Source organism: Bubalus bubalis, chromosome 14 (genome assembly GCF_019923935.1).
Source record: "Bubalus bubalis isolate 160015118507 breed Murrah chromosome 14, NDDB_SH_1, whole genome shotgun sequence".
Classification (NCBI taxonomy): Eukaryota; Metazoa; Chordata; class Mammalia; order Artiodactyla; family Bovidae; genus Bubalus; species Bubalus bubalis.
This window is the reverse complement of record NC_059170.1, coordinates 5,006,160-5,148,409: the sequence shown is the minus strand read 5'-3', so window position 1 is coordinate 5,148,409 and position 142,250 is coordinate 5,006,160. Positions and strand designations below refer to the sequence as shown.

The window sequence follows — 142,250 nt, the reverse complement described above, 5'->3', positions numbered from 1 at the left end:
AAGCCTGGTGGGCTACAGTCCATGGGATTGCACAATTGGACACGACTGAGCAACTTCACTGGTTCACTGGTAGAAATAGTGGAAAGCAGACCACACAAAAATCGTGAGGCCAGGTACTTGAATAATTGAAGTGTGGGCAGCTCTGATTCATTCCATCAAGAAATATGGATTGAGCACCTACTATGCTCCAAGCTCTGTCTTAGGTGCTGGGACGTACAGAAGGACAAAAGGAAGTTTCTGCCCTTCTGTTGATGGTTTCTCTCCAGTGAAATCCTCTTCATCCTTCAAAAGCCGACTTGAATGAGCCTTCCTCTAACATTCCCTGGAACACTCACCACTTCATACTGCAAGTTTCTGCATCTGTGAGCTTCTTTCTGGGAGGGGGATATATCTGGCAACCTCTGAGCAGGTTGCATAGAGTCTGATGCTTAGGTTCTCAGTGAACAGCATCTCATGGAGTAGATGCTACTATGAGATGCCAAAGATGAGTTTGAGATTTTAATGATTGAAATTAGCCTGTTCTACCCAGATGCGCCCAGATGTGGCCTGAAGCCCCTCCCCGCTGCAGTCTGAGCTGGTGCTATGCAAACCAAGGTCATTCTCCTTGGCCTTCCCTTCCACTGACAAAGCCATCAAGAGAAAAAGCCTCCCAAACCTGATGCCTTCAGCTCCCCTCTTTGCTCCCCACCCAGCACCCGTGGATGTCTTCCCTGGTACTCATGATCCCACAAACACCCACCAGGCATCTCTTTGTCTGACGTGGCTCCAGGGACCGCTTCACCCTGGCTCCCAGCACCCTTCCTCCTGCTTCTCCACTCCAGCACAGCAGCCTGCTTCTTCTGCTCCTCCAACACACCAAGCGCATTCCCACCCCCGGGACTTTGCACTTGCTGTTCCCTCCATCTGAGACCCCCTTTTTCTAGCTGTTTGCACGACTGGGTCCTTCTCCACATTCAGTTCTGAGTTTCAACTACTCCCTCCCCAAAGGCCCTCCCAGGCCATACTATCAAAAGCCTCCCTCACGTCTACATTTTATCCTATCAGTTCAGTTCAGTAACTCAGTTGTGTCTGACTCTTTGTGACCCCATGGACTGCAGCACGCCAGGCTTCCCTGTCCATCACCAGCTCCTGGAGCTTGCTCAAACTCTTGTCCATTGAGTTGGTGATGCCATCCAACCATTTTATCCTCTGTTGTCCCCTTTTCCTCCTGCCTTCAATCTTTCCCAGCATCAGGGCCTTTTCCAATGAGTCAGTTCTTCGCATCAGGTGGTCAAAGTATTGGAGTTTCAGCTTCAGCATCAGCCCTTCCAATGAATATTCAGGACTGGTTTCCTTTAGGATGGACTGGTTGGATCTCCTTGCAGTCCAAGGGACTCTCAAGAGTCTTCTCCAACCCACAGTTTAAAAGCATCAATTCTTTGGTGCTCAGCTTTCTTTATAGTCCAACTCTCACAAGCTATAATTTTATCCTATAATTCTGTTTATTTTCTTGGTAGCACCAAGGGCTCTCATTTCAGTTTACTTGTGTGTTCACTTGTTTCTTGCCTGTGTCCTCCATTAGAGCATCAGTACTGTGGGGGATTTTGATCTGTCCTTCCCTGTCTTCCCAGTGCCTGGTACAGTGCCCAGAATATAGTAGATGCTCGATAAGCTTTTGTTGAATGAATGATGTCTCCTTTGAGGTGCATTCAAGCAACACTGAGTCCCTTAGCCCATGTGACAGGCTGATGGCTCTCTGTGCTTCGTCATGGTGGACCTTCAGGGTGGACCACCTGTCTTCCTCTTCCTCCTGGTCCCCATCGGGCCCCTGCGGCCGGCCCAGTGCTGAGCGCTGCCTGCTGGGTCCACCAGGCTTGAGTCCTGCCAGCTGGGGCATTCCACCACCTTGGAGCCATCCCGTTGGAAGGTGGTCCTCAGGGCCTCACCCCTTGTGGACTGTGGTAGGGGCCGGAGCCAGCTCTGTGGGCTCCGAATCACACCAGCTCCCCGCGAGAGTCATTCCGCTCCTTTCTGTCCTCCTGGCTCTGTCACTAGGAAGGCAAGGCTCCACTTGGGGCCTGTGTGTCTTTCTCATTTCCTAATACTTCTTCTTTCATTTTAAGAAACAGTGTGTGTGTGCAAGCTCAGACGCTTCAGTTGTGTCCGACTCTTTGCAACCCTATGAACTGTAGCTCGCCAGGCTCCTCTGTCCATGGGATTCTCCAGGCAAGAATACTGGAGTGGGTTGCCATGCCCTCCTCCAAGGGGATCTTCCCGACCCAGGGATCAAACCCGCGTCTCTTATGTCTACCTGCATTGGCAGGTGGGTTCTTTACCACTTTGTATGATACGCTAAATATCTTCAGTTTATAGCAAATGCCTTAGGTTGAGTTCCCCTAGAAGCAGATCCCCAAGAAAATAATTCAAAGCCAAGTAGTTTATTTGTGAGATGATCCCAGAAAACTCTGGTAGAGGTGTGGGAAAGTGAGCCTAGGAGGTGGCGGGGGGGCCTCCAGTGCAGAGAATATTGTTGAGCAAGGAACCCCTGTGGGCGCCTGGGGCTGCACCTGCTGCAGAGCTCTGAGAAATTATATAGAAGGTGCAGACAGCCTTGGGATTTTCCAGCGGGGGAGGGGGTGGTGGGCGCGGCCAGGGAGCTGAGGCATGGATACACCTACTCCTGCCGCTCCTTGGGTGGGGGCAGCTCCCTGGAGTGTTAATTCCCAGAACTTCTGGCCTCCTGCAGGTGGGCAGAGCCCACGGGTAAAGGGGGTAGGTGCTGGCAGCTGGAATCCGGTTTATGTTCATGGGAAGTAAGCAGGAGGGGAGCTGGGCGAGGCACCAGCAGCAAATGCCTCGCACTTGAGGCTCGTTTCTCATATAAAGCAGAGATCAAATGTTTCCTTTAAAATGAAGTTTAAATAAAAGTTGAAAACATGAGTCGGCTTAAAGAGAAAGAGTAAATAGTGTATGGGGGAAATGTGAATGTGGCCAACACTGCTACTTCTAAGGGTGTTTAAAGCCTTTAACTTCCCTGGTGGCTCAGCCAGTAAAGAATCTGCCCGCAACGCAGAACATCCGGGTTCGATCCCTGGGTCAGGAAGATCCCTTGGAGAAGGGAATGGCAACCCACTGTAGTATTCTTGCCTGGAGAATCCCATGGACAGAGGAGCCTGGTGGGCTACGGTCCATGGAGTCGTGGAGTCGGACACGACTGAGCGACTAACAATTTCAAAGCCTTTAACAAGCAGACGTGTCTCCTTGGTGACCCACCCGTATGGGGATACAGAGACCAGCCTCTCCTCACAGCACACCGACCCCAAAACTGCACTGGATTCCTGGGAATCTTGGAAATGAGCCATGAGACTTGAAGCCCTTTGACTTGGGGTCTGTCACTTAATATCTCTAGACCTGTCCATGAAAAGGGTAGGTTCTAAAGTCAAGTGAAAGAAGAAATGTGCAAAAACAGCCAAGACAACTCTGAAACAGAAGAACTAAGAGGGAGAACTTGTCCGTCCAGACTTTGGGATCTATGAAAGTGAAAGTGAAGTCGCTCAGTCGTGTCTGCCTCTTTGCGACCCCATGGACTGTAGCCTACCAGGCTCCTTTGTCCTTGGGATTTTCCAGGCAAGAGTACTGGAGTGGGTTGCCATTTCCTTCTCCAGGGGATCTTTCCAACCTAGGGATGGAACCCGGGTCTCCTGCATTGCAAGCAGACGCTTTACCGTCTGAGCCACCAGGGAAGTCTATGGGATCTATGGCAGAGGTTTAAAAAGTAAAACTCTACGTGCCTACTAGGTCAGTTCAGTCGTGTCAGACTCTTCGCGACCCCATGGACCGTAGCCTGCCAGGCTCCTCTGTCCATGGGATTCTCCAGGCAAGAACACTGGAGTGGGTTGCCATGCCCTCCTCCAGGGGATCTTCTGGGATCAAACACACATCTCTTACGTCTCCTGCATTGGCAGGCGCGTTCTTTACCACTAGCGCCTCCTGGGAAGCCTGGTATTGGCATAGAAGTGGGCAAACACATCAAGGGACTGGAACAGAGTCCAGTAACTAGCCCAGGTGTCTCTTGTCCTGCTGAGGGGTGTGAAAGGGTTTGGGAAAGGGGAGACATCAGTTAGCGTGGAGTTCTCTGGATTGGGTCTGGGCTGGGGCACTGGCTCCCCAGCAGGCTCCTGTCGGTGGCCTTTCCCTGGGGTCCTCCTGCGGAGGCCCTGAGGAGACATCCTCATGGACCACACGCTCCCCACATCTGCCCTGGGAATCTCAGGAGCCTCCAGGGCATCGCTCCCTTTGGAGTTCTCTTTGATTCTTCTGATTAACCCACAGAGATAGCCACACGTGGGTGCTGGCCGCCCTTTCCTAGGTCTCCAAAGCTTGCTCATCTCCTTTTAGGAGGCAGAGCAGACCTCAGCCTGGAGCCCTCAGCCAGCCATAGAATCCAGCTAGAGTTTAATAATATTTCTTTGTGATCATTGCTTTTAAGGTTATGTTTTGTCTGTAGAACAGTAATGGTACAAATTTTCCTTGGAAATTTACCTGAAAAAAGTTTACTTTACTGACACGTGCTACAGAGAGGATGAACCTCCATAACATCATGCCGAGCGAAAGAATTCAGATCCTGAAGGTCACCTATGGCACAAATCCCTATGAAATATGTAGAATAGATAAGTCCATAGAGACAGAAAGAAGAATGGTAGTTGCTCAGGACTGGGGTGCAGGGCTCGAGAGTGGGGAGCAGCTGCTTGATGGGTACTGGGTTTCCTTCTGGGGTGATGAAAATGTTTTGCAGCTAGTGAGAGGGGGTGGTTGCATAACACTGCAAATACCATTGTGACTAGCACATGAATCGTTCACTTTAAAGTGGCTAATTGATGTTACGTGAATTTTACTCTAGTAAATGATTTTTTAAAAACCAACCAAGCAAAGGAAAAAAAAAATCATTCATAAAAAGTGTGAATGACTTTAAAGATGACTTTTCAGTGAGGTTTAGGAGACATTGGCTGAGGGAGCTGACCTCACCCCCAGGCCATGGCCCCTGCTGTGCCCAGGTGTGGAATGCCCCCTCTGGGCACTGACGAAATGCTGCCCATCCCTGGGAACCAAGCTGTAGTCTCGGCTCTGCAGGAAGCCCTCCCTGATTACACGGGCCCGTCCAGAGATCAGAGCATCAGGTGGCCCAGTCCTGCAGCTGTGCAGACCTTGGTGCAAATCCTATTAGTGGGGAGGAGTCTCCTAACTTTGGACACACTGCTTACTTAACCTTCCCAAGAGGGCCTCAGTTTCCTCATCTGTGAAATGGGGGCTCACGGCTGTTCTTATCTCACCAGGTTGAGTTAAGCCTACATAGAAAGCCAGCAGACGGGGCCTGGTGCAGTGTGGATGCCCTTGGCTCACCCCTGGTGCCATCATACTGATTTATGTGCCTCTTGTTTCCTGAACTGGAAGCAAGGGCGCAGTCTTTGTCATCCCTGTATCTACAGTTCCCACACAGGGCTCAGGCATAAGTCTTCAGGAAGGACGTGTTGATTGACATCCAAAGGGATTCCTTGGAACCCGCCTCTTCTGCCCACCTGCAGGGTCCCCACCCCGTCGAGTTCCCTTCCTCACTCACCTGGACCATTGCAGCCACCTGGCCCCGTGCTCTACTCCTCACCCCCATCCATTCTCTACGTGCAACCAGAGGTCTCATCGGAACCAAAGTCGGCCCGTCCCGCTCCTGCTCCAAGCCGTCCTGGGGCGCTCCTCTCATCTAAAGTCTGAAGTGCTCCTCGTGGCCCGCCAGGGCCTGCGTAATCTGGCTCTCCCTTCCCTGCTCCTTTAAAACCCCAGCCTCCACTGCTTGACTTTTGCACCTGCTGTTCTCTTTCTTGAGGACACTCTTCCCCAGATATATCGCCCACTTCCTCCCCTCCCTCAGGTCTTGGTTCAAATAACTATTCCTGTTAAGGGAGATTTCCCCCTGGCTTCCCAGACCTCACTGGACACCAAACCTCTCTTCCTCCCCTAGGAAAAGGCCCTGGCTGGGGTCCTGGTTCCCAGCCCACGTGTCGGGAGAGGAGAAGCTCCCAGGCCTCTCTCTGGACTCAGGGCCCCGGGGTCAGCCGTGGAGGTGGGCAGCACCAACCCTACCTGGTACAGAGGTCCCTGCCTGCCCGCCTCCGTGGGAGGCGCCCTGCCCAGCTCACACGGGCTTCCAGGGCGCAGGTGGGAAAGTCCCGTGTCCTCCTCCTCTTACCTGACGAGGGCTGACTCAGACCCTCACCCTTGGCCAGAGGGAGCCGCAGCCACCCCGCCCGGGCCCTTGATGGGAAACGGCGCTGCCAGGGCCTGGCTGGGCCAAACCCTGACTCACGGCACCCCACCCAGCCTCTGCCACCGGGAGTCACACCCCCCTCTGGCCAAAGACGCTCCGGCTTCGCTCCCGGGGAGCGTTCCCCTCCACGCCTTTGCCTCAGCAGTGCCCTGGTTGGCAGTGCCCTTCTACCGGGAGCCTCCTGCTCCTCCGAGCCCAGCCTGAAGGCCATCTTCTGGTGGGGAACACCAGAGATTCCTCTGTCCAGGAACGCCAAGGGGTCGTGAGAGAGGTGGTAATGATAGTAGGAATAATAATAATAACCATTATACAGTAATAAGAGTAACTAGTCACGCTTACGCTGTGCCAGGCACTGTAGGAAACACTTGATTGTATTAATTCACTCAACCTTCACAATAATCTTCTGGGGTAGGGACTTTCATTTTCCCAACGCACAGAGTGGTTAGTAATTTGCCCACAGTGACCAGCTGGAAAGTGGGAGGAGAGCAATTTGAATCTCAGAGGTCTGGCTCTCACACCATCATTCTCATCTCCCAGACCTGGAAAAGCAAGCGGAGACCCCTGAGGGAGCTGGGGAGGAAGGAGGTCCAAGTTCTGGGCTCGGTCTCAGTTGCCCCTCACCCACAGTGGGAACAGGCCCTGCTCTTCAGGGTACAGTGGTCTTTGGTCCCTTCATCAGGGTGAGTCCTTGGAACACGGTCTGGACAATCCACCAGCAGTGGTGGGAAAGGCATTTACATGAACAGAGCAAGGACTGTGGCCTGGACACTTAACCATTAACCTCTCAGCAGCTGCATGCAGTGCGGCAGTTATAGCATCCGTTTTATGGAGGAGGAGGAGACTCAGGCCCAGAGAGTAATATGATTTGCTCAAGATCACAGAGCTAGGATATAGCAGAAGCTGGATTTAAACCCAGGATTGTTCTGATACCATAAGGCCAGAGTCCCTTCTGCCGAGTGGTGACATGGCATCTCAGCGAGGAGCAGGGCAGGGCCCAGATGTCAGAAAGAGCCTGGAACTCCAGTTCGTGTTGCCCTCTTACTCTAGCGTTCCAGTAATGTCCACCCACTCATTCACCCATCTGTCCATCCACCCACCCATCTCCCATTCACTTATCCATCCACCCACCCTTTCATCCATCCATCCACCCGTCTACTCAGCTACCCACTCATCTACCTTCCAAGCACCTGTCCATCCAGCCATCCTTCCGTTGTTGTCTGTCCCTTCCAGTCAGCCTCCATCCATCCATCCACACTCGCATCCACCTATCCTTCTGTCCATTTTTCTACCCCTTTCACCTTCTGTCTGTCTGTCCTTCCATTTGTCTGCCTCTCCATCATCTTAAACAGTACCTGTCCATCCGTCACCCATCTGTTCTTCTATACATGCATCCATCTCTATATCCATTCATCCATACATCCCACAGATGTTTATTTAACTGATGGCTACTATGCCCAAGCCTTCAGATCACTGTGCCTTGAGCCAGGAGAAACATACCTAATTAGGTTTCTGTTTATTTGCTGTTCCAGGAAAGCTAATTGTGGGGTTTGTAAACAGCCCTTTGATGGCTGGAGAGTTACTTAAGAGGACAGTTAAATAAACCACTGCTGGGTGGAAACAGTCCGTGCTGGTCCAGAGCAGGTCCAGAGCCATGGTCTGCCTTGCACGGCAGGATGAGGGCTGAGCTCCAGACAGTGCGGAGGCTCTGGGGTCAGAAAGAAGTCAGAATAATGGACAGTGACAATAACATCCACCAAGTGTGGAATGCCTACGGTATGCCAGATGCTGTGTTAAGCACAGTTCTTACAGAAACTCCACGTGATGGAAACTATGATCCCATTTATGGATGGGGAGACTGAGGTTTGGGGAGGGACATCCATGTGCTCAAGGCCATAGGGCTGGGAAGTAGCACAGTCAGGACATCAATCTGTCTGTGTGCAGCAAGGACGGTAATAACAGCACATAATTATATAGCAGTCGCTGGATTCTAGGCACTGTCCTAAGAATCCCACTAAATACACAACCCATGATGTCGCTGCTATCATCGCTACCATTTTACAGGTGAGAAAGTTGAGGTTGAGAGGCTTAAAGTAATTTGAAAGAAATTACTCAGCTGCTAGAATTAAAAAAAAATAATAATCTGGACTTACTCTTCACCATGTTATGCAGTGGCTTACGCCTTCTATGCATTTAACTTGGAAAGATCTAGCCATACACGATTGGCCAAACACTTTTTAAAAATCATGTTTTCATTTTTTCTGTTTTATATATCTAAAAATACTGTGAAATTATAACTTGTTATGTCTTTTTAATTGCTTGGTTCAGGGGTTGGTAATCTTTTCCTATAAAGCTAGTGGATAATAAATGTTTTGGGCTTTGTGGACCATATGGTCTCTGTTGCAACTACTCAGCTCTGCTGTGGTAGCTGGAAAGCAGCCACAGACAATATGAAACTAATGGATGTGGCTGTGTGCCAATAAAACTTTATTTACAAAAACAGGTGGAGGGCCGGATTTGGCCCAAGGGTTATAGTCTGCCAACTGCTGACTTTGTGCATTTAAAATGTATCTGTATTCACCAAACCGTGTGCTCTTGCCTTTTTATGAACAACAAAAGATTTTCAAGGAGACTGTAAACCATTGCTCAGGTCCACCTCCAGAGCATCTGCTCACGTATGCCCTATACAGCCTTGGCCCCGTTGTCAGCCAGTGGCAGCTTCTGAAGGAATTTGCAAATTCTTGGCATTAATCTAATTCCTTTATTCATGTAGTCAACAGATGAAGGACAGTCTTAAGAGGTGGTCAGCCTGGCTGACCCCCCACTAGGGACTCTGAGAATACTAAAGGACATGGGAATTACTCTTCTCCACACCAAATTTTGTAAACTTCTGACTTGAAAAAAAAAGAAAGTAAAGTAGAAGTTAAGTAGTCCTATGACTGCGGCTCTAATACTATTTCCTATTGGTGACAAGAACAAGGAAATGAAAGGGTGACTGGTAGAGATATTACAAAATGTCCTCAGAGCTAGTGGGAACAAAACCGGGCAAGGTCAGAAAGATCCTCTTTCCTCCTTATCCCCACCCCCTCTGCCTCAGTGTTGATCTCCCAGCCTCAGAAAAGTTGTGAGCCTGGGGAACAGCATATGTTCACTTCCAAGTTAAAAGACCAGTGACAACCTGGGTAAAAATATTTGCAATGTAAATATAGACAAATGACTTATTTCCATAGTAGCTAAGGAATCCCTGCAGAGCAATAAGAGAAAAACCCCAAAACCTGACCCCCTAGAATAACAGTGTAAGTAGATGGAAACAGGCAACTTACAGAAACAGAAACACATACGGCAAATAGGCATGCAAGATATCCAGCCTTGCTGGTTATCAGGCAAATTCAAATGAACAAAAATTAGATAAGGTTTTTGAGTCCTCCGTTTGTCACAGATAAAAAACTGATAATGTAAAGTATTCAGGAGACCGTGGGAAATGGCCACGCGTATTCTTCTGGCCCAAGTATGAATTAGAACAGTCTCTCAGAAAGATAACTTTACAGTATACAGTCAAATTGTAAGTTCATCTTTTTCAGAACCCAGGAATTCTGTTGTTTGGCGTCTCCTTTAGAGAAACATCAGGTACAAGGGATGTGTGCCAAAATGGTTACTGGAAACAACCTAAATAGCTGCTGGCAGGGGAAGAGTTGAGCACCTTGCAGTGACCTCAGGACTCCCATCTTTTGAGGCAGACCCTACCCACTTCCACCATTGATGGTGAACCTGCTAGATGTTCACACTTCCCAGTCTCCTTTGCAGGTATGGGGTGGTCACATGACCTGGGCTCAACCAATCAGACACACCTACCCAAACTAGGAATGAGGGGTAGTCCAGGGGCAGCAGAGAGGTCTTACCCGATCTAGTCCTATGTTTGGGGCACTGTCCCTGCTAACTTTGAAATCTGGTTCTTCAGCTCTCTTTGACTCTCCCAACCCCTAATTTTCATTTGAACTTTTTAAAAAATTTATTTTTTAATTGAAGGATAATTGCTTGACAGAATTGTGTTGGTTTCTGCCAAACATCAACATGAATCAGCCATAGGTATACATATGTCCCCTCCCTGATGTGAACTCTTTCCTCAAGTGTAGGATACATAGAGAAAAATGCACAGGTCATAAGTGACAGCATGATGAATCTTCCTAAGTGAGCGCATCAAGCCCACATCAAGAAACAGAGTGTTCCTGTTCCCCAGAAGCTCCCCTATTCCCTCTGCCAGTGATGACTTCCCAAAGGTAACCAAGGGTAGTGTGTCTGTTTCTAGCCCTTTACTTAAATAGAATTAAATGATATGTTCTCGTGTCTGGCTCCGTCTCTTAACGTTGACGTCTTTGAGATCCATCTGTGTTGTTGCATGTGGCTGCAGGTCGTTCATCATTATTGCTGGGCAAGAGGCCATCGTCTGGATGTGGCTCAGTTCATTCATTCCCTCTCCTACGGATGGGCATGTGGCTGTTTTCTAGGTAGAGGCTGTTTATGAATAAGGCTGCTCTGAACATTCTTGTGTACATCTTTTGGCGAACATCTGTCTGCATTGCTGCTGAGTAATAGACCCGTTGCAAGGTCATGTGGTGAAGGCATGTCTCATTTGATTAGAAACCACCAGCTTTCCAAAGTGTCTGCACCATTTTGTGTTCCTATGGGTTTCCTCTGGATGTTCTACCTCCTCATCAACTCTTGGTATTTTCTGTATCTTTCATTTTAACCCTCCTAAGTGGTATTCCACTGTGGTTTTAAGTTGCATTTCCCTGACAATCAATGATGTTAAGCCCCTCTGTGTCATTCTGTTGGTCATTTTGCATCTCCTTCGTGAAAAGTCTCCTTGACTCTTTGTCTTTTGTGTCTATTGATTGTTCTTTTTTTCCCCCTAAATTACTTGGAAGAGACCGTGTCTCTTGTTCTGAGTTGTGGCATGCATGATCTTTAGTGGTGGCATCTGAACTCTTAGTTGCAGCCTGCTAACTCTTAGTTGAGCTGTGTGGGATCTAGTTCCCCGGCCAGGGATTGAACCTAGGCCCCCTGCACTGGGAGCCTGGAGTCTTAGCCACTGGACCACAAAGAAAGTCCCCTGTGTCTCTTCAAATTACTGTAACAGGCAGAGTTTTGCAGGAAAAGAAAATCAATAGAAGATGATCTATCTATCATCGATCTGTCTGTCTATCATCTAGCTTTAGGAATGCAGTTATGGAGGATGGCAAGTCTGAAATTTGTAGGCAGGCTGGCAGGCCACAAACTCAGGGAGGATTTCTATATTATAATCCGGAGACAGAATTCCTTCTTCTCCAGCACACCTCCGTTTTCACTCTCAAGGCCTTTAACTGGTTGGCCCACCCACATGATGGAGGATACTTGCCTTTACTTAAAATCAACCGAGTGTAGATGCTAACCACACCTACAGAATGCCTTCCCAGCAACGGGGAAACTGATGTTTGACCGAACAACTGGCACGATAACCTAGCTAAGTCGACACATAAAATTTAAACGGCCAATTACTCAGAGCTGTTTACGTTGTTTGCAACTTGGGAGCCCAATCTAGTCCACCATTTACATAAACACACACACGTGCACGCATGGTTGCACACACACAATATCAGCGGCAATGTTATGCATTTCTATGCGTGTACGTGTACAAGAATAAGCCTGGGAGGACACGGCCAAACCTGTTACATGACCACCTCAGGGAGTGTCCAGATTGAAGGTCAAAGGGAATTTTAACCATTAACAGTAACAGTAAAGAAAAAATTTAAAGAGTATAATAGAGTCCATTATGAAATGAAAGTTAATTTTTAAGCGGGAAAACATTTTTCAAAAAATAAAGGAATCATTACGTTCCCATTATGCATTTAGCAAAAACAGACTAAGCACCTGCTGTGTGCCCACTGCTGGCGATACAGAGGGCAGGATGGGCAGCCTCTGTCCTGTGGCACTGACATCAGAGTGGAGGAGTCAGGCAGCGGAGAAACAAAGAACTTAGCAAGGAACTTCCGAGAGTGTTTAGGAAGACCCTGCAGGAAAGGAAACCAGCATAGAGAGGAATAATGAATGTGGGGTGTGGGGCTGTGTTGCCCTGATGGTCAGAGAAGGCCTCTCTAAGGTGACCTTTGAGTCCTGCGGGAGGGGAAGGAGCTGGCTTGGGAAGGGGCAGAGCAGGTGGCCAGCCCCACAGCTGCGAAGGTTCTAAGGCAGGGACGGACCAGATGAGGCATGAGAACCCGAGTGGTGCGTTTGGAAAGGGAGGCTGAGGAAGGGCCCAGCGGTGCGCATGGTGGAGCCCCGCGGGAGGCTCCGCTGCCTGTCCCGAGATAAGCTCTGTGCCGATGCCGAGCTGCCTGTCTGGGGGACGGGGAGGCCTCTGAGCTGCTCGCAGGGCCTTACCCCCACACCGCTCCAGCAATCCCTGTAGGATTAGACCCCAGCTCTGGATATCCCGCCCCCAGACCTTGTCAAGCCAGCCCAGACTGGCAGCATCCAGAGGGATGTCCCAGGGCTTCACCCTCTCTGCCTCTGAACAGGAGGATCGGCAAGATCCACCATCACTGTCTCACTGAATCACAGTGTAACAGGGACAAGAAAGGTAACCAAAGAGATGCTTTCCCTGCACCATCCCTGTGGATCCTGATAAGAGCCCCAAGGGGTGGAAGGTATTATTATTATTCCCATTTTATGGCCCCAAACACCAAGGCACAGAGATTAAAATCCCTGACCCCAGGGTCTGCATTCTTCACTTTTACAGTCTAGAACCCGGCTCTTCTGGCTCTCAGGCAAGAGCAAGGCCATCTTTTTTCTTTTTTCTTTTTTAAATGACAGAGCCCTAGATGGGAAAGGACAATCCCATCTAGGCTCTCTTTATATAGATGGAAATTCCAAGGTCTGGGGAGAAACAGGAACCATTCCCTGACTATTCAGAGCCAGAGCGGGAGCTGGGTCTCTCTGCCCACAGGGCCCTTGCAGTTTTACCCCCTTATTTCCCTCTACCTTCCTTCCTTCTTTCAGTGACGGTTAGACTGGCCTCTAGGGCTTGCCTAGTGGCTTAGATGGTAAAGAATCTGCCTACATTGCAGGAGACCCAGATTTGATCCCTGGGTTAGGAAGATCCCCTGGAGGAGGGCACGGCAACCCACTCTAGTACTCTTGCCTGAAGAATCCCATGGATAGAGGAGCCTGACGGGCTACAGTTCATGGGTTTGCAGGTTGGACATGACTGAGCGACTTAGCACGCACGTAGACTGCCTCTAGGCTGTTCTTCCAGTATTCGAATCTCAGTCCTGCCTCAGGGCCTTTGCACTTGGGGCTCCCCTACCAGATCTGGTCCATCGTTTCTTTTTTGCATTCCTTTTCCACTCCATTGACAACAGCCCTGTACTCACTCTTCGTATTTTGACTTATTTTTTGGCTTAGCATTTTTTTTTTACCCTTAGTCATTTTATTAAATATATTACTTATGATTCATCTCTCTTCCTAGAATATCAGCCCCTTAAGGGTAGGGACTTTATTCACAGCTGTTTCCTAGTACCCAACCCAGGGCCTGGGCCTCCATAATGCTCAGTATGTGCTTGTGGAAAGGATGGGCAGATAGATGGATGGATGACAGATGGATGGATGGGTGGGTGAGAGACGGGTAACAGACAGAGGTATTGGTAGGTAATGGATAGACAGACAGATTGATAGATAGACACATAGGTGGTGGATGGATGAATGGATGGGAGGATGGGTGGACAGTTCCCCCAACACGATTTCCCAACCCTGGGCTCCGGGTCTCCCACTTGGCTGTTCTGACTTGTCTCCTTTGGCTCCAGGCCTGAGCCGGCAGCTGTGGGGGCTTCCACAGGATCAGGCAAGAGTTGCTGTTTCTCATCCTCCTCTGAGACTGGGCAAACAAAAGCCTTTGTTCTCCCTCCGCAGCCTGGTCCCTCTAGAGCCCAGGGTGGGAAGTTGCTGGCAAGTCAGCGACTCAACTTTGCCACAACTAAATTTTGAGGCTTAACCTGTCAAGCTGGGTCCAGGGGGTCCTGTAGTCCACACTGGTGCTGGGCATAACGGGGGTGTGATGGGGGCACTGTGGCCACAGCACAGAGATGATTCCTACCTGGGTGGGCCCCAGAGACTTCCGGAGACCTTGATTTTGGGGAGGTTGGTGGGGGAGTTACAAGATGAAGTTGGGCCTGGGCTCTCTACGGACAGCTCAGGACAATGTTTCCTCCTGTCCCTCAGAGGTGCCCCCACAGGGCAGAGGGGCAAGAGAAGGGAGCCTCACGTGGTGCTGCAGTGGTCCCACGAGGGTGGTGTCATCAGAGTACCCGTGGCACAGAGGAGGAAACTCAGGCCCAGAGAGAGAGTTAGTGTGCCCTGTTGAAAGCCAAGCTGGATAGGCAGTCATTACCCAGCTGGGCTGTCTCTGCCAACCAAAGACAGTGGCCTTTTGGCCAGTTTCTTCCTGTCTTTGTCCAGGTCAGACTTGAGTCTTGTTCAGATGAACCCCAAAGCCAGTGGATCGTGGACGCAGTGGCTGGAGAACCTGGCACCCTTAGCCCACCAGCCTCGCCAGCACATCCTTGAGGAATCTAAACAGCTCACTTCCCTGCCTGCTCTGGAATGGGGTCCCACCTCCTGAGCAGAAAAAGTGGGAAGAAGTCGGGATCCTAGTGTGGCAGTTGAGGTCCATCCACATGACTGCTCGACCTCCTGTCCGTACGGCACCCTGCGCGGTGGGTGTTGGGAATTGTCTGCACGAACCACGTGCCTTCCAGCCTCTGCCTTTGCCCGTGTGGTCTCCTGCACCGAGGATGCTGTCCTGGTCTGAGTTCTTCCAGAAACAGACCCTGAGACAGGATTCAAGTTCAAGGAGTATATTCGGAAAGTGATTCTGGGAAGTCCCCATAGCGGGGTGGATGAGCAAGACAGGGAAGGAAGCAAATAAAACGCGTGGTTATCAGGCCAGCAACGTCCGGGGGGATCTCAAACCCACTCAGGAAGCCAGTGAAGTGCATGGACCCCAGACTTTTTCCAGCTAAGGGGAGAGGAAACCAGCTGTGTATCCGCCAACTGCCCATCAGTGGTCAGCTGAGGGCTCATTCCAGGGCATCAACTTTCTGGAACTTCTGGCTATGCACATGCCCACAGCCAGACCAAAGCTCTCAAGCAGAGAGAGTAAACAAGTATTTGCAGCAAGCGGGAGTGTTCATATAGGGGATTTGGGTGGGCACCAACAGCATTTGCTACAAGTGTTTATTGGTTCCTGATCTTTTTCTAGCAGACTCCTATTTGTCCTTTAAAGCCCATCCTTCACTCTCCCAAGAGAGATTCCCTAACCCTCTTAAATCAATCAATTACTTCACCCCATTCCTTGTATGCACATCTAATATTAGCCTTTATCACAGAGGGTTGTAATTACCCTTTAAAACCTCTGCTTGTCCCAGTAGGGAGTGAACAACTCGAGGGCAGGGACCACATCTTGGGATGTAGAATGTGCCATTTGGTGTCGTGAAGTCCTGAGTTCCAGTCTCTTGGCCACTCTGAAACTAACTCTGGTCACCATCTCTGGGTCCCCAGGACCTGGCTGTTATGGGCCCTCGGTAAACTGGCAAAGGAATTGAAATTCCATTTTTAACTCACTGACATTTCTTCTTTCCGGGATGTTTGGTATTTTGATTCTGGAGATTTTGGTAAGCAAGTGAGTCTCCATCTGTGTTGTTCCTTCTCAGAATCACTCCTGGAGAGCATTTAGAAAACTTCAGGGTCTGAGGCCCCACCTTGGAGATTCAGATTCAGTCACTGGAGCTACTAGGTTAAACTTCAGTGATAATAGGGAGCCTCAGAGTCATTCCCCCCACTTCAGGGGTGCTCATGGAGAAAGTTCATCACAATGTCAGACACGAATGTGGAGAGGGGAGGGAGGAGCAACCTGGAGTCTAAGGGGCACAAAAAGTAAGGAGGATGCAGAAATCAGAAATGAGAGGCAATGGACTAGGCACACAGGCAGCCGTGTGGTTAGAGCTGAGAGACGAGCACAGCGCCGGCGGAAGCGGAAAAGGCAGACCGACGGTCGATCTCTGCATGCGGGAGGCCGTGTGCCCCACGGGTGGGGTTCTCCCACCTGCCCCAGGAGCCACTGCAGCAGAAGCTCTGCGGTGGGTGCCAGGAACCGGTATTTTAAGAAGCGAAGCCCGGGTGGAGAGCCATGGAGCACCGGACTATGAGTGTCTCGGCTCGATGTCCTGAACTGACGTCAGGACTCACTTACCCAGCAGTGATAGAATGTGGGTATGCACGAGTTGAGGGCCTACTGTGTGAGAGACATTGCGCTGGCAGCTTCCCACGCGTTGTCTCACTTTAGTCCCAGGCAGCCGTTGGCGGGAGGTTCTGTGGTACTCCCCATCTCGTAGACGGGAAAACTGAGGCACAGGGTGGTGAAGTCCGTGGCTGAGGATTCACGGCTGTTCAGCAGCCAATCAGGCTTGAATCAGGGTCTGTGAACCTGACCCCAGAGCACTTGCCCTCTCTCCTCCTGCGTCCTCCAAAGTTGCTCTTTCTGATGCCCTTTGACCCACCAGTTCAGCAACCCACAGGCATTGACCCACTCAGTTCTGCAAGAAATTATTGTTGATGTTGTTTTTTCCCAATAAATCCCTCATGGCCTTTTTCCCACCCTTCTTATTTAACCTCAGCACACAGACAAATCCCACATCACAAAGGCCGAAGCGGCTTCTGGAGGCGAGAGCGTCATTCCATGGGTCAAAACTGCATGGGCCATGTTTATTAGGCTTATTTTAAATTGCTTCCCCATCCCCCGATGAAAGGCGGGAAGTCTTAAAATTACTTCTCCTCCAAATCAGCCCTCAGAGGCGCCACCCTGCCCCGGAAGCTCTCTGACCTGCCTCCTAAGGAATTATTAATTATGATTTGTTTTTATAATCGTCCACTTGGAGCCTCGGATGACACATGCTCAGACTTGTCCGCACTTTAAGAGAAGGAATCAAAGGTTCATGGAAATCAGTTATGTATATCAAGTGGAATTACTTGGGCTCAGCCCTGGATTTGCTCATTTGCTCTGTGACCTTAGGCAAACCCCTTCCCTCTCTGCGCCTCTGTTTTTCTAGTTGTAGAAGGAATGTGGACTGACTTCTAAAACAGGCTTAGGATATATATCTCCCAAACTGTGAATATGCCAGAGGTGTGGGAAACGGTTGTAAATTGTACACAGATGGACATTTTACAAGTTTTATTGCTTAACTTTTAAAAGTTAACAGTGCTGCAGTATTTCATTTATAAATGCTGCTGGTTTTGTTCGTTGGGATGGTCACAGGGAGGAGGGAATCACACCTGATTCACACAGTCACTTAGGAATCCCAACTGCTGGAGGCCTCTGCCGTGTTCAAAGTCACCCTGGGGATCAAGATCCAGCGGGAGAGGAGATGGTGGAGAAGGAACCCGTCAGCCCGAGTGACGTACATGTGTACCCTCTCCCCGACCCTGCCCTGCCGCGCTCCTCTGTCCAGAACTAGTCACACGGTTCCACCCAGACACAAAGGCAATCGGGAAATGTAGTCCTCTGGCTGGGCAGCTCCTTGTCTACAGCTGCACACTTCAGAGGAGGCGCACACATCGCTGTGGAGCCTCAGCCATATCTGCTTCGATAGTCTATTTTTAAAAAGTAAATTGAGGAACAGAGCTTGGCCACCCCATTTATCAAAGAGGTAAAACACCATATACAATTTTCTACAAAGTGGGAGGAGTCATTCTCCCCCATATTAAAGTTTACTACACAAGAGAGAGTAGTGTGGCAGAGGAAGAGACATACCATCAGTGGACAGAAGAAAGGACTTAGACCCACATAGACATCTCCAGCTGATTTGTGATAAAATTGTAAAAGCAATTCTGTAGGATAACCTTTCTAATACAGTAAGTCCCCTACATATGACTGAGTTCCGTTCCGAGAACGTGTTTGTAAGTCCAGTTTGTTAAGTCCAACAAAGTTAGCCTAGGTACCCAACTAACACAATTGTTTCTACAGTACTATACTTAATAGGTTTATAATTCTTTTCACACAAATAATCAATTCAGTTCAGTCGCTCAGTTGTGTCCAACTTTTCGCGACCCCATGGACTGCAGCACACCATTTTTAAATAATAAATTTAAAAAAACACACAAAAAATACAGAAAATACATTTAATCTTACAGTGTAGTACCTTAAAAAGTACAGTAGTCGGAGAAGGCAATGGCACCCCACTCCAGTACTGTTGCCTGGAAAATCACACGGACAGAGGAGCCTGGTGGGCTGCAGTCCATGGGGTCTCGAAGAGTTGGACACAACTGAGCGACTTCACTTTCACTTTTCACTTTCATGCCTTGGAGAAGGAAATGGCAACCCACTCCAGTGTTCTTGCCTGGAGAATCCCAGGGCCGGGGGAGCCTGGTGGGCTGCCGTCTATGGGGTCGCACAGAGTCGGACACGACTGAAGCGACTTAGCAGCAGCAGCAGCAGCAGCAGAGTACAACAGCTGGCATACAAGGGCTGGTATCAAGGGCAAGAAGAGTTACTGTGGAGGAGGGAGGGGGGAGCGGGATGGTTGAGATGAAGGACCGTCAGCAACAGGAGATGGGGGGCAAGCTGCAGTATCACTCACACCTGATACCGAGGAAACGCACGTTCGCAACTTTGAAAGCTCGCAGCTTGAAGGTTCGTATGTAGGGGACTTACTGTAAATAGTGCGGGAGCAACTGGACATCCACGGGCAAAAAAAAAAGATCTTTGACTTTGACCCAAATCTCACACCTTATAACAAAGATTAAATGGGTCATGGACTTAAACTAAAACACGAAACTATAAATCATTTATTTCTTTTAAAGTAGGAGAAAATTGATTTTCAGGATCTAGGGCCAGGCAAAGAATTGTTACACCTGAACACCAAAAGCACAATTCATAAGATGAAAAAACTGATACATTGTACCTCATCAAAATTAAAATTTTTTTTTGCTCTGTCAAAGAGGATGAAAAGACAAGCTACAGACCAGGAGAAAATATTTGAAAACCGTGTATCTGGCAAAGGACTAGTATTGAGAATGTATTAAGAACTCTCAAAACTCAGCAATGAAAAAGAAATCCAATTAGAAAATGACAAAAGACAGGAACAGACGTTTTATGGAATAGGATTCACAGATGCAAATAAACACATGGAACGGCGTTTAACGTCACTGGCCATCAGGGGAATGCAAATTAAGACCACAATGAGGTATCACTACCCTCCCATCCCAATGACTGAAATGAAAAATGATGAGAACACTAAATGCTGGCGAGGACTGGGGAAACTGGATCACTGACGCGTTCCTAGTGGGAACATAAAATGGCACAGCATTCTGGAAAACAGTTAGGCAATGTCTTAAAAACTACCAGATGATCTGGCGATTGTGCTCCTGAATATAGAAATGAAAACTTAGATTCACACAAAAACCTGTACACACATGTTCATAGCAGTTTGATTTATAATAGGCAAAGCATGGAAGTAACCCAGACGCCCTGCAATAGTGAACAGTTAAAGAAACTGGTGCACCCATACCTTGGAATTCTACTCAGCATAAAAAGGAACAAAATATTGACACGTGCAACAGTTTGGATGAATCTTTAGGGAATTATGTGAGTAAAAAAATAATAACTCAGTCCCAAAGGGTTACAAGCCATATGATTCCATTTACATTGTTGTTGCTCGTTGCTCAGTCGTGTCTGACTCTTTGTGACCCCATGGACTGCAGCACGCCAGGCCTCCCTGACCATCACCAACTCCCGGAGTTTGCTCAAACTCATGTTCATTGAGTCGGTGATGCCATCCAACCATCTCGTCCTCTATCGTCCCCTTCTCCTCCTGTCCTCAATCTTTCCCAGCATCAGGGACTTTTCCAACGAGTCAGCTCTTCACATCAGGTGGCCAAAGTATTGGAGCTTCAGCTTCAGCATCAGTCCTTCCAATGAGTATTCAGGATTGATTTTCTTTAGGAATATTTATATCGTATTCTTTTTAAAAATTGTGTATTTATTTCAGTTGCGCTGGGTCTCCCTTGTTGTGCTTGGGCTTTCTCTCGTTGTGGTGAGTGGAGGTTACTCTCTAGTTGCAGGAAGCAGGCGTCTCACTCCGGTAGTCTCTCCTGCTGCAGAGCACAGGCTCTAGGCTCAAGGGCTTCAATAGTTGCAGAATGTGGGCACAGTAGCTGTGGTGTATGGCTTAGTTAGTCCACGCCATGTGGAATCTTCCTGGAGTGAAGGTGTCTCCTGCATTGGCAGGCAGATTCTTATCCACGGTACCACCAGGGAAATCCGTTTATATAGTATTCTTACACTCATACAGTTGTAGAAATGGAAATGGGATTAGTGGTGGCCAGGAGAAAGGACAGAGTTGGGGGTGAGAGATGGCTGGGGCTATGGAAGAAGAGCGGGAAGGATCTTTACGGGGATGGAGACGTTCTGCATCTCGGCTGGATCAGTGTCAGCAATCTGGCTGTGTCGTCGTTTAAAAGATGTTGTCATGGGGGAAATGGAGGAGAGGGTAAGTAGGAATCTCTGTTTCCTAAGACTGCCCCTGAATCTACACCAATCTCAACGTAAGAAATTTGATAGAGAATACAAATACAACTTTTTTCTACCTAGCCACTTCTGAACATAATTGTATCTTTGGTAACATGGAGGCACTATCAGAATCTCAAACAGAGGATGTCGTGCAGTGGTTAAGTGTGTGGTTTGCCGATGGCACCGGCTGTGTTCAAATCTCAGTCAAGCAGACCTGTCACCGACCTGAGCCTTGGCTTCCACCCCTGCAAGTGGCTGAGCAGCGGGAGGCCCTGCCTCAAGGGCTTGGTACAGAGACTCCAAGAGGTGACTCGAGATTCACAGAGGGCCCAGCGCTCTAGTGCGCCTGCTGCTCTGTAAATTCCTCGTCACTTCAGGGCCGCGACAGGCAGGCGATAGGACCTTAGGGCATCCTCAGCTGGCTCCCTAGGTTGGGATGGTGACCCCCCATCCGAGGTTTGTTTTGACTCCTTTCTCACTAAGGGCTGTGTGCTAAACGGCTGCCCTAAGGTTGGTCTGATTGGTTCTTGTCTGCCCTCTGGGCTCTGGAGCACACTCTCAAGGGCCTTTCTCAGTGAAGGAGGAACACAGGTGGTTCCCATGGGCTGGGCGGCCCCAGGGGACCACGAGCCCAGGGCTTAGCCTCTCTGAGGCAGCAAAAAGAAGGGATGGAAGGAATGCTGACTGCCTACCTACTGTGTGCCTCATGACTTACACGCTTCAGCTCATCAAAGTCTCCCAACAATCTTGCACAATAGGTATTATTACTATTTCTAGTTTATGCAGGAGAAAGCTGAGGCTGAGAGAGGAATGGACTTGTCCAAGGTTATGGTGGAGCTGAGCCCTAGTCTGATTTCAATTTAGCGTCATTTTGACTATTTATAATAACCTTATTTATTAAGCATCTACCATAACCAGTTGGGATGCTTAGCTCTTTGCTTTGGGGCATCATCACCCACTCCCCATTTTAGAGAAGAGGAAACAAAGATTAAGAGGCGTGAGTTGCCCAGATGGACTATAGTTCTTGAACAAACAGTCAACCCCGCTCTTCCTTCAACCCTGCCCTCAGCTCGGGCTCAGCTCCTCTGAGACTCAAGCTCGGAGATGTAAATGCTGAGTAAGCAGAGGGTTGGTACCTTGAGGTATGATGCCAGGGCAGCCTGTGGGCATTTTAATGTCAGCTTTAGCTGGCCGGGGTCAGCTGAGATGGCCAGAGCTTCCCGTGGGGGCTTGGTGGGGTCCTGGGGAGCTATGCAGAGACCACCCCCGTCCCTGCCTTGGGTCTGACTGACAGTGTGGCAGTTGGAACAGGCTCGGGGTGGCGGTGGCGGTGACAACTTCCTTTTGAGTAATAACATTTACTGAAAAGCAATTCTGCTTTTAGCACCAAAAGTTCACCACCCTTGCAAGCAGGCGCCTAAGAATATCTCTATTCAACCACAATTCAGAGATTCACACAGATTCCCTTCTGCCTTACCTCCAGCGGAGTTTTGCATTTGGTGTTAAAGGGAAACCGAAGACCGCAATTATTGGAGGAGGTGGGAGGGGTGTGGAGAGCGGGGTGATGCAAGGGGGGCCAGGTGGCATCAACCACAGCGCCCCAGGCGTCCACAGGCCGCCTCCAGGCAGTGGCCCCGCCCCCTGCCCTGCAGTTACTGGAAAGACATCGACAGGCTCAGAGTGAAACTGAAGGACTGACCATTTCTCTTCTTTTTACAAGAAAAAGAAAGTGATTGTCCTCGAAACAAGCCTGACTTTGGAGGCTGGGGACTTGCCCTGGCCATTCTGCACAGTAGAGGCAGAGCTACAGCGGCCTCAGGCGCTCCAGGTCCTCAGCTGCCACCCCGCCACGTGTGCTGGGTCCTTTGAATGGCCCCTCTGGTCCGTTACTGGAAAGCCAGTCTGTACGGGGGAGGGGATGGTCTGAAAGGTTAGGAGCTCATCCATGGCCCAGGCAGTTGGAGGATGGCGGGGGTGAGGGAGAGGGCCTGAGTGAGGAGGTGTGGCCCTGGGCAGAGGAAGGAGTTGTAAACAACAGCTCTAAGTCCTTTCTCTGCCCCGATCTGGCCTCCCGACTCGCACCAGAGCGAGACGCGCAGGAGCAGGCTCAGTTGTGTCTGACGCTTTGCGATCCCATGGACTGTACCCCGCCAGGCTCCTGTGTCCATGGGATTCTCCAGGCAAGAAGACTGGAGTGGGTTGCCATGCCCTCCTCCAGGGGATCCTCCCGACCCAGGGATCGAACCCATGTCTCCTGCATTGCAGGCGGGTTCTTTACCACTGCGCCACCTTGGCAGGTTCCCCCAAACCAGGAACTGTCAGGAAATAGAAAGACGGAGAGTCACACGGATGTGGGTTCAAATTCCACCAGGGGTGTTCACTGGCCGTGTGACCTTGGGCTAGTGATTTCACCTCTCTGAACCTCAGTTTCCTCATCTCTAACATGGGGAGAATAATAGGAAGTCGGGTCATGACCCTCCTCTGCTCGGAATCCTCACATGGCTCCCACCTCACTTGGCAGAAAAGCCAAAGTCTTCCTGTGGCTCCCAGGGCTTGCACAACTGCCCCTCTGCTCCCCCTTACAAGCGCATCTTCTTCTATTTTCTCTCCTTCCCTCCCCTCCAACCGCACCGGGCAACTTGTGTCCTGCGGACAGGCTCAGCACACTCCTGCCTCAGGGCCTTTGTACTCACTGTTGCCTCTGCCTGCAAGATCCTTCCTCCAGATACCCCTCCTTACCCTACTGGGGTCTCTATTGAAATGCCCTCAGGAGGAAGCTCTGACCTTTTAAGTTGCTCCCCATTACTCTTTAACCCTTCGAAAGTGTTAGTTGCTCAGTCATGTTCAACTCTTTGTGACCCTGTGGACCACCAGGCCCCTCTGTCCGTGGAATTCTGCAGCAAGAGTACTGGAGTGCGGTGCCATTTCCTTCTTCAGGGGATCTTCCCGACCCAGGGATCGAAACCGGGTCTCCTGTATTATAGGCAGATTCGTTACCGTCTGAGCCACCAGGGTGCCCCTTTGCCCTGTGTTAACGTCCCTCCATTGCTTGACATGATTTGGGGACTTTATTAATCCCTGTCCTCCAGACTATATGCTCCAAGGGGGCAGAGCTCAATTCTGTGTTATTCTGTTTTAAACCCTCAGGGCCCGGCTCATAGCAGTTGCTCACCAAATGTTTGTTGACTGCACCCAGGCAGGGTTACGTGGTGAGGCTGAAGACTGAGTGTATAGACGGTTCTGACCAGCAGAGTCCTTGCTCAGTAAAGCATTACTTCCTTTTCTCCCTTCCCAGCACCAATCACGTGCCACATGCTCGACTTCCCATCACAAAAGGAGGCCTGTTGTAGATGCAGAACCCACACTGGAGAACCCAGGCCCACTCCCTGGGGGGGGGCTCTGAGGTGTGGTCCAGGGGCTGTAGCCTCCTGGACGTGGTGACAGGGTCTGCTGTGACCTGGGCCTGGCTGGTTTAGGGTCTGGCTGGAGGGGCTCTTTAGACCCCCGAAAGGGCTGTGGGCATAGGAGAAGCTGGCTTTGGCTTCAGGGGACATCGGGCCCTGGGCCTGGGGTTCATACCCTTGCCCTGTAGCCCCCTGGTTCCCATCAAGGGGGCCCAGGGTTTGCAGAGAGGGGCTTTTTCAATTTTCTGTTTCTGGAAAGTTCTGTCCCAGGAAGGGCAGATGTCAGAGGAGCTGTTGGATACGGCTGGAGCCTCAGAGACTCGGAGCCTCCGGGTGTCCTCTCTCCCCGGCACCCAGCCAGTTCCCAAAGCAGAGGGACTTTCCAGAGAAGTCCGCCTCCTGCTCCCCCTGTGCCTGCCCACGAGACTACAGGCCAAGCTCTCAGCGAGGCCCTGCCCCCGCCTTTGTTTCCCTGTTTTTATTTCTTAGAGAGGCTAAGGAATCTGGGGTGAACAGCCCCAACACTAGGCCCACCGTGTGGAAATTTCAGAGCCACAGGCTGGCTTGGCAAAGGCCCCAGGATATGACCTCCCCACCTGGACCTCCACCCCGGGCTCTGGGTTGAACTGGGCCTGTAGCCGGCCTAGGGTGGGCTAAGCAATTGCCTATGCACCCCGTCTTCTGCTGGCGGTTTCACCTCTGCCCATCAGAGCTGCCTTGCCCTATGAGGACCCCCTTCCACACTATTACAGCAAAGCAGAGGCAAGTGACACATAAGCAAGAACTGTCCTCTAACCCTTCAGGGTACCCAGAGGTGGCCAGACCCCCAACCCCTCAGGGCAAACCTTGCTGCCACCCACAGGCCCTATCCAGCCCAGGAATATGTTTGGTTTGGCCCTTGATGTAATTTTTTAAAATGTGAATCAGTTACCAACATTCAAGATATCAGGAGAGTTGACGTAAAATCCATTTTTCCGACTTCTCTTAAAAAACAGGAATCTCAGGCTGTGCGGGGTCCGCTTTCCTACAGGGCGTGGGGAAGCCGGAGTGGGTCATGGTTCCCCTTTCAGAGCAGCACATAGCAGATATTCTCTTCTTCCTCCCAGTCTCTGCTCAGCCCACGTTTCTCATACACATTGCCTCCCAGGGTCTTGAAGTATGAGTAGGAGTTCACCAGACAAAGGCGTGGAAAAGCATTCTGAGAAAAAGAAGAGCATATGTCTTTGTGATATATCTCCTTAAGATTCATCCAATAAGAATGTATTGAATACTTACTGTACACCCTGGGGCATAGAGCAGGAACCCACCTTGAGCTCATTATTGCAGACAGCAGCTCTCAGCCGGGGACTATTATGTCACCCAGGGACACTTGGCAGTGTTCGATGCATTTGTGGTGTCATAACAAATGTGGGTGGAGAAGGCGATGGCACCCCACTCCAGTACTCTCGCCTGGAAAATCCCATGGACAGAGGAGCCTGGTAGGCTGCGGTCCACAGGGTCGCTGAGGGTCGGACACGACTGAGCGACTTCACTTTCACTTTTCACTTTCATGCATTGGAGAAGGAAATGGCAACCCACTCCAGTGTTCTTGCCTGGAGAATCTCAGGGACAGGGGAGCCTAATGGGCTGCCGTCTATGGGGTCACACAGAGTCAGACACGACTGAAGCAACTTAGCAGCAGCAGCAGCAGCAGCAACAAATGTGGGTGGGGGGAGGGGATGCTACTGGCATCAGTAGAGAGAGGCCAGGGGTGCTGCTAAACCAATCATGGCGTGCCCAGGACACCGCTTCACAGCAAAGACTGATTTGACCTCAAAAGTCCAGAGTGCCAAGACTGAGAAACCCTGGTTTAGCAGGAAATAGTAAACTAAACGAGCCAAGGAACACATCACCTGAAGTCAGGTGGTGCTGAAAGTTTTCTGATGAAACTGATCAGAGTGTGGCAACGGGGGTCAGGAGGTGCGTATACGGCTGCCTAGGGGAGGTTCTGTTTGCACAGAGACCTGAGGATGAGAAGGAGCCGGTCCTGAAAAGATCGGGGTGCCCCCAGCAGGTGACCCCAGATGGTAGTTGCTCCCTGAGCGGCAGCTCCTCCCCTTTCCGCACTGCTTGTCACCTCAGCCTCACTTCTGGGGCTGGGATCAGTGGTCCGGTTGCCACTTTACCAACAAAGGACCCTGGCTGGATGTCACAAGCCTCTAAGAGGCTGACCCGGGCCACCCGACCACTCTGAGCTGGTGTCCTTGGGGTGCCTGGAGGGCATGATGGGCACTGAATTGCCTCCTTTCATTCATTCATTCATTCAGTCAGTTCAGTCACTCAGTCGTGTCTGACTCTTTGTGACCCCATGAACTGCAGCACGCCAGGCTTCCCTGTCCATCACCAACTCCTGGAGCTTACTCAAACTCACGTTCATTGAGTCGGTGATGCCATCCAACCATCTCATCCTCTGTCGTCCCCCTCTCCTCCTGCCTTCAATCTTTCCCAGCATCAGGGTCTTTTCAAATGAATCAGTTCTTCGCATCAGGTGGCCAAAGTATTGGAGCTTCAGCTTCAGCATCAGTCCTTCCAATGAACACTCAGGACTGATTTTCTTTAGGATGGACTGGTTGGCTCTCCTTGCAGTCCAAGACTCTCAAGAGTCTTCTCCGGCACCACAGTTTTCATTCAGGCAGTCAATAAACATCTACGAGGTCCACTGTGGCCCAGCAAGCTCAGGAGCAACCTCAGGCTGTGCTCAGCCCCAGTCACGGCACATAGTAGGTCCACAGGAAATATCGTCAAACAAATGAAAGGAAGGTACCAATGAATAAAGGGGCCCTCGTCCATGTAAGATAATGGATCATGGCCAGCACTGATTGGGTGCCTACTGTGTGCCAGACCCACCCCCAGCTGGAGAGGACACCAGCTCGGCGGGAGGGACAACGATCATCCCCACTCCATGGTGAGAAGGCTGAGGTCTGGAAGGGACACCGATTGCCCAAGGCCTTGTAGCCAGGAAGCCGCAGGGCTGGCATTGGAGCCCAGGCCTCCCAGATCCTAGGCTGCACGCCCTGCCTTGGCATTTTGTATGCTCTGACTCCATTTGTATGCTCTATCCTCCCAACCCTATGAGGTAGCTGGTGGCATTATCCCATCTTATGGATGAGGCAGCGGAGCTCAGAGAGGTGGAGTGACTCACCCGGGGTCACACAGCATGGGTGTTCAATCTATGGGCCACCAAGCCCTGCCCCTGGTAACACTGACTCCCCTCTGAGGAGGGTTAATGAGACCCACAGGGGAGGTGGGCTGGAGGGTTAGGCCCCTTGGGGTCTGTAGGACCAGGCTGGAGGGTCTGGAGGAGGCGGGGTCTGGGGTGGGCGGACTGGAGCAGGTGGGCCTGGGGAGCCGCCAGCCTTCCGCCCCCACACTCGGGCGCAGCCGCGGGGAGGCTGTGGAAAGTCTGTCGGTCCTGTGCGGCGGCCTGACAATGGCTCCTTGTGTCTGCGTGGCGGGAGGGGAGGGGCACCATTGTTCTCCGGGACACCTTCCCGCCAGGGCTGGCTGCGGGCGGTCCCCAGCCCAGGACACTTGGCACAGGGCTGTTCCGGGCGCCTGAAGGAGGTGTGTGCCCGCACCTGTGTGTGTGTTGCTGGAGTGTGACTGTGTGCACAGAGGGGCACGTGTGTCTGACACCGTCACTGAGTGTGCACATGCATGCCTTGCACGCTGGGGTGCTGTGTCTGAGCAGGCTTGCGGCTCCCTGCGTCTACTGCGTCCCAGCGTGCCTTCCTGGGTGTGTCTGCAGCAGGGTGAGTATCTGCCTCCAGATGTGTCTCTGGCGTCGTGTGTATGGTGTATGTTCCGGGGTGTTGAGAGAGACTGCCCTCCTCTGTTAGTGTCTCCGTCTCCATTGGGTGTCTCTGGCATCCCGACGCCAAGGGGACAGCAAAGCTCTGGCTTTCAGGTGAGGGCCGAGTCCCGGTTGTTGCCCATCTGTGCGGAAAGGGGTTCCAGGCAAAGGGGGTGCAGGCGAAGAGCTGGAGGCAGGCCTGCACCAGGGGATGGGTGGAAGCAGCTGGCGGCCAGGGCAACGCAGCAGGGGGAGCGAGCAGAGAGCAGCCCAGCAGGGAGAGTGCTCTGGAGCCATCAGGGTGTTCGTGCTGGGGAGTGACAAGGTCTTATATGGAGGTGCCCCTGGTAGAGGATAGATTGCAGGGCAAGTATGAAAGCTGCTGGGAGTCACCCTGGGGTGCCCCCACTCTAGGCAAGAACTGCAGCTCCAATGGAACTGAAGAATTTATTTACAGGGCGACAGTGGAGAAACAGACCTCGAGAATAGACTTATGGACATGGGGAGAGGGGAGGAGAGGGTGAGATGGAAGGAAAGAGGAATATGGAAACTTACATCACCATATGTAAAATAAACAGCCGATGGGAATTTGCTGTAGGTCTCAGGGCACTCAAACAGGGGCTCTGGATCAACCTAGAGGGGCAGGATGGGGAGGAAGATGGGAGGGAGGTTCAAAAGGGAGGGGATATATGTATACCTATGGCTGATTCTAAAGGACAGAAATGGTATGGACCTAACAGAAGCAGAAGAGGTGGCAAGAATACATAGAAGAACTGTACAAAAAAGATCTTCACGACCCAGATAATCACGATGGTGTGATCACTCACCTAGAGCCAGACATCCTGGAATGTAAAGTCAAGTGGGCCTTAGAAAGCATCACTTCGAACAAAGCTAGTGGAGGTGATGGAATTCCAGTGGAGCTATTTCAAATCCTGAAAGATGATGCTGTGAAAGTGCTGCACTCAATATGCCAGCAAATTTGGAAAACTCAGCAGTGGCCATGGGACTGGAAAAGGTCAGTTTTCATTCCAATCCCAAAGAAAGGCAATGCCAAAGAATGCTCAAACTACCGCACAATTGCACTCATCTCACACGCTAGTAAAGTAACGCTCAAAATTCTCCAAGCCAGGCTTCAGCAATACGTGAACCGTGAACTTCCAGATGTTCAAGGTGGTTTTAGAAAAGGCAGAGGAACCAGAGACCAAATTGCCAACATCCGTTGGATCATCGAAAAAGCAAGAGAGTTCCAGAAAAACATCTATTTCTGCTTTATTAACTATGCCAAAGCCTTTGATTGTGTGGATCACAATAAACTGTGGAAAATTCTGGAAGAGATGGGAATACCAGACCACCTGACCTGCCTCTTGAGAAATCTGTATGCAGGTCAGGAAGCAACAGTTAGAACTGGACATGGAACAACAGACTGGTTCCAAATAGGAAAAGGAGTTCGTCAAGGCTGTATATTGTCACCCTGCTTATTTCACTTATATGCAGAGTACATCATGAGAAATCCTGGACTGGAAGAAGCACAAGCTGGAATCAAGATTGCCGGAAGAAATATCAATAACCTCAGACATGCAGATGACACCACCCTTATGGCAGAAAGTGAAGAGGAACTAAAAAGCCTCTTGATGAAGGTGAAACAGGAGAGTGAAAAAGTTGGCTTAAAACTCAACATTCAGAAAACGAAGATCATGGCATCTGGTCCCATCACTTCATGGGAAATAGATGGGGAAACAGTGGAAACAGTGTCAGATTTTATTTTGGGGGGGCTCCAAAATCACTGCAGATGGTGACTGCAGTCATGAAATTAAAAGACGCTTACTCCTTGAAAGGAAAGTTATAACCAACCTAGATAGCATATTGAAAAGCAGAGACATTACTTTGCCAACAAAGGTCTGTCTAGTCAAGGCTATGGTTTTTCCTGTGGTCATGTATGGATGTGAGAGCTGGACTGTGAAGAAAGCTGAGTGCCGAAGAATTGATGCTTTTGAACTGTGGTGTTGGAGAAGACTCTTGAGAGTCCCTTGGACTGCAAGGAGATCCAACCAGTCCATCCTAAAGGAGATCAGCCCTGGGATTTCTTTGGAAGGAATGATGCTGAAGCTGAAACTCCGGTACTTTGGCCACCTCATGCGAAGAGTTGACTCATTGGAAAAGTCTCTGATGCTGGGAGGGATTGAGGGGCAGGAGGAGAAGGGGACGACAGAGGATGAGATGGCTGGATGGCATCACTGACTCGATGGACATGAGTCTGAGTGAACTCCAGGAGTTGGTGATGGACAGGGAGGCCTGGCGTGCTGTGATTCATGGGGTCACAAAGAGTCGGACATGACTGAGTGACTGAACTGAACTGAACTGATGGCTGATTCATGCTGAGGTTTGACAGAAAACAGCAAAATTCTGTAAAGCAATTATCCTTCAATAAAACATTAAATAAAAAAAAAAAAGAATTGCAGCTCCCCATTTTGCAGAAGTGGAAACTGAGGCCCAGGCAGGAGAAATGCCTTCCAAAGCTGCACATCTGGGAGCTGGTCCAGTGCCAGAGCTAATTCTCATCTCCCCTTCCTTGGCGGCCTTTCCTCCCTGAGTCCCTTCTTGTCTCATGGCTATGCGGGTGCCTGTGCTAAAGACAGGGGACTAGGCATCCTCATTGTCTTAGGAACCAGGACTCTGGAGCCACCGGGCTTGGGTTCAAGTCCTATCTCGGACGCTTAAGAGCTGTGTGACCTTGGGCAAGTCACACAGCCTCTCTGGTTCCCAGTTTCCTCACCTGCAAAGCGCGGATGATGGCCGTGGTCGCCTGTAAAGAGCGGTGCCACTGATGGCCGTCCCCATCCCAGGGTCCCTCTCTACTTAGTTTTTCTCCAAGCTACTTTCCACCTTCTAATACACAGGAAAGTGTGTTAGCCACTCAGTTATGTCCGACTCTGCGACCCCACGGACTGTGACCTGCCAGGCTCCTTGACTCCGTGGAATTCTCCAGGCAAGAATACTGGAGTGGGTTGCCATTTCCTTCTCCAGGGGATCTCCCTGACCCAGGGCTCAAACCCAGGTCTCCTGCACTGCAGACAGATTCATTACCATCTGAGCCACCAGGGAAGCTTCACACAGGACATGTTATATTAATTTGTCATGGCACTAGAGTGTCATTTCCAGGAAAGCAGGAAGTTTGGGGTGTTTTGGTCATTACTAATAACCAGAACACTGTTGGTGCTCAGTGAACTTTTGTCGAATGAATGAAACCAGGTAATTGGTATGAGATACTGGCCTAGCGCCTGGTACATGGGTGAAACATGAGTGTAGCTGTAATTATTAACTTGGGAATGGGCTTGGACATGGGTGTTTGGAAGCACAGAAACCCAGGTACCCCACCTAGGAATTAGGGTCCCAGTCTGTTTTCTGCTCTTTGTCCTGCACATCTGATCTGCTGAACCCAGTAGTTCCTGTCTATTTTTTTTTGTTTTTTTTTGTCACACCACACAGCTTGTGGGATCCCAGTTCCCCGACCAAGGATCAAACTTGTGCCCTCTGCAGTGGAAGTACGGAGTCTCAACCACTGGACCACCAAGGAAGTCCGGATATTTTCTGTCTTTAGTCTCCATGGCTCACAATGGGTTGGCTCCTGCAGGTACCGGCGCTGGTGAACATCCCTGAGTATTGGAGCCCCACCACCCCACTTCCCAGAACCCCTGTCCCCCTCTGGGTAACACCAAGCAGAACCCTCTGGTTTGCAGGGAAGCGGGGTAAGCCAGCTGGCAGCTGCGGCGAAAATGTCCCCTGCCGGTGCTCCTGGCACAAAGAGCCACTGGGCAAATATTTCTCAAGTCCACATGCTTTGTCGAAGAGATGGCTTTGTGATCTTTCAGTCTGTAGAGGCAAGAGTGAAGGGAGACCGCCAAGACCAAGTGGGTGACATAGTAACCTCTCAAGGTCATTGTGTCCAGCCCCCTGCCACCTGCACTCAGCGTCCCTGCGTCCTGAGGAGGGCCAGGAGCTGGAGAGGGGACCAGAGCTGGAGAGGGGACCAGGCCCGTCCCTGCCTTGCCTTCCTCCTTTGTCCTGACTTCCGGCCTGGGGCACGCGGTGGGCACCACGCAGGTCGATAGAAGCGGGGTGTGGGGCTGGCCAGGGTGGCCATGGTCCCTTCCTCAGGGACCAGCTGGGGCCCTGCTCAGCCTAACTGGACAGCTTGAGGTCCGCCCACGGGCCCCCACCCTATCCTTAGGCCTCATCAGGGTTCAGGCCTCTGTCTCGCGGTTCTCCATTCACACCCCCTCGTCTGCTAAGCACCCCACAGGGGAGGGCGGTGGGGCTGGAGCTGAGTAAGCCCGGGAGAGCGGAGGGAGGAGGTCAAAGGGGTCACGGGGTCGAAGGGTACAGGGCCTCCAGGCCAGGGAATTTTGGATTTCCTTCTGGGGCGATGAAGTCCCACTGGAGGGCTCCAGGCAGGACAGTGCAGGAAGTGCCTTTCAAGTCCTGTAACAAAAGGGGCTTTGTCTTTTTGAAGGATCCCTCTGGCTGCTCTGAGAGAATACTAGGGGTTGGGGTGGGAGAGACAGGGTGGGCATGGGGGCTGGGGGGGGCAACGCCACCCAGGGTGACAGGCACAGGGGTGGTGTGAAGTGGCATTCAGGGTGTATTTTGAAAGTCAGAGCCAATGGCACTGCCTGCCGGGGGCTGTAGGGGTCACTGAGCAAAGAGGCTAGCAGGCCAGCTCTAGGCTTTCTGGTCCAAGTAACTGGGAGGCTGGAGGGACCATTTTCTGTTCCCGGGAGGTGGGAGCAGATACTGCTGTTGGTTTAGGGAACATGGTTGAGTTGAGGTGTTTTGTGGGCAGATGAGTGAGGAAAGCCACGGCCTGCCACCTCTCCGAGGCCTCTGTCCCCCCCCGGAGCCCCGTACCTGCCCCAGGACAATTGCGACAGCCGCCCAAGGATCCTCCCAGCCTTTCTGTGCTGCAGCCCTTCTGGTCCACACTGTTCATCTTCAGAAAGCACAACTCTGGAACTCCCCAGGTGGGACCGTGGTTAAGAATCTGCCTTGCAGTGCAGGGAACCCAGTTCGATCCTAGTGGGTGAATTAAGATCCCACATGCATCAGAGCTTCCCTGGTGGCTCAGCTGGTAAAGGATCCACCTGCCATGCTGGAGACCTATGTTTGATCCCTGGGTTGGGAAGATCCCCTGGAGAAGGGAAAGGCTACCGACCCCAGTGTTCTGGCCTGGAGAATCCCATGGACTGTATAGTCTGTGGGGTCACAAAGAGTCCATGTGTGTGTGTGTGTGTGTGTGAGAGAGAGAGAGAGAGAGAGAGAGAGAGAGTCACGCAGTCATGTCTGACTCTTTGTGACCCTATGGCTATAGCCCACCAGGCTCTTCTGTCCATGGACTTCTCCAGGCAAGAATAGTGGAGTGGGTTGCCATTTCCTTCTCCAGGGGATCCGTGTGCTGCAACAGAAAAATCCCACATGATGCAGCGAAGGTCCTGCATGCTGCAACTGAGACCTGGCACAGCCAAATGAATAAATATTAAAAATAAAAAAGAAAGCCCAACTCTGGGTCACGTCTCTGCTCTAGAACCATCAATGGCTCCCCACTGTCACCTGGGTAAAGTCCAAAAGCTTCAGTTGGGTTAACCCATCTACCCTGACTTCTGCAGCCTCATCCGCTGTGTGGAAACCACGTGGATGACTCTTGGTTCCTCAAACACACCTTGTCCCGTCCCACCTCCTCAGCCTCACCGAAGCGGTTCCTGCCAGCTGAGTGCCCTTCCTCTCCTCGGGCATGAGTGTAAACGTCTTGCCTCCAATGTCTGTAGCCCTTTGTTTATTTCTTCCTCCCAGGACATCTCACACAGGGCCTTTTAAAAATGACTTTGATTTCATTTATCTGTGGCTGTGCTGGGCCATTGCTGCCTTGCACGGTCTGTCTCTAGTTGCGGACTACCGGCTGCTCGTTGTGGTGACTCCCTGGTTGCGGAGTGCAGCCTCTAGGACGTGCGGGCTTCAGTTGTTGCGGCAGGTGGGCTCAGTAGCTGCGGCTCCAGGGCTCTCGAGCTCGGGCTCGATGGCTGGGCACACTGCGCTTAGTTGCTCCACGACCTGTGGGATCTTTCCGGATGAGGGATCGAAACTGTGTCTCCTATGTAAGCAGGCAGGTTCTTTACCACTGAGCCACCAGGGAAGCCCCTCACGGTGCGCTGAATTATACTTGTTTATCTCTTTCCCTCCCCCCAGAGGGCAGAAAGGTGCCAGATTCATTTCTGGGCTTGATGCCAGGCTCAACCCGGGTCCTTGTCAGATTTGGTGGGTCGACCGCTGAAGATGCTGTGTTCCCTGTGGTCTGGGCCCACCCGGTTCCCGTTTCTCCTCCTTCTGGAGAATAAACTGATGTCCCCCCTGGGGTGCACCGTTCCATCAGCTGAGCTGGCCCCAGCCCCAGGGGCAGACTGGTGGTCCAGGCTTGGCCAATCAGAGCTTCCCAGGCCCCTGGCTACTTCCATTGGTTCAGGGGTAGGCACGTGACCTAGTCAAAGCCAACAGAACTCAATTCTATGGAACAGAAGGGAAGAAATTGTTGCCCTGAAGTGGCTGAGCTAGTGGGATCTTAGCCTGGTGGAGCCATGGCCCCTGAGCCACCGTGAGAACAAAGACTGCCAGGAAATATAGCCAACACAGGCCAAGATGTAAGGTGGGGCCAGCCTGAGTCCTAAAAGCAGCGTGGGTGTGCCTGGATCCAGCCGTGTCTGAAGCTGGAATAGCCCTGAACTCAGTTATATACGTCAATTTGTTTTTCTTTCTGAGTGAGTGAGTGAAGTCGCTCAGTCGTGTCCGACTCTTTGCACCCCCATGGTGTATAGCCCACCAGGCTCCTCCGTCCATGGGATTTCCCAGGCAAGAATCCTGGAGTGGGTTGCATTTCCTTCTCCAGGAGATCTTCCCGACCCAGGGATTGAACCCAGGTCTCCTGCATTGTAGGCAGACGCTTTACCAACTGAGCCACAGGGAAGTCCTTTCTACTTCTCTCTTTAAAATGAACTTCGTATTGGATTTCCATTGCTTACAGCTGTAAGTATTCCTGAGAAACACATGAGCTTTCTTCTGCATAAATCTCTTGCCATCTCACTGCCCGTACCTTCATGAGCCCAAGTGAAATTCCCTCGTTGAGGAACTGCTTTGAATATTTGCTTACGGAGCTGATATAGTATTGGTCTCTTTTCTCTCTCCTGGATAATGACTCCAGGCTCTCGCTGCCTCAAGCAACTTTCAGAACTTGGCAGGGGGCAAACAGAGTAAAGAAGGAAAATGAGCTTGAACTCTGAGGCTTAAGGCTGAGCCTCTGGCCCCACAGCTGCTCAGCGTGGTGCTGGGCACACAGCAATGCTTCTCGGCCATTCTCTGCTCGATAGTGTAAGGGGAGGGTCTTCAATCTAGGCGTGATGGACTTTCTGAACCGGAACTCCTCTCTGAAATATTGTAATGAGGAGTCCTCCCTCCAGAACTGGTTAAGAGAGGCTTTCTCAGCCTGCTGACTGCCGGCGTCTGGGGCCGGCTCATCCTCTGCAGTTGAGGCCACGGCAAGTTAGATTAGAAGCTTCCCTTACTTCTCTGCCCGCTAGATGCAAGTGGCAATCCCTGCCCCGCATTGTGACAATCACAGGTGTCTTCGGACATTGCCAAAAGTCCCCTGCGGGGCAAATAACCCTTGGTTGAGAACTGCTGGTGCAGGCAAAGAGCTTTGCATAGGCCTTCACACGGAGCAAGCACTCAGGGAGTACCAGCAACGATAATGGGTGATAACGGTGCTGATGATCACTGAGGAAATTCAGGTGTCTCAGTCAGGGTCAGATCGGACCAAGTTAAGCAGGAAGGGGATTTGTTGGAGGAACAGTGTAAGTTTATGGAATTCATGAGGAAAGGGGAGAACGAGGTCAGAATAGCACAGAAATGAAGGCAGGTGTAAGAAAGCAGGTAGTTCAAGGAAGACGTGCTGGTAGTGATAACCAGCTAGTCCCCATGTCAGCCTTCCTAACAGACCCTCATTTTGGCCAGGAAATCCCCCCATCTCAGGGACTTGGGGTCAGGCAAGGGATACGATTCTGGTCAATGATACGTGCCGGGAAATCTGCTGGGAGCTTCTGGGAAAGGCTTCCCTGCTTGTCAAAAGAGACAGAGGCGCATTTCACTTAGCCCAAGACAGGAGCCCCTTCCTTTATACGGTTTACTAATTTTCCATGGTGTGGGTATGCCCCCTTTCCTTTATCCACTCCTCTGTCAATGGAATTTTGGTTGTTTTCATATCTTGGCTATCGTGAATAATGCGGCAAAGAATGAAGGCGTGCATATACCTCTTGGACATCCTGATTTCAATTCTTTTGGATAAATACTAAGAAGTGGGATTGCTGGATTGTTACCATTATGCTAAGTGAACTGAGCCAGCCACAGAAGGACAAGCGCCGCACGAGTCCACTTACCTGAAGCATTTAGAGTGGTGGGACTCATGGAAACAGTAGAATGCTGGCTGGCTAGGTCTGGAGGGAGGGGGACATGGGGAGCTGCTATTCAGCAGGTGTGAGGTTTTGCTTGTCTAAGAGGAGTTCGGGTCTTGAGATCTGCTCCACCTCAGGGTGTCTATAGTTAACCGCGTTGTGTCATACATTAAGAAGTTTGATAAAAGGATAGTTCAGTTCAGTTCAGTTGCTCACTCATGTCTGACTCTTTGTGACCCCATGAACCGCAGCACGCCAGGCCTCCCTATCCATCACCAACCCCCGTAGCCCACCCAAACCCACATCCATCGAGTCGGTGATGCCATCCAATGATCTCATCCTCTGTCGTCCCCTTCTTCTTCTGCCCTCAGTCTTTCCCAGCATCAGGGTCTTTTTCAATGAGTCAACTCTTCGCATGAGGTGGCCAAAATATTGGAGTTTCAGCTTCAACATCAGTCCCTCCAATGAACACCCAGGACTGATCTCCTTGAGGATGGACTGGTTGGATCTCCTTGCAGTCCAAGGGATTCTCAAGAGTCTTCTCCAACACCACAGTTCAAAAGCATCAATTCTTCAGTGCTCAGCTTTCTTTATAGTCCAACTCTCATATCCATACATGACCACTGGAAAAACCATAGCCTTGACTAGACGGACCTTTGTTGACAAAGTAATGGATAGATGTTATGTTAAATAAAAAGAGCACTAATAAAACAACATTATGTGGAGTTCTCAATGATACCAATATTTAAAAAAATTTATATTGGGTTGGCCAAAAAGTTCGTGCAAGTTTTCCATAACATTTTATGGAAAACTCGAACGAACTTTTTGACCAACCCAATATATGAACGTTCTTAGATAAAGGGGAAAAAAGGGGAGGAATGGGCTCTGTCCCTCTAGGGTTGGGGAGAGGTCATGGCGCTTGCAGCCTGCTTGAGCCAGTGAGGAGAGGCAGCTGGAGGGCAGAGCCCCAGTCTAGGACGTGGGTCCTTGTTGATGTTATTAAACTGCCGCACTAACCAATCCCCGATTCCCCATCACTTCCAAACTTCCGAGCTACAAGACAATCGTTTCCTTGTTTTTGAAGCCTCTAATTTTTTACTATTCTTTGTTTATTTTTTTTAAGTATGTATTTATTTTTGGCTCTGCAGGGTCTTGGTTGCCGCATGGGCTTTTCTCTAGTTGGTAAGAGCGGGGACTACTCTCTAGTTCTGGAGCGCGGGCTTCTCAGCTCAGTGGCTTCTCTCGTTGTGGAGCTCAGGCTTCAGATCACAGGCTCAATAGTTGTGGCACACAGGCTTAGTAGCTCTATGGCACGTGGGATTATCCCAGATCAGGGATTGAACCCATGTCTCCTGTGTTGGCAGGAGGAGTCTTTACCACTGAGTCATCAGGGAAATCCTTGAGCCTCTTTTTTTTTTTTTTCTTTCTCTTTTTTTCTTTTTAATTTTATTTTATTTTTAAACTTTACATAATTGTATTAGTTTTGCCAAATATCAAAATGAATCCGCCACAGGTATACATGTGTTCCCCACCCTGAACCCTCCTCCCTCATCCCTCCCCATACCATCCCTCTGGGACGTCCCAGTGCACTAGCCCCAAGCATCCAGTATCGTGCATCGAACCTGGACTGGCAACTCGTTTCATACATGATATTTTACATGTTTCAATGCCATTCTCCCAAATCTTCCCACCCTCTCCCTCTCCCACAGAGTCCATAAGACTGTTCTATACATCAGTGTCTCTTTTGCTGTCTCGTACACAGGGTTATTGTTACCATCTTTCTAAATTCCATATATATGCGTTAGTATACTGTATTGGTGTTTTTCTTTCTGGCTTACTTCACTCTGTATAATAGGCTCCAGTTTCATCCACCTCATTAGAACTGATTCAAATGTATTCTTTTTAATGGCTGAGTAATACTCCATTGTGTATATGTACCATGGCTTTCTTATCCATTCATCTGCTGATGGACATCTAGGTTGCTTCCATGTCCTGGCTATTATAAACAGTGCTGCGATGAACAATGGGGTACACATGTCTCTTTCCCTTCTGGTTTCCTCAGTGTGTATGCCCAGCAGTGGGATTGCTGGATCATAAGGCGGTTCTATTTCCAGTTTTTAAGGAATCTCCACACTGTTCTCCACAGTGGCCGTACTAGCCTGCATTCCCACCAACAGTGTAAGAGGGTTCCCTTTTCTCCACACCCTCTCCAGCATTTATTACTTGTAGACTTTTGGATCACAGCCATTCTGACTGGCATGAAATGGTACCTCATAGTGGTTTTGATTTGCATTTCTCTGATAATGAGTGATGTTGAGCATCTTTTCATGTGTTTGTTAGCCATCTGTATGTCTTCTTTGGAGAAATGTCTATTTAGTTCTTTGGCCCATTTTTTGATTGGGTCATTTATTTTTCTGGAGTTGAGCTGTAGGAGTTGCTTGTATATTTTTGAGATTAGTTGTTTGTCAGTTGCTTCATTTGCTATTATTTTCTCCCATTCTGAAGGCTGTCTTTTCACCTTGCTAATAGTTTCCTTTGATGTGCAGAAGCTTTTAAGGTTAATTAGGTCCCATTTGTTTATTTTTGCTTTTATTTCCAATATTCTGGGAGGTGGGTCATAGAGGATCCTGCTGTGATGTATGTCAGAGAGTGTTTTGCCTATGTTTTCCTCTAGGAGTTTTATAGTTTCTGGTCTCTCGTGCCTCTCCGACTGCCGGCGATGGCCGGGTATGGGCCCGATGCTCCAGCGCCATCCATTTTCAGGGCTAGTTGATTCGGCAGGTGAGTTGTTACACACTCCTTAGCGGATTCGGACTTCCATGGACACCGTCCTGCTTCTTGAGCCTCTTTTGATTGAATTTTTATTCCTCGTAGCCAAGAGCACTGGATCAATGTGCTAAATCCCAAGATGTATTGTTACTTCTAAGTTGCTCTTGACATTTCTCACCTGCCTCCTAAATAATGCAGAGGGACTCATTCTTGCTAGAGATACCGGACCCCTGGGTCCTCACCTGGCTGCCAGATATATTCTGCGGCCTGGTGATGAACTCAGGGCTCAGGCAGGAGGCCTTCCAGGAGACCAGCTGCCAATTCCTCGTGGAGTTCAGACTTGGCCTCTCAGGGCCTCAGTTTCCCCATCTGTGAGCTGGGGGTGGTAATGGGGCCTCCTATTTCCCAGGGTGTTATAAGGATGAATTAGATGAGTTCTGTTCTGTAAAGTAACAGGCGCAATGCCAGACGCACGCTAAGTGCTCAGCAAACATGGGTTATCACTATTCTTTCCTCATTTGGGAAATAACGATAAGCAAGGAATCTACCCCAAACTTAGTCCGTGTAAGACATGCTCAGGACACTGTTAGAACTGGCAGCTATCATCATCATCATTTCTGTTTCCATCTGTGAAACAGGCCGGGGGCGCCCAGAACCAGGGTAAATGGAAGTACCATCACAGGGTGACTCGGGTTCCAGGCTGCAGGGTGAAGGGTTCACAGGAAGGGAACCCTTCCTGTTGTTATTACTTGGAGCAAGGGAAGGAGGAACCTGGGCAGACCCAGTGTGGACGGGGTGCAGAATGAGACTGGCGGCCTCAAGAGATGAGACTGGGGTGGAGAAGAAAGATTCTGCCAAAGCAGGTAAAGAGACTTCAAGGAGAAGCGTGAGCCCCTGAGAGTCTCCTGAGGTTCAGGGGAGCCACCACATTGCCAGCTTGAGAGAGAAGTGCCTTTCTCCTTAGACGTGAAGGAAGAAGGGGTCAGGAAGGTGAGAGGTGGAGGAACACAGGCATTAAGCCAGAAACGGCCAAGGCAGCCTTCACGCCTCCTTCCAAAGACCCTGTGGCATCAGCGCTGCTCCAGGCCTCCAGAGCTGGAGGTCGTGGGATCCTTCCATGCTCGCCAGCGCCTCCAGCATTCAGGCCTGGGGCTTCTGCCTCGCTGGGCAGACTCCCCAGCCTCTCCACTCTGTGCACTGGGCACCTTCCTGACCCCAGGACCCATACCTGGCTCCCCCAGGGATCAGAGGGCCTCCCTGTCACTGGATAAATTAAGCAACTCGAGCAAGCATGCATTTTCCAGCTCCCACTCACCGCCATTCACTCACTTCCTCTCATACTCATCAAGCAGTTGGTTCCTTGTCATTTCTCAGAGGAACCGTGTCCCTTCCTGTGAACACTTCACTTTGCAGCCTGGAACCTGAGTCACCCCGAGATGGCATCTCCGTCCACCCTTGTTCTGGAAGCCCCTGGCGCATTTCACAGATGAAAACAGAAGTGATGATGATGAAGATGATAACTCTCAATCCTAACAGTGTCCTCAGTACATTCTATGTGGACTAACTTTGGGGTCGATTTCTTACTTATTGTTATTTCCTAAATGACGAAGACAAAACCCAGAAAGGGTGAGTAACGTGCTAAAAGGTAGAGGAGCCCCAGTGTGAGCCCAAGCAGTCTGAACTTCAATCATGATTAGTTAGACATTTAACAGAACACTTTTGTAAAAGAAAACATTATGAAGAAAAAAACTGCAATTTTTGTTTTAAAATGTATCATTGGTTGACTCGCTCATCAACCAGAAATTTCTATAGTAAAATTCTTCCAGGACCATCAGTGCGGAATACTGTGAGTTAAAACACATTTGCAGTTTACGTCCCAGTTGGCTTGAGGGAAGATGATTCCAGAAAGGCTGCATGATGAAGACTCACTGTCTCTGCAGATCTCAGCTGGACTCAGACAAGCATTACAGATGAGCCGAGAAGTCATGAGCCTTGCAACAAGGGAAGTGGCTGTGTGAGGACCATGGTGACCTGGAAGGACGACCATGAGTCAGCTTCCACGGTGAACTTGCCCCAGTCATGCCAGAGAACCATCGTCCTCAAGAGAAGTCAGAAATCCAGATCTTTAGGTTGACTCTCAACTTTTAAATGTTTCTGACTGAGTAAGAGAAAGCATTGGGCTACTGCCCCTGCACCTTTCAGGGTCAAAAGATAACAGTAGCAAGTGCTGGCAAGGATATGGAGCCATTGGAACCCCCATACTCTGTTGGAGGGATTGTAAAAACGATGCAGCCACTTTGGAAAACAGTCTGGTGCTTCCTTGAAAGATTAAACACAGAGTTACCATATGACCCAGGAAGCCCACGCCTGGGTATATCCCCAAGAAAATTGAAAACCTGTGTGGCTTCCCAGGTGGTGCAATGGTAAAGAATCCACCTGCCAATGTAGGAGATGCAAGAGACATGGCTTCGATCCCTGGGTTGGGAAGATCCCCTGCAGTAGGAAATGGCAACTCACTCCAGTATCCTTGCCTGGGAAATCCCATGGACAGAGGAGCCTGGTGGGCTACAGTCCATGGGGTCGCAGAGTCAGACACGACTGAGTGACTGAGCATGCACGCCCATCCCCATGAAAACTCGCACATGAGTGTTCATGACAGTGTTCTTCATAGAAGACAAAAAAGTGGAAATGATCCAGATGTCCATCAGCTGAGAAATGGATCCAAGAGTGTGGTTTGGCCATACAACAGAACACCACTTAGCATTAAGAAGGAATGAAGCGGAACTTCCCTAGTGGTCCAGTGGTTCAGAATCTGCCTTCCAAGGCAGGGGACTCAAGTTTGGTCCCTGGGTAGGGAATTAAGATCCCACTTGCTGGGGGGCAACTAAGCCCCCACACCACAGTTAGTGAGTCCACGTGCTCTGGAGCCCCTGAGGCACAGCTAGACAGCCCGAGCACGCAACCAGAGAGACGCCAAGGTGCAGGAATGAAAGATCCCCCAGGCCGCAGCGAACATCCGGCCGGCTGCAGTGAAGATCCGGCCTGCCGCAGCTGAGACCCGACTCACAGGTACTGATTCATGATTCGCAGTGGATGAACCTTGCAAACATTATGCCAAGTGAGAGAAGTCAGACGCAGAAGGCCATATACTGTCTGATTCCATTCATGTTAAACATCCAGAAGAGGCCAATCTATTGAAGCAGAAAGTTGATCTGTAGTTGCCAGGGGTTGCAGGGACGGGGAGTGGGAAATGATTGCCCACGGGCCTGGGGTACTTGGGGAGGTAAAATGGACGGTGTGGTGGTTGTGCCAACCATGGATGTACTCAGAACCACTGAACTGCACGCGTTGTATGGTATAGGCGTTATATCTCAAAGTTGGTAACATTTAAACGTGTTTGCCTGATAGAGCTCAGAGCCAACTGCAGGCCACGCTCTTCCGCTCCCTGGTTGAGGAGGTCAGCCTCAGCTGCCCGGATGTTCAGCTACCTGGAACGCCGGGTTCCCACAGAGCGCACGGGGCTGCCCCAGAAGACAGAATTTCCCCCCTGGGGCTCAGCGGCCATAGAGAATTGCCCTGGTGGGGGGTGCTGTTCCCGACACTTCCCTTTTTGCTCCTTTTAAAAATAAACAATGAGATGCAAGCCGAGAAAAGTTCTGTTTGTTAACCTCTAGCCCCAAACAAGAAGGAAACAGAGCCGGGTGAGCCTGTGGTTCAGACCAGCTCCAGAGTCCGGCACGCCAAGTCCAGCACCTTCCTCTGAGTCTGTGTGTGAAGTTTCTGGAATCCGGTGCCTGTATGTGGCGGGGTGGGGGCTGTTTTCCTGCCCCCTTCCTCCTCCCTCCCTCACCTCTGTGAAGAAGAGCTGGAAGCCTTGTGAGCGCAAGAAAGATGGCCGTGGTCCTGGAAGGGCAGGCTGGGCGAGGAGCCATTGCTCTCTGACCCCGTGGACCTGCAGGGATAGAACCCCTCCGCAGTCAGGCCAGGACAGAGGAGTTAGGAAGGACACCAACAGCCCCCAGAAGAAAGTTTGAGCCTTTTCTGGAGGCAAGAGAGGGAGTCTCCAGGTCAAGGAGGGGGCTGTGCAGAGAAGACAGTCGTGGGAAGAGACCAGGAGCCCCTTCCCTCGTGGACCAGGGGCTGAGGACTTAGTGTGCTCAGTGAGCAGGCGGGCACCGTCTCTGCGACCCCAGAGTTGAAGTTCTAGCAGGAGAGACAGGCGATGAGGGATAAGCCATACACCCAGCTGGAATGCCATAGGGGGAGAGTCTTCAGGACCTCGACCCAGGGTGAGGAGCCAGAGAGAATCAGGGTGGTGTTTTAGACGGGATGGTCAGGGAAGGCCTGTATGAGGAGGTGGCATTTCAGCTCAAAACTTAGGAGAAATCATATCTGAGGCAGAGGAACTGTAAGTGAAAAGGCCCTGCGGCAGGCACGCAGCTGGCGTGACCGAGGCCACTGCACCTGGGACCAAGAAGGGAAACCGATGAGGTCAGGAATGTCCCAAGGGGCCAGACCAGGCAGGACCTTGTGGGCTCTTGTGAGGATTTTGGTTTTACTCTGAGGTGGGAGCCATGGAGCCCTGATCTGGTCCAGACTCTAACAGGATGCCTGTGGCCCCAGGCAGAGAAGGGACTGTGGGCTGGGAGGGGGAAGGAAGCAGGGAAGCCAGGAGGGAGGTGACGACCACGGCCCAGGATCGTAGAGGTGGAGCTGGGGAGACTGCGCACTGTCCCCTCTCACTGCACAGCCTGCCTGCTCCCCAGAGACGCAGGACAGGCAAACCCAGGAAGTTCCAAACACACACACACTCTCACACACTCTCCATACAGATAGATCCTGCACACACACATGCATTCTACATACACAGAGATTTCACACCTGCATTTCACACACATATTCATATATTCTACATACACATAGATTTTATACGTATACACACACATGCACATATTTTAACATTCATAAAAAATTTTCACGTATATACATATATATATTCTACACACTTATAGACCCTTTCCATTTATTACATATATATTAATGGATATATATAGAATACTGGAGTGGGCAGCCTTTCCTTTCTCCAGGGGAATCTTCCCAATCCAGGGATCAAACCCAGGTCTCCAGCATTGCAGGCAGATTCTTTACCAGTTGAACCACCATGGAAGCACAAGAATACTGGAGTGAGTAGCCTATCCCTTCTCCAGCAGATTTTCCCAACCCAGGGATTGAACCCAGGTCTCCTTCATTACAGGTGGATTCTTTACCAGCTGAGCTACCAGGGAAGCCCTATTCTACACACATATAGACCTTTTCCATTTATTATATATATATGTGTGTGTGTGTGTCAATATATCCTACATACACATACGTTTTATATGTATATTACACAAACATACTTAGAGAGTTTACACACATATACACATGTATTCCATGTGCATATAGACCCTTTCGTACATTATATACACACATACATGTCTTCTACATACATGTAGTCTATACATATCCACACATATATTCCACATGCATATAGTTCTAGATATGTACTATACACACATATAGTGTCTACACATATATTACCCATTCTACACACATGTGGATTCCACACCTATATAACACCTGCATACATGCATTTTCCATACATATAGACTCAACACAGGTATTCTAAACCAAGTCGACCTTGAGGGCAGTGAGCCCCGTGTCCTGGAAGGGGCCCAGCTGAGGAGCTGGGAGCTGTGTGACTCAGGCCTTGCTTCTCAGACCCTCGTTTGCCTCGTCTTTAACACGGGGATGACAGTGCCTGCCTCGCAGGGTGTCGGGACGGCCGGATGAGATCACCATGCGTGCACAGCAGCTGGCCTGGCGCGGGAGCCGGGACTGTGTGTTAACAGGCATCACACTCATAACGAGGCCTGCTTTGGAGCCAAGCAAACCCCACAGAGCTCCTTCCTGGAACAAGGATGTGTGGCTCGCCCGCACAGCCAGTCTCCCGCTTGGGCAGACCCGGGGCCTCTGTATGGGCAGAGGGACCAGGAACTACAGTGGAAGCCTGTGAGTCAGCGACAGGCATAAAACAGTTAAAGGGCACGCGGCTGCAGCCGCAGTACTGATGGGGAGATGGAAGCTTAGATAATGTCCGGAAGGCAGGTGGATTAGTCAGGGACAGAAACCCGGCTCAAACCGGTTTAAGCAAAAGAGAGTTTATTGGGTCATGTTAAAAAAAAAACAACTTCAGGGGTGATCTTGCTTCAGACATAGCTGGATCCAGGTGCTTGAATGATGTCATCAGTTTTCCATGTCTCTCTGGAAGATGAATTAATTAATGTTTGGGAAGCCCTAAACAGCACTGAATACACCTGCTGCTCTGTAATGTTGGCCATTATTTTATTATTACTACTATTACAGCGTCCATTGTTACCTTATCAGGCCAGTAACTCAGAAAAAGTGAGTGTGCTTTCTCGACTTTCACTATAAAAGTCCCAGGACCAGTTCTCATTTAGGTGGGGTTGTGTGGCCATCAATGAACCAAACGCTGTGGCCACGGCCAGGCTCTGTGACAAAGATTAGGTGACCATCCTTAATGCCGGAGATGAGGTCAACTCCACTCGAACCACATGGACAGAGAATGGTGGCGAGGAGCTTCTCAGGTCTGTGACGGGGTCATCTCCAGTGCCTGCCCCCACCCTGAGGTGGGACCCTTGATTCTAGTCATTTGGTTTTCTTATTTTTTTTTTAATTTCTAGCTGTACCCCGTGGGACGTGGGACCTTAGTTCCCTGACCAGAGATCGAACATGCTCCTCCTGCGGTGGAAGCACAGAGTCTTAACCACTGGACCACTAGAGAAGTCCCTCCAGTCACTGGTTTTCCATCACCTGGGAGTCTTGAGACCCAGATTCTCCCCCAATTACCTCCTTTGCCCAAGGGTGGCCTTTAGAGTTGAATAGACATGGACTCAATACCCAGTTCCACTCCTCACCTAGCTTCACCTCCCTATGTCTCAATTTTCCCATCTGTGAAATGGGATAATTACCACATTAATTCAACAAATATCTTATGGAACATTATATCTGACAGGTATTGGTACCTCAAAATTACTTTTTATGTATTAACTCATCTGACCTTGATAGCTCCATGGGTAAAGAATCTGCCTGCAATGCAGAAGACCCTGGTTCGATTCCTGGGTTGGGAAAATCTGCTGGAGATGGGGTACACTATCCACTCCAGTATTCTTGGGCTTCCCTTGTGGTAAAGAATCTGCCTCCAATGCAGGAGACCTGGGTTCGATCCCTGGGTTGGGAAGATCCCCTGGAGAAGGGAAAGGCTACTCACTCCAGTATTCTGGCCTCAAGAATTCCATGGACTCTATACTCCATGGGGTCACAAAGAGTCAGACACGGCTGAGCGACTTTCACTTCCACTTTTTCATCCGACCCTCTCAGTAGCAACTGTGGAAGTTAAGTACAACCATCAGATCTTTACAGGTGAGGAAACTGAGGCACAGTCACTCATTGGAGGCCGCCCAGCCAGCGAGCGGTAGGGCAGAGCTTTGAACCCAGGCAGCCTGCCTTCAGAGCCCCAGAAACTGGGGATGATGTGCTAAGGCTCAGCAGCTGTTGTGTAGCAGGGGCTTTCTTGGTGGAGACTGTCCCTGGCTGGGTGTGTCCCTTTTCATCTGCCTCAGTTTTCCTCATCTGTATAATGGCTTCCTGTGGAGCAAAGAGGGTGTGATAAAAAGGGACCAAGTGATGCAGGGGCTTTTCTTTATTTCACTTATCGAGAACCTACTGTAGGCCAGGCACTGAGCTGGACGCTGTGTGTCCAGAGACGCAAACTCCCTGACTCCTGGGAGCTGACATTCCACTGCGGTGATGGACAACAGATGGCTCAACACAGGTAAACAGGTGCTTTGGAGAAATACAACACGGTGACGGGACAGTGCCAGGGTGGCTGAGAGGCGACTGTCCTGAAGGAGGACAAGGGGCCTTCCCGGGAAGATCTAGATGTGGGAAGGTTCTCCCACCTTCCAGGCAGGGACAGCCACGGTGCAAAGGCCCTGGGATGGGCCCTGACAGGACAGAGCTGGCCAAGCCCTGCTCTTGCTGCTGGCTGGGAAAACAAGGCAGGAAGAGAGGAAGGGTCAGACCCTAGGCAGGCAGCTGGCGGAGGTGGGGCTGGGCAGGGTGGAGGAGGCACACAGGGGCTGGGACCTTTGCACCCTAGCCAGACCCTTCCAGGCTGCTCGAGGGGCAGCCCCCTCAACCCCCTGCCAAGCCAGCTAGCTGTGCAGGGGCTGCTGCTGTCCCAGGTCCTCTGTTTAATGCCAAACCACGTTTTGCACCCTCAGCCGATCGTGCAACAGGCGTCCGTGGGTCTGCCACCGTCCAGCCTCCCTTCCTGGCTTGGAACGTGGGGCCCAGTGACTGTCTCTAAAGACTGAAGGGCACCTAGGCTGGGAGGATGGCGAGGTCGTCATGGCCTCGGCACTGTGTGGCCAAGCTTCTGCACCCTCTAGTGCAGCAGGGAGGACAACCGAGGGTCGGTGTGAGGGTCCATGAGGCAACAGCGGCAAGTGCCCGGCACTGACAAGCCCTCAGCTCTCAGAGGGGCCGAGATGCCATCCCCAGAAGGCTGTCATCTCTTTTGCCTGAAGAATAGAACAGAGAGGGAGCAATTTCACCTCCCAGCCACCTGTGCAGGAAGCTAGGAAGTCTCACTCGATGGAAGGGGACACTGAGGCTCTGAGAGGCTCAGGAGCTCGCGCCAGGTCCCACAGCATCTTTATGAGGGAGCCGGGTTGGTGCTCAGGTCCTGCAGCTGCAAAGCCCTCCACGTTCCATGCCAGCGCCCTCCAAACCACAACTTTTTTGCAGACCGTCAATTGTGACTGGACTGCCCCCGTGGTGTATCCTCCTGGGAACTTGGCCTTGGGTTCTGTCTGTGGGTCTGCATTGGCTCTGATAGCCCCAGGTGATCTGAAGCGCAAACCAGCCCTTCCTGCTGGGAAGGGCAGCTAACGTGGATCATTTTCTGTGCTCTAATAGTAATAATAATGATAGTACTATAGTGATTATAATGTTAGCAGGCAATTATTGGACACTGTTACTATGTGCCAGGGACTTTCCACATATTATCTTATTTTAAAATTCACAGCAGCCTTCTGAGGAAGCCTCTGTTATGCCCACTTGACTGATGAGGCCTGAGGCTCTGAGCAACGAAAGGATCCACCCCAGGCCACCAGCTGCATGGTGGCAGAGGAGGGACTGGAGCCCAGGCCCGTCAGACAGAAGAAACTCATGCTTCCAAGAAATGGCTGGGGAACTTGGGACTTTTGCCAGCGACACCCTCTTCTCAGACCTTGGGAGCCGTGATACAAAAAGAAACACCCGTGGGGACTCACGTCCAGGTCCCTCGAAGCTTCTGAGCAACTCTGTCTCTCTGCCTCTCATTCCCTATCTACCCTGGGCCCTCATCTCCTAAGTAACTTAGTCCATCTCCCTGCTCCCCACCCGGCCCAGCCCCCACCACTGCTCACCTGGACGCTGCAGCAGCCTCCCACCTGGCTGCCCTGGTCTGCCCTGGGACCCCTTCTCCAGGCGTAGCCAGAGGCATCTGCTTAGAATCTCAGGCAGTTCAGCCTGTCCTTGCCCCCTTCCACCCTGGGACCCCCGGAGTCCAGTCCACACTGCGGCTGGAGGTGTCTTACCGAACCTGAATCTGAGCAAGCCCCCCAGCCCCCAGCCTAAATCCTGTCTCTGGTGGGCCTCCGGTCCCCACAATCCCTGAATGCACATCCCTGCACAAGCCTGCCGCTGCTGAATCTCTTTCCCTCCCCCATCTTACTGAGCTTTCCTTGCACCGTCACTCCAGGCAGACCCAACTTCTAGGTCCCCCAAGGGCCAGCCTCCGGGCCGGGGTGGCTCAGCCTCGGGTGGGAACTTTCTGTAGGCCGTGGGAGTGTGCGCTATGGTGTTTAGCAGCACCCTGGCCTCCGCCCCGACACCACTCCCCAGCTAGGGCCACCAGAAACGTCTCCAGGCCCAGCCAAATGCCCTGGGGAGAGCAAAGTCACCCTGGGAAGGAGCCAGGGGGTCCGGCGTGCGTTCATGCTGCTTTTCCTTTTGAGAGCTCCCTCCCAGCCCTCTGCTCTCATCCTCCTGCTCCTCCCTGTACGGCAGTCCCTTTTCAGGCCACCCACGATTAACCTTTCCACTCCCAGTGGGGTCAAGAGTCTTCTAGGTGCTCCCACAACCCGCCACCAGTGACCTGATGTTACTCTCTTCTGACCGTCAGGTTGCTTGCCCACCCCACTGCCCACCGCCCCAGGTCATCATCCCCACCAGGACAGGCGCCGTGCCCGCCTGCTCGTGGAGTTGCTGGGGCTCCGTCCACACTTGACACGGCCTCACCCCTGCTCTGCCTCTCTGTCCCTGTTCATCCTAACAGTTAGTCACTCAACAGACTCACCCCAAGTCCGCAGAAGGGGTAGGTGGCAGAGATACCAAAAAGAATCTGACATGATTCTGGGCAAAACATGGGGCATTAAGAAATGGCAAACGGTCACACCTGGCTGGAGTCCCAGGTTGGAGGGGCCGGTGGTGGTGGTGGTGGACAGTGGGGATAAGACCGGAGCCTGTGGCCACGGTCAGGCGTTTCTACTTTCCCTGAAGGAGTTGAGAGCCACGGCAGGCTGTCGGCGGAGGAAGGACCCACTGTGACTCGGGTCCTGTCAGAACCCTCTAGACGGTCAGCGGGGGCGATGGAAGCGGAGGGGAGAGACTGTCGCGGTTTAGGTGGATGAGGATGGTGGCCTGGCCCGGGGGGTGATCACGGAGGTGAGGAGGCGTGGTCTGATTTCAGAGAAATTTGGGGCATCAAATGAGAGTTTCGGTGGTTTGGATGTAGTGGTGAGACAAGAAGTATCAAGGACAGTGAGTGGGTAGACGAGGTCAGGGACGCATCTGCACCCCCAGAGAGGGGGGGTCAGGGACGCATCTGCACCCCCAGAGAGGGGGTCAGGGGCCCATCTGCACACCCAAAGCCCTCATCGGGGAAGAGGCTGGGGCTGGGACCCAGTCCCCCCACCCCCACTCCGGGCCCTGCTTCCCTCCAGGCTGTCTCAGGTGTGGCCGTGGCTCTCCCACAACCCACTGTGTGACTTCTGGCTGTGTTCTCAGCCTCTCCCGGCCTATTTCTGGAGCATCTGCATACCCTCCTCTCCAGGAAGAGCGTGAAGGTTCAGGAAGCCACTGGCTCAGGCAGAGAACCTTGCAGAACCTGTCTTGCCAGCCTCACCCACCCCTCCCTGGTACTCCACAGGCAGAGGGGCACCTGGGGCAGGGCCTGCGCAAGAGCACCCAGCCCAGGTCCTCATGCCTACGCTGACGACCAGGCCTGTACCCCTGCCCCGAGGGCCCTGAGGATCCCGATGGCCAGCCCTCTGCCCCCTCCCTCCAAGGGCCCTGGGGGTCCAAACCTCCAGTCCTGGGGGCTGAGCCCAGCTTCTCACGCCTACACTGACGGCCAGCCCTCTGCCCCCCACCTCTACCACCGAGGGCCCTGGGGGTCCAAACCTCCAGTCCCAGGGGCTGTAACCCCAGGCCCAGCCTCTGAGCCCCGCACTCCAGCAGAGGATGGCCTGCCTTGGAGACGAACAGCCTCCCCTAGCAGCATGGCTCAGTGGTCAAAGGCGTGGGGGCTGGAGCCCGGCCTGAGCGCGGATCCCAGCTGCCCCTTCCTGCTGTGCAGCCTGGAGCAAGTGACTGTGCCTCTCTGATGCCCAAAGAAAGAGGCCGGGCTAGGAGGTCACGCCCCAGATAAGCAGGGCTTCTACACTCAGTGGCTTCGGGCCCCAGTTCACCAGCTGGAGCCGTGTGGACTTTTTTTTTTTTACAGCTGAACTTAATCTCCATCTTGTGCAATTGTTCCAGCAGGCCAGTGGAAACCATCTGACTGTTGATTCCTGCACCCGTTTCCCACCACTTCCCCATCCTGGGTTCCCAGCTTTTCCAAGCTTTAGTGAGGTGGAGGTGTCGGGGACCAGAGTGAGAGCAGGGCTCTGAGTCTGTGATGGGCTCACTCCCACAAGCTGGGCCACATGGTGCCCATGTCCTGGGGTCCTTTGGCTGTTTTCTGGCCGCTCCCTGTTCCCTGGCTGGATGGAGGCCTTCCCAGAGCATCCCGGAGAAGCCATTCCTACCTGGCGTCTGGCTTCAGGCTCAACCCAAGGCAGTCCGCCCCGCCAGAACTCCGCCCCTGGTTCTGGATGGGGGAGGCTTGCCCTTTGTGAGATGCTTTGTCACAAGCATGAGTTCTTCCTGTTCCTCTTGGTTCTGAAACTCTGAAGCCAGGAAGCCTCCTGGGACCCCAAGATTTGGTGCCCAGCTCCCTTCCTAGAGTCACGAGCGCTAACTGGCCCAGGGCTGCCCTCCAGGAGGGAGGGGAGGGGGGAGAAAACTGGGGGTCAGGGTGGGGGGCTGCGGGGGTGCAGGAGAAGAAGCATTATCAGTTAAGGCAGCTTTCCCAGACATTCGGTCTCAGGATTTTAAAATCAGTTTTTAAAATTATTGAAAAGCCCAAGGAGCTTTTGTTTATGTGGATTGTTATCAACTGATATTCATATTAGGAACAAAAACTAAGAAGTTTATAAAATGTTTATCTTGTTCGCTTGATAATAACAATAATTCCAGTACATGCTCATATAATTAACATGTTGTTATAGTAAGTAACTATACATTTCAAAACAGAAACACGCAGTGAGTAAAGTGGCACTGTTTACAGCTTAGCTCCTCTCTCAAATGACTAGCCTAATAGAAGACATCTGGATCACGTATCTGCTTCTGCATTCCATCTGTTGTGATTTTTTGCTTTGGTTGAAATATCTGAAAAACAAAACCTCAGCTTTACAAAGGCACATCTTTGCAAAGCAGAGACTATTGTAATATTGTGAATATTCCTTAGTGGTACACGAAAACTTGCCAGGGGTCATTTCTTAAAGTTTAGTTGCAGCATGGAATCTAAATACCTATGGTGGACTTTTCCCACCCTTTATACTCCTGTGAGAATGAGAGTGAAAAAAGGGCAAATAATCTCGTGAACTTTGTGAAAGGGTCTTGGGGACCCCCAGAGATCCTTGGAGCACACTTTGAGAACTGCTGAGTTCTCAGGGACAAGTACCCTCTCCTGGGTGACACTCCAAAGAGACATGCCAGGGGAGGGTTAGGAGCATGAGTTCAATTCTCTCCTCCACTGCTTACTGGCTGTGTCCTTGGGCAGATGACTTTGCTTCTCTAGGCCTGTTTCCTCATCTGTAAAGTGGTCACAGTGAGACCTACCTTACAACATGCCTGCTGCCATGAAAAACACAGTCCTCAGACTTTTAAGAAAAGACTCCTTCATATCAGCCCTTCATCCTCACATGTAACTTCCTGCCACAGGGCCTTTGCACAAGCTATTTCCTCCTTCCCAAACCCTCTCTCTCCTTCCTGACTTTGCCAAAGGAACTAATTCACTATTAGTCTTCAGTCCTCAGCTCAAGTGCTACCTCCTTTGGGAAGCCTTCCGTGACTTCTCTGAGATGTCAAACACCTCAACAGAGGATTCCAGAGCACAGCTGACAACAGTTTACATATTTTAGAATCATTAGGTGATTATCTGTCTCCCATTAGACCACAGCCCAGGTTGACTGTTGCCCTCCAACAGAGTCGGGCTTGTGTGGAGTAAATGCCATTGAAAGAATATTTGTCATAAAGTGTCATCTTTACTGATACCTGAGTTTTTCCAGCCTTGGAATGGAAAAGCTGGTCTTTGACAAGTGCCGCCTCCCCACCTCCTACCTTCTCTGCCAACAGCTGGACTGCATCAAGGAATGGGGGAGGCCAGGGTCCAGGCCCCAGAGCTGTGGTGCTCTTTCTGGGGACCCAGTCCCTTGCCGGGCCCCCTTTGTGTGGGGTGCTCTGACATGCCCTGGAGTCATGCCTCCCCTCCTCCAACAGTTCCTCCCTTTCTCCAGGTGGTTCCCTGCCCTGAGCCCACCGCAGTCTCTCAAACGTCCGGGCTGGCAAGCACGCTGCACCCCCTGTCCAGACCTCCATTCCCTCTCCCCACTCTGCCTCCAGGGCTGGCTCAGCCAGGATTTCCTCTCTTCACCCCACACCTAGACTGGGGCCTGTGTCCCTGCCGTCACCGCACGGATCACGTCGCCTCTTTGTTGTCCTTTCTTCATCCCTTTCCCCACCCAACCAGGCTGCATGTTGGTCAGGGACGGGATTGTGTCATCTTGCTTTTCCAGAATCGGGCATTGGACCTGGCATCCAGTATGAAAAGGCATCCAGCAGGTGGCTGATATGTATTTGCTGACATGATACGGATGCCGAGTTTGGGAGAGATCACTGTCATCAAAGGGCATGTATCAGTTAGTTTGGGACTGTAGATAATACACTTAGGAGACTGACTACAAACGGATTCATTGGCTCCCGTAAACAAAAAGCCTCAAAGAAGGGTGAGCTTCAGGCTTGGTTTGATCGGGGCTCCAATCTTTTCCTCTATGTTTCACCTGGTTCTGCAGCTTCTGTGTGTTGCTATTTTCCTCTCATTTTCTTAGCGGTGTTAAAATGGGTACAGCAATGCCAGACTTCAATCCATTCAGATGTAAGAGGTCTCTTTGAGTGGCTTCTAGGAGTACTTGGAATGCATCTTTTACAGAAATCCACAGCACTGAGCTACCTCTAGGGAGTCAATGGACTGAACTGGTTAAGTGTCCGTCCTTGAACCAGCAGCCATGACCCCAGGGTGAGATTTAGAAAATTAGCTTGCATTTGGAGCCAGGAGGACAGTCAGCTGCTTTCCAAAGGGGGCTGCATGAGAGAACTGAGTGTATTAGTTGCTCGGTCATGTCCGACTCTTTGTGACCCTATGGACTGTAGCCCTCCAGGCTCCTCTGTCCATGGGATTCTCTAGGCAAGAATACTGGAGTGGGTTGCCATGCCCTTCTCCAGAGGATCTTCCTGATCCAGGGAGAGAACCCAGGTCTCCTGCATTGCAGGCAGATTCTTTACCATCTGAGCCACCAGGAAAGCTCAGAGAGAAGTGTGGCACCCACTGAAATTGGAGCAGCTACCAACGGAAGAGTGAGATGGCAAGAGAGTCAAAACATCCACCCTGCTGTTTAATTTTATTAAAATCTGGAGGAAAAAAGTTCTTTAGCAAAGATGAATCCAGGGAAAACTTTGCCAAACGTCTAGATGGTTCACCAGAACCTCGTTTCCAAGGCAGGAAGATAACACATTTTTCTGCTCTCCGATCGAATTCCATTGACTGAAACCACAGCCAATTCACAAAGCCGCAAAAGACTTTACCGAATATTTTTTTAATGTGTTTGTTTTTTCTGATTATGATAACAATACATGCTTGTTGTTAAAATATTTAAATAATGCAGAAAAGTATTTAAAACAGTGCTTCTCAAACGACTGTGGTTTTGCCCCCCAGGAGACATGTGGCAATGTCTGGATGTCCTTTTGGTTGCTACGACTGGGGAGGGGGGTCGGGGTGCTACTGGCATCTGGTGGGTAGAGGCCAGGGATGCTGCTAACCATCCTGCAATGCCCAGGACAGCCCCCCAAAACAAAAATAAGTCTGGCCCCATCCCTGATGGCTCATTGGTAAAGAATACGCATGCCGGTGCAGGAGACGTGAGTTCGATCCCCGGGTCCCGGAAGATCCCCTGGAGAAGAACTGGCAGCCCACTCCAGTATTCTTGCCTGGGAAACCCCATGGACAGAGGAGACTGGCGGGGCTACAGTCCATGGGGTCACAAAGATTCGGACACAACCGAGAGGCTGAGCGACAGCAGCACATGTCAGTGGTGCCAAGGTCGAGAGACTGACTTACACGAAAGTAAAAAATTGCTACTGACATTTTTGCTGCCTAGAAATAAACTCTGCTGCCATCTTTGGTAAGTATCTTTTAGGATGCTCTCTTTAATATTCGAGCCTGTGCATCTACGATTGAGTACAAGTTAGGAAAATTTTTTCTCTTCATGTTGATATTTGGCAGAAAACAACAAAATCCTGTAAAGCAATTATCCTTCAATTAAAAAGTGTATAAAATTTTAAAAATTCAAATATAAAAATAATTTTTCTCTATAACACGTTGCGACATCTCTACATTGCCATTTTTAATTACTATTTTAACAAAACTTTATTTTAATATAGTGCTTTATTATGTTTACCATTGTTGACTTAATGAATCATCATAGTTTGGCATTTCTAGGTTTTTCCTTAATTTTTCACTAAGATAAACAATGCTGCAGTGAACACCCTCGTCCATGGAGAATGCTTGGCTTATTATATCCTTAGGATAAGTGCTCCAAGATTAGATTTCTGTGGTGCTTTAAAATCTTTGCCCACTGAACATCATGGAGTGTACTGGCATTTAATGTCAGTCTGATAGGTGGAAAATGATATATCATTATAGCTTTTATCTGCATTTCCTTGATTACCAGCAGGCTAGATCCTGCTTCATATGTAGGCCTGCCTCTTATATTTCTTCACTTGTGAATAGTCAATTTTATAGTAAGGTGTTTACCTTTTCCTATTGTTTTGCAGGAACTCTTTGTATATTAAGGATATTCACCTTTCCTAAGAGTTTCATAATCGACTTTCAGAAGCCTCTTTTCTTTCTGTTTTTGTTCTTCTTTTTTTTTACATTCTCTTGTGCTTTCGAAGGATGTGCTTAATGTCCTGACAAGCGTTTCATGAATTACATTAGGAAATAACTTTTGTAACAAACCCATTTAACAACGCTTCTTTGTTCCCGCCTCCTGATAATGCTCAGAACCCCAGCGTCAGCCTTTGCCCAACTCCGTGTCATTAACCCTTGATCTTTTCCTGCTGAATAGCAGATTGCTTTCCGGAGCTGGGAACACAGTTTCATTTTCACCTTCCCGCTGATGGAACTGTCGCTGACTCTGTGCCAGACGGCTGTTTACATAAGAAATGATTTGATTATATTGTACAACCAATGGAAGACTTTCTCAGAATGAAGAAGCCAGAAACATATAATCAAAGCCATTAACTGTGTACAAAGAAATGCAGCCCACTCTAAATTTCCCACCAACCATAATAACAGTTTTCCAGGGAAAAATAAGAACAGGGCTATGGTTTCCTACTAAAAATGTGTTAAGGGAAAGACTTTTAAATGAAGATGGTGGCTTTCACCCAGCTGCACTCTTGAATCACATCAGCCTTGACTCAAATGCCAGCTGTATACCTTACTATCTTTGTGACCCTGGGAAAGTCCCTTACCTGCCCTGAACCTGTTTCTTCACTTACAAAATGGCTATAATAAGTGATAGTAACCTCTCAGTAACCCCAGAGGGTTACAGAGAAGATTAAATAAAATGATGCATATGAAGCACTTTCTGAGTCAGAATGTGTTTAGCCACAGGACTAGAACATAAATGAAGGTGGCAAAAAAACGGGAGAGGGGTTCATAATTTCAGCTCATAATGGCTGTTTAATTTGAAGGCGTGAAAGTGAAAGTGAAGTCACTCAGTCATGTCCGACTCTTAGCGACCCCGTGGACTGTAGCCTACCAGGCTCCTCCTTCGAGGTGGATAAAAACTCGCATTCTTTCCATCGTCCCACTCTGCTCTTCTCAGCCATTCTTTCCATCGTCCCGCTCTGCGCTTCTCAGCACTTTGTCGATGGCTCTCCTCATGGCTTCAGGACTGGAGCTACAGCTCCAGATTCACACACAGACGTGAGAACACCAAGAGGGGAGAGGCACCTCCCCTCACTCGTCCTCTTCTATAAGGGAGACCACTGTTCCCCGAAGACTTCCCGTTGATCAAGATTGCGTCATGTGCCCATTCCAAACCAATCGAGAGAGTGAGATGACCAGCTTTGGCTCTGTTCTTTTGTTCAGTTGCTAAGTTGTGTCTGACTCTGCGACCCCATGGACTGCAGCATGCCAGGCTTCCCTGCCCGTTATCTCCTGGAGACTGTTCCAACTCATGTCCATTGAGTTGGTGATGCTATCCAACCATCTCACCCACTGTTGCCCTCTTTTCCTCCTGCCTTCAGTCTTTCCCAGACTCAGGGTCTTTTTTAATGAATCAGCTCTTCACAACAGGTGGCCAGAGTATTGGAGTTTTAGCTTCAGCATCTGTCCTTCCAATGAATATTCAGGACTGACATCCTTTAGGATTGACTGGTTTGATCTCCTCGCAGTTCAAGGAACTCTCAAGAGTCTTCTCCAGCACCACAGTTCAAAAGCATCAGTTCTTTGGTGCTCAGCCTTCTTTATGGTCCAACTCTCACATCTGTACATGACTACTGGAAAGACCATAGCTTTGACTGGTTTTTTAGTTCAGTTCAGTCGCTCAGTCGTGTCTGACTCTTTGCAACCCCATGAATCACAGCACACCAGGCCTCCCTGTCCACTGCCAACTCCTGGAGTTCACTCAGACTCACGTCCATCGAGTCAGTGATGCCATCCAGCCATCTCATCCTCTGTCGTCCCCTTCTCCTCCTGCCCCTCAATCCCTCCCAGCATCAGAGACTTTTCCAATGAGTCAACTCTTCGCATGAGGTGGCCAAAGTACTGGAGTTTCAGCTTCAGCGTCATTCCTTCCAAAGAAATCCCAGAGCTGATCTCCTTCAGAATGGACTGGTTGGATCTCCTTGCAGTCCAAGGGACTCTCAAGAGTCTTCTCCAACACCACAGTTCAAATGCATCAATTCTTTGGTGCTCAGCCTTCTTCACAGTCCAACTCTCACATCCATACATGACCACTGGAAAAACCATAGCCTTGACTAGATGGACCTTTGTTGGCAAAGTAATGTCTCTGCTTTAGAATATGCTATCTAGGTTGGTCATAACTTTCCTTCCAAGGAGTAAGCGTCTTTGAATTTCATGGCTGCAGTCACCATCTGCAGTGATTTTGGAGCCCCCCAAAAATAAAGTCTGACACTGTTTCCACTGTTTCCCCATCTATTTCCCATGAAGTGGTGGGACCAGATGCCATGATCTTCATTTTCTGAATCTTGAGCTTTAAACCAACTTTTTCACTCTCCACTTTCACTTTCATCAAGAGGCTTTTGAGTTCCTCTTCACTTTCCGCCATAAGGGTGGTGTCATCTGCATATCTGAGGTTATTGATATTTCTCCCGGCAATCTTGATTCCAGCTTGTGTTTCTTCCAGTCCAGCGTTTCTCATGATGGACTCTGCATAGAAGTGAAATAAGCAGGGTGACAATATACAGCCTTGACATACTCCTTTTCCTATTTGGAACCAGTCTGTTGTTCCATGTCCAGTTCGAACTGTTGCTTCCTGACCTGCATACAGATTTCTCAAGAGGCAGGTCAGGTGGTCTGGTATTCCCATCTCTTGAAGAATTTTCCACAGTTTATTGTGATCCACACAGTCAAAGGCTTTGGCATAGTCAAGAAAGCAGAAATAGATGTTTTTCTGGAACTCTCTTGCTTTTTCCATGATCCAGCGGATGTTGGCAATTTGATCTCTGGTTCCTCTGCCTTTTCTAAAACCAGCTTGAACATCAGGAAGTTCATGGTTCACATATTGCTGAAGCCTGGCTTGGAGAATTTTGGGCATTACTTTACTAGCGTGTGAGATGAGTGCAATTGTGCGGTAGTTTGAGCATTCTTTGGCATTGCCTTTCTTTGGGATTGGAATGAAAACTGATCTTTTCCAGTCCTGTGGCCACTGCTGAGTTTTCCGAATTTGCTGGCATATTGAGTGCAGCACTTTCACAGCATCATCTTTCAGGATTTGAAATAGCTCCACTGGAATTCCATTACCTCCACTAGCTTTGTTCGTAGTGATGCTTTTTAAGGTCCACTTAACTTCACATTCCAGGATGTCTGGCTCTAGGTCAGTGATCACACCATCATGATTATCTGGGTTGTGAAGATCTTTTTTGTACAGTTCTTCTGTGTATTCTAGCCATCTCTTCTTAATATCTTCTGCTTCTGTTAGGTCCATACCATTTCTGTCCTTTATCGAGCCCATCTTTGCATGAAATGTTCCCTTGGTATCTCTAATTTTCTTGAAGAGATCTCTAGTCTTTCCCATTCTGTTGTTCTCCTCTATTTCTTTGCATTGATCGCTGAAGAAGGCTTTCTTATCTCTTCTTGCTAGTCTTTGGAACTCTGCATTCAGATGCTTATATCTTTCCTTTGCTCCTTTGCTTTTCGCTTCTCTTCTTTTCACAGCTATTTGTAAGGCCTCCCCAGACAGCCATTTTGCTTTTTTGCATTTCTTTTCTATGGGGATGGTCTTGATCCCTGTCTCCTGTACAGTGTCACGAACCTCATTCCATAGTTCATCAGGCACTCTGTCTATCAGATCTAGGCCCTTAAATCTATTTCTCACTTCCATTGTATAATCATAAGGGATTTGATTTAGGTCATACCTGAATGGTCTAGTGGTTTTTCTACTTTCTTCAATTTAAGTCTGAATTTGGTAATAAGGAGTTCATGATCTGAGCCACAGTCAGCTCCTGGTGTTGTTTTTGCTGACTGTATAGAGCTTCTCCATCTTTGGCTGCAAAGAATATAATCAATCTGATTTTGGTGTTGACCATCTGGTGATGTCCATGTATAGAGTCTTCTCTTGTGTTGTTGGAAGAGGGTGTTTGTTATGATCAGTACATTTTCTTGGCAAAACTCTATTAGATTTGCCCTGCTTCATTCCGTATTCCAAGGCCAAATTTGCCTGTTACTCCAGGAGTTTCTTGACTTCCTACTTTTGCATTCCAGTCCCCTATAATGAAAAGGACATCTTTTTTGGGTGTTAGTTCTAAAAGGTCTTGTAGGTCTTCATAGAAGCGTTCAACTTCAGCTTCTTCAGCATTGCTGGTTGGGGCATAGACTTGGATTACTGTGATATTGAATGGTTTGCCTTGGAAACGAACAGAGATCATTCTGTCGTTTTTGAGATTGCATCCAAGTACTGCATTTCGGACTCTTTTGTTGACCATGATGGCTACTCCATTTCTTCTGAGGGATTCCTGCCCTCAGTAGTAGATATAATGGTCATCTGAGTTAAATTCACCCATTCCAGTCCATTTTAGTTCGCTGATTCCTAGAATGTTGACATTCACTCTTGCCATCTCTTGTGTGACCACTTCCAATTTGCCTTGATTCATGGACCTGACATTCATGGACCTGACTGGTTTTTAGACCCATAATAATTCATGCTGAGGCTGAAGAGAGGCACTGTCCCTGAGCACCTTGGCAGATGGACGTCCAGCAAAACGGGACTGACTGAGAAGACAGAGCGGGAAAGCACTGTGTCTACCATGGGTGTGAAGTGAAGTGAAGTCACTCAGTTGTGTCCAACTCTTTGCGACCCCATGGGCTGTAGCCTACCAGGCTCCTCTGTCCATGGGATTTTCCAGGCAATAGTCCTGGAGTGGATTGCCATTTCCTTCTCCAGGAGATCTTCCCAACCCAGGGATGGAACCGAGGTCTCCTGCATTGTAGACAGGCGCTTTACCATACGAGCCACCAGGGAAGACAGCTACCATGGGCGTAGGTCCTGGCATACAGCATGTGGCCCAAACTCGGGGTTCACTTCCTGTTCCCTCCCCTTCCTTATTCCTTCCCTATTGCTGTCTGCCTTGGTCAAGCCAGAGACCGACTGGCCCTGGAGATGCCCTGCTTGCCTCACCATCTATGCTTGCATTTCTCCGACCTTACCATCACCTTTGACCCTCCTCATTCTCCCTGTGGCCTTCGGGGCTCCTATGCCTGTGCTGTCCCCTCGTCCTAGAAGCTTTCCCACTGCTGTCCCTCCATCACCTTTCCCAGGGAAGCTCTTCTGACTCCCGCAAGTCAACCCCCACTTTATATCAACTCACAGCCATGCATTCCTCCCTGCATTGGCCTTATCACGTTCCATGCTTATTTACATGGTTACTTGACTCATGTCTCACTCCGCCAGGTTGCAAATTCCACAAGGATAGGAACCAAATCTGTTTTGCTCACTGATAATCCTCAGTGCCTGGCACGTAGCATAGCCTGTGTTCTTTTCTTAAAAAAATAAATGAATAAATCCATTTCCCACCCTGTAACCATAGAGACCTTTCTAAGAAGCACATCTAGTCACCTCACCCTCTTGCCTCCAGCCTCCGGTTCTTGCTCTTAAGTTGCTAAGTTATGTTTGACTCTGCGACCCCGACTCTGCGACCCCATGGACTGCAGCACACCAGGCTTCCCTGTCCTTCACTATGTCCTAGAGTTTGATCAAACTCATGTCCATTGAGTCAGTGATGCCAACCATCACATCCTCTCCCACCCCCTTCTCCTCTTGCCCTCAATCTTCCCCAGCATCAGAGGTTTCTCTAATGAGTCGGCTCTTCGAATCACGTAATGGCTCCCATTTACCCTCAGGGCAAAATTCAAAAGGCTTAACATGGCTTTTCCAGGCCCTTCAAGGTAGATTCTGCCAACCGGCCAGCCCCATTTTCACCTGCCCCCCTCACTCCCTGATTCAGCCACCCTCAGGTCCTTTAGGTATCTGGAAACTCCATGTTCTCTCTTACCTCCAGATTTACCCATATGCTACATATCTGCCTGAAAGCTTTGTCTAGAAATATCCTCCTTCTCATTGTCAAGCCTCCATCTAAAAGTTGTCTCCTCCAAGAAGCCCTCCACACCTGCCCCCACCAGGCTGGGTTAAACACCTCTGACGCTTCCCCAACAGCATGTGCTTATTATGCCTCTGTGTAAGTCAGGCTACATCTAAGCTGCTCTGACAGAGCCCACACTGTCTCAACAGGACAGAATTTTAATTGCCCAGCACGGATGTAGAAGGTCCAAATTTGGTGGTTTGTTTCAGTTCTGCAAGTTCATTCTAGAAACTGGTTCCTTCTGTATAGTTGCTCTGCTCTCTTCATTCCACAGCTTCCAGTGAAGGCCAAAATGGCTGCTTTAGCTCCTCCATCACCTCTACATTCCAGTCAGCAGGAAGAGAGAAAGGGTCATTCCTTCTGAGGGCATGACACAGAAGTGGTTTCACATCACTCCACTTGCATCCCATTGGCTAGGACTTGGCCATATGACCACAGCTAACTGCAGAATAGGCTGGGAAATATAATCTTTCTCAGCCACATGTGCCCTGGGAGCACCTCCAGGTTCTTGCATTTTGAGGAGAAAGATGAGGGAGGTTGGTAGACCCTGGCAGTCCCTGCCACCCTCGCCGTCAGCGCTGAGCACAGTCTTATCTGGCTCCTCAACCACCAGCCCAGCCAGACTGTGAGCTCTCTGAGGACAGGGGCCGTGTGAGGTGGCCGCTGTTGCATCCCCAGCAACCAGCAGTGTGGCTGGCATGTGACAAATAAGGATGAGCCGCAGAGGCCGAAGGGCGAGCTGGGGAAACTGAGGCAGGCCCTGGTTCAGTTCCACATGTGTTTCCCTGGTGCCCATTACACGTGAGATCCTGGGGGCTCACGGCCTGGTTTAAGTGGTCAGGGTGCAGTGAGGCTGGCCTGGCCCAGTGGTATCCCAACCAACACTGGGTCAGGGTCTGCAAGACCCCCACCTGATGGGGGAGCTGAGGAGTCCCAGGGAACTGGTTCAGAAACAGGGCCGAGTCCCCAGCCAGAAGGCAGAGCCCCCTGAATGCCCACAGGTGGGTCTTGATCCCACATGGCCCTGGACCACTGCACTTCCGGCTCAGCCCCAGCTTCATCTGGCTGTGGGCCCAGCCCTGGTACTTGCCTCTCTCCTCTCTGAGAGGCAGCTGGGGACGGGGCTCCCCTCTCTCTGGGCAGCCCAGGAGGCTTGCCACGGGAAAGGCCTGATAGGAGCACTGCAGGTTTCAGCCCCGGAATCAAGGGCGGTCTTAGAAAGGAAGAGAGAAAACTCTCTCCTGACCCTCCACCCTAAGAGCTGCCCTGGAATCAAGGAGAAGCAGGCTTAGCTGAAAGAACCCTGGGTTCGAGTCCCAGCTTGATGCTCTCCAGCTGTGTGGCTGAACCGCAGCTTCCCTATCTGTGAAATAACGGGCACCCATAGCCCAGGTTAATTTCTCAGGGTTGGCACAAGACTGGAGGAGGGAAGTGGATGTGAAGGGGCCCTGAGGCCTGAGGTCTTATAGAGAAAAGTTGGTCATTAGTGTGGTTAAGATCAGAGCTATTTATAGGGCACCAGCAGGCAGACGGGACTTCCCTGGTGGCTCAGTGGTAAAGAACCTCCCTGCAATGCAGGAGACCTGGGTCTGATCCCTGGGTCAGGAAGCTCCCCTGGAGGAGGGCATGGCAACCCTCTCTAGTATTCTTGCCTGGAGAATCCCTGGTGGGTTGCAGTCCGTGGGGTCGCACAGAGTTGGACATGACTGGGCGACCAAGCAGCAGCAGCAGCCGACAGAGACCCAGAGAAGTGGGCAGACTGTGAGCTGATAAATATGCCATCTGCAGGGCGGGGCGCAGGGACCTCCGTGTTGCGTGAGTGGAGGCATCATGTCTCCCCAGCTAAAACCTGTCCACTGACTTCTCCCTGCAAGTCAGAATGGAAGAGAACTCCTGTACATGAAGGCCAAGGCCCTGTGTGGTCTGCCCCATGTCCTTACCTTGCTGGCCTTGAGTCCCAGCTCTGTCCTCCCCCGAGTGCTCTGTCCCAGCCACTCCTTCTCCTTGCTATTCCTTAAAGGTGTCCAGCTGATGGAATCAGCTGCACCACCTCTGTGCTTGCTGTTCCCTCTGCTTGGGCCTCCCTTCCCTGTGGCTCCGGCTTCTCCTCTGCTCCCCAGTTAGATGTCACCTCGTTGTTCTCCCAGAGAGCCACCACTTACCCAGGTGTCCACCACACCGGGCCATCTGGTTGACCTCCCAGTCCTAATCAGCAGCATTGTAGGCGCATCAGTCCCGTTCATTTATGTATTTGCTCACTTCTTCTCTGCCTCTCCCAGTGCAGCACATGGACCCTGTCTGTCTTGTTCACTGTGTCCAGAGCCTGGCACAGGGCCTGGCACATAGGAGGCGCTTAGCATTTGTTGACTAAACGAGCGCACACAGTGAGAAAGGGCAGTGGGCGGGTGGGTGGGGGTAGCTTTTATTGAGTGCCTGTTAGCTGCCAACCACATTCATCCTTGCCTTCAAGACTTACAACATCACTGCCAGGTCAGATTGTTATCCTCACTTCACAGATGGGGAAACTGAGGTTCAGAGTAAAAAAAAAAAAAATGATTTTACTAAGTTCACTCAAATAGAAAAAGTCAGGTGTTGGATCTGAAGTCAAACCTCAGACTGAGAAATATTTACAACCTAAATTATAAAACTCTTGAAGGTATTAGTAGGTTCTTGGGTGCACATATCTATCAAAGCTCATCAACTGTACACTTAAATTGGAGGCTGTCAACTGGGCATCATTTTGCCCCCAAGAGACATTTGGAAATGTCCTGACCCTTCTGTGGTTGTCATGACTGTGGGGATATGCTTCTGGCATCTAGGGGCAGAGGTCAAGGATGCTGCTAAACATCCTATTAATACAATACACAGCACCTCCCACTCCCCAGACAAAGAATTATCTGACCCAAATGTCAGTAGTAGCAGAATTGAGACACCCTGCCTTATATGGGGGCTTCCCAGGTAGCGCTAGTGGTGAGGCACTTGCCTGCCAATACAGAAGACACAGGAGATGGGGGTTCCATCCCTGGGTCGGGAAGATCCTCTCGAGGAGGAACCGGCAACCTACACCAGTGTTCTTGCCTGGAGAATCCCCTGGATGGAGGAGCCTGGCAGGCTACAGTCCATAGTTCCACAAAGAGTCAGACACGACTGAATTGACTTAGCACGCCCACACGCCTTAAACGGATGCAGTTTATTGTACATAAGTCTGTAGGCCAGCTGGAAAAGGACTTCTACCAATCAGAAAGAAAAGAAACAAATCAGTGAGAGACAATCCCAGATAATTTTAAAAAGCAAATGAGTACATCAGAAAAGACAAACAGGCAATACATAAATGATAAGGGCTTCACCTCAATACTAGTCAGGGAAGTGCAAATTTTAACGCGAATAATTTTCCCCCACCACACGGGGGGAAATATTTAAGTGATAATATCCTGTCCGGTGAGTGTTAGGGGGGCAGATCCTCTCACATATGGTGGGAGGGAGTGTAAAGTGGCAAAACCTTCCTGTTGATTTGGGAAAACTTCCTAACCTTTTAAATGGATGCGCCCACAGTCTCAAGTACACTTTGTAGAAAGTGTGCCGGCTTCCCTGGTGGCTCAGCTGGTAAAGAATGCACCTGCAATGCGGGAGACCTAGGTTTGACTCTTGGGCTTGGAAGATCCCCTGGAGAAGGGATAGGCTACCCACCCCAGTATTCTTGGGCTTCCCTGGTGGCTCAGCTGGTAAAGAATCCACCTGCAATGCGGGAGACCTAGGTTTGACTCTTGGGCTTGGAAGATCCCCTGGAGAAGGGATAGGCTACCCACCCCAGTATTCTTGGGCTTCCCTGGTGGCTCAGCTGGTAAAGAATCTACCTGCAATGCGGGAGACCTGGGTTCGATCCCTGGGTTGGGAAGATCCCCTGGAGGAGGGAAAGGCGATGGGCAGGACAAGTCCTTGGTGAGGATGTTCACTGAGGCATTGTTTCAAATTGTTTCAGATCAGTTCAGTCACTCAGTCGTGTCCAACTCTTTGCGACCCCATGAATCGCAGCACGCCAGGCCTCCCTATCTATCACCAACTCCCGGAGTTCACTCAGACTCACGTCCATCGAGTCAGTGATGCCATCCAGCCATCTCATCCTCTGTCTTCCCCTTCTCCTCCTGCCCCCAATCCCTCCCAGCATCAGAGTCTTTTCCAATGAGTCAACTCTTCACATGAGGTGGCCAAAGTACTGGAGTTTCAGCTTTAGCATCATTCCTTCCAAAGAAATCCCAGGGCTGATCTCCTTCAGAATGGACTGGTTGGATCTCCTTGCAGTCCAAGGGACTCTAAAGAGTCTTCTCCAACACCACAGTTCAAAACCATCAATTCTTTGGCGTTCAGCCTTCTTCGCAGTCCAACTCTCACATCCATACATGACCACAGGAAAAACCATAGCCTTGACTAGACGGACCTTTGTTGGCAAAGTAATGTCTCTGCTTTTGAATATGCTATCTAGGTTGGTCATGACTTTTCTTCCAAGGAGTAAGCGTCTTTTAATTTCATGGCTGTAATCACCATCTGCAGTGATTTTGGAGCCCCAAAAAATAAAGTCTGACACTGTTTCCACTGTTTCCCCATCTATTTCCCATGAAGTGATGGGACCAGATGCCATGATCTTTTCTGAATGTTGACTTTTAAGCCAACTTCTTCACTCTCTTTCTCTTTCATCAAGAGGCTCTTTAGTTCCTCTTCTCTTTCTGCCATAAGGGTGGTGTCATCTGCACATCTGAGGTTATTGATATTTCTCCCGGCATCTTGATTCCAGCCTGTGCTTCTTCCAGCCCAGCGTTTCTCATGATTTAGGGGAAGCTACACATCCATGAGCATGGGATGAAGTCTATAAACTGTGAAGAACATAGACTGTGTCACAGCTATGCCACAATTATCTAAATGCATAATTTTAGGTGATAAAAAGCTCGAGAAATCACATTTACACGCTGTTTCTAGTCAGATCACACAAAATAAATCTGATCCTTCATCCCTTCTTCTCCCTAATGTGTTTAGTTGCTCAGTTGTGTCCCACTCTTTGAGACCCCATGGACTGTAGCCCGCCAGGCTCTTATGTCCACGGGATTTTCCAGGCAAGAATAAATATTTTTTAAAAGATTTTTTCCGATGTGTACCATTTTAAAAGTCTTCATTGAATTTGTTACAATATTGCTTCTGCTTTGCGTTTTGGTTTTTTTGTCTGCGAGGCCGGTGGGAGCTGAGCTCCCCGACTAGGGCTCAAAATCGCACGGGAAGGTGAAGAATACGACCCCAGCTCTGAATGGACCAGCAACGGACCAACACAAAATGATCACGTCTCCAGCCCACCTTGCAGGCAGGCAGGTGCAGTCGGGGGGCCAGGTGACCCCCTCCTGGTCAGTTCAGTTCGGTTGCTCAGTCGTGTCTGACTCTGTGAGATGTAAGTAGAGATCAGTCAGGTGGGGCTCTGACAAAGCTGCCATGTTTTTAATCTAAGAGGAGGATTTGACCCAGATCCTGTACCTCCTCTGCCCTCCTCCAGGGCTGAGCACAGCGTGCCAGGCAGTCAAGTAGCCGTGAGTTTGAAAGTCACGCACCAAAGTGGGAGACAAGGAAACTGGTCATTGGTGACTTCCTGGAACGAGTCCTCCTCTGGACTTCTTTTTACCCAAGGAAAATAGAAGCTGTAGCCGGCAAAGCCACTGGAGTCTGGTACTCGTTACTTGCAGCCAAACCCAATCCTGGAGATAAAGTTAACTTACCACAGAGAGTGTGTTGCTTGAATCTTTTTGCAACAGAGCTATCTTTAAGTATTATTAAGTTGTGGGGCTTCCCTAGTGGCTCAGATGGTAAGAGAATCTGCCTGCAATGCAGGAGACCCAGGTTTGACCCCAGTCGAGAAGATCCCCTGAAGAAGGGAAAGGCAACCCACTCTAGTGTTCTTGCCTGGAGAATTTCATGGACAGAGGAGCCTGGCAGGCTACAGTCCATGGGGTCGCACAGAGTGGGACACAACTGAGCAACTAACACACATGCATACACACATTATTAAGTTGGGAGGTATATATATATATATATATATATATATATATATGGTTGGTTTGTTTGTTTGTTTAGCTCTGTCGGGTCTCAGTTGTGGTGTGTGGGCTTAGTTACCTGGAGGCAAGTGAAATCTTAGTTCTCTGATCAGAGATCGAACCCAAGTCCCCAGCGTTGCAAGGCAGATTCTTAACCACTGGATCACCAGGGAAGTCCCAAGTTGGGAGTTTTTTTAATTAAAATATAAATCAAATATAGCTGCAATTCATGGGTCGCAAAGAGTCAGACACGACTGAGCGACTGAACTGAACTGATAGCCCATCAGGCTAGAGACTCTGCGGCCCCTTGATGGTAATTTTCAAAATGCATTTGCCGGTTGGCTCCGGTTTTTCTGACCCAGGAAAAAATGCCAAGGGGAAATGGAAGTGCACCAAGAGGCTGTCCCCTGCCCGCCTGAGGGGGAGGCTGGGGTGCTGACTGCACAGAAAAAGTTCCATCTTCCTAATAAGAGGGCTCAGGCTGTGCCTCTGACCCCGGAAGGGAGGCTCAGGGGTCATCTGGGCTGTCTCTCGCTTCACGGCTGAACCCTGTGGCCCTCCAGCCCAGACATGCGACCCCCCCCCCCCGCCCCCAGGCAGTGGCCCGGCCACCTCTCCCACTTGTTTGTCCTCCTCTTCCCAGAAGCAGGGTGCTCCCTTTATCTCAGGCCAAAGTCCCCTGGGGGCGAGGATGGAATGTCACCTGTCCTCATGGGGTTGATGAGTCATCTCATACTGGTCGGAGGCCACACAGCTGACCTGACCTCTCCCTTTCGCCCCCCTCCCCAGCCTTCTCCTGCAAGTGGGGAAGGATGGGCATATTGCCAGAAAAATCATCATGGTGACAGCCACCATCTCTGGGGTGCTGACGTAGAACCAGGCGCTGGGAGGTTAATGACACAGCCTGGGACTGAGACCCCTGGGTTCAAACGCTGGTTCCAACTCGTCCTAATCCGGTGGCCCCGGGAAGTCAGTGAATCCCCCCCGGATCTCCATTTGTTCATTCAGTAAACCTTTAATGAGTAAGCACTCTGCACCAGACCCGGAGGTGATGAGGTGCTGCAGTGACTCCCCAGAAACAGTCCTGCACTGGTGGGCAGTGGGTAGAGAGATTCCAACCTACTATTACTAACAATATTAATAAGGCTCCACATGCCAGCTGGTGATGGGCGCCATGGGCATCATGGGTGCCATGGTGATGGGCGCCAAGCTGTGCTCATGAAAGGGCTTGTTCCTGTAAGCAGGGTGGTCAAGAAAGGCCCTGGAGACATTCACCTCTGAGCAAAGACCTGAAGGTGGTGAAAGAGGAGCCATGTAATTATCCTTAGGAAGAGAGTCCCAGGCAGAGGGAACAGCAAGTGCAAAGGCCCTGGGGCTGAAGAGTGCTTGATGTGTTCCAGGAGCAGGGGGCAGGCTGGTGTGGCTGGAGAGGACTCATCAGAAGGCAAGGCAAGGGTCAACTGTGGGGACCTACGGGCCACCGCCAGGACCTCGTCTTTCACTCTGGGCGACGTGGGAGCCATGGCAGGGTGTTGAGCATGGGAGAGACGTGAACTGACTTCCTTTTCGGGTAGGGGGAAATGGCAGGATGGAGGAGATAGTTTGGAGGACTCTGGAATAATCCTCCGAGCAAGTTTCTGGTGACTCACGCCGGGGTGGGGCTGTGGAGGCGGGGGACGTGATCAGATCCGGATGCCTTCTGAAGGCTCATGGATGGAAAGTGGGGCAGAGAGGGTTGGAGAAAGAGAGGAGTCAATGAGGACACTCAGGTTTTGGGCCTGAGTCCCTTGAAAGACAGAGGTGGGCTCTTTCTGAAGGGAAGAAGACTGCAGCAGGGGTGAGATCACGCAGGGAGTTGAAGAGGTTCCGTTTCTTACCTGGAGGCTGAGTCATCCATCAGGCCCTGCTGTCACAGCTGGATATTCAGGCCTGAGTTCAAGGGAGGCATCCTGGCAGGAGGTGTATGTTTGGAAATTTTTAGCATGGAGGTGGTATTTAGAGACTTGGTTTCTTCATCTGTAAAGTGGGAATTAAACAGCATCTGCTTTGCAAGGTTGCTGTGAATTTGAGTTAATAAGCATTGAGAGCTCCCATGCAGATAGCAAAACGCAGGTAAATGTTTGTTCTAGGACAGTCCGTGAGATTGCTAAGAGTCGGACACGACTGAGCGGCTCATATGACCTACCTAGTAATTCCACACCCATCCCACTGAATCCTCGTGAGGTCACTGTCCTCGTCACCATCTTTGATTTTATGGAGAAGGAAATGGAAGCTCAGAGAGGGGAGGGGACTGATCCAAGGTCACACAGCCAGCAAATGGCACAGCGGGGATTCACAGGCTGGCTTTAGGGTCCCTCTTTTGACCGTGCCTCCTGTTGCCTGCATTCCCAGCACCAGGCCCTGGGATCCTAAACTGACCAGACCCGGGGAGGTTCACCGTGGAACACCAAGACGATCAGGAGAGGAAACAACTCTGGGGGAGTCGGGCCCTGAGCCCGCCTGCCTAGGGGCCCCGAGTGCAGCAGGGCTGCTGAGCTGGTTTAGACTTGTGGTGAAGAGAAGCAGTGGCGCTAGCCCACCCGAATCCAACCTCAGCCCCACTCCTCACTAGCCATGGGGCCCTGGAGGTAGGACGCAGCCACCTTGTGCCTCAGTTTCCCCCACTGTAAAGAAGGGTAACGGAGGACTAAGTGGGTTGGTTCCCGCAGGGTGTTTAGAACAGGCCGGGAAGCCCAGCAGGTGCCTCCCCAAGGCAGGCCCCTGCCATCACGGCTGGCGCTCCAGCTTGGCTTCCGCTAAGCGTGCACTCGCAGGCCAGGGCCTCCTGCCATTCCCGCGTCTCCCTCCGCCTCTTGCTCTTCCGCGTCTTTGGATTTCTCACCCTGAGCCTGCAGTTCCTCCTGCCCCTAGGTGGGGAGCGTGATAATGACCAAGGTGGGGGGCGACCAGATGCGGTGCCTGTGAAGGACTCCAGGTTAGTGCTGTGCCTGGCTCAGCGTCGGTGCTCATCACCGGAAACTCAGCCGCGTCCCCTGGAGGCTGGATAAAAAAGCGTTTTCACAGCGGGACACTTCTCAGCCGCGAAAGAACCGGCTAGTGACGCTTGCAGAAGCACAGCGGATCTCGCAGGTGTTACGCTGAGTGTAGGAAGTGTGTGCAGAGGAGCACACACTGTGACTTCCTCTATTTGAAATTCTAGGTGGGACAAAGCTAACCTATGATGCGAAACAGGATGACCTAGGATGACAGTGCAGAGACCTGCGGTCATCTGGGGCTGAGGCTGGTTTGGAAAGGAGCATGAGGGAACTTGGCCTTTGGGAGATTTGTATCGTGTTTTAGGTGGTTGATTCTTGAGTGCATCTGTCGGAACTCATCGAACAGAACCCATCACCATCTGTGCATTTTATTCTATGTCCATTATTTCCCACTTACTTTAAAAGGTAGAAACATTTTGCTGTCGTTTCAAAAGTGTATTATTATTTCTCTGTTGTATGGCCATTCAGACCTCCCCTGGCCCCGCTTTCCCTGCCTCTGGTCCCGTCAAAGGCCTCTGGCACGTGAGCGAGATGGCCTGGCATTGCAGAAAGAGCTCTCAGACCCAGGTCACAAACCTGCCTCTTCCTTGCTGTCTGCCTCAGATGGTCATGTAAACCTCGGGTTCCTCATCTGTTAACTGGAACCACTACCGGTTACAACTGATACTGAACAGCTAATACTGGCGCCCAGCTCGTGAGATTGTTGCCGGAGTTCAGACTGATGTGAGGTGCAGAGGCCATGGATATTGGAGGCTCACAAACACGAGCAGACAAACAACACAGAGAAGCTGGGAGAGGGTGGGGGGATTGAGGGGAGGGGTCTGGAGCCAGGCCACAGCTGCAGGGGTGCAAACCCTACTCCTTGGGGTAGTCCCTAACCTCTCTGTGCCTCAGTTTCTTTACTTGTAAAGCTAGAATGATAACTCCTAGCCATAGGGTTGGTGTTTTGAAGGTTTAAAGAGATAATCCGTGGCGAGTTAGGACAGAAAATTGCTGTCCTTGTTTTCAGGGATGGAAGGAAAGGAGCTCGCAACCTGCAGGGGGAGGGGAGTGGGGGTGGAGCGCTAATTTGGAGGGACCAGTCCCATGAACGGTGGTCCCAGCCTGGGTCACAGGGACCCTTGAAGGTGGAGTGGCGGGCGGCCCAGCCTCAGCAGAGCTGGGTCACGAGCTGCCAGGCATGTTCCTGGCTCCTTGGGTCGGCCCCCACGGCTGGAACACATTGCTTCCTTCCTCTGTTCTAGGTGCCAGACCAGCCCAGAAACCGCCTGATGTCAGCAGGCCTGCCCGCCCTCTGATGGGGAGGAAGTGGGCGGGTGCCCTGGGCACAGATGAGCCGGCCAGACGTACCCCGAGGCGGCACAGTCAGGGCGACGCAGGCACCACGCACCCCCCCGCTTACGGAGCTGGCCCTGGCTCGGCTTGTTCCCGCCAAGAGACTTCGGGGCTGCTTGGGGTCAGGGTGGGGAGATCCAGGGGCGTGTGGCCCATCTCTGCTCTTCTAAACACAGCCAAGGACCGGCTCCCAGGGGCCTTGGCCTTCAGAAAGGGTGGGCACCCCAGGAAGCATGGCTTGGGGTGTCTGTGGGTGTCCACTGTGTGTGCATTTGGCTTATTGTGTAAGGATGTGTAAGCATGTGAATGCATGGCTTTAAGAAGGTGAATGAGTGTGTGTATGTGCGTGCATGTGTGTGTGACTGACCGTGGATGTGAATGAGTAGGTATTTGTGTGCTCTGAGTGAGGGTGCCGGATGGGGAGACACGTCTATTGCTGAATGTACAAAATGCTCGGGCATGTGAGCGTGCGTCGGGGTGTATGAATGACAAAAGGAGTGTGTTTTTAATTGTATGCATGGTGTGTGTGTGTGTCTGTGTGTATGTCCAGGTCTGCATCTCCAGCGCAGAGTATGTCTGAATGTGTGCTTGGGAGCAAGTGTATTCCTGACTCTGTGTGTGTGTGTGCACGCACACATACTAGGCACGCCCACTGTTGTGAAAAATATCTGCAAGGAACCTCTTTTGCATACAAAACTCCACTCCCTTGCACAAGAATGTTCAGGGATGCGCGGGGTCAGCAGGTCAATGCATTTAGAATCTTAACTTTGAAGGAGCCAATGAGGAGAAAGGAGGTGTGATCTTTAAGCTGAGCACTGACCAATCAGAACAGGCGCCAGTTGCCAATACCTGGGCTAGCTGAACCGGCCTTGGCGATCCCAACCTCTAGTCCCATCGGCTGTATTCAAGAAGGGCTTGACCCAGGAGGCATTCTGAGGCAGCCCCCAAACCAGCAAATGGTCAGCCTTTTGATCAGTTGATAATCATACCAAATATTTAATCATTCATTCATCCAGCAATATTTCCTGAGCACCTACAGTGTTCTAGGCACGGTTGCAGCCGACACTAGGGCTGCAGCCGAGAGCAAGATGGACAAAAGTCCCTTTGCTGGTGGTGCTAACACACTAGTGGGACGGAGAAAGCATTAAAAAAATGAACAGCAGATGGAGAGGGTTAATTGGTCGTATGTGCTGTAGATAAAAATAAAGTCGGAGAGGTAGACAGAGAACAACAGATGGGTTTGTTGCTTTAAAACGCTGGTCCGCTAAGACTTCATAGGGAAGGCGACATTTGAGTGAAGATCTGAAGAAGGTGAGGTGCGAGCTCTGGGGACTTCTAGGGGGAGAGCATTCTAGGCAGAGGGCACAGCAAGTGCAAAGGCCCTGGGGTGAGCGCATGCTTGGCTTCTTTAAGAACAAGAAAAGGTGCCAATGCGGATTTAGCGTGTGTGTATGTAACTGATTATAAAAGCTGAGTGCTCCTGCAAAGATCAAGCAACAGAGAATGAATAAAGGAGAAACGAAAAATCCATAGTAACTGGAGCGGGGGAGGGGACGATGGAAGAAGTGTCAGGGTGTCTGTTGTACAGTTCTCTTGATAAAGCAATTTTCCATCTTGACAAGGCAGCATCAAAATAGTGCAGCTGCAACCTCATCTCTCAATCGCCGCAAAATGCCGTGTTAACGGCTCTAACCCCAGCCCTGAGCCCAGCCAGGCACATAGTAGGTGCCAGCTGAAGGGAGTCTCTGCCTTCCACATCCTCCTAGCTCCCTGAGGCCTGAGGGGGGGAGGCAAGACGGGTGTAAGTCCCCCAGTGTAGAAACTGGGTGCCCAGTCCCCGCAGACTGCCAGCCCAGCCCCCAGTTGCCCCGGAGTGACGGGGTCACCTCTCTCTCCTCCTGCTTTTATGAGCTGCGAAGGAGGCTTGTCCCACATTGCACAATTGCCCCTTAATTGCTATTTCCTCTCAGTTATGAATTATGTCATGGATACGACCGCTCACGTTATTAAACTTCCACAGGCCTTATCGTCTGGATACCCGCCAGCACCCCGGCCTGACCTACTTTCCCACCGGATTTCAAAACCTCCTCCCTCGTCCTCTTGCTGGGCTTTTCCTAAGGAGAGTTCTCTGTGCCCAAAAACTCGCCTCTAAAAATAAAAACTAGAGCGAGGGGGGAGGGGCGCAGCTGGCCTCGTGAAGCCCTGAGGCTGACGGCGGCCAAGCTCCGCCCCACCTAGAAGTTTCCTCCGGCAGCCTGTCCTCGGGACTCGGGCTTCCTATCAGGACAGGCCATGACACGAGCCACTGGCGTGGGTGCCCTGGACCTTGAGTCTCAGCTGCGGATGGGAGGGCTGACTTTGGAGGCAGGAAAACCCGGTGGAATCCTGACTCTGCCTGTAACTGGCTCATTCATTCACTCACCCCAGGGCTCTGTACTGAGTCTGTTATAAACTGAATGCTGGATGCTGGGGACATATCAAGAATATACTGGATAGTATCAGGATTCCCGTCCTCACAGAGCTTACCAGCTGCTGGGCAGAGAGAGGCACAGAAGAAATGACTGTATAAGAAGAGTAATGAAAATGAGACAGTGTGTGGGCTAGAGGGTGATGGGAATACCCACAACTAAGATGATCAAGGGGGTATTTCTGATGGGAGGGGGTCATTTAAGGCAAAACCCGGGTGATGAGAAGAACCAAGTCTGAGAAGCAGTGCCAGGAGCCGGTGAGATAAACCAGTGACCCGGGGTTCAAAATGAGAGCAGGGGCTTGGTCTCAGGGTCATTCAGGGGCCGGTTGGCAGGTCAGGAGGTTACCTCCTTAACGTTTTCACCCTGAGCATCTCACTTGCCTCAACCTAGACCTGGACCTGCGGGGAAGGAAAAGAATCCATAGAAGAGCAAGCCCAAAGGCCCTGAGCTTGGGAGTGAAGCCCGATGTGAGGGGGGCAGAGAGAGCCAGGCAAGAGTGGGGGTGGGAGATGAAACAAGAAAGGTGGCGGGGGCGGGGGGCACAGATCACAGAGGGTCTAGAAAGCTGCGTGGTGAGGCGTCAGTGAGACACACAGATATTGTGAAGGGAGAGCTGATGGTCCTTGAAGGTGAACCGGTATTTGCAAGGGAAGTGGGGAGGAAGCACGACCTGGGAGGAGCCGACTCCCAGGCTGGGTGGATTGTCGTTCCTTGACAGCCCTAGAGGAGACTGGCAAGTCCTTCATCTCCCCGAGTTTCTTTTCTTCTTCTGAGATGTAGGGCTAATAATACCAGCCTCCCCAGACACGATATCGCACTTAGCTGGGAGCCTGTCACAAAGTACATGCTCTTCCGACAGCACAGCTGGGCTCAGTGGCTTACCTGGAGTCACCCGCAAGTCAACGACCAGCATAAGCCAGAACCCAGACCCTACACTTAGGACGTGTCACAGCAGGCAGGGCTGCGCCTTGGCACACAACTCTCCAGATATGCAACCTTCCAGCCAAACAGGCCTCAGCAGCTGAGGCTGAATTTTTTTTTTTTTTTTTCCTTTCTCAATTGTGCTTATGCGTGGGGTTGTTTATCTAACTTGGCTGAAGCTTGAGGCCCGGACCTATACACATATCTTTTTAATTATTCCACAAATGAGACATGCTCATAGAATAAAAATTGGAAAACACAAATAAGCAAAAAATAAAGCAAAAAAGCAGAGAGCGAGGGAAAGAGAGAGCACGCATGTGTGAGAACAAGTATCTAAATTAGTACATGTATATCAAGAGGGGCACATAAAGAACTAAAGATCTCATTGCAAGCTGCTTCTTTTTTTAATGTATTGGTTTTTATTTGAAGGATGATTGCTTTACAATAGTGTGTTGGTTTCTGCCGCACATCAACATAAGTCCGCCATAGGTACACATATGTCGCCGCCTTTTTGAACCTTCCTCCCACCTCCCACCTAAATTGCAGGATTCTTTAACACAGTAAAAGACTGGAAGCAACCTGAGTATCCAAGAAGAGGAAAGTTTCGTTTGTTTTTAGTATCCCATTTCTTTGTTTTTTCCTTTTCTTATTTTTGTTTTAATTAAAGTATAGTTGATGTACAACATTACATTAGTTTCGGGTATACAAAGTAGAGACTCAATATTTCTGTACATTATACTCCACTTACAGTTGTTATAGAATACTGCCTATATTCCCTGGCTGTACAATATATCCTTATATCTTTTATTTATTCTATTCGTAGTGGTTTGTAGGGCTGCCCTGGTGGATCAGATGGTAAACAATCAGCCTGCAATGCAAGAGACCCGGATTCGATCTCTGGGTAAGGAAAATCCCCTGGAAGAGGAAATGGCAACTCACTGCAATGTCTTGCCTGGAGAATTCCAAGGACAGAGGAGCCGGGCGGGCTACAGTCCATGGGGTCGCAGAGAACCACACAGGACTAAGAGACCAGCACTTTCACTTTCACAGTGGTTTGTACGTCTTAGTCAAGAATAAGGGTCTTTTTAGCCAAAGAAATTAAATAGTATTCCAGTATCAGGTAACCATTGAAGTGAATGAAGCAGACCTCTGAGTACGGATTTGGAAAAACTGCCAAGATGCAACATTAACTGAGAAAAGATGCAAAGTGATTACAGGATGCTAGAGTGTGTGTGTGTGTGTGTGTGTGTGTGTGTGTGTGTAAGGCAAGATGGGACAGTATGTGTACATACATCTCTTGGAAGACACACAGACCACCTCTCAGAGGACAAGGCCCTGTGTTTTGGGGGAAGAGTGGCAAGTCAGAGACGAGAGGAAGGTGACTTTTCATTCCGTTTGCACTGTTAGAAAGCTTTTGGTTTTGGTTTTGTTTTGCTGTGTGCGTGACTGTCTTCCACGATACATGTTAGCCCTGTTTGAAAGATCGGAGACTCCCCTCTTGGACTCAGGTTTTCCTGCAGGCCTCGGGACAATCTGGGCTGCTGTTTGCTGAAAGCCCACTGCAAACCCCGGGTGGCAGTGAGATGCCAGTGGACCCAGCCCCGGGGAGGAGGCTGCAGGCTCCTGACCCGCCGCACTACAAGCAGCTTCTTTTATCTTTTTTTATGAGTGGGACAACAAGTAAGAGTTCAGCTGTAAAAGGGTTTTGCCCACTTTGAAATGAAATGTTTGAAAAGCTTTGATCTTGAGTTAATCTCATCCTACTGATGGGAAGACATGGGTCCAGAAAGGAGGAGGAAAAAGAAGATGATCCCAGAGACCAGCAGACCTTGCTCTGGCTGAGATCCTTAGGTGGTAAATTTGTCTCCTTGAACCTTAGCTTTCTTCCTTCAAAAACAAATAAGCAAACTGACAAATCAGTTAGTAAGAACTCTTCACAGATAATCTGAAGCCGAAGTAAACCCTGAGGCCTTAGTCCTTTTGGTTCTGGCAGAAAGATGTGCTGGATATCAGAAGTCTTCTCTTTGACCCTCTGATTCTCCAGCAGGCGTGGGAGGGATCCCTGCCCCCCTATCCATGTCGGTCAAGTCCAAGATCAGGCATATCTCATTTATCAGAAGTCACCTCACTGCAAAATGCAGGATACTCTAGGATGCATTCAACTGCAAGGACAGGAAACCCAGTGCAAAATGCTTAATCATTAAGGAAATGTATTTTCTCATGAGTTTAGAAATCCAGAGGCAGGGGAGTGGATCCAGCAGGCATGCATTCAGCTGCAAGTAACACGAATCTCACCACTGGTAAGTTTCTATCATCTCCTGTTACTAAGCCCAGCAGTAAGCGTCTTGGGCTGATGGGGTGCCTCGATGATGCCACGAGGGGCCCAGGTTCTTTCCTGTTTCTTCACTTGGCCTTCTTGTCCTCACGGTTGGTCGTGGTTACAAGATGGCCATTGTCTCTCTAGCTCGTATCCACACTGTAGCCGGAAGAAGAGGACAGGGGTGAGCAGAACACCCGTTATGTTTGTGTCTTTTCAAAAAGCTTTCCCAGGGGCCCCACTTGGCAAATTCTGCTTAATATTCATGTCTCATACCTGGATCACATGGCCGCTCCTGGCTGTCACAGGGACTTCAGGAAGCTGAGAGCTTTTAGCTGGCTGACTGCCATCCCAATAAAATCAGGGTTCTGTAAACAAGGATAAAAGGAAGAGTGGCTATTGGGCAGATACTAAGCAGTATCTACCACAAGTTGTTCAAGGGACATTAATACAAAGACTCAAAGACATTATCCAGGACACGAGTTTTTTCCCCTTTTCTACTCTACTCTTGTCAGTGTGGGCTTCTGTCCGGAGACCTGATTTCCCTCCTCAGGCTGGGAGGGTGACCCCTGACTTAAGTACACTGGCCGATGCCCCCTCAGACAAAAGAGGGTTCTTTCAGCCAACAAGAAGAGTTGACAATAGCTTTAACTGAACAGTCAACAGTGTCTGCCATACCTCAATTAATCAGAATTTTTAAAATCCCATCCTCTTCTTTCAATTCACTACAATCTCCCTTTTGTTCTCACAGGTATCATTATCTACGGCGGTGATAATTCTGCATAACAAACACCCCAAACGTTTTATTCTCTCGAATATGGAGTTGCTGCAGGTCAGCTGGCCTGGTGTGGATGTGTCGGGGTGGTTCTGCTGATCTTGGCTAGGCCCATCCACCTGCCTGCTGTTCTGCTGGAAGTCTGCTGACCTAGGCTGGCCTGGCAGATGGGACTCTGCCCTGCCTCACATGCCTCTCACCTTCTTCTGGGACCCAAAGACGTTACCAGATGTGTCTGCTTACAGTGTGAAGTGAAAGTGCAAGTCGCTCAGTCCTGTCCCACTCTTTGCGACCCCGGGAACTAGACAGTCCCTGGAATTCTATAGGTCAGAACACTGGAGTGGGTAGCCTTTCTCTTCTCCAAGGCATCTTGCCAACCCAGGGATCGAACCCAGGTTTTCTGCATTGCAGGCAGGTTCTTTACAGTAGTGGCAGAGGCATAAAAGCCAGGTGGAAGCATGCAAGGTCTCTGAGAGCCTAGTCTCCTGCGGACACACTGTCACTCTCATCTCATTCTGCTGGCAAAAACAAACCATGTGGCTGAACTCAAGTCAAGGGGGAGGGAATATGCTCCACCCCTTTTGTGGGAGGAACCGCAAGGTCACAGGTCAAGAGGCGTGGATCCAGGCAACAGTGAAGAATTCCTCAGATCCAGTGTCATTTCTGTTTGTTGGTTACCTACCTCACTGACTTCTCTTTTTCAGTCTCACCTATGGTTTTCCGGTCTCTATCCCTTCTTCCCTCCACATTCAAGAGAATTAAAGGTTTGGGGTGGTTTGTTATGTAACATTATTGCACCTGTAGACGACCAATACCTGCAGTGACGGGAATGAGATTGCAGTGAGGGGAGGAGAGAAGAGGGTGGATAAAAATCTCTGGTCAGTAGAGGTGAGGCAGACCTTGCCAGCTGCCCAACCACAGCCAGCGTCAACTCTCCTGCCTGGCTGAGAACCCTCTTTAATTTGAGGGGGCTATCACTCCATGTTCTCAAGAAGAGCACTCCCTCTGCAGCCTGAGGAGCTAAGTCGGGGCAGAAGAGGGACACGGGGGCCCCTGAGGCTCTCTGGTCACCTCTACTCCTTTTCTGCACAGGTTCTCTGCTTTAGGGCCAGCCCCGGGTCTTCAGTCGCCAGCTTTGCACTGATAATCCCCAGATCTGTACGCTCAGGCCTGGCATTTCCCCTGGGTCCACCTGCCAAGTGGGCATGTTCACTGACCCTTCTCACGGGCTCTCAGCTCTTTCCCACTCAGACCCTGGTGCCCTTGGCCTCAACCATACCCCACACTTGCTCCTTTATTCTCGGTCTCATGCATGCCCATCCGTGCAGTCACTCAATCCAAGAACCTGACTCCGTGTTCTCCTTTGTGCTATAGTTGGTACTTACAATGACCGTTTGCTGAGCGCTTAACCACGTGCCAAGCACGAGACTGAGCATCATGCATGTGTCATCTGATTTAACCCCTGAGATGAAGGAGGCCCTGGTACTGTCTATATTTCACCCAACACAATCCAGCCATCCCCCCGAGGTGTGTGTCCCACAGTTAGAGCACATGGCCTCTCTCAGAAACTTCAGTGATCATTCCCAAACCAATCGATCGAAGTTCCCACTTTAAAATCCTTTATGGGGACTTCCTTGGTGGTCCAGTGGTTAAGACTGCTTGCAATGCAGGGGATGTGGGTTCAATCCCTGGTTGGGAAACTAAGATCCCACATGCTTCACGGTGTAGCCAAAAGATAAACTTTTTTTTTTTTTAATTTAAAAGCTAAGTTAAAAAAAAAAAAAAGATTGAAGTCCCTTATGGTTTTCATTGTCCTAGAGACCTGAGCTAAACCCTTTGGTCTGTAGTAGTTGGCTCCAAGATTCTTTTTTTTTTTTTTTTTAACTTTTTATTTTGGACTGGGGTATAACCTATTAACAATTTTGTGATAGTTTCAGGAGAACAGTGAAGGGACTCAGCCGTACATAGATATGTGTCTCTTGTCCCTCAATATCCCCTCCCATCCAGGCTGCCACGTAACACTGGGCTTAGTTCCAGGTGGCTCCAAGATTCTTGCATTTATTTACACAAGAGGAGAAATGACTGAGCTTTCTCAATGTGCCAGGAAGCTTCTAGGCACCAGAGAAAGACAGCCGTCCCCAGGAACTTAGGTCCAATGACAGTAAACAAAAGAACACGTATCTGACATATCAGGTAGTAACAGAGAGCTGGGAAGAAAAATAAAGCTGGGTGAGGTCCCAAGGTCCCCTTGGGAAAGGGACACCATTTTGGCGGGAGTCGAAGACAGTCTCTCTGATGAGAATGTATCGCAGTCAAGGAAGTAAGGGAGCAATAAGTGCAAAGGCCCTGAGGCCCGAAGAGGCATGGTGGAGGCCAGTGCAGGGAGTAGGAGGCGTGAAGGAGTGAGGAGGAAAGGGGAAGTCAGACAGAACCTTGCAGCCCGCCAAGAGCACTTGGCACAACCCTGGGTGCAGTGGAAGCCGCAGGAGGACTCTGAGAAGAGGAAGGGTGTGACCTGACTTGGGTGTTCACAGGACCTCACTGACTGCGTGTGGATTAGACTCCGGATGGGGACCAGGGAGGAAGCAGGGTTTTGCAGACCTCATAATGCTTGGTCAGAGAGGGGATTCAGGTGTTCGAGTGACAGTCTCAAAAAGCACAGGGAAACCAAACAGGATTTTCGAGTTAACTCAGAATTTACCAGAAGATGGCAGGGAGCGGCGTTTGTTAGCCTCAGGCACCGCTGGGCCACCAGCGCTCTCAGCAGCATTCTCAGGAGATGATGAGGCTGTGGTCCCGATGATGCCTCTGGGTTTCCCCTGCGCACCCACCTGCTGTTCTGGCACCGGGGAAGGGTGAGCGCCAAGCACACCCCACGTGACCCAGGTGACGGTGACCGGTGACCAAGCTCCCACCAAAGATGCTGACGGCTCCGAGCCCTAGAACAAACACTGACGCTCCTAGTTCTGCAAAAACAAACCATGCCTCCTTGCACGCTGTACCCGACCCCGGCCCCAACACCGCCTTGCGCGCTGAGCTCCCTTATCTCGCTGCACAGTCCTTCAAAGAATAACAGGGCATATTTGTATCTGTGGTTTGGATTCCCCCAACCTGTGACATCAGATAAGTGCAATGTTCATAAAAAACGAACGACATCACAGAGAGGAAAAAAACAACTGAAAACAAGTCCCTGGGTTTGGCCTCGACTTCCTCTCTGGGGAGGAAGGGGCTCTATGTGGTTGAGGTTTCATGGTGCAGAGTCTGGGGCTGGGGGTGGGGGGTGGGGATGGCGTCCTGCTCTCTCCCCAGTCAGCTCTCATCTCAGCCTTTCCACTTGCCCCTGAAGTATGGAAATGATGCTCTCCACCTCTCAGGGCTGCTCTTGAAAAGTGACTCTAAAAAAAAAAAAATGGCAATAATGGCAATCATCTGCCATAGGCCATTTTCTTGGGCAGTAATATTCACAGCCACCTGCTTCATCATCACGTGGGGTAGCTACTGAGATCAACTGGTTTGTAGATGGGAGACAGAGACTTTGAGTAGGAAAAGAAGGTGGTTATAAACACTATGTGGCCACTTTTGGTTTTTAGAAAATGTAAACATGTAAAATGGAAATTAAAAAAAAATTTTTTTTAACTGTATAAATAGCAGTTTGGCAGGAGATTTGCCCAGAAGTCACAGAGGTTTTCCTGGGTGTTGGAAGTACCAGGGAGACTGATTCCCTGATGTCTCTTTTCCATCACTCAGGTGTCAGCAAATTGGCTCCTCCGCTGAGAGGCTACCCCCGGGCCCGTCTACACGGACCCTCCTGCCTCCCACCACCTTCATCTCTTCATGCACCTGTCATCACGGGTGTGTACCTTGGTTTTCCATCTGTTTCTGGATTCACGGCCTGTGTTTCCCACTAGAGCACAAACGCCACGAAGCTGGACCCGCATCCACAGCTCCTTGAGCAGTGCCTGGCTTTAGCGGGCCTCAATAGATACTCCTGGACCAACTGTGTTTTCTTCTCATTTTAAAAATTTTCTTTTTAAAAACCAAGCCATCTGGATTACTTTTAATTGCTATTTTAAGAGCTGGTTAAAAGTGAGCTGGCCAGAGCCCCTGCAGGGAAGCGTCGCCTTTGCAGGCTTATCTGGCTGGATGTGAAGGAAGTGGGTGCCCTGCCTTTCCTCGGGCTGTGTCAAGGGGTGAACATCCCAGAGTTTCTCAGCCCAGCCTGCTCTGAGTTCCCTGGCCCCGGAGATCTCTCTGCCTGGGACAGGGTTATCTTTGAATGACAGCATGTTCAGCCCCCCCACCCCCAACCCCCTGGGGTGAGGCCGAGAGAATCTCAGGGGGCAAAAGGGGGCCCCGGGCCAGACGCAGCCCATACAGGGGAGGCGTTACTTAGGCCACGCAGTTCCAACATCTTGGAGTTTTGCCATCATTTAAAAATCAAGAGACTTTGGAAGAAAACTAAAATATCTTCCCAAAGGGCAGGAAATAAGATGAGAATAAAATAGGTGGGGAGACTTCACATCTTTCAAATGGCAATTGTGCCAACATATATAAACCGGATGCTGTTTCAAGTAGTGACCCACAGGATTTCTTTAATTGGATAAATTCATTTTGGAGTTTACAAGGAAAAGTATGAAATAGAAGAACGGTGGGAAGAACTATCACAAAGGTAGTATTTGAACTCACTGGGGAAATGAAATATCAAATCCAGGATGCCAGCATAGCACATTATTGATTTATTCCATTTGTCACTAAAATAAAAAGACTCTCATCTTCCACTATATTAAAAAAAATACACAGATTTCACATAAAATGTCTGGATTTCTGCCTGAAAACCTTGAAAGTACGAGACCCTCATTTTCCCGAGGCAGCCATGGGCTGGTGCAGAGTTGAAACTCCAGGGCTTTCTTGTTCACCGCGTCCCCCTCACTCCCTGCTGCCTGCCTCCCCCTGCCCCACGCCGCCCCCCCACCCCAGCCACCTTCATCATCTGTGTGTCTTGTCTGGGCCCTGAAGTCACTGGAGTTCGTAGCCCCTGAACTCAGGGCTGGCACAGCAGAAAGACTCAGGGGACATTGGAGCTTGGATGCCTGCTGTCAGCCCCCTTTATGCTCACGTTGTTTTTCTTGGTGGAACTACAGATGCCGAGGAGGGATGTGGCTTGAGAGCCTAGACCGGGGAGTCAGAATCTTGAGTGACCTCTGAAGAGTGACTTTCCCTCAGGGTGCCTCAGTTTCCCCCTCTGCCAGGGGAATAATAAGATCTGTTGCTTATCGCCTGCAGGAATGTTGCCGTTGTTCCTGTAAAATGCATGAGCCAGGGCTCAGAGCAGAGTCACGTCAGGGAAAATGAGGTGGGAGGACAAACCCTCCTTCTCAAATTTTGGGTTTTTTAGGGCCTTTTTAGTCTTTTTAGGGAGATCAGGAGAGGAGGAAGGGGGAGCTGGGCAGAGCAGAGGATTGGCTTTGATCTCCTTTTGCCAAAAAGGAGGAAGGAAAGTAAGCAAATAGCCCTGGCCTCCTTTGATTCCACACTGCCTGCCCGAAGAGCTCTGCAGCTGATAAGAACGAGCCAAATTCGATCTGGGCAACTCCGCCCTTCTGACCGGACTTTCCCTGGGCAGCTGGAATCTGGGACCCTAAAACCCATCCCACACCCTGCCCGCAGCGCCCACTTTCATGCTCTTCTTTGCTTGCCCCTGCAATGGAGACTAGAGGGGGACAAGATCGGGGAGAATTTCCCACCTGGGAACCACACACCAGACACGAGAGAAGGGGCTGGGAGGGAGGCCTCAGAGCACGTGAGCACCCCAGCTCCCCGATCCCAGGAAGGAGCCCTCCCAGGGTGACTAATGGGAAATGAAATTCTCGGACATTGAGACTGGGCTGCTGGAAGGAGGGTGAAGTTTCTGGAGAAGAGTAGAAAAGTCTCCCTTCCCATCAGTTGGTGGAGAGCAGCCTCGTGGTGCAGAGGTTCAAGAGTGACTTTGAAGCCATCCCGCTCATGGGTGTGTGACTCTGGGCAAATGATTTCACCCCACCTAGCCCTGGCACCTGCCTTGTTAAGGGTTAAGTGAGGTCATGCCCCTGAAGTGCCTGGCACACAGTGGGTCCAGTGACTGGACACTTATGGTAAAATGCCAGAACAGCCTCAGGCAGAGAGACAGAAAAATGCCAAGTCCAGAAAGATGAAAGAGGATCGGTTGTTTGAAACCTCTCACGGCGCCAGGGGCCATGCAGTCAACAACGTCAGGAACCAGGGCCCATTTGAAGTTGGGAAGAGGTAATTCCGGACAGAGTTTAGCACAAAGAGAGGACATTTCCTCCATGTTACCTCCAAGGAGGCCCCAGCTGATGGCGTTAAGATTCCCAGGGACTGGTAACTAGCTAAAGGTTAAGGCAGAGGGGGGGCTGCGAGAATAGTTTCTGGGGTCAGGGTGCCTTCCCACTATAGCCCCTTCCTTGCTGAGCGATCTATGCGTCCTGGCCTCAGTCTCTCCACCTGTAAAATGGGAGCCATAGTGACATCAGTCCAGATTTTGAGAGTGAATATGTAGCTTTCAGTTGGTGCTCAGTGAATGAGTGGAAGTCACGAGCCACAGCTATGTTAGGGATAAGGTGGCAAAAGCAAGGGTTGGTGGAGGGAGATGAACTGACTTCTGTCCGGTTCTCACGTGGTGATTAAGCCCAGGCCCCGTTCCACGCCACCAGCTCAGCCACGGCCACTGGAGGCAGGAGCTTGCCCTGCTTCATGCCGCTCCATGACCTGGACAGTGCCTGGCACAAATCGGGGGTTTGCTCACAGAATGTGTGGAACTGGACACAAGAGGAAAGGAAGGCAGAGAGGCCAGGGAACTTGTCCAAGACCACACAGCAGCCTGCCCACCTGGGGTCACCGCTGGGGTTGGGGCTGGACTGATCCGGCCGCAGTGTGACTTCCCTCTGCTTCTCCATCTCCTTGAAGCCTCCCAGTCCCCTCTGGACCACTCCCTGTCCAGGCTGCCCCCACCTAGCAGAACCAGGGAAGTGGTTCGGTCTCCAGGCTCCTCCGTGGACTGTCCAGCACCCACTGCCCGCGGCACACCCTCACCTCTGCTCTCTCCCAGGCAGGCCGGCCGTCAGGAGCTCACCACCTGTGGGCTTCACCTGGCCTCAGATGTGTTCTACGCAACCTCATATACCGTGTGGGTGTGTGCATTTGTGTGTGTAGGGGTTTGTTGTTGTTGTTGTTGTTTTTTCATAATTTTGAATCATTTGCCAACACTTAAAAACTGGAGATTTCACATAAAAACCAGGGTTTTCAGCTTCTGTTAGAAATTGGCAGCTTGGGGCCCACCTTTCCTCTGCCGGCTGGGGTAGTGCTCTGAGGGCCTCCAGACCCCGTGTCCAAGCCTGGCCCGCCTCCCTCCTTGGGGCCTCCTTACATGAAGACCCCAGGCTTGCATGAGAGACCCGGGCTCCCTGCACTCCCTACCACCACACCGGGCCACCTCGCATTATAGATCCTGCAGCCTAGGGTGCTCGCAGGGGAAGCCCCAGAGGCTGGGTTGGGCCTGGATTCCAGGTTTGTGGCAAGCAGAGTGACAACCCCTCCAAAGATGAATGTGGAAGTGTGAGCCACGCAGTCATGTCCACCTCTGTGCGGCCCCCTGGGCTGCAGCCCGCCAGGCTCCTCTGTCCATGGGATTTCCTGGCAAGAAGGCTGGAGTGGGTAGTCATTTTTTCTCCACCCTCCTCCCCACCCAGGGATAGAGCCCAGGTCTCCTGCATGGCAGGTGGCCTCTTTTCTGTCTGAGCCCCAGGGAATAAGGATGGCTCTTCCAAAGTTGCGCATGTCCCAGTCCCCAGCACCTGTCATTACGCCACCTCATGTGACAAAAGGGCTTGGGAGACGTGGCAGAGAATCTAGAGACGGGGCTGCGTTTCTAACGAGCATCCGTGTTCAAAAATGACTGGACTATGTGAGGATGCTTTACTTTTAGCGAGTTTGTTTCTCTCATATTCATCGCTTCCAGTTCATTTAGTTTATGTTTTCCAATTTCCCCATCTCTTTTTTTGTGGTTGTTCTTTCCCAAGCCTTTATCAAGCATAGTAGAAAAGCTTTTGTACACATACACACATATATATATATGTATATAGTATGTATAATATGTACATTTTAGAAAACTTATGAATTTTTGCCTAGCTAAAAAATTTATGATGGTTGATTCCACTTGTTTGACTTAGTGCAAACAGAAAGCTGGATTTCTAATTTATATTCACTCAAAACCTTGATATAGTTCCATGTCTTTTGGCGTCTAATGTTACTGCTGAAAGATTAGAAAGTTTATTATCTTAGAAGTTAAAAAAATTTGTTTAATTAGGCTTGACATTTCTAATCCAATTCTGAGAATATATTTAAAAAAAGAATCTGGAGATGAGAAGATTAACCTGGATTATGCAGTAGGCTCAATGTAATGGCAAGCATCCTTATGAGAGGGAGGCAGGAGGGTCAGAGTCCGAGAAGGAGAGGTTTGAGGGAAGCCGAGGTTGGAGTGGTGTGAGCCAGGAATATGAGTGGCATCTAGAAGCTGGAAAAGGCAAGAAGCAGAGTCTGAGGAGCGAACCCTGGGTTTGATTTTAGCCTGGGGAAACCTATGTTGGACTTCTGACCTCCAGAGCCATAAGGTAACAAGTGTCTGTTATCTTGGGCCACTAAATTTGACATAATTTGTTATAGTAGCAACAGAGATGGAGAAGGAAATGGCGACCCACTCCAGTATTCTTGCCTAGAGAATCCGTGGACGAGGAGCCTGGTGGGCTGCTGTCCATAGGGTCGCACAGAGTTGGACACGACTGAAGCGATGCAGCAGCAGCAGCAGCAACAGGGAACTTCTAACTGGGCTCAAATCCTGGTTTGCTATTTAATCGGCCGTATGCCCTGGGCAGGTGACTTGCTGCTGCCGAGTCAGGGTTTCCCTGTCTGAAAAGGGGGCACCAGGGCTCTCCCGCGGGGTGTCGTGAGCGGTCTGTCGGCACGTCAGAGAAGTGTGAGCACAGGCCAGCAGCTCCTGGTGCCGATCGTCTAGCATCGCCCTCACGTCTCTCTCCGTGTTGTTGAAACCAGCTCAGAGCCAGCTGAAAAAAATCTGCCCACTGCTACCCAACCCTCAGGGATGAAGTCCAAACTTCTTACTTCTGGCCCGGCTTAACCCAGCTTGCCTAATGATCATAATACTGCTACTGCTCGTAAAGCGTTTGGCCTGCGCTAGGGATGATTCTTGGCGCTAGTGGTACAGAACCCGCTGGCCCATGCAGGAGACGAAATGAGACGAGGGTTCGGTCCCTGGGTCAGGAAGATGCCCTGGCGGAGGGCATGGCAGCCCACTCCAGTATTCCTGCCTGGAGAATCCCATGGACAGAGGAGCCGGTGGGCTACAGTGCATAGCATAGCAGAGTCAGACACGATTGAAGCGGCCTGGCAAGCACACAAAGGCATGATTCTAAGCACTGATGAGATATTCGATTCATTTAACGGTCACATTAACCCTATCACTTTCCCAGTTTTCAGATGGAGAAAACTGAGGCCACGGGTGAAATCACGTGCGCAGGGTCCCTTGAAAGGGTGGTAGCTATGCCGGTATCTGTTTTATTTATTTAGCTTTGGCTGCACTGGGTCTTCGTAACTGCACATGGGCTTTCTCTAGCTGTGAGTGGGAGCTACTCTCTACTTGATGTGCATGGGCTTCTCTTTGTGATGGCATCTCTTGTTGCAGAGTCCAGGGCTCCAGGTGCGAAGGCTTCAGTAGCAGTGGCACACGGGCTTAGTTGCCCCGAGGGATATGGAATCTCCCTGGACCAGGGATTGAATCTGTGCCCCCTCCACTGGCAGGTCCTGAATCCTGTGGAAGCCTTAGGAGATGGGCACGACTGTCATTACTCCCATTTTACAGATGAGGACACTGAGGCCCAGAAAGGTGGCATTGGCTGCCCCAGGTCACAAGGTGAGTGAGTGGTGGACTCTAAGCCACTGGACCACCAGGGAAGTCTGCTATGCTGGTATTTGAATGCACACTATTGTGCCCTGGGGCCTGAGCCCTGACCACTGGACAGGGGTGTCTCTCTGTATGGAGACAGACCAGGCCCCAGAGTGTAACTTGAGACTCGGTGGTCTTGGCATCCCCTCCACCCACCACTTGGCCCAGGTGCAATTATGGACTCAAGACCCCTGGTTCACAGCTGTACCCCATGGTGCATTTATTCCACAGTTTCCAGCAGTGCCCACTCGGCACTGGGTACTGTGCCCCAGAGAAAATGCAGATTCCTCAACGGAGCCCCAGACCCTGAGGACAGACGAATATGCAACCATCACAGCTCAGCAAGAGACAGCAGGAGCTGGGGGTGGGGAGAAGTCAGGGGAGGGGCGTGCAAAGGGGCCTGAGGAAGTGTGATGCTGGCCCAGCCAAAAGACAAGGCTGAGTGTGTTCCATGTGAGGGACCTGGGATAGAAGAGCCTGTGTGTCCGGGGAACACTTTGTGGTCACATGTGGCCAGAGTGCTGCAAAGGAGGCTTGATCACTCACTGTCCTTGTGACCTGGGGCAGCCCACGCCAGCTGGGCCTCAGTGCCCTCATCTGTAAAATGGGTGTAATGAGAGTTGCACCCATCTCCTAAGGCTGTTTGCAAGATTCAGAGCATTGGCACATGCAAAGTCCTGTGCTCGGCCGCAGGCAGACTGAAGGACTGACCATGAATCAGCATGGTTGCTAGGATTATATAAGCGTGAACCGCCCAACCTGCTCATCCTTCCCCTTATACTCAGATCCTTAGGTGCAGAAGCCCCAGAGCCCCCATATTCACATTCACGGGGTGACTCAGGAGGTAGCAAGTGAGGAGGTGCTGCTCCCTGGGACGTCAAACCAACAGACTGGTGCTCCTAGCACCCCACACCCGGGACTCCAGACCAGTGTCCACCGTCCCCACATTCCCCTGCTTCCAGCAGCCTCAGTCCACCCTGCTTCGTGCGCTCCGGTTCCCTCTGGTCCTTGTCTTTCTTCCCCTTGACTCACTTGAACTTTCTCCACATCTTGACCGATTCTGGATGTGAGTCACATTTGATCCTTGAGTTTCTCTTTTTTCAAAGGCACATTAAAACTGTGAGAATTGCTGGGCCTATCTGAGCACTTGTTGTGTGCCTGGCATTTCCAGTCATTCATTCCCTCATTCATTTATTCAACAAATGGCCGTGGGCACCTCCCAGGGGCCTTGGAGCTCAGCAGTGCACCATGAAGATTCCTGCCTGGTGGAATTTACACTGCAGGGGGTGAGGGAGGAAGAGGAATAGATAATAAACCTGCCAAGTCTCCAACCCGTTCTCACTGAGGCACCACTGCAACCCCAGGAAATGTTTGTTCCCATTTTCCAGGTGAGACAACCAAGGCTCGGAGCCGGGAAATCACTTGCTCAAAGGCACACAGCTAGGAATTTGAACCCACACCAAGTTCTTAACCTCCCCAGCAGACTCTCTACAGAGATAAAAGCCATTGGCCCGGTTCCACCTTCAGTGTGTTTGGGATGCATTGTAGCGCCCAAGTTGGGGGTGCTGGTGCCCAAGGGCTCAGCTCATTCCCCTGAGTCCACAGGCAGGATGAGCTCTGCCCTCCCTCCCAGCAGCCTCCAAAGGGGAAGGCCAAGTACACAGTCACTCTCTGGCCAGAGCTGGTGGGAACAGGACGTCCCAGTCCTCTTGCCCTGGCCAGGCCCCATGAGCTATTTTGGGGCACGTTTATTGATGGGACATGGGTGCCCGGCTGGACTCCTGATTTCAGAGGCACAGCCGCAGGCTGGCCTAGCACGGCTCTACCCCTGCACGCCCTGCCGGGGGGCCGCCAGCATCCATGTCCTGTCCAGGCCCCAGACCCAGGGTGCAGCCTGAACTGGCTGGCTCCAGGAAAGCCAGGATTCCCAGCTGGAGTGGACGGATCCTGGGGGTCACATGGATTATTGTTTCCCAGAATTCCGGTGCCTGATTCCATTCACAGGAGGCAGAACCCGGAATGAACCCAGAAAGAATACAGGAATGGGTTATGAGGTCAAATGCAGGGTTAGATAAATCCTAGTTGTGTCCCCTGTGACAACTTACCTCAGGGAAGCCAGGTCAAATCTCAGAGGCTCAGTTTCCCTGTCTGTAAAACGGAGTCAGTGATAGTTCTTACAGGAAAGGAATGGGATTTAATTGAGATAGTGTCTACAGCTCAATACCTACTTACACAGTAAGTGATTGATAATTAATAAATTTGCAACTAATGATTGACAGCCAACATTTACTGGGAATTTGGCGTGAGCTAGGCCCCTGGGCTAAACTGTTGATCTGTTTTGTCTCGTTTCGTCCCCCAGCAACTCCAGGAGGCCTGGGACACTGTTGCCCCTGTGTACAGATGAGAAAATTGAGCTCAGAAAGATGACGTGCCCAAGATCACACTGCAAATATGTGGCAGAAAACCTGCCTTTGAATGCAGACCTGAAGAAGAGGGGACAGGGCAGACCCGAGTCCAGGGCCACCTCCCTGTCCTCCAGGACTATACCCGAGATCGGCTGCAAAGTTCCTGTAAACACCGAGTCCCTGCCAGGCGGCGTTTACCTCAGTCATCCCTCAATCTGGGGAAGTGACCTCCTGGCCCTTCCACCTGATGGAAATCCAGAAACCAAAGTTTCCAGAATATTCCCTTGACCTGCCTCCCTCTCTTCAGAGTTATTTTGTTTTCCTGGTTAGTCGGTGAAAGTCTCCAAGAAACTGGCTGGATTGGCCAGTGCCCTGGGCTGGGTAGGACGGGTGTTTTGCCGTGTACACTGGGTGCAGGGTGCTGGGGGGACCGTGGACAAGGGAGGCCAGGGGATCCTCTGAGTGTGCAACCTAAGGCCAGAGTGGATGCAGTGTTTCCTTCCTAAGGGGTTCTTTGTGCCCTGAACCCGCTGACAGGCTCTGCCCCATGCCCCGAGGGTACACTCCTGCCACCTTTGGCTAAAAAAAAGCAGTCCTTTGAGAGATCTGCCCTTCTGGGCCCTTCCAGCTTTTTCTCCCACCCCGAGGCCCCCTCTAACACCATCCTCCAAAAAGACTGTGCCTTTGCGCCCTGCTGAGCTCTCCCCCTGGGAGGCTGTTTCTCCATTCTCCACCTGCCAGATGCTTCTCCCTGTCCGTCACAATTCCTCCACTGTGGGGCCTTCCCAGAAGCCCCCTCCCCACCCCCCAGCAGTATTGTCCCCCCGCCTGGAGGTTGCCATAGCAACCATGAGACACTGTCTCCAGAACCACCTTGGCCTCCTACTGGCAAGACCCTGATGTCCAAGTGGCGAGTGGTCACCTCCACACAGGAGTCACCCAGACCCCTCAAACGTCACAGAGAACCTCAGAACCTCCCCTTTCCCCTCCTAAAACTCCAGCCCTTCCCACTCATCTTCCCCTCTCAGTAAATGGTGCTGCTCTTCACCCAGAGGCTCAGGACAAAACCTAGGGGCTATATGATTCCCTGTTGCCCCACCCCACACATCCCGTCCATCAGAAGGCCTGTCAACTCAGCTGCTGAATGTCAATACATCCAAATCCGTATTCTTGTGCCACCGTCGTAGACACACCACCAGGGCACAGGTGGCCGCCACCCTCACCCGCTTAACTGTGACCACAGTCCCCTCCCTCGGCTCCAGGCTTCCAGCTTTGCTCCATCACAGCAGGAAGTACCTCTGTCAAAGATAAATTAAGGCAGGTTGCACCCCTGCGCAAAGCTCTCTAGAATTCCTCTTCCTTCTTAGAATAAAAACCTCCTCCTCTCTGAGGCCCATGAGACCTTGTATGATCTGACCTTTATCCACCTCTGTTCCTGCCACACATACCTCCTCCCTGTTCCTGAGCTAGAAAACTCGTCTCGACCTAGGCAGAAACTTGCTGTTCCCTTTGCCTGAAACTTCTTCAACCAGATATCTGTCTGCTTCAGTCTGTCATTTCATTCAGGTCTCTGCTCAAATAGCATCACCTCAGAGAAGACTTCCACGACCTGCCCATGTGAAATAGCCAGCACCTTCACCACCCACCCCAGCCTACTTTATTTTCCTTCATCGTAGTTGCCGCAATCGACATATTACCTACTATCAATATACTTGTCTCACCATGGTTTGCTGCTAAATGTTTGACTGGCTCTTGGCAAGGAGGCAGCTTTGATGTTTACATTTGCCAATTTCTATGGTGTGAGTTCTCCCTCTGTGGCCAGTCTCAAGCTCCCAGCATGACTTCCCTGACGGTGGAGTAGAGAAGAGATGTCCAGTGTCCTGCCTTCAGATACTCTTTCCACCATATAGTATGGTAGATGGTACAGAGTATTCTGTGATGCACTAATAGATGTCAATAACCTCAAGAACATAGAAAACTGTATGTCAGTTAGAAAGTGACGAGTTTTGAGTAGCTGTTGCCTTTATCTGTATTATCATTAACTGTAAGTTGGAATAATTAGAGTTTTTGTGATGGCTGTGTAAAAGCCAGCTCGCAGAGTTGGCCGGCCAGGACAAGCCACCTCCAGCACAGCACAGGCTATGGGCCACATGAGGGCAGGAATGGCAGCCATCAGGCTTTCTGCGCTTTCCCTGGGGTCTAGAACAGTAGAAGTGGCCCATAGTAGGTGCTCAGCTCGCATTTGGCGAGCATTTTATAATGCATCTTTTCCATCAGCAAGCACAAACTGCTTGCCCCCATCAACTTGACTCTGTGGGCAGAGTCCAGCCTACAAATGGGTTTCATTTGGCTCTCAGAATGTTTTTAACATTTTTTTAAAAATTCGTTGCCAACATTTAAAAGTCATGAGATTTTTTGCATGAAATTCCACATAGACCTGGATTTACAGCCTCTCTTGAAAATTCTGAAGCTCTTAGCACACGAGGCACGCTCCCCTCGTGATGACAGAGGTCAGAGCTGGGGAGCGGCCGTCGCCTCCTCATGGGCCTGAGCTTTGCCGGTTCACGGCGGACCCCTGCCTCCCTGTCGCCTCACACCAGGCCCACTTCATTCACTTACACACCCTGCTGGCCCTTAGATATTCGAGTTTGTTGCTTTTTTTTTTTTAAGTCTGTTTATATATTTGGCATGCCAGGTCTTCGTTGCAGCATGCGGGATCTTTAATTGAAGCACACAAACTCAGTTGATGCACGTGGAATCCAGTTCCCTGACCGGGGATCGAACCTGGGCCCACTTCTCTGGGAACGTGGAGTCTCAGCCACTGGACCACCAGGGCTAAGTCCCGAAATCTGGGTTACAATTGCCGTCTTAGCTTCTGTTCTAGCCCTTGTCACCATGTCCCCTCCAGACTGAGGCCATCTGAGGGCAGATTCTGTGAGTTTGGCCCCCGGGGGCTTCCATTCCTGCTACAGGGTCTGGCACACAGTAGGCTCACAGGCCCTGGAATTTGGTGAAAGCTTTGTTGTCAAACGAATCCCAAACCCTCAGCTCCCCTAACTGGGGCATGCACTCCATCCAAGCCCCGACCGGAATGTGACAAAGAGGTTGACCCAGGCCAGGGTTTTAAAAATACCCAGGGCTGGTCAGCTGTGAGCACTTGGAGGTGCTCAAAAACAAATGGGCAGCGTCTGGCCAGAGGCCAGCGCCCCAACTTTGCTGTGCAAACATGGGCTCATAGGAGGGGCCGTCGACAGCTCTCGGGGGCGGTGAGCAGTGGGGAGACCGGGCTGCAGCCCCTTCCCCCAGTGCCCCCCTTGGGAAAGTTTATAAACAGCGCTCGGTTTATAAACAGCACTGCGTGACGTGACATAATTTCGCAGAAAGGGCTACAGGGCAGAGTGTGAACACAGGGCGGCTCTCCTAACTTTTCCTCGCCGCGGTCTCCTGGCGTTGAGAGCCGGGGTGTTGCTCTCCCTGTGGTCTCCCCGCAGCCTTCAGAGCCACTGCCCAGCCCGCCCGAGTCACAGTTAAAAATAACGCTCCCAACACAGTCCCCTGGGGGACAGCCAGCCCCGGGGGGGCTGGACCAGGGAGGTCCGAGCTCTGATCGAGGGCCCACTGGGTGCCAGGCGCTTCTGAGACCTCTGCTCGCTGAGCCTCACTATGGCCTTGAGAGGGAGGGATCATCGTCCCCTGCACAGATGGGGAAACTGAGGCTGGGGAGCGACACAGTCCCTGGTTCAGAGTTCTCTGCTCAGCTGGTGGCAGTATTCAGATCCATGAGACTAGCGTGTCAAGGAGTCAGGGGCTCAGTGTTTTGCTTTGCTGGGTCCCGAGTCCCCAGAAGAGTGTCCAGGCCTCAGCAGGCACAGGGGCAGCCCCCACTTAACGTGTCCAAACCCTGCTCCTCCCACTGACATTTTGGAGTTAGGGACACACGCTGATAGATCAACTGAGTATGTTGCATTCCAGATGTGTCTCCTTAGCAATCGGTGCTAAGAAGAAAAATACATCGGGGAAGGGGATGGCGCACCTCAGAGAGGTACAGCTCTACATGCGGGAGCAGGGCCAGAGCAGGCCTCGCTGAGCAAATATTTGAGGACAGACTGAAAAGACATGAGGGATTGGGCAATGCGGATAACTGGAGGAAGCACATTCCCGGCAGAGGAAACAGCAAGTGCAGAGGCCTTGAGGCTGGGACGTTGCCGGGCCTGTGTGAGGGCGAGGAGGAAGCCAGTGTGGCCAGGGCAGCGTGGGAGCCGGAATCCTTCCTAGATGCTCAAAGCTTTCCTCTAGGGTCCACGGGAGCCCCAGAGGGTCCTGAGCAGCTTAGCGTGGTCTGACCGAGGTTCTGCAAGGGTCCCCCTGGCTGTGTGTGGAGAATGGACTGTCAGGGCCTGGGAGGAAGGGTGGCAACCAGAGAGGAGGTGACTGCAATGGTCCAGGCAGAAGGGCACGGTGGCCAGGCCCAGATGAAGACACTGGAGGAGGGCATGTGGGGGAAGGTACGATCTCACAGTCTAGATCTGTTCTAGAGGTGGGCAGGACACCCTGCTGGACCAGATGTAGCAGAAATCAAGAAACCAGGGGCGGCTCCAAGGTTTCAGGCTGAGGGGCAGGAAGGACGGAGCCTTCCCCTTAGGGAGGCGCAAGCACTGTGCCGGCTCCCGGGGAAGGATGGATGTGGGTGGGACAGCCCTTCCTGGGGCCATGGGGGACCTTGGCAAAGCCCTGCCCCCAATATGCGGGCCTAACTTTCTGACAGCCCCCCGGTTCAGATGAAGATCCTTCCTCCGCGCCCCCATTCCATCCCTGGCACAAGCCCCTGTACATTGTGCAGAAGCCACCACGTGTCCTCTCCCCTCAGCCTTGAAGAGCAGCAAACTCTTCTGTGAGTCCTCATCGTGTGCCTGGCAGGGTCCTCTTCCTTACATTTGTGAATTCATCTGATCATCACAGCAGTTCAAAGAAGGGGGGACTATTATTTGCATCTACTTTATGGATGGGGAAACTAAGGCCCAGAGAAGTTAAGTCACTGAAGTCTTAGATCACACAGATAACAAGTGGCAGAGGCAGGATTTGACCCCAGGGCTCATGCTGTTAACCATGCTACTGTCTCATGAACTGCTCACCATTGACCATGAAGAGTCAAACTGGAGGACTGGAGTTGGGAGAGGGGGCCTCAGCCGCCCCTCCCTGCATCTACCCCATGCTGTGTCTCTATCCTGCACATCAACTGAAGGGGTGGATATTATGGTGATTGTACCCATTCTACAGATGCGAAAACTGAGGCGCAGAGAGAGGAAGTGCCATGCCCAAAGTCACACAGCCAAAGCATGAGGACCCAGGGTTCTGGGGCTCCAGACCCCCTTCTGTCCCCATGTCCACACTACCTGTGCCTGTCACCTGCTTCTCGCCCTGGTAGGGAGGGAGGTGTTCAGGGGTATGAGGGCCATGCTGAGTTTCCTTCTGGTTGGCTGGCAGAGGATGAGGAAGCAGGCTGAGGGTGTGGAGAGGTAACAGGGACAGCACAGCTCTTTGGGCCTGTAGATTCTGACAGCAACCAACGTTTCTGAGGCCAGTGCTGGGCCAGGCTTGGGATGGGGGGGCGTGGAGGCAGGAATACACAGTGTGTGAGGGAGTGTGTGAGGGAGGTGGAGGCCCTAGTTGCCTCTGATGCCACAGGAAATGGGGGGGCCGTCACAGGAGTTCACATCGAGAGCAGCCCAGGGGAGCAGGTGCTCGTGAGCCTCTGCTTTGGGCAGCCTGTCTAATCTCTTCAGAACTCAGTTTCCACTTCTGTGAAATGGGTTGCTAATGCCTACCTCGGAAGACTGTTGTCAGGACTCACTTTGTGAGGCGCCTTGCTCCCTCTCTAACCGGCCGCCATGGTTTTTAGAATGGGAGGAGCACAGGATCAAGCATATCGCAGATGGTCTGGAGACGCGGAATCTGCTGGGCACATGGAGCAAAAAACAAAGTGCTCTGGACACTTTCTTTACCTGTGAAGTGAATGCTTTCCCTCTATTTCATACGTACACAGAAGCTCTCAAACCCCTGATGAGGTGAGTATCAAGATCATCTTAACTGGGGCCTTCCCTGGTGGTCCAGCAGCTAAGATTCTGCACTCCCTAAGCAGGGGGCCCGAGTTCAATCCCTGGTCAGGAAACTAGATCTCACATGCTGCAACTGAGACCTGGAGCTGCCAAACGAGTTTTTAAAAAAAATCATCTTCAATGAACAGATAAGAAAATTGACACCCGGTTGAGTTATGAGACTTAACCAGGGTCACAGAGCTGGGAAGGGATGAAGTGGGAATTCAACCCTGACTCACTGGGCTTCCCTGGTGTCTCAGACGGTTAAAAAAAAAAGATCTGCCTGCAATGAAGGAGACCCCGGTTCGACCCCTGAGTCAGGAAGATCCCCTAGAGAAGAAAATGGCAACCCACTCCAGTATTCTTGCCTGGAGAATTCTATGGACCTCCCACGGGGTTGCAAAGAGTCGGATGCAATTGAACGAATTACACTTTCACTTTCTTTCACTCTGCCTCCTCAGCTTTGCCTCTCGAATTATAAACCTGAGATCACAGTAGCTTCGGTTTTTCTCGAGCACTTATTGTGTGCCGTGTGCTTTTCCGAGCACTTCACATATTACTCTAGACCTCCAGTGGTTCAGACAGGTTCTGCTTCGGTCCCATTCTACACACGAAGAAAGAGGTTAAGTAACTTATACAAGGTCAGACGCTCTGGCGGTATGGCCCTTGGTCTTAGGCCACCACGCTCCACTTGAGAGGATCAGCCCAGTGCCCGGCGCCCAGTAAGTGCTTAATACACTGCTAAACCTTGGGAGAGGATACAGAGATAAGCAGGGCTTTCCCGTTCTAAGCCACGCTGAGCGCTCGCTTGAGAAGTCACCGTTCCCTGTTCCCACCCCTTCCTGCCAGTCTCGCCCGCCAGAGGAGAAACTGCCTGGGGGCCCTCTTCCCGTCTCCCCCGCCCCCTGGGGAGGTTCTGTGCGGCGTCCACGGGGTCACGGGGCTGCTGGCCGGAGGGCTGGCGAGGACCCGAGTTTGGCCAGGTTATCAAGTTTCGTGGTCAGCCACCTTCGCCCCTGACCAGAGCTGTCTTTCCAAAACAGAACATTCAGTCACCGCCCGTCCCTGTGCTCAGCTGTCCTTGTGCTCCTGACCTCGCTTCCTGCCCACCCGCCCATTTGTTTTTTTCCTCCCCATCCCCCAGTATCCTTGTCTCTTACTGACATCTCGCGAAGATGACCAGGGCAGGCAAGACAGAGTCAGAGAGAAAGAGAAGCTGAGAGGCCCAGACGGGAGAGAATCGGAGAGGCTGTCAGGCACTGAAGGATCAGGACAGAGGCTGGTCACGAGTGAGACAAAGAGTGGGTTCAGGCAGAGGTGGAGAGGCAGAGAGAGGGGGAGACACAGAGAGACAGAGGGAGCCCCGCAGACACCCCTGCCGTTCTGCATGCACTGTCTTGGGTCTCCTTGCCGTGGATCTGAACCTTCTCCCAAGTCTGCAGCATCTGCCGCCGCCCCCCGCCAGCCCCTCCCTCACCCCACGCACAATTCCTGCCCAACTCCTTCCCATCCTCCTTCTCCAGGAAGCCCTCCCTGCTCCCACGGTGCCCTAGCTGCCTTTCCCTCGCCAGGCTGGTGCGGTCCACTTACTGGTGTGTCTCCTCCACTGGCTGTCCACGCCTCGAGGGCAGGAACTGGGTCTGCCTGGCTCATGCGGCACCCCTTGCACCCAGCACAGTCTCTGACACGCTTGCTGCTCCATGTACACCGGCCAAATGAAGCACGGAACCAGCTGCCTTTGCATCACCTGGGAGAAGCCCTCCCTGGTGGCTCTGATCACTGTGTTTCACTGTATGATTATTTGCTGGAGGGTCTGTGACCCCTCTGGCCCCAAGGCAGAGTCTGAGTTTGTTGTATCCAACCCCCTTTGTTTCTCTCCAGTGCCTGGAAGAGTGTCTGGAACAGAGTAGGCGCTCAACTACTGGGGGAAGGAATGAATACCCAAGTGGTTTAACTGTTAGCTATCGGAGGGGTTATTATTATTATTAATTGTTATTGGAGTACGGTTTGCTTTACAATGTTGTGTTGGTTTCTTCTGTGTAGCAAAGTAATGCTCTCTGGAGGTTTTGAATCTTATGTCTTAGTCCATTTGAATCCAGCTCAAAGCAAGGCAATGGCAACCCACTCCAGTACCCTTGCCTGGAAAATCCCATGGACGGAGGAGCCTGATAGGCTGCAGTCCATGGGGTTGCTAAGAGTCGGACACGACTGAGCGACTTTACTTTCATTTTTCACTTTCATGCACTGGAGAAGGACATGGCAACCCACTCCAGTGTTCTTGCCTGGAGACTCCCAGGGAAGGGGGAGCCTGGTGGGCTGCCGTCTATGGGGTCGCACAGGGTCGGACACGACTAAAGCGACGTAGCAAAGTCTTCCTGTTACCATTCTGATCAAGCCCCGAGTCCTCCCTGAGGCCTGCGAGGCTCTGCACGCTCTGGCCCCTGCCGCCCTCCATCTCCGCCTTGCTCTGTCCTTCCCACACCGCCCCTACTGGCACCCGTGCCACCGTTCCCCAGGGCACCATACATGGTAGACAGTCTCAGCCCCCCAACACCCCACCCTACGTCATGCCAGCAGAGTCGTTGTTTTTCTTCTGTGAACAAGACCGCCGAGCAAATGGAGCACATTTGTACAAACAACCTCAATGTCACCAGTGGACCTTGGTCACTGTGGGACAGTCTCCAAGGTTCAGCCAGCCAGCTGCCCAGGGCCTTGTCCCAAGACAGAACTTGAGTCCTAGCCTCAAAAGAGCTGCTTGGGTGGGAGGTGGGGTGTCCTGAGGGCCCTCGGTCTGACCTTCCTGTCCTGCAAGAAGGGAGGAAAGAAAGTCATGGGGAGCCCGGGAAAGCGGTGCTAACTGAGGAGACCCCATCATCCTCTGGGCTCAGACCTGGCCCCAGCTCCTCCAGAAAGCTCCACTGGCCGCCTTCCTCGCTTCCGGGGACCCCTGCTCTAACCCTCATCATATCATAGCAGCTCATATCACATTCTGCTGAAAGTCTCCACTGGACCGTTTCCTCTACTGGACTGTGCTCCAGGTGGTTGAGGCCAAGTCTTCTGTATCTTGGTGTCCCCAGGGATCAGGTCTGGCATGTGGGAGGCATCAGCGAACACGTGCTGAACAGGAAAGTGATCACTGAATGAGCACTTCCCGCCTGGGTTCATATTTGCTTCTGTCTCTATCACCAGGACGTGTGCCCAAGACCTCGTCTCCTGTATCTTCGTTCTCCAGCATCTGTTGCTGCTCGACACAGAGGAGGAGGTATAGAACACATGTGGAAAAAATGAATGAATGAGCCCTTCCTATAGCATCCCTCATATCTGTCTCTCCCGTCATACTCTAAGGTCAAGCACCAAGCCCTGTTTGTTTCTAGCGTCTCTGAGTCTGGTGTAGCGCTCAGCACAAAGGCTATAGTCGGTATGTTTTTACTGAATAGATGGATGATGGACAGATGGATGATGTTTGAATGTATGGATCAGTGAAGAAGTGAATGGAAGGCTGGATCAGTTCAGTTCAATTCAGTCGCTCAGTCATGTCCGACTCCTTGCAACCCCATGAATTGCAGCATGCCAGGCCTCCCTGTCCACCACCAACTCCTGGAATTCACTCAGACTCACGTCCATCGAGTCATTGATGCCATCCAGCCATCTCATCCTCTGTCGTCCTCTTCTCCTCCTGCCCCCTATCCCTCCCAGCATCAGAGTCTTTTCCAATGAGTCAACTCTTCACATGAGGTGGCCAAAGTGCTGGAGTTTCAGCTTTAGCATCATTCCTTCCAAAGAAATCCCAGGGCTGATCTCCTTCAGAATGGACTGGTTGGATCTCCTTGCAGTCCAAAGGACTCTCAAGAGTCTTCTCCAACACCACAGTTCAAAAGCATCAATTCTTCGGCACTCAGCCTTCTTCACAGACCAACTCTCACATCCATACATGACCACTGGAAAAACCATAGCCTTGACTATATGGACCTTTGTTGGCAAAGTAATGTCTCTGCTTTTGAATATGCTATCTAGGCTGCTCATAACTTTTCTTCCAAGGAGTAAGTGTCTTTTAATTTCATGGCTGCAGTCACCATCTGCAGTGATTTTGGAGCCCCAAAAAATAAAGTGTGACACTGTTTCCACTGTTGGGGATGGCTGGGTAGAGTTGAGTAAATTGTGTAGGTGGATAGAAGTGTGGGTGAATGGATTGGTGGGTACCAGGATGGATGGATGGATGGAGGGAGAACGATTGAATTCATGGATCAGTGGAGGAATAAATGGAATGTTGGAGAAAGTGAATAGGACAGGTGGCTGGATGTGTGAGTGGGTGGATTGTTGGCAGATAGATAGATGGATAGACGGAAGGCGGGACAGAGAAGTGCTACAGTCCAGGTTGGGAATGGGGGGAAATAATGCTTTACACTGCCCCCATCTCAAAGTCACCAGTTTAGAAGAATTAAATGAGGTCAAAGAATGAGTCAGCTAGAGTTTTCACATGAGGGATATTTAGCAGAAAAAAAAAAAATAATGTGAGAAGGAAGAGCCTCTGAGCCTCTGAGATTCTCAAACAAAATCCTGCAAGTTGGTTATGCGTCTTGCAGTGCTGGCATGTTACCCACTGAGAGCTTACCATACGTCGTGCCTCTGGGTTTCATCCGGAAGTGGGAAGAAGTCTGACATGCCGACCCTGACTCACAGTGTGGTCAGGGTCAGACACGACGGTGCTACGTCGTTAACGGGTCTCCTTGGTGGAAGCTGGGTGCACTCCAAAGAGCAAAGGTTTTGGAGATACACAGTGGATTTGTATCCCAATTTCTTCTCTGTGTGGCCTCAAGCAAATTGCTTGACCCCCTCTCCAAACCTAGACTCCAAACCCAGATTATCATCCTACCTGGTAGGATTGCTGCCAGCCCATGCTTATGAAATGCAAGGCCCAGGCCTGATGTGACTGACAGACACCGAGGTGGGCCTCAGCTTGTAACGCTGGCAGAGCTTCTTAACTTTTCCGTCCCTGCCTTTCAATGCGACGCAACCTTCCTGCAGTGAGGACCACAAACCAGGGAAGAGCTGGAGTCGGCGAATCCAGCGCATCTGGATTCAAGTTTGGCCTCGTCCACACCCCCACTGCACAGTTTCAGACAAGCCCCCGGGCCTGTCTGAACTCCAAGTCCCACCTCTACCTCCAAGGCCCCCTTGCTGTTTCTCAAACACAGCTGTTACGCCTGCACCCAAGCTGAGAGAGAGGCTGAGAAAGTGAGTTTTCTTGGGTCTGCCGTGGGGAGGCGTGGGCTCCCAGGTTGACGCTCTGCACACAGATCTGCCCTGAGACACGGTGCAGGGGGGAGGGGGTCTGGAAAGGCAGACAGAAGACATGGGCGTCTCACCCCATCCGGAAGAGGAGCTCCGTCCCATGCTATTTACATGGGACTCTATGTAACATATTTATTCATTTATTTTCCACTCTATTCTCTCAACACTGCTATTGTCAGTTTCATGAGGGGAACTTCTGTGTCCTCAGGGACTGAAGCCCAGCCAGGCACACAGTTTGTGTTAAATAAATGTGTTGGATAAATGAATGGATAGATGATTGGATGGATGGATAGATGATTGGATGGATAATGGATGAACTGATAGGAAACTAGCCAGGCACAACAGAATTAATTAAAAAGCTTAAACACACACACACTCACACACACACACACACGTGCCTACGTGGGGCATTTCGCTGAATCCTCGTGGTCAGCCTCCGAGCGGGCAGCTAACACTACCCTTTTTTTCAGAGCACAAACCTGAGGCTTAGAGAGGTGAGGTCACTGACCTCAGGTCACATAGCCAGAAAGTGGAGGAGCCAAGAGTCCAGGTAAGATCAGCTTGATTCCGAAACCCAAGCCTGACCTGATCAGGTCAGTGGGGCCACGCGGGACCCGGGGGTTTTCAGTCCCCAGGTGGTTCTGACGTGCAGTCGGGACAAGGACCCGGGGGCCAGACCAGCCAGGTCTGGGGGCAGCGAGCCGCCTTTGGGGCCGGCTGCCGTCTCCTGTTCTGCCTCGCAGCCTGTTTCCCCTTCTCTGACATGGAGGCGTGGAGGCGGTGGCAGCGTCTGCCTCAGGGGGTTTCGGGTGGAGGCAAGGAGCGGAGCAGAGCCACAGGGTAGGAAGCTCAGGGCAGAAACCGCCCTGCAGAGGCCGCAGGTTTCCTCACTGCGTGGGGCACTGTCGGCCGTCTTGTGCCTTCTCCCAGCTCCCCTGGGCGCAGACACATTCCAAACCCCTAGTTTAGAGCCCGAGATAAGAGGAAGGAGACGTCTCGGGGGCATTCAGGAGGCTCAGAAAGGGCAGAGCAGGGCTGCTGTAGCGACTCTACACTCAGAACACATGTCCACTGGCGTGTGACCCCGCTGACCACAACTGCGCGGTTCATGACATCAAAAGCCAGGAAACAAGCCCCACCGTGGTAACAGCTGGGGTGTGCTGAGAGCAACGCTTCTCAATTCAGAACCAATGACATCTGGGGCTGGATAGTCTCTCTAGGGGCTTCCCTGGTGGCTCAGATGGCAAAGAAGCTGCCTGTAATGCCTGAGACCCAGGTTCAATCCTTGGGTCTGGAAGATCCTTGCAGAAGGGACTGGCTACCCACTCCAGTATTCTTGCCTGGGAAATCCATGGACAGAGGGGCCTGGCGGACTGCCGTCCATGGGGTCGCAAAGAGTCGGACTCAGCTGGGTGACTGAGCACAGCACACAGCACCGTCCCTGCGGAGGGAATCTGCTCTGTGCGTTGCAGGATGCTAACAGCATCCCTGGCCTTGGTCCACTAGATGCCGGTAGCTTCTTCCCTGCTCCAGTGGTAAAGGTCTCCCGGCACTGCCGCATGTCCCCTAGGAGGGCAGAATCGCCCGAGAGCATCTGCTGGAGAGCCTGCTCCACGCCAAGGCCTGCAGCCTGTGCTCTGCGGGAGCTGCTTCCTCTGGGCCCTCATCACACCCAGAGGCGGAGGCTCTTCTTCCTTCATGCAGACACGGGGAGGCGGCTGGTTTATCCCCCGTCACGGAGGTGGCATTTCAGCACAGCTGTGACTTGAACCTGTGATAAGTCCCAGGGCCCTCTTTTTCTAGTCACTTTCTGTGGGTTCCTTGGCTTTCTCTCCATTCACAATCGTGTTGTCTGTGACTCGAGATCGTTTCATTTCTTCTTTCCCCGTCTGGCCACCTTGGCACATTCGAGGAAAAAACTTGCATGACATGAACTATAGCGCAGGTAGATTCTATAATCTGCACAGAGATTCTTTCAGGAACTTAGGTCTCCTCAATTACTGACATTCGGAAAATACGGAAAGAAAAGAAAACACGACATCTCTGATAGGACCCCCCACAAAACCTAACTTTCCAACAGTCTTGTCCTCCGAGCAGCTTCCTCTGTTTAGAAATTTTGTTCTGCATTTGCAATCACACTCTACATACAACTTCAAATCTTGCTTTTCCTAAACTGTACAATTTTTAATGTTATCACAGAATCCTCTTGGATGTTATTTTAATTGTTCTTATTGTGGCAAAGACCCATGCTTCCCTCCAATTCTCTGATCTCTCCCTCTTCTTTAGTAATAGAAATCTCAAATTTTAGCTGGGCAAGTGACCACCCAGAAAAAAACCTACATTCCCCAGCCTTTTTTTTTTTTTTTTTCTTGGCTACCATGTGGCATGTAGGATATTAGTCCCCCAATCAGAGATCAAACCTCTGTCTTCTGCATCAGAAACTTGGAGTCTAAACCACTGGACCACGGGGCAAGTCCCTCCCCAGTCTCTCTTGCAGCTAAGTGTGTCCATGTGACAAGTTCATGGGGTATAATGTCCAAGTCCTTACGGAAAGAGTGCCTGTGCTTTTTCCCAGCCTCCTCACTGGCTGGAATGCAGAGTTGTGGCCAGAACTGAGTGGCTATCTTGGGCCATGGTAGAACCCTAAAAGAAAGAATCCCTGACGAATGTATGAAGCCACGCCGCCAGCCCTGGACTAACACCTCCGCACTTCTTTTGTGTAAGAGAGAAAAACAAACTTTTCTTTCACCTGTATTCTGGTTTTCATTGGCCACTCAAGGATGTACGTAACCCTGAGAGCCCCACTAACATTTAACCCTGAGCGCCCCACTAATATTTTGCTGGAGGAATCAGTTCTTGTCTTCTTTTCAGGATCATTGCCTGATTAACTAAACCCATTCCCTGGTCACGGGGTGTTTAGGTAGTTTCTGGTTCCTCATGACTCTACATAATTCTACTGCAAACATCTTTGTGCATCTTTCACTATTTGTGATTATCTCCTCAGATTAGAATTCCAGAAGAGGGATTTAGGAGTCAAAGAACATGAATAATCTTGTTCTTGTTGTTCAGTTGCTAAGTTATGTCTAACTCCGTGACCCTATGGACTGCAGCACACCAGACTGCTGTGTCTTCCACTATCTCCCGGAGTTTGCTCAAATTCATGTCCACTGAGTTGTGATGCTATCCAACTGTCTCATCCTCTGCCGCCCCTTCTCCTCCTGCCTTCTATCTTTCCCAGCATCAGGGTCTTTTCCAATGAGTTGGCTCTTTGCATCAGGTGGCCAAAGTATTGGAGCTTCAGCTTCAGCATCAGTCCTTCCAATGAACATTCTTAATACCTGTTAGTACTTGTCATCCCGGGGTGGACACAGAGTTAGGACTGAGGGCTATTCAGCCAGAAATGAGGCCCAGGTCTTTTGGTAGGGCTGTCCAGAAGGGAGCCTGCTTGCTCTCCTGGGACCCCTCCCAATGCATCCTTGAGGGCCAGGTCCATTCTCCTCCACACCTCTTGTCCTGCCCTTCTCTGATTACATATCTCTAGCAGGCGTGTATGACTGGTGGAGCCCCAAGTCTCAGGCCTGCACCAAGCCAAGTGAGGCTGGGAATGTGCATCTTCTGGCATCTCTGTCAGGGAACTGTGGCCACTAGGGTAGGAATGTCCCTGACGTGGAGGATGCAACGTGCAGGGCAGCCAGAAAGTAGGGCAGAGCTTAGTTCCACAAGCAAAGACCCAGCTGGGCCTGTGGGAGGAATGCAGAGAGGTTTCTGGCATCACTTTTTCATTTCTTCTCCACTTATGATGCAGGAACAGCAGGCAAGAAAGGCGACAAGGATATCATTCCTGGTTGTGTCAGCCTCACAGTTAACTCAGCTCTGCAAAAGCTGAGTGAGAGCCGGCAATCCACATCTGTCAGGTCACAGGCCCCTTTCTCTCTCCACCACCCGAGGCCAGCAAGTCAACCTGGACGTCCTCCTCCAGCTGTGGTTGTGTCTGTCTGACCACTGACCACACCCCTTAAGGGAAGGGCCTGTTTGCCTTACCCACTGTAGTCCTCCCAGCACCCAGGCAGGCTCTGGCACACAGAGGGTGCCCAACAGATAAATCTTGAATGAATGAATAATGACAGTCAGTTCTCAGCCTTGGAAGGAAGCTTGGAATCTTGGAATTAGCATTTCTTGATTCAACCAATACTGAATGCCTACAATGCTCCATAAAGAAGGTTGAGCACTGAAAAATTGATACTTTCTAACTGGTGGTGCTGGAGAAGATTCTTGAGAGTCCCTTGGACAGCAAGGAGATCAAACCAGTCAATTCCAAAGGAAATCAACCCTGAATAAGTCATTAGAAGGACCGATGCTAAAGCTGAAGCTCCAAAACTTTGGCCACCTGATGCAAAGAGCTGACTCATTGGAAAAGACCCTGATGGTGGGAAAGACTGAGGGCAGGAGGAGAAGGGGGGGCAGAGGGTGAGATGGCTAGATTGTATTACTGACTCAATGGACATGAATTTGAGCAAACTCCGGGAGACAGTGAAGGACAGGGGAGCCTGGCGTGCTGCAGTCCCTGGGTTCACAGAGTCGGACACGACTGAGCAACTGAGCAACAACAATACTCCAGGCTCTGTTTTAGGTGCTGGGGATACTGTAGGAAAGGTGACAAACGCAGTCGGTGGGCATGGACACTAAATATGAATGTGATCCAAAATATGAGTGTAACGAGACATAATGTGACATGATATTCATTGTTCAGTCCTTTACCACCCCATGGACTATAGCCCGCCAGGCTCCTCTGTCCGTGGGATTTTCCAGGCAAGAATACTGCAGTGGGTTGCCAGTTCCTTCTCTAGGTGATCTTTCCTACCCGGAGATCAAACCCAGTTCTCCTACATTGCAGGCGGATTCTTTACTATTGAGCCACCAGGCAAAACTTAAGAAAGGAAGCTTTAGGAAGAAAGATAACACTGGATAAGTAACTTAGAGAGGCTAATTTAAAAAAAAAAAAAAAAAGGTTGTGAAGTCCTGTCTTAGAAGAAGACATTTGAGCAGAGATCTGAAGTAAGCAAGCCAGGAGAAGCGTATTCCAGGCAGAGGAAACAGCCGGTGCAAGGGCCCTGAGGTAGGAACGGGCTTGAAATGTGCTGTTTGCACCGAGGCAGCCAGGAAGGGAAGGGTTATACCAAGTTTCCCAACTTCAGCAAATGTACGGAACACTTCACTGGCAACTGGCGGAAACAGTGGGATGGGAGTGGGATGAGTTTTTCACTCTTAAGCTTCTCTGGAAAAACATGTCAGGGAGAGACAATAAATCTTGATTTGTCCCAAAAAACAATGGGCCCGTGAAACCCATGAAGTGTCAGGCTGAAAGTAAACGGCCGAAGGGCTGGGGCACGGCTGGCTCATATGGAATTCGTTAACAGATCTGTGTTTGAAAAAGAATTTCCCAGTTCGGGGCAGAAGCCTCTGGTCAGCATCAAAAAGCTGTTTATTGTGGTGCCTCCGTGCAGACATGAAAAATGGAGATTTGCTGCCTAGCTAGAGACGTGGAAAGATGTACCCGATATGTTAAGTGGGAAAAAATAGGTCACAGGGTAGGATAATATATTATGTAACCCCTTTAGGGAAGTCACCCATTCCTTCCTTCATTCGGAAAATACTCAATGCAGGCCTACTGTGCGCTGGCACCCTGCTGGGCGTGGGAGACGCAGACGTGACCCTCCCTGCCTCCTGGAACTTTCTGCACAGTGGAGAAGGCAGATAATGATCAGAATATCTAATCATCAAATACAAATATATCGTCACAAGCTTTGATCAGAGCTAAAAAAAAAAAAGATACCTGGGAAGGCAAGAATGTGCAGAGACGTCAGGTGATGGAAAAAGCCTAAAAGGATGTACTCCAAAATGTGAAAGGGGAAGTAAGGTTTCAGGAGATTCCACTTTTCTTATCTTCCCCTTTCTTCTCTTTGTGTGTTCTGATTTTTTTAAGCAATGTCATACTTTATAATTAAGCGAGTTGAAAAACACAAACAAAACCAAAATGAATAGAGGAATTGGAAGTCATGTGTCCAAAGATGATTTAACCCCAGGAAAGGAAGGAAGGACATGTGAGAATCTGCTGTGCTGGCTTCCAGGAAGCGGAGCCAGAGGCTGGGGTGGGAGAGACAACCTCATGGCCCACTGGGGGCCGCTTAAGCTGTTTGAGTATGCACGGATGAGAAAACAAACAACAATAATCAAAATAAGCAAAGATATTTTCAAATGAAACTTCAAATCAGGTTTTATTTTTGTGAAAAATGAAAAAGCAGGCCAGAGAAGGAACTTAGGACAAATAAATTAACTAAGCCAAATTTCCACAAAAAATCTGTGTGTTGTTTCTCTCTGGAGGGGGGCCTTCTTGTTTTCATCTCCGTACTTTTCCGTATCTCCTATATTTAAAATTAGAAGAATAAAAAAGATAAGAAAACAGACCTCTGTGTTTCGAAAGGCATTGTTTTGCCTGCGTTTCACAGTAACTCTCTAATGTGTCTTGTTCATTATTCCCATTTGACAGATGCAGAAACTGAGGCTCAGCTGATGAAGCCCCTGGCCAGAGGTCACACAGCTGGATTGAACCCAGGTTGGTCTAACCCCCCAAAGTCTGTTTTAAACCAGGATGCTCAGGTGCCCTTCAAGATGTCCTTCACGGAAATTGGCATTGCTTTTGAAAATCAGAGGGGGAGAAAACCAAACAAACCAAACAAGAAATATGACATTTTTTAAACCACTTCTTCAGGCTCTGATGGGGCCTGAGACCAACTGGGCTTGGGCAGGATTTCCCGGCAGGGGCACTGTTTGTACTTTGGGTGGGGTGTTCCTTCATGATGCCTGGCCATCCCCCCGCCCACTCCATGCAGGTCCCTGCCCTCTGAAGACCAGCTGTGTCCCCCAATCCTGCGTCATCCAGACCCCCATCCCTCTCCGAGGCTTCCCCTGTCGAAGACTGCTGGGGGGCGCCCTGTGGTGACGCTGAGTCCCTGCAGTGAGCTGAGCGCTTCCCAGGCTGTAAGCCACCTGTTAGAGTTGACCCTCCCCGCAGACGAGGGGAGAGATGAGGCTCAGAGAGGCTGGGTGACTCGCCCGAGGTCACACAGTAAGCACTGAGCCCTGAGTCTTGTCCCAGGCTGCAGCATCTCCCCTTGGGGACCAGGCAGGCCCAGGAACTGTCTCTTACAGCCCTGGGGCTAGGCTGAAGGGGAGAAAGAGGCGCGTGAACTGCAGTTCCCGGCCCCCGGACCAGGTGGCCGCCAAGCACCGCCGTTCACTCTGGCCAGCAGAGGCCAGGCGGGGAGACTCGGAGCCCCAGGCTGAAGGGCCGGGCGGGCGCTGGGGACGGGAAAGCGCGGCTCCCTCTGCCTGCCCGGCAGCAGCCGTGGCCGCCCGCCAGGCCCCGCCTGACGTCAGGCTCTGACCAGGGACATAATGTGCTGGCGTGGGGACAAGGGCTGGCTGCAGGGAGACGGGCCGGAGGCGGGGCGGTCAGGGGAGACAGGCAAGGGGGGAGCGAACAGGAAAGGGAGAAACAGACAGAGTTCAAGACGCAGAGACTCGGGAGGCGGAGAAGAGGAACACAGAACCAGAAGGAAGGGACCCTGAGGGCGGGGGAGGGAGACCAGGACATGAAAGGGGAAATTGAGGTGGAAATTGAGAGACCCAGAGATGCAGAAAAACAGCAATAGAAAGTGGTTTAGAGAAAGCTGTGGGCAGGTGAGGGGGACAGACAGACAGACAGCAGAGATCAGAGGGGCGTGGGGTTTAAGTGCAAGCTTGGGAGACCCCAGACCTGGGCGGGACCATGGCTCTGCCCTGGGGCTGGTGACTCAGCACTCCCGGCCTCTGATTCCCGACCTGGGGGCTGGGACCCTTGGTCACAGGCCTTGTTCATTTGGGGAGGGAGCAGGGGCCCCCCTCCACAATAGGGATGGTGGGAGTCCAGCTGCAGGGAACCTTCTGGCAGCACTCCGCAGGTGATGAGAGCTAGAGACGCTGGAAGTGATGACTAGAGGGGGTGGCCAAGGCAAGAGAGAAAGAGGGTGCAAGCAAGGGGAGAGGGGGAGAGCTGACCCTGCAGAAAAGAGCCCCTGCTCCAGGGTGGCCCTGGCCCTGCTGCCGCCAGGCGTCCCCCCGCCCACCCCCGGCGCTACACGAACACAAGGCCACTGTCACAGACCTTGGCCCGGCCTTGCCTGCCTCGGGGCCCAGCCCCCTGTTTTTGGGCTTGAGAAGGCCATGATCCCAGGGCCGTCACGTCACCAAAGCCGAACAAGGCCAGGGCCCGCTCGCTGCCGGCCTTCTAGCCCTGTCACCCCTTATCCAGCTTAATTATTAAATGCCCCAGCAGGGCTGAGGGTCTGAGCCAGCTGCCCTCCCAGGGGTGGGCAGGGGTGACTGCGTGTCCCCATTGTCTCGAGACCCCAGGCTGTACTTGCAAAGTGCCCTTTCTCTCGCCCCCACTTCTCCCAGGAGCCGCCGTCACCTTCATCTTCATCCTCAGAGTTAGTAAGCTAAAGCAGCTACTGGGTATGGGGCACGGTCCCAAGAGAGTGAGCACTATTATTATTCCATTTTCCAGATGAAGAAACTGAGGCTCAGGAAGCTAGAGTCACTCTCTCAGGACCACCTGGTAATTTGTTAAGTGGCAGAGCCATGCGTCCAGCCCGGCCACCCTATTGAGCAGATAGCAGCCCCCATTTCCTGAGCAGCTGCTGAGTGCCAGGCTACGCGAGCCAGATGCCTTACCCACATCGTCTCTTTCAACTGAGGTGGCAGTTCTCAGCCCAGCAGGATTTTTTTCCCCTCAGGAGGCTTTAGGCTACATCAGGGGTCATTTGGGGTTTTCACAACTGGGGACATGCTCCTGGCATCTCAGGGATGGAGATCAGTGATGCCTTTCAGCATCCCACCCCGCAAAGGGCAGCCCCCACAGCACAGAACATGAGTAAATAAGAGTTGCTCAGTTGTGTCCAACTCTTCACGAACCCATGGACTGTAGCCCTCCAGACTCCTCTGTCCATGTATTTCTGCAGGCCAGAATACTGGAGTGGGTTTGCCATGCCCTCCTCCAGGGGATCTTCCTGATCCAGGGATGGAACCTGCGTCTCCCACATTGCAGGCAGATTCTTTACTGACTGAGCCACCAGGGAAGATCCAGCCCCCAATGTCAGTAGCATGGAGGCTGAGAACCCCGCTGTAAGGTGAGGACAGGTGGGAACCCCGCTGTAAGGTGAGGACAGGTGAGAGCTCTGCAGTAACCCTGTTACAATCTCCAGCCGCGGACGTGGAAGCCAAGGCACAGACAGAGAGCCCCACTGCTGGGGCTCCCACCCCATGACCCTGCTCTTCCCTCACGAGACCCAAGGCCACTTCTGATGGCGTCTGCCCTTAGGAGACCTCAACTAACCTCTATTCCAGGCCCTCTGAAGCCCTTGCATGCCTAATATAAACAAGGCCTCACTGCTTTTTCACATGTGAAGACGGGGTTTTAATCACCGACTGAGGAAAGAGATCAAGCCAAAAAGTCACCGGGACAGTCAGAATGGCTTTAAATGTGTTGGTACCTTATTCACAACAGCAGAGGGGGCCACTGGGAACTGGCCTCACAGGGATTCGTGGAGCAAAGGTTTCCTGAGCACTGCTAGGTGCCAGGCCCTGTCTCTGGTGCAGGAGATACAGCAGAGAACCAGACAGACCGGCCCTACTGGGTCTTTAAGAGATAGCAGTCTTGTGGGGATGGTGGATAATCAACAGGAAAACAAACAGTAAAGACAGCTTCAGACTGTGTGGAGAGGGAAGGGCTGTCACAGGGAGGGCAGAGTCCAAGGGGGCCTTTCTGAGGAGGTGGGACCTGAAGGATACCAAGCAATAGCCTTGGGAAGAGGCAGGGCGGAAGGCTCCAGGCCAAGGGAACAGCATGTGCAAAGGCCCCAGGGCAGGCGCACGTGTGGAGTGTTGAGGCCCAGCAAACAGGCATGGGGCTGGAGAGGAGCTTAGAGAAGTAACCAGCACACAGCTGTGTAGGACTCTGTGGCCACTGTAAGGGCTTTGCATGTGCTCTGAGAGAGCTGGGGGTTATAGGGTGATTTTAAGCAGAAAAGGCACAAGACTTAACTTAGGTTCTAACAAGATCCCTTTGGATGAATGATGCTCCCTTTCCCAAATATCCTCCTCTTAATCCCCCAGACCTTTGAACGTCACTTTGTATAGCATAAGGAATTTTGCAGCTATGATTTAGTTAAAGATCTTGAGCTGGGAAGATGATCCTGGATGATCTGAGTGGGCTCAGCGGAATCACGGGAGTCCTTATAAGATGGAGGCTGAAGGAGGTTTGACCACAGAAGAGGAGAAGGCAGAGAGAATGACAGAACCAGATTGAAAGGAGGCACATTGAAGAGGGAAGAAGGGGCCACAAGCCAAGGGATGCAAGTCACCACTGGAAGTTGGAGAAGACAAGGAAACGGCCTCTCCCCAGAGCCTCCGGCAGGAGCCAGCCCTGCCAGCATCTCGACTTCAGTCCAGAGACTGATTTCAGACTTCTGACCTCCAGAACTCTAAGTAAATAAATTTGTGCTCTTAAGCCACGAAATTTGTGATCATTTCCTACAGCAGCCGTGGGAAACTGATGCAGATGCCATGGGGAAGACAGAGGTGGAGAGAGTGGGGTGGGCAATGACGTGGGGAGAGTGAAGTGGGAGCTGGGGGACCAAGGCTGGGGGGCTACTACTGTAATCCAGGCAGGAGATGAGGGTGGGCAGAGAGAAGTGGATGGATTCAAGAGAACTTTAGGAAGCCAAACAGGCAGCCTTGCTGATGGACTGGATGCAGCATGGCAGGGGGGGATTGGGGGGGGTGCGGCTGGGAGCCAGTGTTTCTGGCTCACCCAGTCATCTCTGGGCTAGTGCCCAGGACACAGAGTTGGCCACCACACAGTTCCTGCTCTGGGGAAGAATTCAGCCGGGGGAGGCCCAGGAATAGTTACAGGGTGATGGGGGAGACCAGGCTCAGCTACCCTAGAACCTCACATCTCACACACTCTGCCACATCCTCAGGGAGGCCTCCCTGACCACCTTGTCTTAGAGAACCCCTCCCTCCATCTCTTTCTCCCCCTGCTTTGGCTCGCCACATGTGTCTTGTGGTCATGACATGTCTTTGCTGTCTGACTCCCTTCCCTGCTCAATATCAGCTCCACAAGGAGGACTTGGTCTGACTTGTCTAGCACTGAATCTCAGCACCCAGCATCGGCCCGCCTGAGAGGTGCTCAGCATGTGTGTGTTGAATGAATGAATGAATCCATGTTTTCCGACAAGGACACTAAGAAAAGTCAGAACAAGGGAAGCGACTAGCTCAGGGTCACACTGTGGTTCAGTGTGGGACCAGGATTTGAACCCAAACTGATTCCAAAGTTTGCGTTAAGTTGCCCACCTCCTTTTAATACCAATGATACAACCTGTGCTTGAGAAGTTTCCACACTGTGGGATGCAGTACTCCATCCTTCATGAACGCCAGACATTCTACTTTTTAAAGTATTTGTTCAGTTGGCTGTGCCAGGTCTTACTTGTAGCATGGGGGATCCTCAGCCTTTGTTGCAGTATGCGGGATCTTTAGTTGTGGCTTGCAAACTCTTTCTTAGTTACGGCATGTGGGACCTAGTTCCCTGGCCAGGGATGGAACCCAGGCCCCCTGCATTAGGAGCGTGGAGTCCTAGCCACTGGACACCAGGGCAGTCCCCAGACATTCTGAATGCGGCACCTGAGGGATTCTGCAGGGCACTCGTCGTGCCCAGGGACGTTACCTGTCATAAAACTGAAGCTCAGCGAGACTGGGCTCTTCCTGGACGTGCACAGCTTGCCAGCAGTAGGGCCAGGATTTAATCCGCACTGCACCCCACACACAGGGTCTTTTCTCTCAGTCCCAGCATATTCTGGGCCCCTGAGAAATAAGGAAGGGCCTCCTAGCCTAATGGCCTAAAAGGCAGGGTGAGTATAGACCACTCCGCCCATGGTCCTGGGGGAAGTCCAGCAACACCTCAAGCCAGGAGCTTCTGAGAAAGAGAGTCAGAGGTTAGGGCCTGGGGCCCTGGGGTCACACTTCAGCTCTGCCCCTCCCCTGCTGTGTGGCCTCAGGAAAGTGGCCTCCTTCCTCTGACCCAGGGCTCTTCCAATACTCCAGCTAAAATTCTAGACAAAGCCCTATAGAGCACATGTTAAAATAAAAAGACCCAGCCTATATTCTAACTGACATTTTTCATTAGACTATACTGCCTTGGCCAAACACATGTACTCATGATAAAATATATGAAGCTTAATCTGAAAACATCAGCAATAACAAGGAGCTTATTTTCCTCTCCTACGCACAACGTCCAGATGTAGGCAGTTCGGGGCGGGTGTGAAGATTCCACGGGGCCCTCAGTGTCCCACCCTCTGTCCCGCTCACCACTCTGCCATCCCCAGGGTGTGGTCTTCCTGTTCATGCCCCAATACAGAGGCCACAGCACCAGCCTTCTCCTCTGCCTTCCAGGTGGCAGGGTGGAGAAGGAAAGATAGTGAGTAGAGGGCAAACAATAGCTGAATCTCTAGGAAAGTTTCCAGAAACTGCTACACATACTCCCAATCACAACCCGGGAGTCAGAGCTTGGTTGTATGGCTGCACCCAGCTACAGGGGAAGCTGGAAAAAACTGTCTTTATTCTGCACGGTGATGAGCTCTGATACAAGTGGATCGAGTACTTGAAAACGAACGAAATCATTTCAGATAATGATACACGCTGGGAAGGGAGCAAAAAGGGTGACCTGCAGGAAGCTGTGTGTGGGGAAGGCCTCCGTGAGGTGACGCTGGTGTTGTCTAGTCGCTAAGTCAGCTCCGACTCTTTTGCGACCCCGTGGCCTGTAGCCCACCAGGCTCCTCTGTCCATGGGATTTCCCAGGCAAGAAGACTGGAGTGACATGGTTGAGGCATAAATGAGAAGACGGCCTGGGGCTGAGCATCCCGGGAACAGAAAGTGCTTGCTCGGAAGTAGGAACGGCCCTGGTTGCTGAAGAAACAGGAAGGAGGCCAGCACGGCTGAGATGGGATGGGGCTGGGGGCCCGCTGGGGAGGAGGTGGGGTCACAGAGGTCAATGGGGCTAGATGCAGGGCGACACTGGGAGGCCCTGGTTGGAGTGTTGGTTTGTTTTTTTTATCAGTGCAGCAGGGTGATACAGGAGGGCTGAGGTTGAGGATGCACCTGACTTGCTGTGACATCCTTCTGAGAGGGCGCAGAGTCCCCTGAGCCTGGGAAACATACCAGATCCTTGGCAGAGCTTCATCTGTTCTTTCACTCACTCGCCCATTTATTCCTTCAGTGAATGGGCTATAGTAACAGGACTGACCCCACCCTCAGGAGAAGGACAGACAGACTGAGTAGACAAGCAGACACAGCTCACAGGTGGCTGTGGGCACCTTGAGGAGATGGGCGGGGCTCCAGGAGGGCTCGAGATCACTTGGGAACCAGCAGGAGCTTTCCACAGGGGTGATTTTGAGCTGACGTTTGAACCAGAAGGAAGCATGATCTTGGGGAGATCTGGAGAGGAGGGAGACCAGAGTCCAGGTTGGGGGAATAGCTTGTGCCCAGGCCTGGAGACTCAGAAAGAGAAGTGCCCATTCGAGAAACTCACCAGATGCTGAACTGACAAGAGCAAGGAGGGTGAGAGGGGAGGTGAGCAGAGATCAGGTCTCAGAGAGCCCAGAGGAGGAGCTTGGGGTTTCCGGGTTCCAGGCAGGAGGCTGTGTGAAGAGCCTTGACCCCAAGTCCCAGGGATGGGCCCGGGGTCAGATCAAGATAGGCAGGGACCTTGCTTTCCTCCAAGGCTGTGCATGGGCTCCCTGATGACGGGGGTTGCTGCCTTCCTATGGCACTGCCCGCTGGGGTGTTCTTCTCTTGCTCTCAGCCCTGAGAGTGCCCTCTGACTCAGCCCCCTCCAGGCAACCCCTCCCATCACCCCAAGGCCCCCATCCCCGCCCCCATCCCTCCCTGAGACGTCTCCACAGAATTGCCTGACCCTGGCACCCTTGCAAGACTGTCTATAATACGTCTGCAATCAGACCTGCCCATTTCACAGAGGGAGGAACTGAGGCCCTATGAGAAAGAGACTCTTCCCCCAATCTCACTTCCAGGTTGGAATAGCGTCACAGCCTGCTCCCCCATCTCCTGACACCTAGCCCTGAATCTTCACACAGTTTAATTTTTAAAAAAAAGAAGAAGGAAGAGGAGAGGAGGAGGAAGAGAAGGGGGAGTGAGAGAGAGAAAGAAGGGAGATGGAAGGGAGGAGAGAAGGAAGGGCATGAACAAGTCACATTCAAATCAAACTTTTAAGTGTGGGCCCTTACCAGGGAAGGGAAAGGAATTAGCACACCCTGACCATGTGCCAGGCACCTCACCTACACCCGCTCCATCAGTGGAATCCTCCCTGCCTCACGGTACGTGGGGTACAGTGACATCCTCTGAATGGTTTGGAAAACAGAGAGGCTAGGCAGCCTCCCCACCATCACACAGCACTTATCTGGAAGAGAGGAGATTTGAAGACCATTCTGGCTGCAGTTCTAGCCCCACGAACTCTCCTATCGCCAGCCCAGACCCTTGCTCCCCTGCCCGCAGAAGCTGCAGCCTCATCCCCCCAAATGAAACAGCAGCAGTTTTCCCTGGCTGCCCACAAGCCTGCAGATATGTTTCCTTTGGCACATGCTGCATTTTAATAAAATTTGAGCCAATGTTCACAAATAAAGAGATTTTACATAAAAACTCAGATTTCTACCTCCCTTCAAACATTGGAGGATTGGACTCAGCTAGGTCCACATTCTTCCTGGCAATAATCAACTGGGGATGGGCGCGTGAGAAAGGACCCCCCCCCCCCCCCCGCCCCACACTCCCCACCTCTCCCTGCTGTCTCCTTGGCCTTGAGACCAAATGCCAGCAGCCATTTATCCCAGTACATACACTGTTGTTTTTCTGAGGGCAAGGACATTTTCTCTGTACCCTTCTTGAAAAGAAGAAAACAAATAATAACCCAAGAGGGATCAGGTTTCCAGAAAAATGGGAGAATGCATATTTCTTTGTGGAATTTTCTTAGTGTTTATTATGCAAACAGAGTGTGGCTAAGCTCCCACACCAATGCTGAGGTTTCTGACCCAGTGACCCTAAGTAGGATTGTCAAATTTAGCATATAAAAATATAGAATGCCCAGTTAAATTTGACCTTCAGATCAACAACAGATTTTTTTTTTTTTTTAGTAAAAGTATAGCCCATGCAATAATTGGGACAGATGTAAACTAAAACATTTGCTTTCTTTATCTGAAATTCGAGTTTAACTGGTCATCCTTTATTTTATCTGGCAATCCCATCTAGAGGGGTTGAGAGCGGGTCTCTAAGGGGCTTGCATTTGAATCCAGTTTCCTCCTCTCTGGGTGATTTAAGACAAGTCAATTGAAGTTCTCTGGGCTTCAGATTTTTCATCCTAACAGGGATGATAATAGTGTGATGACTTGATAATGTATGTAAAGAGCTGAAGGCAGAGCCAGGCTCACTCCACACATACAGGAATGTCAGCGGCTGCGATCCACGCCATCTGCCTCCTGTGCACGCACCAGTCATCTCCCTTCTTTTCTATCTGAACCCCAATTCGTGCCAGTCACTTCTTGCCCAGGGGAAAATTGTGATTGGTCAGCTAGTGGCGTATCCATGTCAGTCTGCTAGTGATTGGTCCAAGGTGAGCATGTGACCTGGTTCTGACCAATGAGATCCAACAGGCAGTTTGCGGGAAGAGCACTCCAGGGAGACTGTTCTTCCACTGAGGAGGGTTGGCAACGCTGCCACTGCCTTCTCTGCTTGCCGTGGGTAGAGCCATGGGGCCTGGGAATGCTTGACCTCAGTCACCATCTTGTGCCAATTGGGTGGCAAAAGCCAGCGTGCTGAGGATGGCAAAGGGCAAGGTCAGAGGACTCCACGCTAAACTCTTTTTTAAGGAAATGACAGGTGTTCTTATGGCTGGAGTCACTGTTATTTGGCTCTAAAGAGACGCAGCTAAGAGTGTGACCTCTGGAGCCAGCTGTCTGGCGTCACACCTCGGGTATGTCACTTACTAGCTCTGTGCCTGCGTTCCCTACGTGGAGGGGAGAGAAATCTCCTCATGGGGTTGTAAAGAATAAATGAGTTAGTGTAGGAGGACTGCCTATTAAAGTGCCTGGCAAGTTATGTTCAGCATACAACTGTTGGTCATTGTGATTCTTCGGTTATCAGCACCCAAGCATTTCTAATTGAATCAGACATTTTATTAAGTCCAAAATTCTCAGATGCTGTGAAACTCTGAGAGGTAATAATACATTAAAGAATCTAAGCCGCCCCCCTCAATATAAGCAAACGTTGCATTCTTTTGAGTAAGCGTCAAAAGTCTCCCAAGAATTAGTACGTGTGTTTCTTCATACCTCATTCATCCTGCAAGGACCGAAGCAAGCTGAATGCGCCACTGTCCATCAGCTTCCAAGGAGGAAAAAAAAGAGGTATCTGCCACTCATAAAAATAAGTGATGGTCCTACCTTCTGGGAGATGGGTAGAAACCAGGGCCAAATATGGTGGACTGAGCATAATTATATTAGCTATGAACCCACCTGCCAATGCAGGAGACGTAAGGGATGCGGTTTGATTCCTGGGAGGGGATGGGGGGGAGGAGACCCCCTTGAGTAGGAAATGGCAACCTACTCCAGTATTCTTGCCTGGAAAATCCCATGGACAGAGGAGCCTGGCGGGCTACAGTCCATAGGGTTGCAAAGAGTCAGACATGACTGAAGCGACTTAGCCCTTTCAGCCGTAAATGTCAGAATAATCCACTAAGTGTGGCTTAAACAGGAAAGGCGTTTAATTTTTTCAGAGGACAAAAAGGCTGGAGATGGATAGTTTCAGGGTCAAGGCAGCGTCTCAACAGTATCAGCCAGTATCCAGCCACTTTCAGCCTTTCCACTTAGCCACCCTATGCGTTGGCTTCTTCTCGTTAGTCTTGTCTCCTTGTGGTCACAAGATAGTTACCACCACCCCTAGCATCACATCCTTAACAGAGTTCAAGACAGGAGAAAGTGCTGAGGGGAGAGGGGAACCTCCTTTTTCCTTGAGCTCTTTTAACCTGGGAAAATAATCTTTCCCACAGTCTCCTTGAAGGGACTCCCCTCACATTGAATTGGCCAGAACTGGACATACATCTGTTCTACACTGCAAGAAGACTGGGAAAGTAAGTTGAAATCAAGAAGAATGGGATAATATGACTAAGTTAGCCCCATCTTAATCCTGCCCCTGGGGCTGGACTTATCACTTCCTACTCCTTAACAAAATCGAGGTTCTGCTTTTGAAGACAAGAGAGTCTGGCTGTTGGACAGACAACAACGGTGTCGCCAACGTGTAAGCCTCAGCTTCTTCCAGAAATCTCACTGACGCAGTTGTAAAGGGATTAAGACAGGAAAGGGGGCAGATGCTCAGGACAGAGAACAGGCAATGAGAAGGTGGAGGAGGGGCGATGCCTCCCAGGGTTTGGAAACCAGAAGACAGTGCTTCGTCAGGGCTCCTCATCTGGGGTCCTAGCCCTGTCTCTGCCAGGAGCCAGCTGTGTGGCCTTGAAAAAGTCCCTTCCCTTCTCCCGGCCTCAGTGTCCTTACTGTGTAGGTAAATCTTTTTGGCTGAGAGCTTGCCTCAACATTTCTCCCACCTGCACATGTAGGAAGACAGGGGTCTTGGACCCTTTGCTCCACTAGATAAATGACTCTAACACCTTTGGGTTGTTTGAAAATTGCACCTGGATGACCTAAAGGGTGTGGATTTCAGGGGCCAAAGGAAACTCTTCAGTCCTAGAGGTGTAGGAAAACTTTCAGTACCCTGCACTGAAAGAGACCTTTAGAGCTGATAAATGGTAATGGAGGACCCTCCAAGGATACAGGAGGGAAGAAGGCTGGCCTTGAGCACTAACACTTTATATCCATTTCTTTTCTTAATTTCCTTATTCTCTGGGTGATCTTGGATGAATATTTAACCACTCCGTGCCTTAATTTCCCCATCTATGAAACACGACGTAGTTGAGGCTGCCAGTTGTCCTAAAGTGGAGCACCGAAGAACTGATGCTTTTGAACTGTGGTTGGAGAAGATTCTTGAGAGTCCCTTGGACTGCAAGGAGATCCAACCAGTCCATCCTAAAGGAAATCAGTCCTGAATATTCATTGGAAGGACTGATACTGAAGCTGAAACTCCAATACTTTGACCACTTGATGCGAAGAACTGACTCATTGGAAAAAACCCTGATGCTGGGAAAGATTGAAGGCAGGAGAAGGGGACGACAGAGGATGAGATGGTTGGATGGCATCACCGACTCAATGGACATGAGTTTGGGTAAACTCTGGGAGTTGGTGATGGACAGGGAGGCCTGGCATGCTGCAGTCCATGAGATCACAGTCAGACACGACTGAACAACTGAACTGAACTGAACTGATCCTTCCCCAGCTCCATGGGGGACTTGTAGCTGAGGATGGGGATGTCCCCATAAAGACTACATTTCCCAGCCTTCCTAGCAGTTAGATGTGTCCATGTGACCAAGTTTTGACCAATGGGATATGGTGTTAAGCCATGGGGACAACTTCCAGGTTCCGCCTCTCCATTTCCCTGCTGCAATATGAATGTGGGGTGGAGGCGTATTGTACACGAGGCCAGGACAACACCGTAAGGAGGGGAGGACAGGTTAGCAGCCTGGGCATGACAGTATGGGGCTGCCACATCCGCCCCAGCCTGATAAGTTGGTTGTGACTCAATGCATTGAGACACGTAAGTCACTGAACACAGGGCTAGGAACAAAATAACCCCTCGTGTAAGTGCGTGTGGGTCTAATGCAGTGGTTTTCAAACAGGGGCAATTTTGTATCCTTTTTGATCATCATGACTGGGAATGGGCAACTGCTCCTGGTCCATCGTGAGTGGCCAGGGACGCGTCTAAACATCCTGCAATGCTCAGGACAGCCCCCACTGTAGAGAACTGAGTATCCATCCCCAAATGTCAGCCATGCCATGGCTGAGGAAACCTGATCTGATGGAACGATGCCCACTGCTTACCTAGTGCCCAGGGCGTTGTAGGATGCTTGGATGCATCCGTGGCCTCCACTCACGATGGACCAGGAGGCCTCCGGGTTCCAGGTAATGGGCAGGATTCTTTGACTTGCTCGTCCGAAAGGTGTCTGTCTGCCCCACCGCATCTTTATATCGCTCACTGTCTCTGTCTGCACAGGCCCACTCATGGGGCGAGGGGATCTGCATCAAGAGGAAACGATAACCTCATCACGTTTCTGCAGCTCACCCCTGCTGTCTCCCACCCCTCCTGCGGCATCGAGGGACACGTTCAAACAGCTCTGCCTTCCTCCCTACCCGCCCCGGTGCCAGCCAGGCCAGTTTCTGGGTGGTGGGCGGAGGGCAGGGTGCCATCCCAGTGTGGTCCAGTTTTCCCAGGCGGGGTGAGAAAGGCAGGGTGTTTTTTGTTTTTTTTTTTTTTTTTTTGGCTCCTGGAATGTAGTGCGCAGACCGCCAGGGCCTCCTGCCCAATAAGAGAGAGCTGAACGCTGATAAAGCCTTGCGGACTGTTGAGGAAACGGCTTCCTAGAGAAAAATCCAAATTTCTCCTCTTCGGTTTCCCAGGATGTGGTGAGCCCCAGCCTGCTGGGATGGCAGGGCAGGCTTCCAGAACCTTCTATCCTGGCCACACAGAAACCAAGAGACTGGAGCAAAAAAGCTAACCTCCTGAGGAGCTCTGGGGATTTGCTGAAAATTGTAGGGGAAGTGGAGCCCACACTACCATGTTCAGAGGCATTTCTTCTTGTCTCTTCTGTTGGTCAGCTGTCAGTGAGTTACTTAAATATAGGCCATGCCCACCCCCGCTCTCCATCCAGTGGCTTCCAACCACCGGCACCTGTGTCTCTGTGCTGGGGGTTCTCTCCGGCTACCAGAGCACGTTAAGCCCCTGCCGGGCCGGAAGTGCCCAAGAGTTCATGCCCTGGTGGCAGCCCTCAACCAGTGACATGGAGGTGGTGGATAAAAACCCACTTCCTCTCTCCCAGGTAGGACTGCTTCGGCGAGATGTTCTCTGCTGATCCCAGTGGTCCCCAGCAGGGGTGAGCCCCAGCTGGCCACAGCAGTGACCTGCTCAAAAACGTACCCCAGACTGGCTGCCTTCGCTTCCCTGTTTGGTGTCCCCACTTCCTTACTTCCTAGGATCACCTCCCAAATATACGACTTGCATTCCTGTCTCAGTACCTGCTTCTGGGGGCACCCAATCTGAGACCTGCACTTACTATGAGCCAGACATATATTCGGGGATCAGAAGGGACATGGTGGACCCCTGCGGGATGCTCACAGTCAAAAGCCAGACACCGCTCCAAAAGTCATGCAAAAGCAGAACTGCAAAGGGTGAAGAGGGCTGCGACTGTGCAGAAATACAGAACCGTGTTAAAACCCTCTGACGGCTGCCCTCTGCTCCCAGGTCAGGATCCAGAGTCCGTGTGACAGTCTTTAGGGCCTGCACAGCCTGCCACCACCCGACCTTTCCAGGCGCACCTCTTCCCCCTGGGCCGCAGCCACAGGGCCTTCCTGGCTCTTTCTCAGTTGCACTGGTTACGTTCCTGCCTCAGTGCCTTTGCCTTTGCTGACCCCCTGCTCCTGGGTATGCTTTACCCACATCTTTCCATGACCAGCTCCTTCTTCTTGATTCAAATGTTGATTCAAACATCACCTCCTCGGGAGGACCCCGCCAGTCACCCTCTTACCACGCGACCCTGTTCATTTACTTCATGTGACGTATTTGTCTGATGTTCTCTTATCTGTTTGCCTGTTATTGAATGATCCCCAAACGTGAGCTCCATTAAAGCCGTGCCTGTGTCCTTGGTGCCTGGAACAAATCCTAGAGCACAGTGGCTGCTCTATGGATGTTTGGTGGAGAACTGGTTGAATGTTTAAGTGAAGGAAAGACATAATGAATGAATGATTGAATGATGTAAGGACACTGACATGGTTGTGGGGGGTACTGAATCTTGTCTGGAAAATCAGGGAAGACTTCCCTGAGGAGGTGATATGAAAGCTGAGACGCAAATGTGCTGTGCTTAATTGCTCAGTCATGTCCGACTCTTTGCAAACCCATGGACTGTAGCCCGCCAGGCTTCTCTGTCCATGGGGATTCTCCAGGCAAGAATACTGGTGTGGGTTGCCATGCCCTCCTCCAGGGGATCTTCCCAACCCAGGGATTGAATCCAGTCTCTTGCATTCCAGGAGGATTCTTTACCATCAGAGCCACCGGGGAATCCCAAGAATACTGGAGTGAATACCTTATCCCTTCTCCAGGTGAATCTTCCCAACCCAGGAATCGAACCAGTGTCTCCTGCATTGCAGACAAACTCTTTACCAGCTGAGCTACCAGGGTGATGCAAATAGGGATGGGATACTAACTGAGCCAAAGGTGTGGCAGGACTACCTAACAGAGGAAAAAGCATAAGCAAATGCCCAGAGGTCACACCTAGGTTGTGCTGGAGAACAAAACAACTGTAACTCAAGCCTTCTCTTTCTTTTGATTGAGGCACAATTGAAGTATAACATTATATTAGTTACAGGTATAGAATATAGCAATTCGATATTTGCTTATATTGTGCAATGATAGTCAGAGTAAGTCTAGTTAACGTCTGTCACCATACAGAGCTACACACATTTTTTCTCATGATGAGAACGTTTAAGTTTTGCTCACTCAGTTCAGTTCAGTCGCTCAGTCGTGTCCGACTCTTTTCGACCCCATGAATCGCAGCACATCAGGCCTCCCTGTCCATCACCAACTCCCGGACTTCACTCAGACTCACGTCCATCGAGTCGGTGATGCCATCCAGCCATCTCATCCTCTGTCGTCCCCTTCTCCTCCTGCCCCCAATCCCTCCCAGCATCAGAGTCTTTTCCAATGAGTCAACTCTTTGCATGAGGTAGTCAAAGTACTGGAGTTTCAGCTTTAGCATCAGTCCTTCCAAAGAAATCCCAGGGCTGATCTCCTTCAGAATGGACTGGTTGGATCTCCTTGCAGTCCAAGGGACTCTCAAGAGTCTTCTCCAATTCCACAGTTCAAAAGCATCAATTCTTCAGCGCTCAGCTTTCTTCACAGTCCAACACTCACATCCATACATGACCACTGGAAAAACCATAGCCTTGACTAGACGGACCTTTGTTGGCAAAGTAATGTCTTTGCTTTTGAATATGTTATCTAGGTTGGTCATAACTTTTTTTCCAAGGAGTAAGCGTCTTTTAATTTCATGGCTGCAGTCACCATCTGCAGTGATTTTAGAGCCCAAATAAATAAAGAAGTCTGACATTGTTTCCACTGTTTCCCCATCTATTTCCCATGAAGTGGTGGGACCAGATGCCATGATCTTCGTTTTCTGAATGTTGAGTTTTAAGCCAACTTTTTCACTCTCCACTTTCACTTTCATCACTTTTGAGTTCCTCTTCACTTTCTGCCATAAGGGTGGTGTCATCTGCATATCTGAGGTTATTGATATTTCTCCCGGCAATCTTGATTCCAGTTTGTGCTTCTTCCAGCCCAGCGTTTCTCATGATGGACTCTGCATAGAAGTGAAATAAGCAGGGTGACAATATACAGCCTTGACGTACTCCTTTTCCTATTTGGAACCAGTCTGTTGTTCCATGTCCAGTTCTAACTGTTGCTTCTTGACTTGCATATAGGTTTCTCAAGAGGCAGGTCAGGTGGTCTGGTAGTCCCATCTCTTGAAGAATTTTCCACAGTTTATTGTGATCCACACAGTCAAAGGCTTTGGCATAGTCAATAAAGCAGAAATAGATGTTTTTCTGGAACTCTCTTGCTTTTTCAATGATCCAGCAGATATTGACTCACTCAGCAACTTTCAAATATGCAGTACAGTATTATTAATTACAGCTGCTGGGCTGCATAGCACATCCTGATGACGTATCTATTTTTTAACTGGAAATGTGTACCTTTGGATCCTGTTCAGCTGTTTAGCCCCCACTCCCCAAAACTCTGACAGCCACCAATCTGTTCTTTGTATCTATGAGCTAAGTTGTTTTTGTTTTAGATTCCACATATAAGTGAGATCATATGATGTTTGTCTTTCTCTGTCTGACATTTCACTTAGCATAATGTCCTCAGTTTCCATCCATGTTGTCACAAATGGGAAGATTTCATTCTTTTTTATGGCTGAATAATGGTAAATTATATATGTAATATTATATATAACACAATGTTTAAATATTTCATATAATTATATATTATAAGAAAAGAAGAGAAGTGAAAAGCAAAGGAGAAAAGGAAAGATATAAACATCTGAATGCAGAGTTCCAAAGAATAGCAAGAAGAGATAAGAAAGCCTTCTTCAGCAACCAATGCAAAGAAATACAGGAAAACAACAGAATGGGAAAGACTAGGGATCTCTTCAAGAAAATCAGAGATACCAAAGGAACATTTCATGCAAAGATGGGCTCGATAAAGGACAGAGATGGTATGGACCTAACAGAAGCAGAAGATATCAAGAAGAGATGGCAAGAACACACAGAAGAACTGTACAAAAAATATCTTCACGACCCAGATAATCACGATGGTGTGATCACTGACCTAGAGCCGGACATCCTGGAATGTGAAGTCAAGTGGGCCTTAGAAAGCATCACTACGAACAAAGCTAGTGGAGGTGATAGAATTCCAGTTGAGCTATTCCAAATCCTGAAAGATGATGCTGTGAAAGTGCTGCACTCAATATGCCAGCACATTTGGAAAACTCAGCAGTGGCCACAGGACTGGAAAAGGTCATTTTCATTCCAATTCCAAAGAAAGGCAATGCCAAAGAATGCTCAAACTACCGCACAATTGCACTCATCTCACACGCTAGTAAAGTAACGCTCAAAATTCTCCAAGCCAGGCTTCAGCAATACGTGAACTGTGAACTTCCAGATGTTCAAGGTGGTTTTAGAAAAGGCAGAGGAACCAGAGACCAAATTGCCAACATCCGTTGGATCATGGAAAAAGCAAGAGAGTTCCAGAAAAACATCTATTTCTTCTTTATTGACTATGCCAAAGCCTTTGACTGTGTGGATCACAATAAACTGTGGAAAATTCTTCAAGAGATGGGAATACCAGACCACCTGATCTGCCTCTTGAGAAATCTGTATGCAGGTCAGGAAGCAACAGTTAGAACTGGACATGGAACAACAGACTGGTTCCAAATAGGAAAAGGAGTACGTGAAGGCTGTATATTGTCACCCTGCTTATTTCACTTCTATGCAGAGTCCATCATGAGAAACGCTGGACTGGAAGAAACACAAGCTGGAATCAAGATTGCTGGGAGAAATATCAATAACCTCAGATATGCAGATGACACCACCCCTATGGCAGAAAGTGAAGAGGAACTCAAAAGCCTCTTGATGAAAGTGAAAGTGGAGAGTGAAAAAGTTGGTTTAAAGCTCAACATTCAGAAAATGAAGATCATGGCATCTGGTCCCACCACTTCATGGGAAATAGATGGGGAAACAGTGGAAACAGTGTCAGATTTTATTTTTCTGGGCTCCAAAATCACTGCAGATGGTGACTGTAGCCATGAAATTAAAAGATGCTTACTCCTTGGAAGGAAAGTTATGACCAACCTAGATAGCATATTCAAAAGCAGAGACATTACTTTGCCAACAAAGTTTCATCTAGTCAAGGCTATGGTTTTTCCTGTGGTCATGTATGGATGTGAGAGTTGGACTGTGAAGAAGGCTGAGCACTGAAGAATTGATGCTTTTGAACTGTGGTGTTGGAGAAGACTCTTGAGAGTCCCTTGGACTGCAAGGAGATCCAACCAGTCCATTCTGAAGGAGATCAGCCCTGGGATTTCTTTGGAAGGAATGATGCTGAAGCTGAAACTCCAGTACTTTGGCCACCTCATGCGAAGAGTTGACTCATTGGAAAAGACTCTGATGCTGGGCGGGATTGAGGGCAGGAGGAAAAGGGGAAGACAGAGGATGAGATGACTTGATGGCATCACCGACTCGATGGATGTGAGCCTCAGTGAACTCCGGGAGTTGGTGATGGACAGGGAGGTCTGGCGTGCTGCAATTCATGTGGTCGCAAAGAGTTGGACACGACTGAGCGACTGATCTGATCTGATCTGATATATTTTATATAATATATGATTTTATATATTATATTAAAACATATTAATATATAATGACACTATACAGTAACAATATTTTATATAATAATAATATAGTATAGTAATATAATATATAATATATGTAATTATATTATTTATATATTGTATGTGTTGCATAATTATTATATTACATATCTAATATTATCTGTATATCACACTCAACATTTTCTTCATTCGTTCATCTGTTGATGGAGACTCACGTTATTTTCATGTCTCGGCTATTGGAGATAAAAATGCAGTGAACATGCGGGTCTATATAGCTTCTTTTTGGAATTAGTGTTTTTCAGGTTTGTCTATCATTTTTTAAAAAATTGTATTGAAGTATAGTGGACTTAAGATATTACGCTAGTTTTAAGTGTATCACATAGTGATTCAATATTTGTATATGTTACCAAATGGCCACATGATAAGTCTAGTTACCATCTGTCACCATACCAAGTGATTACAGTATTGTTGAGTACAGTACCCATCCTGGACATCACACCCCCAATGGTGTATTTCATAATGGACATTGGTGCCTCAGTCTCCCTCACTTACTCCACCCATTCCTGCGCCCTTCCCTCTGGCAGCCACCGGTGCATTCCCTGCATCGGAGACTATTTTTGTCTTATCAAGTTTGTTCATTTGTCTTGACTTTTAGATTTCATATATAAGTGATGTCAAGTGGTATTTATCCTTCTCTGACTTATTTCACCTTGTAAGTTCATCTATGTTGTCACAAATGGCAAAATTTCATTTTTATCTCTGAGTAGTCCATTGTGTGTGCGTGTATGCAAATGATATATCTGATAAGGGGTTAATATCACAAATATGCAAAGAACTCATACAACTCAACATCAAAAGAGCAAACCAATTAAAAAATGGGCAGAGGATCTGAATAGACAACTTTCCAAAGAAGACGTACAGATGGCCGGCAGATTCTGAATGAAGTATCTGAAGATACTGAACATCACTAATCATCAGGGAAAGGCAGACAAAATATCTGATAAGATGTTTGCAAATGATGTATCTGCAAGGGGTTAATATACATATATGTGTATATATATACCACCTGTCCTTTACCCACTGATGGACACATAGGTTGCTTCCATATCTTGGCTACTGTAAACAGTGCTGCAATAACGAGGGACTTGTATATGTCTGTGTGTGTCGCTTCAGTTGCGCCAGATTCTTCGAGACTCCATGGACTGTCGCCCGCCAGACTCCTCTGTCCATGGAATCCTCCAGGCAAGAATACTGGAGTGGGTTGCCATGCCTTCCTCCAGGGGATCTTCCCAAACCAGGGACTGAACCCAGCTCTCCTGCATCGCAGGCAGATTCTTTACTGTTTGAGTTACCCAGGAAGCCCTGTTCAGTGGCATATATCTTTTCAAATAAGTGCTTTTGTCTTCTTCAGGAAAGTACGCAGAAGTGGAATTGCTAGATCATATGGTCGTTCTACCTCTGATGTTTTGCAGAAGCTCCATACTGTACTCCATAGCGGATGCGCCAGTTTACATCCCGACCAACCGAGCAGCGCGTTGACCTTTTCTTCATATCCTCAGTTCTTGCTCTATGTCGTCTTTTAGACGACAGGCGCTCTGACAGATGTGAAGTGAAATCTCAGCGTGGTTTCCATTTGCGTTTCCCCGATGATTACCGACGTTCAGTATCTTCATGTGTCTGCCGGCCATTTGTGCGTCCTCTTTGGAAAACTGTCTATTCAGATCCTCTGCCCATTTTTTAATAGGTTTCCTCTTTTGATGTTGAGTTGTAATGAGTTCTTTGCATATTTGTGATATTAACCCCTTATCAGATATACCACTTGCAAATATCTTCTCGCATTCATTAGGCTGTCTTTTCATTTTGTTGATGGTTTCCTTTGCTCTGCAAAAGTTTTTTTTAGTTTGATGTGGTTCCGTGTGTTTATTTTTGCTTTTGTTGCCCTCTGTGCCCAGAGCAGGGCTTGGCACATAGTAGGTGCTCAATAGATTCTGTTCAACTGAATGCATACAGAGCAATAGGAGTTATGCTCACATGTAGTCTCAACACAGGCAAAAAATACTTAGAGATCACCATGGTTTATGCCCCTTCAAAGGGCAGCAGACACATAGATTATCTGTGTATTAAAACAGATACACAGATTATCTGTGTATTAAAATTTCATGGAGGATGGGCAACTAGGAAACATTGAGAAACCCTGTTTTAGAGGGAAGATGGGACTACTGGAACACAGAGTAAAGACCCTTAAACCAGCCTGGGAGATCACAGACTTCCTGGAGGAGGAGGCATTTCAACTCATTCTTAAAAGATATGGAAAAGTCAGCTGAATCAGGGGCCAACAAACCTTTTCTATAAAGAGCCAGATAATAAGTGTTTAGATCCACAGGTCTCTGCCACATCTACTCACTTCTGTTGTAGATCAAAAGTGGCCATGGATAATCCAGAAACAAAGAGATGTGGCTGTGTTCCAATAAAACTTTATTTACAGAAACAGATGATGGGTCAGATTTGGCCCCCAGGCCATAGTGTATCAACCTCTGATCTACACGATAGGAAAGGCAAGGCCACCAGAGGGAAGAGCTCTAGCAAAGGTGTGGAGATGGGAAAAAAAAATGGAGAACCAGAAAAGAGCCAACGATGCGGTTTCCTTCTCCCTGGAGCACAGAAAGAAGCGTCAATATTTACACAGACGTGTGTTGTCACACAGGCCAAGCACAAGATCCTGTTAATTCAATCCGTAAGTATTTATTGTGTGCCTACTATGTGGAGCTGACTGTGGCTCAGATCATGAACTCCTAATTACCAAATTCAGACTTAAATTGAAGAAAGCAGAGAAAACCACTAGACCATTCAGGTATGACCTAAACCAAATCCCTTATGATTATACAGTGGAAGTGAGAAATAGATTTAAGGGCCTAGATCTGATAGATAGAGTGCCTGATGAACTATGGAATGAGGTTTGTGACACTGTACAGGACACAGGGATCAAGACAATCCCCATGGAAAAGAAATGCAAAAAAGCAAAATGGCTGTCTGGGGAGGCCTTACAAATAGCTGTGAAAAGAAGAGAAGCGAAAAGCAAAGGAGAAAAGGAAAGATATAAGCACCTGAATGCAGAGTTCCAAAGAATAACAAGAAGAGATAAGAAAGCCTTCCTCAGCGATCAATGCAAATAAACAGAGGAAAACAACAGAATGGGAAAGACTAGAGATCTCTTCAAGAAAATTAGAGATCAGATCAGATCAGTCACTCAGTCGTGTCCAATTCTTTGAGACCCCATGAATTGCAGCACACCGGGCCTCCCTGTCCATCACCAACTCCCGGAGTTTACTCAGACTAACATCATTCGAGTCAGTGATGCCATCCAGCAATCTCATCCTCTGTCTTCCCCTTCTCCTCTTGCCCGCAATCCGTCCCAGCATCAGAGTCTTTTCCAATGAGTCAACTCTTCGCATGAGGTGGCCTAAGTACTGGAGTTTCAGCTTTAGCATCAGTCCTTCCAAAGAAATCCCAGGGCTGATCTCCTTCAGAATGGACTGGTTGGATCTCCTTGCAGTCCAAGGGACTCTCAAGAGTCTTCTCCAACACCACAGTTCAAAAGCATCAATTCTTCAGTGCTCAGCCTTCTTCACAGTCCAACTCTCACATCCATACATGACCACAGGAGAAACCATAGCCTTGACTAGATAGACCTTTGTTGGCAAAGTAATGTCTCTGCTTTTGAATGTGCTATCTAGGTTGGTCATAACTTTCCTTCCAAGGAGTAAGCATCTTTTAATTTCATGGCTGCAATCACCATCTGCAGTGATTTTGGAGCCCAGAAAAATAAAATCTGACACTGTTTCCACTGTTTCCCCATCTATTTCCCATGAAATGGTGGGACCAGATGCCATGATCTTGGTTTCTGAATGTTGAGCTTTAAACCAACTTTTTCACTCTCCACTTTCACTTTCATCAAGAGGCTTTTGAGTTCCTCTTCACTTTCTGCCATAAGGGTGGTGTCATCTGCATATCTGAGGTTATTGATATTTCTCCCAGCAATCTTGATTCCAGCTTGTGTTTCTTCCAGTCCAGCGTTTCTCATGATGGACTCTGCATAGAAGTGAAATAAGCAGGGTGACAATATACAGCCTTCACGTACTCCTTTTCCTATTTGGAACCAGTCTGTTGTTCCATGTCCAGTTCTAACTGTTGCTTCCTGACTTGCATACAAATTTCTCAAGAGGCAGATCAGGTGGTCTGGTATTCCCATCTCTTGAAGAATTTTCCACAGTTTATTGTGATCCACACAGTCAAAGGTTTTGGCATAGTCAATAAAGAAGAAATAGATGTTTTTCTGGAACTCTCTTGCTTTTTCCATGATCCAGCAGATGTTGGCAATTTGATCTCTGGTTCCTCTGCCTTTTCTAAAACCACCTTGAACCTCAGGAAGTTCACAGTTCACATATTGCTGAAGCCTGGCTTGGAGAATTTTGAGCATTACTTTACTAGCATGTGAGATGAGTGCAATTGTGCGGTAGTTTGAGCATTCTTTGGCATTGCCTTTCTTTGGGATTGGAATGAAAACTGACCTTTTCCAGTCTTGTGGCCACTGCTGAGTTTTCCAAATGTGCTGGCATATTGAGTGCAGCACTTTCACAGCATCATCTTTCAGGATTTGGAATAGCTCAACTGGAATTCTATCACCTCCACTAGCTTTGTTCGTAGTGATGCTTTCTAAGGCCCACTTGACTTCACATTCCAGGATGTCCGGCTCTAGGTCAGTGATCACACCATCGTGATTATCTGGGTCGTGAAGATCTTTTTTGTACAGTTCTTCTGTGTATTCTTGCCATCTCTTCTTGATATCTTCTGCTTCTGTTAGGTCCATACCATTTCTGTCCTTTATCGAGCCCATCTTTGCATGAAATGTTCCTTTGGTAGCTCTGATTTTCTTGAAGAGATCTCTAGTCTTTCCCATTCTGTTGTTTTCCTCTATTTCTTTGCATTGATCGCCGAAGAAGGCTTTCTTATCTCTTCTTACTATTCTTTGGAACTCTGCATTCAGATGCTTATATCTTTCCTTTTCTCCTTTGCTTTTCACTTCTCTTCTTTTTGCAGCTATTTGTAAGGCCTCCCCAGACAGCCATTTTGCTTTTTTGCATTTCATTTCCATGGGAATGGTCTTGATCCCTGTCTCCTGTACAATGTCACGAACCTCATTCCATAGTTCATCAGGCACTCTATCTATCAGATCTAGGCCCTTAAATCTATTTCTCACTTCCACTGTATAATCATAAGGGATTTGATTTAGGTCATACCTGAATGGTCTAGTGGTTTCCCTACTTTCTTCAATTTAAGTCTGAATTTGGCAATAAGGGGTTCATGGTCTGAGCCACAGTCAGCTCCTGGTCTTGTTTTTGCTGACTGTATAGAGCTTCTCCATCTTTGGCTGCAAAGAATATAATCAATCTGATTTCGGTGTTGACCATCTGGTGATGTCCATGTGTAGAGTCTTCTCTTGTGTTGTTGGAAGAGGGTGTTTGCTATGACCAGTGCGTTCTCTTGGGAGAACTCTATTAGCCTTTGCCCTGCTTCATTCCGTATTCCAAGGCCAAATTTGCCTATTACTCCAGGTATTTCTTGACTTCCTACTTTTGCATTCCAGTCCCCTGTAATGAAAAGGACATCTTTTTTGGGTGTTCCACTGGAGAAGGGAATGGCAAACCACTTCAGTATTCTTGCCTTGAGAACCCTATGAACAGTATGAAAAGGCAAAATGATAGGATACTGAAAGAGAAACTCCCCAGGTCAGTAGGTGCCCAATAGGCTACTGGAGATCAGTGGAGAAATAACTCCAGAAAGAATGAAGGGATGGAGCCAAAGCAAAAAGAATACCCAGCTGTGGATGTGACTGGTGATAGAAGCAAGGTCCGATGCTGTAAAGAGCAATATTGCATAGGAACCTGGAATGTCAGGTCCATGAATCAAGGCAAATTGGAAGTGGTCAAACAAGAGACAGCAAGAGTGAATGTTGATATTCTAGGAATCAGCGAACTGAAATGGACTGAAATGGGTGAATTTAACTCAGATGACCATTATATCTACTACTATGGGCAGGAATCCCTCATAAGAAATGGAGTAGCCATCATGGTCAACAAAAGAGTCCGAAATGCAGTACTTGGATGCAATCTCAAAGACGACAGAATGATCTCTGTTCGTTTCCAAGGCAAACCATTCAATATCACAGTAATCCAAGTCTATGCCCAAACCAGTAACGCTGAAGAAGCTGAAGTTGAACAGTTCTATGAAGACCTACAAGACCTTTTAGAACTAACAACCAAAAAAAAATTAGAGATACCAAGGGAAAATTTCATGCAAAGATGGGCTCGATAAAGGACAGAAATGGTATGGACCTAACAGAAGCAGAAGATATCAAGAAGAGGTGACAAGAACACACAGAAGAACTGTACAAAAAAGATCTTCACGACCCAGATAATCACGATGGTGTGATCACTGACCTAGAGCCAGACATCCTGGAATGTGAAGTCAAGTGGGCCTTAGAAAGCATCACTATGAACAAAGCTAGTGGAGGTGATAGAATTCCAGTTGAGCTATTCCAAATCCTGAAAGATGATGCTGTGAAAGTGCTGCACTCAATATGCCAGCACATTTGGAAAACTCAGCAGTGGCCACAAGACTGGAAAAGGTCAGTTTTCATTCCAATCCCAAAGAAAGGCAATGCCAAAGAATGCTCAAACTACCACACAATTGCACTCATCTCACACGCTAGTAAAGTAATGCTCAAAATTCTCCAAGCCAGGCTTCAGCAATATGTGAACTGTGAACTTCCTGAGGTTCAAGGTGGTTTTAGAAAAGGCAGAGGAAAAAAAAAAAAAAAGAAAAGAAAAGGCAGAGGAACCAGAGATCAAATTGCCAACATGCGCTGGATCATGGAAAAAGCAAGAGAGTTCCAGAAAAACATCTATTTCTTCTTTATTGACTATGCCAAAACCTTTGACTGTGTGGATCACAATAAACTGGAAAATTCTGAAGGAGATTGGAATACCAGACCACCTGATCTGCCTCTTGAGAAATTTGTATGCAGTTCAGGAAGCAACAGTTAGAACTGGACAAGGAACAACAGACTGGTTCCAAATAGGAAAAGGAGTTCATCAAGGCTGTATATTATCACCCTGCTTATTTAACTTATATGCAGAGTACATCATGAGAAACGCTGGACTAGAAGAAACACAAGCTGGAATCAAGATTGCCAGGAGAAATATCAATAACCTCAGATATGTAGATGACACCACCCTTATGGCAGAAAGTGAAGAGGAACTCAAAAGCCTCTTGATGAGAGTGAAAGAGGAGAGCGAAAAAGTTGGCTTAAAGCTCAACATTCAGAAAATGAAGGTCATGGCATCTGGTCCCATCACTTCATGGGAAATAGATGGGGAAACAGTGGAAACAGTGTCAGACTTTATTTTTCTGGGCTCCAAAATCACTGCAGATGGTGACTGCACCATGAAATTAAAAGACACTTGCTCCTTGGAAGGAAAGTTACGACCAACCTAGATAGCATATTCAAAAGCAGAGACATTACTTTGCCAACAAAGGTCCGTCTAGTCAAGGCTATGGTTTTTCCAGTGGTCATGTATGGATATGAGAGTTGGACTGTGAAGAAGGCTGAGCGCCAAAGAATTGATGCTTTTGAACTGTGGTGTTGGAGAAGACTCTTGAGAGTCCCTTAGACTGCAAGGAGATGCAACCAGTCCATTCTGAAGGAGATCAGCCCTGGGATTTCTTTGGAAGGACTGATGCTAAAGCTGAAACTCCAGTACTTTGGCCACCTCATGCGAAGAGTTGACTCATTGGAAAAGACTCTGATACTGGGAGGGATTGGGGACAGGAGGAGAAGGGGACGACAGAGGATGAGATTGCTGGATGGCATCACTGACTCGATGGATGTGAGTCTGAGTGAACTCCGGGAGTTGGTGATGGACAGGGAGGCCTGGCGTGCTGCAATTCATGGGGTCTCAAAGAGTGGGACACGACTGAGAGACTGAACTGAACTGAACTACTATGTGCCAGACATCATACGGGGCACTGGGGATGCAGCAGTGAACATAATCACTTCCACGTCCCCAGGGTCTAAAGCCCAGCCAGGCATATAGTTTTCGTTAAAGAAATGTGTTTGAAAAATGAATGGATAGATGACAGGATGGATGGATGGATGGTTGAGTTGGGAGAAAAACACAAAACACCCAGATAAATAAGCAACTACATACAGCTTCCTCACTAGCTGTGTGACCTCAGAGAAGTTACCTAACCTCTCTGTGCCCCAGGAGGTTGACATAGTCGGTCCTTTACACGGAGGGTTCCGTGTCTGTGGATTCAACCCACTAAGGATCAAAACTATCTGGAAAGAACAATTTCAGAAAGTTTCAAAAAGCAAAACTTGACTTTGCCATATGCCAGCAACAATTAACATAACATTTACAATGTATTAGGTATTTTAAGTAATCTAAAGATGATTTAAAGTGGGCTATATACAAATACTCTGACATTTTACATAGAGGACTTGAGCATCCGTAGATTTCCTTATCTGTAGGGGTCTTGGAAACAATGCCTTGTGGATTCTGAGCGTGTGTGTGTGCATGTGCGTGCTCCTTGGCTTCAGTCGTGTCTGACTCTTTGCGGCACCATGGACCATAGCCCGCCAGGCTCCTCTGTCCATGGGATTCTCCAGGAAAGAAGACTGGAGTGGGTGGCCATGCCCTGCTCCAGGGGATCTTGCTGACCCAGGAATCAAACCCCTGTCTCTTATGTCTCCTGCATTGGCAGGTGGGTTCTTTACCACCAGCTGTGAAGCCTGTGGGTGCTGAGAGATGAGTGTAAGAGCAAAATGCAAGACCAGCATGTAGTGGCCGCTCTATAGATGTAGCTGCTGATAGTGAGTCAATATGCTATTAAACAAATACACAGTTTAAAATAACTGATCAGTGCGACATCGAAAACAGCAGGTAGAGGGGAGAGAGACAGAGAGAAGAGGGGGGCTACCTTGAATCAGGTAGTCTGAGTCAAGGCTGTTCTGGCCACATCCTGTGACTATATCCTAGAATTAGTAGTGTTTGCAGCCCTGATACCCTGGGGCCCCACAAGAGAGTTTATTAGGAGTACAGGAAGGTGTCTTCTCTATTAGAGTATGCATGTAAAGTGCTTTGAAATCTGAGGATTAAAGGGGGAGAAGAGGTGAGACTCTGGTCATGGGGCCAGAGCACCCACGGGGAACCTTGAGAACTAGACTCAGCTCTGGCAGCCTTGTCTGGAGTGGGGCCCTTCTCTCCTCTGAAGTGGAGGTTAGGGGCAATGGAAAGTACACCCTCTTAAGGCATAGAGCCTGGGGAGGCAGGGGAGGGCAAAGGTGTTGGAGCCACACTGAGATGATGAGCTTAAAGCAATGTGGCCAGCATGAGACAAGGGGTGCTGAGTCAGAATTAGCTGTTTCCAATCTTGTTCCATTCCTGCGGCTGCTTGTTGTTCTCTGCCACTTTCTAGCTGGGTGACCCTGAGAGAGTTACTCCCCTTCTCTGAGACTGTTTTCTGAGCCTCAGTTTTCTCTTCTTTACAATGGGGTGATTGCAGCACAGCAGCGCTGGTCGCAGGTGAAGCGCGTGGCCCAGAGCAGAGACAGTAACGCCTCCCTTGGTGGGCGCTTGGGGAGCCACTACCTGGTGCTGAGCACCCACCACTTCCTGCACGTTTCTCAGTTAATTCATTTGACCCTGATCTTCCAGACAAGAACCTCAGGGTCACCGGAGACAGCCATGTGCTGCCCAGCACCAACCACATGGAGCACGATAAGAACAGCACCTCTGATGCTCTGGTGCAGAGAGAGGAGAAGCTACTTTCTCAAGGGCACACAGCTGGCACATGACAAGACCAGGACTAGACCCCAGGCAGCCTGGCTCCTAACCGAGGATCACCTTTGCCCTCATCAAGATGGTTGTTGTAATGGAGAGTTTCTGGGAGGCAGAGAAATTTTCCCCTAGACCAGCCAAGCAGGCAACAAGCCTCCCTTCACTGTTCTCTTACGTCCTCCTACCCTCAACGCCTGTATGTGTCTGGGAATTTTTGATGTTTTTACCGTCTTCAGATTTTACAAGAGGAGCGGTACATCTGTGTCTTGGCTTGTTGTGCCCACTGCAGTCCATGGGAGCCTGTGAAAATGCCAGGACATCCGGCCTCAGAGATGGGCACCGACTGTGTCCCTTCCTATTCATCATCGCATTCTCAAGGCCTTCACTTAACAGATGGGCAGAGACCAAGGTGATTCCAAGGTCATACAGCTCGGAAGCGGCCGAGCACACTAGGGCTTTTGGACTCCAAGTTCACCCTTCTTCATCCCCATATCTGAGTTCTCAGACTGGTGGCCCACGAGTCAAACGCAGCCTGCAGCCTATTTGATTTGGCCTGCACGATGTTTTCATAAAATTAGAATGTATCACCAGCATTTAAAGAAAGGGATATTTCCAGGAATAATATGCAAAATATTTAACCAGACTGACCTGGGCATCTACCATTCAGAGTGGACGCTGGCAGTCCAGCCAAAACCCTGGGTATTGCAAGAAAATGCAATAAGATAATCAAAAGGTCTAGAAAAGACCAACCTTATGGAAACTTTAAAAAGATCAGGAGTTGCTGGGGCTTAGTAGGGAGGGAAGGATGACTGAGCGAAGCAGAGAAGGTTTGTAGGGCAGTGAAAACGTTCTGTACTAGACTATGACAGTATAGACATGTGCCAGGACACATTTGTCCAAACCCACAGAAGGCACAGCACGAAGAGTGAACCCTAATGTAATTACTGGGTCCCTAACAATGTGTCCATTAGGTTCATTGATTGTAGCAGACGTACCACTCTGGCAGGGGGGTGGGGTGGAGGGTTGTTGGTAGGTGGTAAGGCTGAGAGTGGGATAGGGTGGGAGCAGGGAGAACAGGAATTCTCTGTACTTTCTGCTCGATTTTGCTGTGAGCCTTTAAAACAGTCTACTGAAAAATCAGAAGGTCTGGCTACACCGCTCGCAGATTTTTCACGGCGCCACAGGGGGAGGCAGCGGAGTCCTCGGGACCCCCTTAGGTGGAGCGTGTGTCCCTGAGCGAGCTAGGCTCCAAGTCTGTCTGCTGCGGCATCACCTGCCCAGGCCCTGTGTGTGGTTCAGGCACGGAGAGGATTCTTCGGAAGCTCTTGATGCGAAAGAGCACTGGGTAAGTGTGCCCTGCCGAAGCCGGCCCGTGAGGGCGGGAAAGAGGCCTGGCGGTGCCTGCCTCTGTCAGCCGCTGCTGCCGCCTCGCTGGGCCAGGGCCTCCTGGGCATTTTCCACGGGGCAGAGTGAGCCTCTCTTGATTCAGCCTTCATCTGCCTGGGCCTGCGGTGGGCGGGGGCCCACAGGGGACTCGGCCCCGTGAGGCAGCCTTGCTGTGCCCTGCAGCAGGCGGAATCAGGGTTCTGAAGGTGGAAATGATGCCAGCCCGGGAGAACAGAGCAAAAATGGGCCGGACGCGGAGAATCAGAAATGATCTCTAAGAGCTCTTATATCCTGATAAGTCAGATGGATTTTTCTTCTAGTAGTTTACTTCGTATAATCACTTACTCGTTTAACAAACATTTCTGGAGTACTAAGCACATACCACACCCACTCCAGTGTTCTTGCCTGGAGAATCCCAGGGATGGGGGACCCTGATGGGCTACCATCTATGGGGTTGCACAGAGTCAGACACGACTGAAGTGACTTAGCAGCAGCAGCAAGAACATACAAAGGAGGCCTTGGAACGGGGATAGTTGGGGTGGGGGGAGGGTGTTCTATAGCCAACTGTTGTTTGTACCTGACCACTGACCATCCCCCTCCCCTCTTCTGGGAACCACTCCTTCCCCATTGTCACTCCATGTGGCTCAGGAGGAAGTGGGCTGTCTCCCCAACAAGAGCAACAGGTGTATTAGGCCTGGGCAATGAGCATACTCCACCCCCATTCCTAGGGATTGGTTCTGGGATGGGCATGGGACCCAAGTCAGGCCAACCCGAGTCAACCCCAGACTGATGCTGGGAAAACGTAGGAAATTCAGCTTTTATCCACTTGGCTTGCTGACCTGGCAGAGTGGCAGCCTGCGTTCCTGGGGCTACAGGGTGACCATAACTGGCACAGAAGGAAAGAGAGCTGAGAGCTGGAAGGAGCATGGCTCCTAAAGAGCAGGTACGCATCTGGATCCAGTCACTCCTGAAGCTGAGCTCATCTCAAGAATTTCAATTTGCATAAAGTGAAAATGAAGTCGCTCAGTTGTGTCAGTCTTTGAGACCCTATGGATTGTAGCCTACCAGGCTTCTCTGTCCATGGGATTTTTCAGACAAGAGTACTGGAGTGGGTTGCCATTTCCTTCTCCAGGGAATCTTCCCGACCCAGGGATCAAACCCAGATCTCCAGCATTGTAGGCAGACATTGTATCGTCTGAGCCATGAGGGAAGTCCCATTTGCATAAACCTATATACATTCTCACACACACACACACTCACTCACTGTTTTCTTAAACTCTTTTGAGCTGGGTTTGTTTCTGTCATTTTCAACCCAAAGACCTGGACTATATACCAGTGGGTAAACGGGTAATCCACCCAGGGTCTGACAAACCGCACAGACCCTGCTATGGGATTATCCGGACCAGACATAAAATGAAAACGCAGGGCACTTGTTCTGAAATCAGTAAGGATTTCAAAATGGCAACTGCAGAGCTGTAAACCCAGTTTGGGTCCAAAGGCGGAGCCCTTTGGTGTACGGGGTGCTGTGTGACTGCAGAGGGCCCTGAAGCCCTGGGGAGGAGCTGGATTTTATGTTCCATCCTGTTGGAGACGTGAAGGCTCAGACATGCAGGGCCGTTCGCACAGTCCTACTAAGAGCCAGTGTCGGACGCAGGCTTCGAACCCAGGTCTTGTTCCCTCAGCTTCCACTGCCGCTGGAAGGGCTGTAGAAGGACAACAGTGTCTCTGGACGCCTGAGACCTCAGGGGCCAGGATCAGGGGTTTGCAGCCCTGAGACCCTGTGCTCGGCAAACCCATGTGCATTCCCTTCTCCTTCTCACCTTCACAACAGTGACCAGGCCCTCACTTTCCCAGCGTCCTTGGCAGCTGGCTCAGGCATGTGATCCATCATGTGACCAGATCTGCCAAAAGAAACGTAAGGGGAGTTGCTGGCATGCAGGGAAATTTTTCACTTTGGGGCAAAGGGGACAGAGTGGATGGTGCTGCCTCTCTTCCTCTTATCATTAGAAGGACTGAGCATCTATCCTGAAACCATGATGGGGAAGCTGAGAGAACTGCAGAGGTGCCAGCAAGAGCCCAATTTTCTTCAGCCACTAAGTCAAGACCAACAACAGTCTCCCTCTGAACTTCTTATTATGGGGAAAAATAAACCCTTGCTTGTTTGAACATCAGTCACCTGCATTCCCACCTCCTTGCTGCCAAATGCATTTCTATCTGTCATAAGATCTTAGGTTGCTCTGGAGCCCCACTAAACATAGGGAGATACTGAGGTCTGGAAATGAGAAGAAACTTCCTTGGGCCACACGCTGGAATCACGAGTTTACTGACTCACCATCTAATGCTCCTTCAGCTCATGCTATACCTCCCGGTTTATTTCCTTTCATTCAGGCTGCTATAGACACGGCCAACAGCTGCTCTGTAAACCAAACGTAAGGCAGTGACGACCTTGCCCTGAATCTTCCCAGTCTCTTACGTAAATGGCCCCCAGGCCACTGCCTCCAAGCCATTGGACCCAGGACAGCTTCCCACATCCTTTAAAAAGATGAGATGACCAAACGTAGAATCTGTGCTCCTGGAAAGTGTGAGTCATGAATCCTGAACCAGAAAGTTCACAGCCAGGAATCTGCCTATCACTCTGGTAGTCTAGACCCCAAGGCTTCCACTAAGCTTGTCCCATGAAGCACTGACTCATCTGCAGCTTGTGGTCAGTTCTGACACTCAGATCAACTTCTTCTCTACTTGTGCTAGGCTGGTGGTCTTTAGTTAGGTGCTGTGAATCTCCTGTCTCTGCCCCACCTCCTTAGAGGAGAATATGAATACTAAAGAAATAATATTGTTGCTAATGCTAACAGTGCTTTCATATTCCCGGTGCTTTAAATGAATTTTAATTTTTTTCCTCAAAAGTCACTGCAAAAGATAAATATTTTATGATCAGAAAAACTAGGGCTT

General features: G+C 50.2%; 6 long non-coding RNA genes across 11 annotated transcripts; 3 read left to right on the top strand and 3 right to left on the bottom strand.

Annotated features, from left to right (window-relative positions):
- The first annotated feature begins 26,834 nt into the window (after window positions 1-26,834).
- Window positions 26,835-39,436, top strand: LOC112578673. 2 transcript variants are annotated; one of them, XR_006544292.1, is made up of 3 exons: window positions 26,835-28,086; window positions 31,614-31,758; window positions 39,291-39,436. It is a non-coding gene; the product is annotated as an uncharacterized LOC112578673 (long non-coding RNA). The 2 variants fall into 2 exon arrangements; XR_003102974.2 differs by lacking the exon at window positions 39,291-39,436 and adding an exon at window positions 36,988-37,042.
- A 27,339-nt stretch (window positions 39,437-66,775) lies between these two features.
- On the bottom strand, window positions 66,776-71,172 carry LOC123329121. Of its 2 annotated transcripts, none has more exons than XR_006544291.1 (3): window positions 70,988-71,172; window positions 69,984-70,122; window positions 66,776-66,906 (listed from the first exon to the last, which is right to left on the bottom strand). It is a non-coding gene; the product is annotated as an uncharacterized LOC123329121 (long non-coding RNA). The 2 variants fall into 2 exon arrangements; XR_006544290.1 differs by lacking the exon at window positions 66,776-66,906 and adding an exon at window positions 67,253-67,460.
- Window positions 71,173-75,493: 4,321 nt separating this feature from the next.
- LOC112578672 lies at window positions 75,494-79,875 on the top strand. Its single transcript, XR_006544289.2, has 3 exons — window positions 75,494-76,769; window positions 78,099-78,168; window positions 78,937-79,875. It is a non-coding gene; the product is annotated as an uncharacterized LOC112578672 (long non-coding RNA).
- LOC102401247 lies at window positions 77,907-81,789 on the bottom strand. 3 transcript variants are annotated; one of them, XR_326654.3, is made up of 3 exons: window positions 81,662-81,789; window positions 78,462-78,553; window positions 77,907-78,344 (listed from the first exon to the last, which is right to left on the bottom strand). It is a non-coding gene; the product is annotated as an uncharacterized LOC102401247 (long non-coding RNA). The 3 variants fall into 3 exon arrangements; XR_003102972.2 differs by lacking the exon at window positions 81,662-81,789 and adding an exon at window positions 79,161-79,294; XR_003102973.2 differs by lacking the exon at window positions 81,662-81,789 and adding an exon at window positions 79,204-79,261.
- A 16,623-nt stretch (window positions 81,790-98,412) lies between these two features.
- LOC112578669 lies at window positions 98,413-113,213 on the top strand. Of its 2 annotated transcripts, XR_006544288.1 has the most exons (6): window positions 98,413-98,776; window positions 100,665-100,737; window positions 103,238-103,317; window positions 109,315-109,380; window positions 111,373-111,994; window positions 112,980-113,213. It is a non-coding gene; the product is annotated as an uncharacterized LOC112578669 (long non-coding RNA). The 2 variants fall into 2 exon arrangements; XR_006544287.1 differs by lacking the exon at window positions 112,980-113,213 and having other exon boundaries at window positions 111,373-112,872.
- LOC112578670 lies at window positions 108,225-141,856 on the bottom strand. The gene is made up of 4 exons (XR_003102966.2): window positions 141,634-141,856; window positions 141,122-141,202; window positions 121,907-122,101; window positions 108,225-109,189 (listed from the first exon to the last, which is right to left on the bottom strand). It is a non-coding gene; the product is annotated as an uncharacterized LOC112578670 (long non-coding RNA).
- Window positions 141,857-142,250: the final 394 nt, after the last annotated feature.